At 33.0% G+C, this 144,179-nt stretch overlaps 2 protein-coding genes across 2 annotated transcripts; one reads left to right on the top strand and one right to left on the bottom strand.

Moving 5' to 3' along the window:
• Positions 1 to 43,960: 43,960 nt before the first annotated feature.
• On the bottom strand, positions 43,961 to 76,966 carry LOC114334700 (transient receptor potential cation channel protein painless-like). The gene is made up of 3 exons (XM_028284801.2): positions 76,681 to 76,966; positions 56,630 to 57,710; positions 43,961 to 48,793 (listed from the first exon to the last, which is right to left on the bottom strand). Exons 2-3 carry the CDS (start codon positions 57,700 to 57,702, stop codon positions 47,134 to 47,136), a joined length of 2,733 nt encoding a protein of 910 aa, XP_028140602.1. The 5' UTR covers positions 57,703 to 57,710; positions 76,681 to 76,966; the 3' UTR covers positions 43,961 to 47,133.
• Positions 76,536 to 112,390, top strand: LOC114334701 (uncharacterized). Its single transcript, XM_050643188.1, has 6 exons — positions 76,536 to 76,974; positions 85,393 to 85,515; positions 87,911 to 88,033; positions 94,972 to 95,067; positions 100,637 to 100,686; positions 110,773 to 112,390. The coding sequence occupies exons 1-6, from the start codon at positions 76,929 to 76,931 to the stop codon at positions 112,327 to 112,329; spliced, it is 1,995 nt and encodes a 664-aa protein (XP_050499145.1). The 5' UTR covers positions 76,536 to 76,928; the 3' UTR covers positions 112,330 to 112,390.
• Positions 112,391 to 144,179: the final 31,789 nt, after the last annotated feature.

Genomic DNA, 144,179 nt, shown 5'->3' with positions numbered 1-144,179 from the left:
GGTTTTTTGTATAGGTATAGATATAGATCTAGATAAAAATATAGAGTTCTCGCATTCGATCTTTGTTAATGACATACATTATATATTTTACCTCCATTATACATCCCTCTGTTTTATCTTCTATCTTCTCATCACCCTCACAGTGTGAGACTCTGAGGCTCACACCCTTAAAACGCTTCATACCGATAATGATATTCGATAACCCTCGTAAAATACCGGTCCCGTCCGTTACTCGCTGGGGTACGATTGGTAGAAAATAATCAAGTGTACTGGTTGTAGATACAGTAGTCGTTACTCGCTCTAATACGATTGGTATGAAGTAACGAAGTAATCAGAGTAATCAAAGTAATGATTTGCCTCTCTGTATAGTAATCGTTACTTTCGGTATTCGTAAGTAACGAGTACTTTGTAACGAATAGATACTTTTTCAATATCTCTAAGAATAGCGACTTCTCTAACCGCTGACAGACGGAAGATGCCATAGGAGGTTACTCTCAAACTGACCTGAACCATTCTGATAAATGGTGCAAGAGGTGGGAGTAACACCTAATCCAAATAAAACACACACTTATCCTCTTAAGACATACAAAACTTAGAAGATATTATACACAACAAGCGGAAAAAAGAAGAACCTCGAGCCATAGGGAAACCGACTTTATTTCAGCAAAAGATCAAGTAGCTCAGTATAGGATTAATCAGAACATTTTGCTAGGACTCTATGATGTAGTACAAAGCAAACACCTGCTCTCTATCTCATAAACCTTCGGGCATGCTGCTAATTTAAAAACTGTTAATTCTCTTTAAATCAAACCAGAAACAACATGACTTCTAAAAAACACATAAACTATATGGCCTTCTAATCTTATATTATAACATAACGAGTGTCATTTTTGTTATAGAGGTTAGCGATCATCGTAGCCATTGTAACTTTCGAAGTCAATAGCTAAAGAGTTCGTTTAAGCTACAACCATATCATTCTCTTAGGTTTTTCAGTCAAGATATTTTTGATAAGATCTTCTTCCAATATTTTTTCTGCCTTCACGTATTTTCGTATTTTTCTCCCCTCTTAAATGTCCGATATATTTCGAAGTCAGTAGCCCAAGCTTCGGATGGTAAGGAAAGCCCGTAAAACCAAAATAATATGCACCGACAAGCGCTGCTAACCCTGAATAGGTCTATTAACGTGTCACATCAGAGCTAGTAATGGAGTGTCATGAGTCACTAGCCCAAGCTTTGGATGGTAACAGCATCATCCTGAGGGGGATTGATTAAATGACACAACGGAAATAAAGGTGGTCGCATTATTGACCAGCTTGCTAGGAAGGTAATAGGCCTAAAGTTGTGCTCACAACAAGGCGCCGACCCTCCCTCCCTGGTATCCCTCCTACTGCTTGTACCATATTATCGATCACCAGGTGCATTATTTTAAATGCGAGCGTTCACCGAAATAAAGAGTAGGATACTAAGCTCTACGCTAGGATAAGATGCGATGGTCTCCGTAGTGAACACACCCTCGAGGATGCGGAGACCATCGCATAGTATTCGTATAGAGCTAGCCTAGCCTAGAGCTTAGTATCCTACTCTTCGTTTTGGTGAACGCTCGCATTTAATATAATGCATCTGGCGATCGATAATATGGTACGAGTAGTACGAGGATACCAGGGAGCGAGGGACGACGCCTCGTTGTGAGCACAACTAGAGACTCTCAGGACCTGGCGATCTTTTTGGTCCGTCAACTGCAACAATCGCGGAAATTCCCAAATGTTACTCCCACACTGTAACTGTTACTTAATATTCAGACTCGACTTTCCTCTATTTGACTCTCCACCGTCTTAAAATTTTTCGGCCATATTGCAAGAAGTGATGATAATCTTGAGAAACTTATAATTTCGGGAAACGTCGAAGGGCGCAGAAGTAGAGGTCGCTCACCTACTCGATGGACGGATCAAGTACAGAAAGCCAGTGGAAAAACATTCTCTGAATCCATAAGGGAAGTTCAGGACAGAAGCCGATGGAAAGAGATAGTTGCTCGTATTATAGGGAATCACGACACTCAGCAATGAGGAAACGACTGAGGAGGAGGAGGAGGAGGAGGAGACTCTCACACCCAAACCGTGAAAAGATGGGAAGAAGGGCGCGGAAGTGGATTTGCCAAGGAACCTTGGGAAGTCAGCATCAGAAAACTACTTGAGACTGACCAGGAAATACTTACGCTTGACAGGGTAATATCCAGGAATATTTGCAGAATATCTAAATATTATTAAAAATATGTAGTATATAATAACAATTTTCAACATTTAAAGGATTTTTACAAAAACATTTTGGTAACTTAGGAATGCACATTATTGGCTTTTATTAACACTGATGACGGAGTTTCTATTCCGAAAACGTCCTGTGATGTAATGTAAACCTAATTTAGGAAATTTTAAATATACCTTTTGCAAAGGATCTAGTATTTTTTTAAGTATGAATTTATTAGTGTTACATACATACATAATCGGTTGCCTCTTTTACCATATTAGGTGTCGAGGATTCCTCCTTTATATAATACTCTCTGCAAATTTACGCCACTTCTTCCTATCTGCTGCTAAAACTTTTGCTTCTTGCCACGATGTTCCTCTTTTCTTGAGTATTTCGTTTACACTAGTGTTCCAGCTTTTCCTTGGTCTGCCCCTCCTGCTTTTACCCACTGCTTTGGCCTCCCATGTCATTTTCACTTGTCTCTCACCACTCATTCTTATCATGTGTCCAGCCCATTTTAACTTCTTTTCTTCAACTTTTTCGTTGAGCGATTTTACCTGTAATTCATGTCTTATATCTTCGTTTCTTCTTTTGTCTAATCTTCTTGCTCCCACCACTTTTCTTAAGTATCTCATTTCTGTAGCTTGTAATCTTTTTCTTTGTCTGTCATTAAGTACCCAGTTTTCTGCCCCATATATTGTAATTGGCATATATACAGTTTTATATACTGTCATTTTGGTTTTCCTCGATATTTCTTTTTTGTTTAGGAAATTTTTATACAGTGAATAATAAGTTCTCGTAGCCAATTTTATTCTGTTTCCAATTTCATCTTCTTGTGTACCTTTGTTGTTTAACATTATTCCCAAATACTTAAAGAGGTCTACTTGCTCGATTTTTTGCCCTTCGATTTCAATATTTACAGTTGCTTCTTTGTTGGCTATTGTCATTACTTTAGTTTTCTCCATATTTATTATTAAGTTGTAGTTTTTTAGTTCTTCAGCCCAGATTCTAATGTTATCTGCGAGAGCCTTTTCAGTTCTTGCAACTAATACAATGTCATCAGCAAATGCACAGGCTTCAATTTTTATTTGTTGCAAATTTCTATACCCTATAGCGCATTTTTTAGTTTTTTTCCAACACTTTTTAATAACTTCATCCATAACGGAAATAAATAACAGTGGGCTCAACACTCCACCTTGTCTAACCCCGTCGTTATTAGAAAATTCGCCGGAGATTAAGTTACTTGTCCTGACCTGGTTTTTTGTGTTGACATACAAACTCTTTATTACACTTACAAGTTCTTCATCTACTTCCTTGTTTTTCAGGCTTTGCCATATTCCTTCTCTATTGACCATGTCAAACGCCTTTTTCATATCTAAAAACGCCAGGTACAGTGTATCGTTTTTTAACAGTGTTTTTTCAGTAATTTGCTGTAGTGTGAATATATGATCTTGTACGCTGTGTGATGGTCTAAATCCACTTTGTATATCCGCCAGTCGAGGCTCAACTATTTCTCGTAGTTTCTTTTCTAGGATAATTTCGTAGATTTTCAACGCTGAGCAGAGAAGTGATATACCCCTATAATTACTGCACTCTTTCGTGTCTCCCTTTTTGTGTATAGGCAGTATTATTGAAATGTTCCAATCCTCTGGGATTTTTTTGTTTGTCCACGCTAAATTTAGTAGGTCATGTAATTCTTGTTTACCCTGTTGTCCAAGATATTTCAATAATTCAGCATCTATTCCGTCGATCCCTGCTGCTTTACCAACTTTTAGTTTTTCTAGTGCATCTTCAACTTCTTCCATCTTTATTTTAGTTTCATAAACGTCTTCTTGCCCTCCTTCAGGTGTTTCGTCTGTTATCTGTGTGCGATTCTCTGCTGTTGTATTTTCATTGTTTAAAAGTTCCTTGAAATATTCTCTCCACCTTTCTATAGTGGGCTCATCCTCAGTTATTATATTTCCGTTTCTATCTTTTATCTGCTGTAGTTTAATTTCCGTTTTACTTCTCATATTCTTTAATACTCTATAAAATAATTTTGTATTTTGGGTACTATTTTCTTCCATAGTTCTTCCAAATTCTTCCCAGGCGTTCTGCTTTTCTTGTTTTATCCTTACTTTAACTTTGTTGCGCTGTTCCTTGTATTTATCGTATGCCTCTTGATTTCTTTTTTGTATGTACATTTTCCATAGCCTTTTCTTTTCTCTGACTTCTTTTTTAATATCGTTGTTCCACCAGCTTGTCTGCTTTTTATGATTATTTCTACTGGTATACCCGCAAACTTGCCCTGCTGTTTCTAATAGTATTGCCTTAAATCTGATCCACTTTTCTTCCACATTTCTACTTTGTCTTCTCTTTTCAATCCTTGCAAACTGTTTTTCTGTTTTTTCTATATACTCATTTCTTGTTTGCAAGTTTCTCAGCTTATAGGTTCTTATTCGTCCGCTATAGTTTTTGTTTTGTATCTGTTTTCGGTCCTCGACTTTGTTGTTATTCTTGAATACTCCTTCTAGTAGATAATGGTCACTACCTATATCATAGCTTCTTTTCACTCTGACATCTTTAACTTTACTCCTTTTTTCTCGAGGAACAATTATGAAGTCTATTATTGATTTTTCATTTCGCTGGGGCATTGCTCTTGTTATCTTGTGTATTTCCTTGTGTTCAAAGAAAGTGTTGGCTATAACTAAATCATGATCTATACAAAACTCTAGCAATCTTTTCCCGTTTTTATTAATTGTGTGTTCTCCGTGCCTACCTATAGCTCCTTGCCATTTCATGTTTTCGTTTCCCACTCTAGCATTGAAGTCTCCCAATATTATGAGTGTTCCCTCATAATCTTCTCCTGTCTGCTGTAGTTGTTCCCAAAATTGATTTTTGTCGTTTGCTTTGTCACTTTCTCCAGGTGCGTATATTACAATCAAAGTTATAATATCGCTTTTACTACAATTCATTGATACTTTCAATAGTCTCTCATTGATGAACTCCCAATTTCTTATACTTTTTACTTTATCTTTGGGTATCAAACAGGCTACTCCTGCTCTGGCCCATTCAGTTTCCTTTACACCACTGTATATTAATAGATTTCCATCTCCTATTATTTGTGTCCCAGCTCCCTTTTTTTTTGTCTCAGTGATGGCTATTGCAGCATAGTTTGTGTTGCTAAGGGTTTCTACTAATTCTAACTCTTTTCCACTTATTCCTCTAACATTCCATGTCGCTGTTCTCCATACCACTCCTTTCTTATCTATAACTTTCAGTTCCATTTCTTTTTCCGTTTTCATTGCCGAATTTGTCATCGTTTTGTCCGCCTCTGCTTTTATTAGTTTTTTGGATTAGCTCTGTTGCTCTCTTTTTCAATTGTGCCAGTTTCCATATTCCATTTCCATATTTCATCATTTATAATGATCTTCTGGTATTTAACTTTTACAACATTACCTTTTTGCCTCTGTTCATTTGCATATTCTCTTAGTTGTTTTTGAATCTTTCTTTCTTGGATCGTATAGTCATCATCAATAAAAAGTTTTCTTCCTTTAATATGTCTTAACTTGTTCTTATTTTTCATTATGTCTGCTTTATCACCATATGTACTCAATTCTAACTTGCACATTCTCTTATTCAGTTTCGTTATCTCTTTTATCTCACACTTTGTTCCAAGAAAAGTTTGCAACTGATTATCTATATCTTCTTTTAGCTCTATAGTATCTCCTGCAGTTTCAAATCCGGTGATAATAATGTTATTTCGACGTTCTTTCTTTTCCATAGCTTCAAGTTTATATTCTAGCACCCTGATTTTAGTTTTCATTACTTCATTTTCTCTTCTAATCTCTTTTACTTCTTCCAAACTCTGCTTCCATTCACTTGTTAAATCTTTGACAATTTTTATTAATTCTTTACGCTCAGTTCTCATTTCTTTCATTTCATTTGCTATCTCTCTCATTCCGTTTGTTACTTCTTTAACCATCCCGCTCATTTCATCCATTCCGTATTCCTCTGATACGCCTATGGAATGTGTAATCTGTGTTGCCTATCTGCTAGCGCCAACGATCATCTACAATTCAACCTTGCGGATAGATAAATCGCTACCAACAGATAAGACGCCACGTTATTTTGATTTCAGCCTACCTCGAATATTATTAGTCCTATTGTGTCACTAACACTCTCAGCACTTTGTTGTAGTATATTATTTGCTCACAGTTCACTCTTAAAATTTCTAATTCTCGATATTTCCGAAATTCGGATGAAATATCAGAGCACTCAAAATTGCGTTGTTTATCAACACAGTGGCGTACCTCCACTCCATTTAACCTTGGGAAGTCAGCATCAGAAAACTACTTGAGACTGACCAGGAAATACTTACGCTTGACAGGGTAATATCCAGGAATATTTGCAGAATATCTAAATATTATTAAAAATATGTAGTATATAATAACAATTTTCAACATTTAAAGGATTTTTACAAAAACATTTTGGTAACTTAGGAATGCACATTATTGGCTTTTATTAACACTGATGACGGAGTTTCTATTCCGAAAACGTCCTGTGATGTAATGTAAACCTAATTTAGGAAATTTTAAATATACCTTTTGCAAAGGATCTAGTATTTTTTTAAGTATGAATTTATTAGTGTTATATTTTCAAAATGGTCTTATTATACAGGGTGTCCAGAAACTCTACCGACAAACGAAGACAGGAGATTTTTTAGATAATTTTAAGATAATTTAACCCAATTCACCTAGTCCGAAAATGCTTCCTAAGGGAGCTAGAGCTCTTTGAAGATGGCGTCATGTAATTAGTTTTTCTTAAATAACTCCAGAACGCTTCTATTTAGAAAAACGAAAATTGGTATGCATATTTACTTTCCAGAAATGAATCGATTCCATCGATTGTGAATTTCTAGTACCGGTCATAGGCGTCCGTTTTGGGTAGGGCAACGGTTATTTTATCACATAACTTTTTTGTCTTTAACTTTTAAGGCTCTTTGACACTGGATTATTAAATTGTGAGGTATTCTAGTACTAAAAGGTACTTTTGCTTTAAGTCGGTAGGACACACCGTTTTCTAGAAAAATCGATTTGAAAGTTTTTCGTTTTTGGAATTTGAAAAAAATTGAAAAAATTTTTCAAAAAAAAGACGATGTATTTTAATAACTTAAAGCAAGAGTAACTTTTAGTACTCGAATACCTCATAATTTAATAATCTAGTGTCAAAAATGCTTAAAAATTAAGGACAAAAAGTTACGCTATAAAGTAACTGTTGACCTACCCAAAACGGACGCCTATGGCCGGTACTAGAAATTCGCAATTAATGAAATCGATTCATCTCTGGAATATAAATAAATGTACCAGCTTTCGTCTTTCTAAATAGGTTTTTTTTGAAATTTTTTTTTAGTTCAAAGAACGAAAAATTTTCAAATCGATTTTTCTAGAAAACGGTGTGTCCTACCGGCTTAAAACAAAAGTACCTTTTAGCACTAGAATACCTCACAATTTAATAATACAGTGTCAAAAATGCTAAAAAATTAAAGACAAAAAAGTTATGCGATAAAATAATCGTTGCCCTGCCCAAAACGGGCGCATATGATCCGTACTAAAAATTCGCAATGGATGGAATAGATTTATCTCTGGAAGATAAATACGCGTACCAATTTTTGTTTTTCTAAATAGAAGCGTTCTGGAGGTATTTAAGAAAAACTCATTACAAGACGCCATCTTCAAAGAGCTCTAGCTCCCTTAGGAAGCATTTTCGGACTAAGTGAATAGGGTTAAATTGTCTTAGAATTATCTGAAGAATCTTCTGTCTTCGTTTGTCGGTAGAGTTTCTTTACACCCTGTATATTATAATGGACTAAAAATTTGCCATTCAGCCTGTTATCGAGAAGTTACCGTCCACGCGGTTGCTTACGCACTCCTCCCGTCGATCTTGTGACTACTGATGGGTAATTAACTGCAAGATTGTTTGATCCGTGACGCGGTTATGGGGGTGTAATGGGGGGCGGAGGACGGACTGCTTTGCCGAAGGCAACAACGCGAAGAGCCCAACAATTGCCACCGATGCAATGTTGCCGCTGCTGCCCATTACTATTAGTTAATTACATTAATTGATGTGTTCAGAGGTTATGTTCATTGCACTGTGGGTCGTAGGGGGCATAATGGGGATCAGGATGCAGGGGGGAAGGAATTAGACAAATCGCAACGTATTAATCCTAGTTACAATTGCGTAAACAATATTCTAAGTAATTGATGTGTGAATAATAGACAGATTTCTGATTAATACTGTGTAACTGTCACATAATTTAAAAAGAAACCTGGCAGTAGGACAAACTATCATATCGTCAGAAAATAACTAAGTTAGAATAGAATAGTATATAGATATGCTATATTGTCACTTAAAATTTTACAATTTTATGGACAACGCTTACATACAGTCAAAAAATAACAATAACAAATATAATTTTCTAAAATTAGATAAATCGCCAATATACAGAATACAAGATAATTAAACTAAAGCAAAAACAAAAATAACAAAAATTATATTTTTGCAAAATTTATATAAAATAAATTTATATAAAATTTATATAAATTGCAAATTGAACATACAACAAATAAAATATAACATTTGGAACTAATAAGTTAAAGCTGCTGCATATGAAACCCAATTTTCTTAGTTACTCGTTAAAAAATTCTTCTACTGAATAATACAGTCTTTTAGATAGATAGGCTTTTGTCATTTTATGAAACTTTGGGTAAGATGTTGCAGATTTAAGTTGTAAAGGAAGCTGGTTGTATAGTTTGTTGCGGAATGTAATATAGATTTCTTTACTAAGTGGACGGGATCTAAGATATATAAGATACTAAGAGGCCAAACAGATATCTTATTGCTCTTTTTGTAATTTAAAAATATCAGATTTGCAATAATATCAGATTGAACAGCTGTACTGAACGCCAAAAAGGAAGACCATATCGAATATGAGCTTTGATCAACGAAAAATATGTTATTTTAGAAGATGCTAGATTGATGATTTCCCTTGAAACAGATCTTATTGCTTAGCAAGCTAAACCGAGTTTCTTACTTACCGAATCGGTATGAAGAGACCATTTGAGGTTGCTATCTAAAAAAATACCAAGAAATTTTACAGTATCAACGGTACTGATCTGGCTGTTATTAAGAAGCAAGGGTTGAAGAGCTCCTTTATAGGATAATGCTACTGGCTTATCCACGCTAAGAGAGAGTAAATTATAGTCAGACCAGGTTTTTATCGTAAGTAGATCAGAAGTTATAGTTGCACGTTGTTATTCTGTGTTAATTTTTTAGTAGGTGTAGGTGCATTAAACGATTTTGAAAACTTTTGAGTTTTTTTTGAGACTTTATTGTAAGTTTGTAATAGTAAAAGTAAAAAATGATGCCTTGGTTTTGTCCAATAATTATTAAAACCGGTAAAATCACAAAATTTTGCTCAAAACCTTTTTTAAATGTAACGTAAAAAGCCATTCGTATTATCAAAGCAAATATTCCTTTTTTTCCATTTTTTTCTGTAAAACAGAAAATGAAAGAAAGCACTTCCCAGCTTCTAATAATAATCCGCGTAACATTTGTAATCGAACCGATCCACAAATTCAATAAGGGAATTAAAACAGGACTGAAAAGCTCTCTTTATTCGACCGTTCGCCGTTTTTTCCACGCTAATTAAATTGGAGTTCTTGGCAAATAAAAAAAAGATTCTATTGAAATACGTTACTTTCGGCAACGGATCGGATTAACTGGAAAGCTTTGGTTCGTTTTCTAAGACAAAGGGGAACGTTGAGAGCAGTTGTTGCATGTTGACTCAAATGCGTTGAGAGTGAAACTATACAGAGTGTCCCCGAAAATAGTGCGTTCCTTTAAGGTATGGATATATTACACAATTTATAACAAAAGAGTCCTATAACATTTTTTTCTAAAGTTAACCGTTTAAAAGAAAAAAATTACATTGTTCTTCATATAAGTGAATTTTTATTTTCATAAATTTGAATGACATGGCAACGTAGCCTAGAAAAACTTGCTGTGACTGTGGAAATTTAACCTAATAACCCCTTGTTTATTTACTTTGAGGTGTGATTTTTGGAGTTGTTGACATCGTAGGTACCTACCTGCAAAATATGGGATATGGGTTTGGTTGATATTTACATTATTTTACCTACCAGTTGCAACTGACCTGCAAACCTACTTTTTAATCTTTAGATATTTGAGTTGCGCGTTGTTGCCAGACTTCAATTTGCATATCAAAATGTATTTTCGTTTTGTGGTCACACAGATCAATTTAGAAAAAAATGTTATAAGACTTTTTTGCTCTACATTATGCCTTCTACCTATACCTTTAAGGAACGCAATATTTTCGGGGACACCCTGTATATACTTTTTTTCTTTTTGGGTGTCGTAGTCACAAAAATATTACTTTGCTAGAGCATACTATTTATTCTATTCCAAGCTTTCGGGGCATTGCCTCCTTTTTCAAGGTTCTACAAAGAAATTAATTGCTAAGTATTTTAAATGGATTACAAAAAGTTTTAAACTTTACAGAAAGTTAGGTTACGCAGAAAACATACGTTAAAAACTATCTTATTGAATAAAAAATAATAATTGATTTTACAATTAAAATAAGAAAACGACATCATGATTGTCCCAATAATGATTGTTTTAACACTGTGTAACGTTACAAACGTCACATCTTTGATATTTTATTTTTAAATAATTATTTTACCTTATTTTCTTTAATATTTCATTAATAATTATCTTCTTCTATTTGGTTTACCCATTTCCCCCTTTAAAAATTAGTTGGCGCTCTTTTATTATCCTCTTTTATTATCCTCTTTGATTATCATTTTATTATCCTTTTTTATTATCTTCTATCTACTATATCTCTTTTCATTTAAATCAACATACTGAACGTACCCTGTATACATTGTTACTCCGTAAGTATCTGTCTCAATTCGGAACATGCCCGCCACCTATGTCGCACTGTCATGAGAGTGTCACTTCATACTTCATCCCTACCAGAAAACACAAACTGGAAGGGAAAAATTAATCCTTAAAAAGGCATGTAATTCCAAAATTAAATCATTTTCGTTCCATCAAATCATCTCTTGGGGTAAGAATAACATTATATTATAATTATATTTCTCCATCTAACTTTTAACTATTCTCCTCATCTTAATTCTATGTAATTTAACCTTGCCAATTACTATTTCTGAATACTATTTGGCAAAGGTACAATTTGGTTTTCTTCTTGATTGTTGATATGTGTTTTACTGTTACAGTTTTTGGAACAAAATCACCGTTCTCCCTCCGGGAGTTTCAACAACCCTCAAATCGCCGGCGATACAACAACGAGGACCATGTCATCAGGGCTGCAACCACATAACCAAAACTGCAACGACCAACATCCGTAGGCCTGGTGGAATACAACACCTACAACCCCAGAGCCCGTTGCAGAACCAGCAGCAGTACCATACGACATCAAGAAGATACCATCAGCTACCAAAAGCCATAAGTATAATCCAGAATTATTAGTTTTTGGCAAGAATTTGAATACATTTGTTAATGCAATTTACTAAGTCATTTTATTTATTATATCTTTATGAACAATAAACATGATTAGTTAAAATTATTGTTTTGTTTGCTTCCATTCCAATTTTCATAGTTCATATCTGAGGTTAGGACAAGACGAACACACACCTGAGTGACTGAGCTAAGCTAAGGGTGTGACGATGGCTATCTTAGTTGATTGAGGTAATATTTTCGAATATTATTTCAATTAGCGGGGTAGTCCATCGCCTAACTCGTTACAACTGAATCAAACCGTTTCACGAAACAGAAAGAGAAAAATATGAGAATTTACTGTATAAATAGTTAGAAAATTAAGAAAAAACTTTTGAAAGTGATATCTGTACATTATTGTTATAGGGAAATTATGATTGCTACCAACCGTAATACCAACTTAAGTTATGCGGGTTTAAAAAAACATTTATCAAAAAGAAAATAATATTTTAGCAAATAGGTTCAGAAAAAATACACTGAATTAATAGTTAATTTGATCAAACAATTAACCCGGGAGCAGTCGCACCGTTAGAAAAAATCTAACATTTTATCCTTTTCCCTGATAACTTGATAAACAATTTTGCAACATAACTTTCCACTCGTAAGTCCCTCGAGGAAGATTGTAGTAGTGCGTGGGAATTTTTTAAATTTTTTTTAATATTTTTTTATTTTTTTATTTTTTTTTTGTGGAATTTATGGCTTTGGAGAGAACCAATTTGCTTTAAAATTGTTAAAAATAGATATCTTTAACATAACATGTAAATAAAAGTATTATAAAATAGAAATTTGTTTTAAATTCGTATTTACATTCGTATTGTGAGATTTTTTTTCTACACGCGACTACTTACGTGACAGAAGTGATCGCGACTGCTGCCGGGTTAAAAAAGAGAAAGTTAAGTGAGATTACTGAATTGCAAAATCAGATAAGTCGAAAGTCAATATGTAGTTGTAAATTTTGTTAAGATCCTGGATCTCATATCTCTTGTTAAGATTGTTATTATCACTCTTACTAATATCTATAAAAAATTTGCCATCTCGAAAAAAGTTCTTTTGAATTTGTTATTATCTCTGGCTAATATTTTAGCATTGTTAAAATCTATCTTGTTGTCTAGATTGATTATATGTCCTGCCAAAGCACGTGTAGGTTTATTTAATCTGCCATCACTATTATGAGAAATGATAAGACCAGACAGATTTCTTCCAGTTTCACCGATATAGGTTGCTGGACATTAAGTACATTTATTGCGGTAAACCACATCTGTACTCTCTAATGTAGTTAAAGGTTGTTTGATTTTACTATATAGCCGACGACGTATAATTTTGATATTGTTATTAGCTTTTTTTGATGTTTTTAAATTCCTTAAAAATCTTAGTGAGTTCAATGGTTAGTTTGGAAATGTGCGGAAGGGCATAAAATATTTACACTTGTCTGCACCGAGTTATTTTGTGCTGTGTTGTTTTCCAATTCAAACGCAGGGACTGCCAAATCGTACTCCGTATCAAGTCATATAAAAAAAATGGGCTTGGAAATGGCGTCTCAAATTGTTTTTGAACAATATTCTGAAAATATTTTTCAGTTTATAGAAAAAATGAGCTAGTGAAAAGGAGAGCTAAAAATAGAGAACTATCGAAAAAAAACCCTAATTGAGATAGACTATTGAATCACAAAAGTAAAGCACGTTAATAGTCGACTCACAATGCTGAATGATATGCTTGATTTGACATTGTCAGTGTTAAAATTTGATTAGATTTGGTACCTATACCTATTTTAGCAACTATTTTTGAACAATTCAAATAAAAGTGGTCTTCAACACAGCACCAACACAGCAATTTTTAATGAATATTACTTCTATACACACATAAATATATATAAGATTTGTGGGCAGCAATTCGGCTTTAGAAACGGGAACTCGTGAAGCTCTATTCCAACTCAATATACTTCTAAAGAGAGTCCGTGATATAAATGTGGAAAGATACGCCAACTTCATAGGCTATTGCAAAGCTTTTGATTGCATTCAATACCAAAAACTAGCAGTAGTCAGAGTAAAGAGTATAGATGAGTGACATCCGTAAATGGGAGGTATATTTTCCTTACTTCTCTTTAATCTGTATTTGAAAATCACTTTCGCAAAAGTTCTTAATCACGATTCTAAAGTGAAACTGAGCAGGTACTTAGCGAGAACACAACATAAATGATGGACAAGATTAGTCATAAAATGGAAGCCCAGAAACTATAAGAAGCCCACTATATGGACCAACGACGCGAAAAAAGTAGCCCGAAAATGGCTACAAGCCGCTCAGTGTAGAGAATATCGGATTGGAAGAGACTAAAGGATGCCTCTGCCCAGCAGTAAACTTGATTGGCTAAATGATGATAGTCGACAAAGCTTAACTGATCTCTGCAAAAACTTCTACTTAATATTTTAAAGATTATCGGTCTACGATTTAAGTTAAGCGAAGTTACGAATCGCTATTGATCTCTTGGTCTGTTACTAAAGACCTTATCCAAACATTTTTGGTGTTAAATTTCAAGAGATGCGAAAGAGATTTTACAAATAATTAAAATTGATTATTTGATTAATAACCCCCATGAAGCATTTGGCAACGAAAAATTGTCAGTTTGTATATTTTACTTAATGTTTCTGTCTAAAGTATCAACCCAAAAACCCAGATAAAGTAATCAAGTAGCACACTATTTACTTAATTGAAACGAATAATCCATTACGTTGGAAGCAGTAGGGCGTAGCAAGGGGAAAAGGGAAAAAGCCAAACCAAAACAAAACAAGGTATTATCTAGGCCAGATCGTCGTTTAAAGTTGCGCAATTGTATTGCCAAAAAGACGCTGTTAAAGAATATTTATACCTATAAAACAACGAAGAAATATTGCTGTGGTATTATTATTGAAATATAATTTTTCACAAATGCAGCAAATTTAAAAAATCGTCCTCAAAAGCTTTTATAATAGGTTTGAATAGTCAACAGGATTAATTACATAGTTAAAAAACAAATGCCGAAATGAGAGTATTTATTATGAAAAACAAAAATATTAGGGAAATTAAATAAATATCTGAGAGCAGTGTGCGAAAACTACTGGGGTGTGACTCTTATAGATGTGCCATATAACGTACTCCCCAGAGTCATAAAATTCCGACTGGAAAGGCACTTAAACGAGCAGATTGGTGAATAACAGGGAGAATTCAAAAAGGGCAGATCCACCATAGATCAAACGTCGTCGTCAATAATTCCAAATCAACAGATCTGAGAAAACGAACATTTAGTGACTTCTGCCTGACAACAAAATGGTAATTTTGGACTTATGCATATTCAGTGATTTAGGCAACCATCTCTACGTACTTTCTAGGACTTCATTATTTCTAGGATTATGACGACTTCGCTAGGATTATGAACAAAAATCAAGAAAATATGCTGAACATCTGGAAGCGGAGTGTTCTAAGGAAGATATTCCCAGAATGGCTGACGGAAGACGGAAGGTGGGAAAGGACTCGCTGCTGAGAGGGGAAGGAAATAAGAGAAGCGAACGACAACGGATAAAGTGTTAGCTTTTGTCCAAATATTTCAAAGCCTCCTTTGCTACTTAGTTTAAGCATTATTTCACTAACTGGTACTTATCTTCTTCTGTTTCTATTTCATCTACGGTTTCTAGCTTTGCAGTCAGTCGAATTTTGTAGAGGAATTGTGTAGATTTATCTCTTAAGCTATTAGTATTACAATCTGTTGTTTCTGGTTTGCATTTGGCGCTATTTGGCTAATGAGGGACCTGGAAATCATTCCTGGAGAGACCGAAAGCACAACGATAGAAATTGAGGATGCAACGGAATTATTGCTTTTTAAAAGAGCATTACATGCGCAATACGATAGTTTTAATTTTTTCCGGCATGTCCATTTCTTGGAAATACCTCGGACCACATCGCTGGACCACATGGAGTAAGAAGAGCTTGTGCCGATGAAATGGACAGATCTTCACAACATTTCGTGGCGATCATATCTCCAAGTTAATGTGGAAGGATGTTTCCTTAGCCGTCGCAATGTCAAGCGACGCGCGCTCCATGCCGATTTTTTATACGACAGTGAAAAACGTGGTTTGTAAAATAACTATAATATAAATGGTATTCAAGAAAATAGGGTATTCATGCGGATGAATTCTCTTTAATCTCTCTGAATCAGAAAGCGAATGTGGATGGAAAATCTGTAAATATACATACATTTCAAGTTTTACACCTGGCCTAATACTTATAGAACAAATAAAACGCAAGCAGTAAGTTTCAAGATGTAATCCATTCACGCCGATAATACAAAACGAGTTGTAGAGCACGTTGAAACTTGCCATAGCTTTCACCGTTAATTCCGTTTATTGTCTCTCATTTGATTAGAAACTCCATTGACAACATAACAGATAAATCGAGTTCGTTTCCCAACTAAAACTAAAATAAAAAACAAGTTGATACAAGTCGAAGACTAAGCGTCTCGAGACAGTTGGACAATACTGTTCGATGTTAGTTGTTGTTTGTTCCTTAGTTTTAGTTTCTGGAAGTTTTTTGTTGTTTTCCACGGAATCAAAAGAACGTTGCTGGTTGGATTAACAACAATGACGAGGTCGGGGCTGAGTTTTGCTGCTAAACTTTATGTTGAAAGAGAAAGAAATACAGATCTAATTATTCCGCAACACGTAATTATATTCAAGTGTATATTCAGTGTGACAGGAATATTTGTTTATTACTAGTAATTATGAATTAGGTTTTTGTATAATGTTAGAAAATTTCATTAAAATTAAAATTAGATTAGTGCTAAATAATATATAGGGTGCGGTATTAGTGCTAAGAAGTCGAATTACTCGTTTGTAGTAAGAGATACGAAAAAAAAATACTTAGGTAAAAGTTGGAGCGTAGATAGTATCTACCATAATTTAGAAATATTTTCAAATATACAGGGTGAAGAAAACCACCCAAAATGACAAGGTGAAGAAAACTTTTTTTAATGGAATATGCTGTATATTTTTACAATTTGGATTCTTCTCGATATTTAGGTTTTGCCGTATTATTCGAGGTATACATTTTTTAATTAATTTTGTACCCTGTAGAATTGTAGTAATTTAACATCAAAAATCTATTTATGTTGAAATGATTTTTAATACAGCATACTATTGTTTAAAATTATTAATATAGCGAAATGTTTAATTTTGGTATACAGGATTGGTCGAAACTCGGAATGAATATTTTCTTAGTTTTATTAAATGAAATACTTTTAAGTGGTGTAATAAAATGCTTATTAGGCTGATCTTTAATTTATTAATATTGGATAAGATAACAAAATACCTAAGTAGTTAAGATTACTGGTGTGTGACATATTAATAAAAACCCCCAATATCGTTGGCTATGAGTTTTACGCTTAACTTACTTAAAAATTTGATATTATACTATGTTTATAGTTCCAGTTGCTTTGCTACTACGACTAACATGGATTTTTTACGGATTAACTGATTTAATATGGATTTTGAGCTAGGAAAGTGAAACAAAAACAAAGTACTAGCCATAATTTATCATTAGTAATTCCGTAGTGGAGCACACACAAAAAGAGAAACTTTTCAATTACAAGAACCGTTATACTAATATTCGAATTTTCAGTGACACTAAGTGAATAATATCGGCTCAACTCATACTTCTATCGCCGATGGTGAAACACCAAATTACAGATGAACTTTATTTAAATACGACACTTATGACCCGAGAGCTATACAAATTACTAATCTACGTGCTCTTACTGTCTTACATGGATGAATGAGGTCTGTATGAGGTGATTCGAATGAATAATCTAAATGAATGTTCTTTCTTTGCGGCAATATGTATTTGAGTCAGGGCCCACGCGCCTAACAAACAAAGGACTTATATTTCGTCATCAAAATTATGTTAATTAAATTAGCACATGTTTAAATAGAATAACAAATTGCGTTAATGTGATATACGGAGTGATAAAAATATTGATTAATATCGGATATGAAAATCGAATATTTGAGATTAAACATATTGCCAGGCGAAAAATAAAGTAAAATGAAATATTAGAGATGATAATATAAGTTATAAATGTACAGTACATAATGCAGTATGTGATGTAAAGCTAATAGTCTTTGAACAACTAATCAAAACTAAAAGTGCAACACCTTATGTAATAATATCGGAATCAGAATTTAAAGCAACATCAAAGAGTCCATTTTATTCATTGCGTTAATGTAATATACGGGGAGGGGGGAAAAATATTGTTTAATATCGGATATGAAAATTGAATATTTGAGATTAAACAATAAGGATTACAAAAATGAATAACCTTTTTCAATTTCGTTACAAAACGAAAATACAGCCGAACCATATTCTAGTCCAATCAGAGTGCAGCAAGCACCTCTACCGGTTTCGAAACTTATTAGTCTCTCATCAGGAGGCACATATGCTGCTCTCCCCGATCCAACCAAAACAAACCCCAGCGTGCAGTACCGGACTTAGTCTTCTTAATAAGGATTACATTTAATTAATTTTCATTATTTACAATAATTTTTTGTTCGATCAGATTTCTCGTACCCAATCTACGTATCAAGTCCTTTGAAACCCTAAATTTTGAAAAGTTTCTCTTCTGGGATGTCATCTACCAGGGAATTATTAGGTTTGTTCTAGCATCAGTTTCAAACGGTTTGAAACCATCAGCGAATAGTTGACCAGCGCGAGTAGAGGGGATAGCACTGGTGATTGTATTATGTTCTCTCACTGACCAACTGTTTGCTGACGGTTTCTGACTAGTTTGACTGTTTGCTCGAACAAACCTATTGTCGAATAATAAATTTTTATTATTGGTTGTACTCCCCATTTTTGTTGTACTCCCCTAGCACAAAATCCAGATTCATCAATTCCTCCAACTCTTTTTTAACTTGATCTATAAAAATAGTATGGCTGCAGTATGTTTAATTTTAACCCTCCACTGGACGCATCGGATTTAGCAGGCCCAATAAAAATTATTTTTATCTGTTATTTGTGACTTTTTATCTATGTACATACATATATACAGAGGGCGTGTACGACCCTCTGTACCTATGTACTTTCGGAGTGACTCGCAATAAGTAATTGCGTGTCTTTTGAGAAAGATATACTTGTTTTATTGCCAATTTCGGTTCCTCAGGCTCAACGCGTTCAGTTGCGTAAGTATTTTTTTACTGATTTTATTAGGGGTTGTGTATGGATTCGCAAGTTAATCCTGATTAGTTAATCAGATCTCCTCTAAGTATAATGTTGCACGAAATACATGTAGGTGGCCCATGGTTATCTTTTAAGGATTTCTCGATGTTTCTGGTATAAACACCTTTGGTGTAATATAAATTTGATTCAAAAGAAAAAATACAATTGCCTTAAGAATGTAAAAAATATGCAGTGTGTTCCATTAAAAAAATATAAGTTTGTTTCACCCCGTCAATTTGGGTGACCCTGTATATTATTCGAAAATATTTTTAAACTAGGGTTACAACTATGCCCCAACGTTTACCTAAATAATTTTTGTCATATTTCTTACGACAAATGAGTAATTGGACTTTCTCATACTAAGGCTGTACCCTGCATACTAAATTAAAAAATTATTGATAGCATAGTTTTTGTTACACAGCTTCTAATACAAAAAAAAACAGACGCCAACATCCGGATTTTACATTTTTTATCTGCTTCATAAAAATCACTCCGGTTTTTAAAATCTCGACAATATCTTTTGTTTTGTATCTTAGAAGAACAGCTGATGTTAGGATATCGGTAGAATCTAAACACTAACTATAATCTAAGCGCTAACAATCTGGCCACTAGTGTTGTAAATTTATTGATTAAAGACCACATCGAAGAAGAAATTATACAGAAAGATCTAAGTGCCTTTCGCATCACTAACAAGATCTAAAAGTTACACTAAGAAAAATATAAAATTTTTAACTAATTTTGACTGGCCATCGTTATATTAATGCCATCAAACGCTTTGTCATATTCAACAAACGTTAAGTAGATTGCTTTCGATAAAGTCCGCCACACAGAGCTAATGGACGTTCTCAAAACAAAACAATAATTACAATACAATGGCTTTCGAATTATAATAAATCTATATTATAAGCAGCGGGCACACATACTCATTAATGAACACAGATCAGAAGATTTTGAAATTAAAAGAGGAATGCGACAGGGGTGTGTATTTTCACACTACTATTCAGTGCATACCCTGCAGAAATTATGAAAAGAGCTCTTGAGGGAGAAACTGCTGGAATAAAAGTCAAGGGAATACCAATTAACAACATTAGATATGCGGTCGATACTACATACATATCATAATAGCGAACAACCTCCAAGATCTTCAAAAGCTAATGAACAAGATAATTTAGTATGGAGTACTAATAAACATCAAGAAAACTAAATTTATCAGGATATCAAAAACTTAAAAAAATGATGAAAGCCTGACAGTTAACGGTAAAACTTTAGAACAAGTTGAAAACTACAACTATCTAGGCACAATATTTAATCACACAGTCGGTTACTCTAAAGCAATCAAAGTTCGAATAAAGAAAGCAAGAACAAACGTCAATAAAATGGAAAAGGTACTTGTGCAAGAGAAATAAAATTAGACTTGAGAGTTAGGCTGGCAAGGTATTATATTTTCTCGACTCTGCTTTACGGGATAGAAGCATGGACACTTAACGCGTCGACTACTAAAAATTTGGAAACATTCGAACTGTGGGAGTATAGAAGAATCCTGAAGATATCATGGACAGAGCATGTAACAAACAACGACGTCATGAGAAGAGTCAACAAAACAATGGAAATATTGGAAACCATCAAGACTCGAAAGTTGCAATACTCGAAAGAGGCATGTTATGCGTATAGATACAAAATACTTCAATTAATTATAAAAGGGAAAATCCAGGGCAACAGAAGTGTAGGAAGGAGAAGAATCTCATGGTTGCCTAACTTGAGGGAATGGTACGGATGTATATCAATCAAACTATTCAGAGCAGCAGCATCTAAGATCAGAATAGCCATGATGATTGCCAACTTACGTCCCGGAGATGGCACGTAAAAAACAAGAAGTACATTGGAAGGTTATATTCGTTGGTCGTTTTGTTGTTAGCAATGGTTGTAATGCATCAAATTTATTGTTCAGTCATCTCTGTTTCCTCGTATTTGCGTTGTTCCAATTTTTCGGTATTAGCCCTCCACAAAAAAAATTTACTGAAAAGTATTTTTGGAAAGCATGTTATTTTTTCTTTCTTATAATATTTTAGTTAGGAAGGTTTTTATTTCGTCTTCAAGAGTGTTACGTCTTTTCTTATCTATTATTATTTTTTATTGCTTCTTTAGTTATAGGAAGTAATGTTTCAGAGTTTACATTGTTTATTTTTTTTCCTGATTTTTCTAATGCTATTTCTTAAGTATCTACTATTTAAAAGTTCTTCAGTTGTAACTTTGTTTAGTTCTTCTAGATTTAGATCTGCTACCTTTAACTTTTAAACTCTTTAATTTATTTTGTTCTTGGTGTCTATTCTCCTTTAATTTCTCTAAGTCTATTTTTTTATTAGGATTCATATGCTGTCCTCGATTTTTTTTTATAATTATTACCTATTTTAGACCTTTACCTATTTTTAGTCACTACCGGTTTCTATCTGGTGACACCCGTGTCCTCCATTCCCTGTGTGGCTTTTTCCTGAAGAAAGAGTTCATGACAAACATGGATTTGTTGTATTCTAAATATTTAATAAATAAAATTCTTCTGTTATTTCTTATTCCATATCCAGGAGCCCCGAGAGAACGTATATAAGAGTTAATAGGGAATGTACAGAACGGTTGTATTACGATCAGTGATCATTGATCACTGATCTTCGTTCTGCATTTGAGGCGCTCAGAGCAACAGTGGCCTAACCCCAAAAACAAAGTTTTGAGATAAATGCAATATTTGCATTCGAATTTCCATTATGCTTACGGGATGGCCCTACAAATTATGTAGCTAAACCGACCTCTTTATTTGGCTAAATGGCGCTACATAATTTGTAGACCCTTGTTAATCGGAAGATTTAATGTTGCTGCTTTTATTGATATATTAATCTAAAAATACTCAATTTGTGGCTTAGGCCACTATTGCTCTGAGCGCCTCATTTTATCTTGGTGTTTCTAATCTTGTCTCTTAGTGATAATTCAAGCATGTTCCATTGCTCTTTGATTTGGTTCCAGTTTTTTAGAAGATTTTCTGGTAAGCGCTACAGTACTCCTTACTTACTTACTTCGTAGAGTTACAGCCCTTCGTGGATTTTAGCCGATTCGACAATATGCCTACACTTTTCTATGTCTTGAGCAATCTCCCATAGCTGTCAGGTCTCCTGCTATATTATCTCGCCATCGGAGTCGAGTGCGTCCGCGTGGTCTTCTTCCAGTTGGAACCTCTTCCCATACCAGCCTTACTGTGTTTTCGTCAAAAATGTTTTCGGCTGTGTCCTAACCGTTCGAGTCTTTTCGACTTTATTTCTTTACCATATTACTTACCATACCCTAAATAATAATCTTGGATTAGTATGCTCCTCTTTGCTGACATTGGTCAGTAATTTTAATACAGTGTGCTGGAATAAGTGTTACCCTTCCCTATCAACTTGTTTATTTTTAGAACATGAGGAAAACGCTCGGACAGGTCGATTTTTAAAATTATCATGTTTCGAACTTTACGCGATCCCTCTTCAGGTGATAGGCATTACTTTGATTTTTTAAAGGGGAAAGTACATCATGTGACAAGTCATCTAAAAGCTTTTGAAATACTGATTACAAAAAATGTATAATAATTTAATCCTTTTTCACAGCGTAGGCGCAAAATGTTGGTCGAATTATTTTTAAATGCATTCATTTTTTTTCGAATCCTGAGAAAACTAATAAGTATTTTTGAAAAATTTAAACGCAGAATGGAATATTCCATTATTAACCATTATTACTGAGAGCCGAAAATCCCTTAGAATAACCCACAAGTTTCTTTAGAATGAGCCGTTCGTTTTTAAAAATCGCACTAAATTGTCTCTTTTTTTACCCCTGTAACTTATTAAAATAAACATTATAGAATTTCTCAGTCTTTTGACCGTCGACAATTCTGAAATTTTGCACCTACGCTCTTAAACAGTATTAAATTTTTATACATTTTTGTAATCAGTATTTCAAAAGCTTTTAAATGAGGTGTCACCTGATGTACTTTCCTATTTAAAAAAATCAAAGATATGGCTGTCACCTGAAGAGGAATTACATAAAGTTCGATGATGCTATAATATACTACGATTATTTTAAAAATCGACCTGTCCGAGCGTTTCGCTTATGTGCTAAAAATATATAAGTTAATAGGGAGAGGGAGGGGTAACACTTATTCCAGTGCACTGTATATACTCATACGTATTTTACAATAAAAATAATTTGTATTGACTAATTTCTGTTGTTCAAATGTTCAAATCCTTCTTTCGTATTTTTCTTAGTGTAAGTGCGGAATTGCAGCTGCTGTGTCAAATCGAACGAAATCATCGGAGTGTTTCTTTTTTTCAGTGACTGGGATGTTAAAATAATAGACCGGCTTCTTGTTGAGGAACATTTGAAGTGTGCTTCGGCTCGCCTCGGGCGAGTGGATGGTAATTTGATTTTTACAAGAGCCATCGAAGAAGTTATAAGTACAATTTTAATTTTTTGGAGAAGCAATTTCTTGGTGATTTTTTTAATTTCCAACTCGGACACCTTAAGATTGGTTTCCAGGAAATGGAAGGGTTGGTTTCTAATGTTACTACGAAAGGATTTAATTTTATTAAATTGTAATTTTAATGTGTGATTGTATTAATATTTCAATCAACGGTGTAATTTATAAATTTGGGTTTTGTCATAAATTGAAATAAAGGACATCGCACACATCTTATGGAAAATATAATGTCACTCAAATTCAATAAAAATTATACGATTAGATTTGTTTTAAAATGACGGTCAATTCTTATCATTGCGCCAACTCTTAATTATGATTAATTACGGCGTAAATTGCAATTAAAGTTGATCGAAATCACATTTTTGGAGTCCATAAAATGTTAGTTACAATCATTATTGCTCTGAGTGCTATTCAAAACAGCTTAAACCCCGCTGGGCCTAAGCAGATTAGTGAAACTAATCCGCTGATTTATGGAGTACCGATAATCTGGGTATTTTAAAATATTTTTTCTCTCTCTAACTTATGTACGTATCCATTTGATTTCAGATTTATTAATATCAATTTCTGCTCTAATTATTGAAAATACAGAGTTGGCGCGATGATAAGATTTGACCGTTAATTTAAAACGAATCTATTCGTATAAATTTTGTTGAATTTGAGTGACATTATATTTTCCATAAGATGTGTGCGATGTCCTTTATAATAAAGCACCCTGGAAGTTTTCTTATATAAAAGTTGTTACATTGTTTGAACCTTTTCAGAGACGTAGCTTTGGTCACATTATAAAGAGGGACAGTAAAACCACTTCTCTGTCGGCACTTTGATCTCAAGAAGTAATACCGGCAGTACGCAATTGATAATTCACCAATGGTGGATGCGGGTTTTCCCTGTTAAAATCCATACGTTTCTATGCGACTAACAATGCGAGAGTGGGGGCAAAAGCGACTAAGAACATTGCGCGGTAGCCATGCGCGACTACAGATTTTACTTCCAATTTTTCGGAGAGTGGTTCTACTGTCCCTCCTTATACTGTGCTTTGGTCATCGTGATCAAAAGTTCTCATTACCACAAGACTCACAAGTCAATTGTTTATAGAATTATAGAGTTTCAAATTGTCGCCTTTAGTCCATTTGAACAATATAATATATTTGAATAACATACAGGGAGTTAGTAAAAAAATAATGACATGAAAATTAATGACAGTTTGCTATATAAATGTATGTTCTCTACAAATGTTTCGTTTTATGAGATACGGGGTACTAAAATTTTTAAACGACGAATAAGTCTAAGGGCCGGTTGTTCGAACGCTAATCAACAATGATCACTATCAAATATTTAATTACTGTCACAACAATCAATGTCAACTTTGGTTGGGTTGCTCAAAAAAATTATTAATTATAATTATGAGATTAGTTAATCAATAAACATAACAATTATTAACATAATTGATTAACTAATTTCATAATTGTAATCAATAATTATGTTTTCAGCAACCCAATAAAGGTTGACATTGACAGTTGTGACAGTAATTAAATATTTGATAATGATCATTTTTGATTAGCGTTCGAACAACCGGCCCTAAAAGTTTTTAAGTCTATTATTGTTGATATTTATATCTATTGTTAAAAATTGCTAAAATTACGGTGATGCGTGAAAAATATACCTAATTTGTTCCCAGATGAGATCATAAAGGTAGTCGCACATAGGCCTGGATCTCGCGTACCAAAAAAGTTGATATTTTTATTTTGTTAGCCTAGCGGTGTCTGGTAGAACAAACTTTAATGCATGGGAACACTGGAACAGGGGAAGTTTTAATTGTGGAACAAGTTAAAAATTTGAAACATCAGACTACGAAAATATCCGATATATTTTGTCGGACAGAACTTCCATTGATTTCTTACCCTTTCATTAAACTCTCATGCAAAAATCAGACTGCTATTTATAACCTGTCATAATGCCTGTCATTTGACATGTTTCACGTTTCGGACTTAAAATGTAGTTGGTGATAAATACCAGTCTGATTTTTGCATGAGAGTTTAATGAAATGGCAACACATCAATTGGAAGTTCTGTCCTACAAAATACATGGGATTCTCTCGTAGTATGACGTTCGAAACCCGTAACTTGTTCCGCAATTAAAACTTCCCCTGTGCCAGTGTTCGCATACATCAAAGTGTTTCCGACTAGACACTGTTAAACTATTAACAAATTTTCAGCTTGCTATTAATCAACTTTTTTTGGTTAGGGGGATCCAGGCCTAATAAGCCTTAAAGGCGATCCATATTATTATCAATATCAATGGTGTCCAAAAACAGCAACAGCAGCATAAATCGTAGAAGAAATACAGGATATCGTGTTAGAAAATCATCAAGTGACTGAATGAGATTTAGCAAATGCCCCATGCATCTCATTGTGTAGAGTATGCAATACAGGGTGCTTCATTAAGAATGTGAAATCTCTGAGTTGTAGATTTTTTAACTCAAAATATTAAGATATAACCCAAATCACTTAAATAAGATGTGGCTAGTTAGGTACTGAGTTACAGGGTGTTTTATTTAAAAATAAATATTTTACCCAGTACTTTAAAACGATTTGACGTATTCTTGCCATACTTGGCAGAAAGTGTAGGTTCTATACTAAACTATGATAAATAAACGTTTCAGGCTACCACTAGAGGCGTACGACGGGAACAGTGAATGGTTGAGCTTCCCAAATTCTACACCACTGCCAGATATTGTGATTGATGTATTGTGCCGCTTAATTTTAAATATCTCAAAAACTACTGATTTTATTGTTAACAAGCTGAAAATGTGAGAATTATCATAACGAAAACTTTGTTTGTTTACGTATTTAAATTCATAATATGGAAAAATTTTATTATGAACAGTTGTTTAGTATTAAATGCTATGTTTTAATATGAAATTATATCCTAATTTAAATATTGTGAACTATAAAGGTATTCTACTCTCGAGCTAAATTCATATTTTTTTGACATACCTCGAATAAAATTGATAAAATTTGATATATGATAATTTCTTCTTAGATTTTAGATCATTCAGATCTTTTTATGAAGAATAACTTTTCTTCTTAAAATTAATAATAAAAGAGTTATGAATGAAAATGATATTGGTATTCGTAATTTAAGAAAAATTTTCAAATATTTTTTTTTATCTTTAGAAGGATGTACAAGTAATTGCATATTAGAACATAGTTTTTAACTCCAAACAACTTTTTATAATAACACTTCTCAATATTGTGAAAAATAAAGACACTTTAATCTTGATCGAACTTCATTTTTTTTGACATACCTCGTATAATATAGATTTGATATCTAATAAAAATAAAAAAATACAAAATAAACAATTTTCCTTGAAAATAGTGAAGTGGAATTTAACATTACATTAACATAAATAAATAAAATTTGTTTATCTGGCATTTCAATTTTATGTTGACGTTTAGTTGCGTCAAACGAAAACAAAGTAGAGTTGACGTTTCTATGTCGGAAGAAAATTTTATGTTGACGTCACAAGTCTCTAAAGGAGGCTTGTGACGTCACAATGACGACTTTGAGGTCGGATATCTCGAAGATGGTTAGTAGGGATGGGCAAAACCTCGGTTTTATTACTTCGCAATAACCGGTTTTACCAGTTGTTTTTTTGTGCCGGTTATAACCGGTTTTTCCTTTTAAAGTAAAAAACCGGTTATTAGGTTTTGAAGGTGATTAGGATTAGGTTAGGTATTATTTTGGATCCCAATCATAATTATTATTTTCAATTAATTATTCCAAACAAAACCATAATTCAAATTTTATTTTATAAATGCAGAAGCAAACTGAAAGTGCAAACTCACATCAGCCTGAAACAATTAAGATTTGTTACAATATTTCGTTTAAAAGGTATTTGTAATCATAATATTTACATAAGAGGTGATCTGGGTGAAGTACACGCAAACATCATCTATTTTTCACACTTGACTCTTGGCATTGAAAGTGGGTGAATGACTTTTTCTGATTATCAAAAGTAATGTTGTGACTATGAATATCGAATTACCGATTACGAATAAGAATCTCCAAGGATTTCCCTACGTTTTCAAAACGATACACCCATAGAGGCAGTATTAAATGAGTTTAAATGTACCTATTATACAAATACACAAACGTGTTAAAAGAAATACATGATTTTTTTTGATGGTAGTAAAAATAAATGATAAATTGCATTATCCAATTTATTTTTAGGTAAAATAATTATGTTAATATTATTTTTTTTAAATCCGATTTGAAAGAGTCTGGGTTTTTTATAAGTTGAAATGGTTGGGTTAAATTGTATATTATTGCAATATGTATATATTAATCTTACGCTATATTAAATTTAATAATAATCAATAAATATCTAATAATAAAATAATAAATAATAGAATAAAATGGTTTTATTAAAAATTGTGTTTTATTTATATTGATATTGATGTTCTTTCGATAGTACTAATTTTGATCATATCGAGTCGAGTGGAGTATCGCAAACTAAAGTTCATTGTAAATGTAACATTGTAACCTATTGGATTAAAAAAACCGAAAACCGGTTTTTTAAAAAAACCGGTTTTTTTGACCGCCAGGTTAAACCGTAAGCAAAAAAAACCGGTATAACCGAAAACCGGTGTTTTGTCAAAAACCGCCATCCCTAATAGTTAGAGATAGCGAAATGCCGTTTTCAGATTTGGATTCAGAAGACAAAACTACATAGGAATCCATCGCTAGGTAGCCTCTAGATATTTCAGGAGCGGCAACGCAATACAACACACACTTTTGCGAATTTATAAACGAAAAGTTTTCGTTGAAAATGAAGAGTATATTATTGTTATGTCAATATTACTTATGTCCCCTAATATTTTTTCTACGACATCTCTATCTTTATTTCAAACGATACTATTTAATGAAATAGTTTTATATTGTTGTACATTACTATTATGTGTTAGCTAAAATTTATTAACTGTATACCACTATTACGTAATTTAGAAACAAAACATTAATATTTATCGTTAGTTCGTTTTTTCAAATGTATATAATTTCCAGTGCAATTTGAACTGTAGAAACGTACACAAATTTTTGTTCCCGTAAAAATTTATTGCGGTGTAAATTGTAAGGGAGGACCAGTAAACGTTTTAACGGCTACCAGAAAGCCATTTTGGCGTGCGGGAATGGCAGGAGAAGACAATTAAAAAGACATTTATCACGTCAGTTGGCCGTGGATGTGGATAGAACAAACCGACCTCTAAAACAATAGAAAGTCGTTGATGAACCGGAGAAAAATCTAATCCGGGAAATAAATCTGTTGTAGGGAATGAGATTTCTGCTCCTTTTTTTGCGATGAAAAAGAGTTATTAGGAGATAACAGTTTTTCGTTCACTAAAACAATATAATAATATTAAAAATCCAAATGATTTTATTTTTAAATATTTCTTTGTTTAAAGATAGAATCGCTTGGGTTTCACCTTTCCTTTAGTATTGTGTCTAAATGTTAGTTATTTTATTGTAATTGGCATACGAGCGAAACTATTTAATTTCGAGCCAGAGCATCACTACAGACTCTCCTGAAGACGCCGAGAGGTTGAAATGGTCCACAGGGAGATGGATTATACCAAGTAGAATGACAAATGAGGTGTCAAATGAAAATTTATAATCCAAGGATGGTACTAAAGGTGAGAAATTTTACCTAGGCTGTCTGTCCGTCCGACCACGAATATAAATCCTCCTTCATTATACCAGGTAGAATGACAAATGAGGTCAAATAAAAGCTTATAATCCAAGGATGGCACTAAAGGTAAGGTATTTGACCTAGGCTGTCTCTTTGTCTGTCCGTCCGACCGCGAATATAACTCCTCCATCACTATAACAGGTATAATGCCAAATGAGGTGTCGAATGAAAGGTTATAACTAGAGTTAGGCAAATATGCAAATTGCATATTATGCATAAAAAATGCAAAAATGTCAAATTTTGCATATTTTTTATAAAAGTGAGCATAAAGTGCATATAATTTGAAATGTTGGTCGTAACTATATATTTTTATATTCAAACTTACAGATAGCATGGAAATGTAAATATTTAATTTTGTTTTATAATCACTTGGTATTCAAGTTCTTAAGGGTTTGTGTCTGCCAGTTTATGTCTCTAGGTAAAAATTTTTATTTTGACGGTCAGTTTCACTTGTTTTCACTTGGTTTCACTTTTGTTGTAAAATTGGAGGAGTGAACAGCGTGTATTTGTAATTGTGAATAATTATTGTGCTTTGAAAATGCCGAAAATAAGCAATGTTTCAACTTGGATAAAACCTTACAATGGATATAAATGAAGTTTATTGCTCATGTTGTGGCAAAACCGTAAGTACATACGTATTTTATTTTTATTTTATTTTAAATATTTACACGGTGATACAAACAAAGATTTTAAAATTATTGGAGATTATGTTTAACAAAAGTACCGACACAAGGCTAGTTCGCAATAAATCGATGTATTTTTTCTTTTTTTCAAGCATTTTTTAAATTCCTTGCGATAAAAATAGGATACCTCTTTAAAATTCAAATCATACAATAGTCTACTGAACATTTTTTTTTGAACAATAGCATAGTTTGCCTTAATTTTGCTAAAAACAAACACAAATCATATATTCATATATTGGACTTAATTAATTAAGTGCTTTTAATTTATGCTCACAGTATTTTTTCTTTAAATGTAAACAGAAAAGACCTAGAGCCTCTTGTAAATATTTGGGGGTTCTTCCTTCTTGCACAGTCATTTCTTGACATTTTCAAGATTACTACACCGATTTTTATTTGATTTAATTTAAATATTTTAATTGTTATGCAAATAAAAGTATATCAAAAAGGTTTATTTTTGAGTTTATTTCTACAATCTTAGATTTTAAAAATGGGTACAACTATAGAATATTTATATTTCTTTTTAGGTTTCATGTGAAAAAAAAATTTCAAATAGATCAGAATGTCAGAACCCCGAAACATTTAGTTAAAAAAGTAAAAACCACATCCGGTGAAAAATATAAACCCTCAGTGTCCAAGCGCTTTCAGTCAAGTTCCAAAAAACAAACCGAACAAGAAACTTGTAACGAGGACTTGTATCGTGCATTAGTATTTTCCAATATACCGCTTTCAGAATTATCTAATGAAAAATTTACTTCTTTTAAAAAAAAAATATTGCAAACACAACATTCCCAGTGAACGAACTCTAAAGAGAAATAATGTCAATTTATTATACTCCTCAGTTATCCACAACTTAAAAGCCGAAATAGGTAATAATTAGTTTTACGTATGTATGGACGAGGCCACTGACTGGTTAGGAAGATGCATTGTGCAATTATTGATTGGTGTACTTAGCGATGAAACTTTTCCAAAATCGTATTTAATTTCCTGTAAGCAATTGGAAAAAACCAACGCTCTAACAATATCACGATTTATACAAGAAGCATTAGCAAACTTTTTTCTTCCTGCAGCTGTGCCTAATAATAAATTATTGCTTATTTTATCTGACGCCGCACCATATGGTGAAAGCAGGCCAAAATGTAAAAAATATTTTATCCAAACTTAATACATGTCACTGTTTAGCGCATGGAATAAACAGAGTTGCAGAGGAAATAAGAAAAAAATTTCCACTAGTTAACAGTTTAGTAGCAAGTGTCAGAAAGGTATTCCTGAAATCACCTGTAAGAATACAATGTTACAGAGATATGCTTCCTGCTGTTCCACTGCCACCGCAACCCATTTTAACAAGATGGGAAACATGGTTGGAAGCAGCTAATTTCTTTGCTGATCATTTTGTTGATAAAAAAAATAATTAACCTTTTAACGGATGATATTTGCCAATCTTTATTGGAAGCTAAGCAAGCCTTCCAAAATAACATCCTTCAACTTTCAACAGCAACTGTCATTCATAAAATCAAATTATAGTTTTGTTCAGAAAACTATGACCCAATTAGAATCCTCCAAATTATCATTCTTAGAGAGTACAGTTTTAATAAAAGAATTTGAGTCATTGTGTCAAAACTTTAAAGGTACTATTGGAAAGGAAATTTTTTAAAAATTTAAAGAAACCATGGAAAAAAATAGTGGTTACCAGGTTCTTTCTGAAGGGGAACCACTCAATTTAGAACCATCTATTATAGTCAATTTGAAAAATGCCCAAGTTACATCAGTTGATGTCGAAAGGAGTTTTTCTATTTACAAATATATGTCTTCAGATAGAAGCCATAAGTTTTTATTAAAAAATTTTGAACAGCATTTGATAATTTATTGTTAGCAAAATTCGAAATAATATTTATATGTTAAAATAATTGTATATGTTATGTACTTGTAATATTGTGAATATTTTTTTAAATACAAAAATATTGTAAATATTTTTTTTGTTACCTGCATATTTTCTAGATAAATATGCATATTTTGGCATAAAATACTGCATATTTATGCGCATATTTCATACTTTTTTATTTGCATATTTGCCAAAGTCTAGTTATAACTCAAGGATGGTAATAAAGGTGAGAAATTTGACGTCGAAATTCCGTCGGAATTTGAGTCGAATAGAGTTGCAACTGTAAGTACTATTTTAAAGTCACCGAAATAGTATAAGCGATATATCATTCGACGTGCGTAGCAAGGTGAGAAAAAATGTAAAATTTTGGATTTAATATCATTTCCGACTAAAAAGTTCTAACCAGAAGTGCCATTATATTCGCAGATATAGTACATGTAACACATCAATCGAAGTGTATTGAAAAATTGAGTTTGAATCTTAGTTCCGGTTTTGAAATTATTTCTGTTTAAATAATGATGACCCAAAGTTTAGTAAAAATTACTCAAAATTACTAAAATTGTATATAGTCCAGAAAGCCACTGCGCATCCGCTAGGAAAAATATTCTAATTCGAATTTTTTGCACAATCTTACTCAAAAAGGACTCCTTTTAACAAATTTACATGTTGCCAGGACCAAAAGGTGGTCAAAAAATTTTTAAACGTTTTTTTTTGTTTTTTTCCTAAAATTATTTTTTTGCATGGAAAAAAGCTTTTTTTTTTGGTTTTTTGGATCATTCCAAACAGAAAAAATCTTTGGTGACTTTTCTCTAAAAATTATAGTTTTTGACATATAAGCGATTAAAAATTGAAAAATTGCGAAATCGGCATTTTTAATCCTCAAAAACTATGTGAAAAACTGAAAATTTGAATGTTGCCAAGGTAGATAGATATTCTTTAAACATCGATTGATGAAATCCCGAAGAGTTTTTTGCAATACAATATTCAAAACTCCTTTGTATTTTAATTGCTAATCAAGCGTGCGCGACACTATTTTCCACCGACAGTATGGTGCAAATGAAAGGAATAAATTCGTTATTTCGTAAACCGGCGGCTTAAAGGAAAAATCCCGAAACAAGTCGATTTTTATTTTTAAGTTATGATACTGTGGCATATATGGTATACTAGTGACGTCATCCGTCTGGGCGTGATGACGTAATTGATGATTTTTTTAAATGAGCATAGTGGCCGTGTGGCAGCCCATTTGAAAGGTTCTTCAATTTTCTATTCAGTAATGTAAACATTTACATAATTATTTATACAGGGTGTTCTTCTACTTCTTTTTTGTCAAATAATTTAATTTAATAAAAAATTTTTGGACACCCTGTATAAATAATTATGTAAATGTTTATATTACTAAATAGAGAATTAAAGAACCTTTGAAATGAGCTAGCACACGACCCCTATTCTTATTAAAAAAAATCATCGATTACGTCATCACGTCCAGATTGATGACGTCACTAGTATACCATATATGCCACAATATGATAACTTAAAAATAAAAATCGACCTGTTTCGGGATTTTTCCTTAAAGTCGCCGGTTTACGAAATAACGAATTTATTCCTTTCATTTGCACCGTACTGTCGGTGGAAAATGGTGTCGCGCACGCTTGATTAGCAATTAAAAAACAAAGGAGTTTTGAATACTGTATTGCAAAAAACTCTTCGGGATTTCACCAATAGATGTTTAAAGAATATCTATCTACCTTGGCAACATTCAAATTTTCAGTTTTTCACGTAGTTTTTGAGGTTTAAAAATGGCCGATTTCGCAGTTTTTCAATTTTTAATCGCTTAATGTCAAAAACTATCATTTTTAGAGAAAAGTCACGAAAAATCTTTTCTGTTTGGAATGATCCAAAAAACCTAAAAAAAACTTTTTTCCATGCAAAAAAAATAATTTTAGGAAAAAAAAACAAAAAAAAACTTTTAAAAAATTTTTGACCACCTTTTGGTCCTGGCAACATGCAAATTTGTTAAAAGGAGTCCTTTTTGAGTAATATTGTGCAAAAAATCCGAATCAGAATATTTTTCCTAGCGGATGCGCAATGGCTTTCTGGACTAATATCAATCGACGCAAAGTTACAAGAAGAGTTCAAATATCGACTTCCAGATCTACTTTCGATTACTTTGAGAAAAAACCTAGGACTTACGAAGTCCAACTACTTGTTTTAGTTGAATTTGGCCTACATGTGACATTGTATAATATTTTTATATTAAACTGCATAAAATAGAACAATCTAATATTTTGACAGTCCTGTACAAAGTTCGGTATAGGAAACCCTAATATAGCTAAGTAAATTTTCCACACAATAGAATAATAAAATACAGGGTGTTTCATTTAAAATAAGTACGTTAATTCAGCTTGAATTTGTTAATAGTGCAGTCTAATATTTTGACCACCCTGTACAAAATTTTATTACACTAGACATATGTTTAAATATGCTGAATAGTCTATTATTAAGATCCAAGAAAAAATTTTTTCTCCGATTCCTAGAATCGTAGATATTTTTTTAACATTACATTTTTATAAAAATCGAAATAAATCAAAACACCCTGTATTTAAATAAAGGGAACACTTTTAAAAGTATAGCTTATTTTTTAAAGGCAATTGTAGACTGTGTAAATTAAATTCCGTAAAATTCCTTAGTTTTTAATTGGGGCGGGTTTAAAGGGCTCGAATAAGGGGGTGTTTGCTGGTAAATATAGGATTTAAACAACTATATCTGGCTAACTATTCACTGTAATGAAAATCTGTGCACAGGGTAATTTTAGTCATTAAAAAAGCTACAATTTAGTAGTTTATATTTTTTTTTCGTATCTTCTGTATTTTCGGAGATATTTTGAAGTAAAAGGTGAAAAATACCAAATTGCAAAAAATCAATTTTTCTTTTAACTCCAATTTTTCCAAAATTGTGCGTTTTAAATAGGTCAACCTCGTTGAGTGTATTGATAATATAAAAGGAACTACGGAAAGGTGAAGACCAATTTTGAATTAGGAAGGTAGTTAGCGGGTTGTTTTCACTGATTTTTTCGTAGAGAAAAGCAGGTACCGACATTTTTTTTGATTATAAGTCGCTTAATTTTCATGCTAGAAACTTTTTATTATTATTTTTTGAAAGTTCTAATTGTATACTTCAAAAAATATTTTTTAAGTTTTCCTAAAAAAATGCAAATTTTTCCCATTATTCGGCTTTGAATATTTCAAATTATGCGTTTGACGAAAAAAGCCAACCTTTAACATGCCGTATCTCGGTTTGTATTGGTCTTAAAGATATTATAGGAAAGAATTTACTTCGTGTTACTAAAAGATACAATTTTGATATCTGCAGTTTTTTTGATAAAATGCATATTTTTCGAGGTATTCTCAAAAACCCTCTGAAAAAGTCGATTTTTTCGTCGAAAAACTGTTATTTTCAAGCGCGAATAACTCGAAACATATTAGTTTTACGAAGAAAACATAAACAACATTTTTTTCTTAGAATCCTCAATCGACTATTGGGGCCGACCGACCGGCTCTGTCCCGTCATACAGCTGACCGACTATAATAACTTTTATTTATATTTAATTTAGAATGTGTGTACTGATTTTCAGCCTTAGTAAATGGAAATAATTACCTTCGTAGGAACGCAACTTTGATACCCTCTCAGTTACCCCTGTTCTACGTTTCGCTTGACCGACCGCAGTATGTTTCTCTACACAATCACAGTAATCAATTGTGAAAAATCTAGCTTTAGTAAATTCAAAGAGATTTTTCAGCGCTGCCTCTTGGTCTATAAGATCAGATAATTTACCTGGAATACACTTTACACCTTGTAAAGAACTTTTATAACAATCAACGTTTAACCCTGTACATTTTTGATTCGTCCAGCTCTTTAGCATAAGCCCGATCTTTCAAACTCCCGAGGGATCCAAAGTTGGTCTAAACTTCCAAATTGTATATTAATTTCCTCAACGAATTGCCTTCGCCCTTGGGGGCCGCCTTTAGGTCCAACTTCACCCCTTTCTCATGGCCTCCTTCAAGAAAATGCAGGATATTAAGATTTGCAGCTATATAACACGCGGGAGCTGTGTTGGACTGGGATATAATTCCGTATTTTCATCTTTCTCTAACTTGTATTACAAAACGATGGATATTAATTTTCAAAGTTTGCTCCTCGAGGGAGTTTTGGAAGTTGGGGAAAGATGTAAGACTTATATCTGTTTTGTGGGAGTAATATATGCAAGGTTCTTGTTTCCGAAAATATTCATTCTTGTTTCATTTTCTTTTGTTTTATTTTTCTCAGAGTCAAAATATTTTCTCGTAGACTTAGGTACACTGTACGATTTTCTTAAATTTTTTCTGTTTCGTTACATATATGTTTTCCTTAAAATTTAGAGCATTAAAACTAGACGAATACAGTAGGAAAAATGAAAGAATACCCATGAACGAACATATAAAACACGCTCTATTTTCCTGTCACCGTGTCATACAAAAAATTGGCCAGTGCAAGTACATGTAGGGTGCGTTCGGACGACCACAGCGGCTGACTGTCAGCAGAAATCGGCTGAGTGGTTGAATCCAGCCGTGATAGGGAAAGCTTAGTAAATCTCTCAGCGGCTGACTTCCAGCGATGACGTCTGACAGCTACTGCTGGCTCAGCTATCCAGCCGCTGTGGTCGTCCGAACGCACCCAATTATTATTACATGTACTTGCGCTGGTCAATTTTCTTTGTGACACGGTGACAGGAAAATACAGCGTGTTTTATATGTTCGTTCATGGGTATTCTTTCATTTTCCGACTGTATTTAAACCTTATAGAAAATATGATTACCTTCTTATATTTTTTCCCTTTATTCTACAGCCTCATTCTTAACTGATTCCAAATATTTTTATCTGTGTATAACTTGTGATACCAGCTATAAGTCTACAAATTACACTACGAATAACTTTTTTACACTATGTTCTCATCTGTTTAATATCTGGTACCCAGGGAAAAGATCGCAGAGAGAAACAGAGCCAGAAGAATAAATATATATGAAGAAGCAGGGCAAACCAACTAAATCTTCAAGTTGAACAGGCACTAATAGAATACAGAAGCCAAAACTGGGACAAGCACAGAAAACAAACGAAAGAACGAGGACAAAACATAAAAGAATAATGGAGGCTACAAAGAATATTAAGGAATTAAAGAATACTAATTCCACTACTCCATGGTGAAAAGGTAATTGTGAACTCCATGAAAGAAGAATTAGAGGTGATGAGGAGGACTGTATTGCTCGAGAGTGTTCATTAAAATTATCACCGAGATGAAGATATTAGCTTTATCGAAGATGTCGAAGAACCACAAGCAGAAATGCCCGAAAATCAAGAGGGTCGTAGTGTATCTTCCAATCAAAGCCATAGTTTATTGGACAAATATATTACAAATGCAATATTGAGGTATACGCTCTTCCCAAATTAATCGAAAAACGCCCATGTGATAAATATTCACAATCAAGGAAAGAACAGTATTTTCCTGCAAAATTATAGGCCGATTAACTTACTTCCAGCAGGCAGCAAAATAGCAGAAATAATCATACAAACCAGGCTCCAAACAGAGACAGACCAGCTGGGGATAATTTCTAAAGCACAATTTGGCTTGAAAGGACAGTACTCCAGCGATCATCAAGTACTCCGACTCCGACTCAAGAACTGTAGAAGGAAGAGAGAACCGACAACAAGTACATGAAACAATAAATAAAGCAGTTAAAAAGAATACAAGTAGAGACAAACGAAGGTGGACTGAAAAACTGGCAAAAAAGAGAAACAGCTGCACAATACAACAGAACTAGAGACCTATACCAAATTACTAGACGACTAACAAAAAATGGGGCCAAATTTTAGAACATTGTAAGATCCAAGACATGCGAATTACTATAAGAGATGACCAAGTAGAGAGATGGAAAGATTATTTTAACGATAACGAAGATGAAATTGTCGAAAACCCGCAGAATACAGACTTGCATGTATCTTTGATCCGCATCTAATTGCTGACCTTTTGCTCTCCATAATTCGAGACATGTGGGAAACAAATCGCATTCTAGCGGGCTGGAAAAAAGTCAACAGTAGGTATTAAGTGGTATTAAGTTTCCAAAGAAGAGAAACCTGACACTATGCAAAAATTGGAAAGGCTTATTTTGCTTACCGTCATAAATAAAATTTTATTGATTTCGACCGTGCCTTTGACAGCTTATCTCATGCTAATACATGGAAAATTTTAGAGCTAAGATACATCCCGCATAAATTAATTTCCATTATAAAGCTACTGTACTATGAAGCGAAATGAAGCGTGACAAACAATCGGATCAACAGTGCCGAATTTGAGGTACTTACTAGAGTCAGACAGGGATGCGTTCTTTCTCCGTTTCTTTTTAACATATATATATATATATATATATATATATATATATATATATATATATATATATATATATATATATATATATATATATATAGACCATAGACCAGCGGTTTCCAACATTTTTTAGTTTGAGGCACACTAACTTAAAAACTCGTCGAGCCACGGCACACTTGGGTAAATAATCTCTATAATGAGCACAATGATAATGTATTGTTATGTGATTTTTTACTATGTTATTTTTTTTTAAATATAATTTAAAACATAATTCGTTTAGTTACCGCTCTGCTAGGAAAATTAAGAAAACAAAATTTTAACGCACTTACAAACATATATTTGTTAAAAGAGACCAGTTGATAATAATAAATAATGGACTATAAAACAGAATGTCCATATAATTAAAAATAGTGACACCACATCTAATGCGATATTTGTGCTTGGTGAACCTTCATTATTAAATCCTTTTTAGGACGTATTGTAGACAAGCACACCATCAAGCAGTCCTCTAAAGATTTTAGCTGTGAACGATTTTTGTTCTTGATGGCGTTCATCGACGAGAAAGCAGGTTCACAGATATAAAAAGTTAAAAACGGTATTATTGCATTTATAGCTTTCTTTGTGACCAGTGGATATTTATTGAAGAGGAGAATCCAAAATGATGCAAAATCTACATTAACTTTGATTTTCTTCAGTTCTGACTGAGCCTTTGCTTCTTCAACTAATTTACTCTACTTAAGTTTAAGTTCATGGTCGTTTTTTATATCTATCCGTTCACCCTCTTCATCAGTAGTAAACAAGGCCGTGTCATAAACCAACTCGATGTATGGGACGAGAAAGCAGGTTCACAGATATAAGAAGTTGAAAACAGTATTATTGCATTTATAGCTTTCTTTGTGACCAGTGGATATTTATTGAAGAGGAGAATCCAAAATGATGCAAAATCTACATTAACTTTGATTTTCTTCAGTTCTGACTGAGCCTTTGCTTCTTCAACTAATTTACTGTACTTAAGTTTAAGTTCACGGTCGTTTTTTATATCTATCCGTTCACCCTCTTCATCAGTAGTAAACAAGGCCGTGTCATAAACCGACTCGATGTATGGATTTCGCACCCAGTCCATTATTGATGACGTATCGAGGGAGGGAAAATACTTTTTGATATTGTGATTCAGCTTACTAAGATTTTTCAAAAAAGGTCTGACAGATTTGGTTCTATGTTGCAATAATAATATTTTGACATAATTTTAATTCTGTTGTTTAAGGTCAAAAATGGTGTTAGAAAACATTGATGTTTAGACCATCGATGTTGTGTTGTCATCGACGGTACGGTTCCGATGATTAATCGATGGTGACCATCGATGTTTTTCCAACGATGCTCATCTCGAGATGTGAGTGTATTAAAACGCTATCGCCACAAAATATGTTAAACTAACCCACGTCTGCATACGATACTGCTGATACCGCATTCTGTTGGTCGAGTTGAACTATTGAAATAGCAGACAAGCGCAGAACAGAAGTTTTATTCAATGAAAAATAGTAGGTTAAATTTATTATCACGGCGAATTAAAAAAGTAAATACTAGTAATAAAGACGGTAAAATCTTGCGGCACACCTACAGGGACTTCAGGGCACACCAGTGTGCCTTGGCACACTGGTTGGGAACCTCTGCTATAGACTATAGACTTAGCGCAATTGAAGGACTTAGCCAGGGGCGTAACAGAGGGCCTCGCAGCATGAAGCTTGCGGGGGGCCCCAATCGCTTAAGGGTCCCATCTTGTCATCTGATATTAGGTAAAAATCTGTTATTGTTATATTATTTTACGTTGTCTGTTTAAATTTAAAAACGTAAAAATTTTTAACTATGTAGACGTATTTGCCAAGTGAATCCTCTCATAATATCTAGAAACTTAATCCCTTCCGGCCTACCGAATTTTTATGGCAGCGACAATAAACTATATAATGCTTTGTACGTGACTATTTAAAGATATTAGAATTGCAATTTGCCGAATTTAAGAACAATATTTTTAAATCTAAAAATGGGTTTTCTTTCTCTCTGTTCTTTACCTACTTTTAGTATTTCGATACAATATTATCGCCAGTAACTTCATATTGGTTGTTTGCATTGAATGTTATTTATGTTTGTGTTGTTTTACAGTTATAGTTGCATCAGTTTTTTATGAAAAAATACGCATTTATTTAACAATTATTGACGACTTTTCTTGTGTAATCATTGGACAATCTCTCGACAGATAAACGGTAAGATAAAGAAATTATAACACTTACGCTTTAGGGGAGTCAATGTAGAAACACTTGCACTGTTTCGGTTTCGGAAAAAATCAAACAAGCTTATATTTTTCTTTTCTAAAACATTTTTTGTTAGCTTATATATCTTATCTTAAAATGAAAAGTTCTACACACAGATGCCTCTAATTGTTTATTAATTCTTTAAACAATAAAACTGTTTTACATTAAATATTTTAAAAAATATCGGTGAATTCATCATTTTACTTTGTTTAAAAATTTTTCTATTTGCTTTTGGAATATGCATTATGCTGCATTCGAATATGACAATAAATCAGAGCCATAAGTACGATGTTGGGGGCTTCGGGGCAAACGTGATCTGGGGGCACCCTACCGGGGGTCTGGGGTTAATCACCCAGCAGAAGGAGTCCGGTAAAATTGATATTTAACAATTTAACCACTTGAAAACACTGTAACTCATTAAAATAAACGTTATATAAGTTTTCAGAGACCTTCGGCCCTCGGTAATAATGTAATCTTTCATTCTGCGTTTAAATTCTTCAAAAAAACATTCGTTTTCTCTGAATTCGAAAAAATTAATGTAAGTATGTACTTGAAGAGTATTAACCCGAAATTTTGCACCTACGCTCTTAAGGCAAATGTTTTAATTCTATATTTTCAATATGTACTAATGATAGATAACTGTGAAAGTCTTTTTAGCTTCATTGTGGATCGTAGATAATTTTTTCTTATTTTAAGTTTTGAAAAGCTTTTTCCTCACGATCTACTATCACAGGTAATGTTAAGAAACTTCGTATGTCAGTATATAAAATTATATATTTATGTAGGTCTTTGAGAAAATTAAACAATTTATCATGTTGCTTTATTTGTTCAAACCTTTCTTCTAATTTTGATAAGGTAGTGTCCAATATCACAAAGTAAAAATTCATTGTAACCTTTAAACACAACCCATATAATATAAAATTTCACTTACGCTGCCCTGGGGTACACTAGTACCTACCCCATTAAAAAAATAAGTCAAAAAGTAATGTTTGAATGAATTTATTAAAAACAAATTTTTAACACAAATATAACTAACGAATTTTAATAACTCTGAACATGATTGTTTCTTAGAATATCTTAGACAAACTTTAATTTGATGTTCTACACAGATGAACTGTTTTCACACATTGCACCTCGTTCGGCTCGGTGTCGGGATCGCACACAGAAACTGCATCTGACTAAATTGGCATGAATTTCTTGTTGAATTTCATTTAGGTCCACTTTCCTTCAAAAAACCCTTGATATCTTCCGGAAGATAAACTGCTAAAGTTAACTAAGCCAAGTACTACTGTACCCTTAACACGTCTAAGTAGCGTAGCGTATTGGGAGCAATTGAACGAAACATTGGTGCTGGGTCTGCGCTGAATCTTTAAAATTCCAAGAATCATAATAAAATTAATTTTGCTTGGGGTACTCCCGTACCCCGCGTAGGGTTTAAATGTTTTAAATTAGTTGGTCAGACGGATTTTTTTGAAGCACATCTTTACGTGAAGTCAAATAAACGCTTTTTCATTCGGGACCTAACCATAACCATATTAATCAGTGGAAACGAAGGATTGCAATCGATATCTTCGGCAATTCTTTTGGCCTCTTCTAAAATATCTTTAAACCTTCATTATTTGATCTAATATTAGATAAATATATTTTGATCTGCTTCACGATTAAAATAATATTAGGTAGTGTAGCATCGGATTCCTGCATCACTTCACTTGCAATATATAAACTGTGTTAACACATTATCCTACCTAATAATGGAACAAATAAGTTTAAACGATTTAATCCTTAATAGCACTGAATTTGGGGTATTTCTAGTCTAGTTTCAGAGTCTTTAAAGCGTCACATATGTTTACTACTTTGTATCTAAGAACTCTAAGCGCATCTATTCTACTTTCCCATCTAGTATGTACTAGAAAAAGGTTTTAGTGTCAAAATTCGGACTTCATCTTTTAATACTTGCCAACGTTAAGTTGATGCGGAAAAAAATCGTAAATTTCCTGCACCATATCAAAAAAATTTATTTGCGTCACATAATTTTTACAGCGTCCATAATTACTAATATAGTTAAGCTATGGGCTGGCACGTAAAAGGCTCTAGAGTTTAATTCAAGAACTATTTTTTGTAAACATTACATTAGTGCAACCGTTCATATTCGCACCATTATCGTAGCCCTGTCCTCTTAAATCCCATAAAGATATGTTGTGAGTCTCCAAAAAATCTAATAAACTATTTGTTAAACCTTGTCCTGTCGAACCTGATATTAATACAACTCCTAATAAATGTTCTCTAATTTCGATATTTGTTTTGATTTGTTGTTTAATAAAACAAACTTTACGACAGGGGTAAGTTGGTATGACTTGAATCAGGAATGGAATCTAAAAATATAGAAAAATATTTGCTAGTTTTTAAGAAATAATTTCATTTATTATTTTTTCTCCTGAGAGGGAAATTAGTTCGATTTGAATATGAACATATTTAATGGAGTAATTTTAATCCTATTAAGGTGGTCGGCTATCGTATCATTAAAGTTTGCAAGTATTGTCTCAATTAATTGCACAGAGTTCATTTTGTTGCTCTTTAAATTACAATTTCTTTTATCAAATCCAGCCTTTCTGTTAGTAGTATTAATCATATATTTATGTTTTTATAATTTTTATAATTTCCTTACAAAATTTTTGTTTTATCTAGTCTATAATATACTTAAGTAAATCTTTAATCACATATTTATGTTTTAATAATTTTTATAATTTCCTTATAAAATTTTTGTTTTTCCCTATTTTAGGGCGGCTCACGCTGCCCCCTTGCACCCCGGGTCGGAATGGGTCTGTATACCAATAAAGATGAGAAATGTAAGTTGTTATGAACAGTGAATGATAACGCTAACACAAAGAAGTTTTTGTTAAATAAGTCGTATTTAGTAATTGTTTAACGCGGGAGCAGTCGCGCTCACTTCTGTCACGTAAGCAGTCGCGCGTAGAACAAAATCTAACAACACGAATTTAAAATAAATTTCAACTTTATAATATTTTTGTTTGCTTGTTATGTTAAAAATATCTATTTTTAACAATTTTAAAACTAATTGGTTCCCACCAAAGCCATAAATTCCACAAAAAAAAATAAAAATGAAATTAAAAAAAAATTTAAAAAAAATCCTACGCGTTACTACAATCTTCTTCGAGGCACTTACAAGTGGAAAGATATGTTGCAAAAATTTTCATTAAGTTATCACGGAAAATGATAAAAAGTTGGATTTTTTCTAACGGCGCGACTGCTCCCGGGTTAAAAGAGGCCCCATTTCAAATTCTGCGGGGGGCCCCGACGGAGTTTGTTACGCCACTGGACTTAGCATTATTGATCTGCCTAAAGGATTAGAATTTTATTAAAACATTGTTTACTTTTTAAAATGTAATATATTTATCAAATTCAACAATTACTTTAATCAGTCATAACCACAAACTTATAAACTATTTATCTTACAAGTAATATATTACACAATTCACTGTATCATCACTATTATCAAGAATTAATATCATCAATATTATCATGAAATGAGTACACAGACTACACTCTCATATAATCACAGCGCAATTTTTGAATTAATTTGATGTTGATATGTTATCAAGAGTTGAAAACTAAATGTCATATAAAGTAGAAATAACTACACTCACCGGCACAAAATTCCGCCAACCAAAATTTTTGATTAAGTTTGACAATTTATAACTTTACTATTTGTGCTCCGATTTTTAAGATTCTTTCACCAGTTTGTAGGTACATGTATTGATATCGTTCGGTATTATTCCAGTAACAAAAAAATTTGCTTGCATGGCATTATACAGGGGTAAATGGAAACGTTGTATTATCTCATAAATTTAAGAAATTCTGTGGCAAAATGGAATAGCTGATTTTGTTTCATAGTCCTGTCGTATTATGCATGAGGTATCACTAAAATTTTGTTTTTTGAATTATCCGAATATCTCTTCTCTTGTAAGAGCTGTACCATTTTTTGTAAATAAAACACTGATGACTCATAAAATAGAGCTTGGATAAGATTAGAATGGCCCGCATGCAGCCCAGATCTCCATCCTATTGAGAATTTATGGGATGAATTAAAAAAAGCTATTCGCTGTCATCCTAGTCCTCCAGAAAATTTGGTACAGTTATGGCCCTGCTAGAGGAATGTCAAGCCATCCCCAGGCAAGGATAGAACATATTTATTCAATGCTAAACAGATTGCGAGCAGTCATTGCTGCAAGAGGTGGACATACCCACTATTAAACTGATTTGTTTTGTTGTTAATTTTGTTTTGTTTTGTTAATTTAAGTGCATTTGATATTTTTAATTAAATAAACCTTCAAAGCACTGTTTTTATTTACAGCTCTTACAAGAAAAGAGATATTCGGATAATTCAAAAAACAAAACCTTAATGATACCTCGAGGATGATACAAAAGTAGTATAAAATAAAATCAGCCCTCCAATTTTTCCACAGAATTTTTTAAAGTTAGGAAAAAAAAACAACAGTTCCATTCACCCCGTCTAATGCCATCTAAGCAAAACATTTTTGTTACTGGAATAATATCAAACGACATCAATACATGTACCTACAACCTGATGCAAGAATCTTGAAAATCAGAGTACAAATAATAAAGTTATAGATTGTCAAACTTAATCAAAAATTTTGGGTTGCGGAATTTTGTGCCGGTGAGTGTATATAGAGTGCATAGATTATTGCATATGATATTGAAAATTACAGAATATACAACATATCTAATGAGAATTAGAAACTGGAATGTGACTATATTTCTCCAGTGAATACTCTCTTTGAAGAAAGGAGAAAGTCATGATGGAGCTACTACAAAGTCATAAAAGATTAAATCGGGAATAGAATGGATAAAGGACATCGCACACATCTTATGGAAAATATAATGTCACTCAAATTCAATAAAATGTATACGAATAGATTCGTTTTAAATTAACGGTCAAATCTTATCATTGCGCCAACTCCATATTTTCAATAATAAGAGCAGAAATTGATATAAATAAATCTGAAATCAAATGGATACGTACATAAGTTAGAGAGAGAAAAAATATTTTATAATACCCAAATTGTCGGTACTCCATAAATCAGCGGATTAGTTTCACTAATCCGCTTAGGCCCAGCGGGGTTTTTAAGCTCTTTTGAATAGCACCCAGAGCAATAGTAATTGTAACTGACAGTTTTACTGACTCCAAAAATGTGATTTCGATAAACTTTAATTGCAATTTGCGCCGTAATTAATCATAATTAAGAGTTGGCGCAATGATAAGATTTGACCGTTAATTTAAAACGAATCTACTCGTATAAATTTTATTGAATTTGAGTGACATTATATTTTCCATAAGATGTGTGCGATGTCCTTTAAACAAAGGAAAGCACCATAAACCGATTACGTGGTCCTTTATAAGTACATAACACGTACCAGCGAACAAGGGAATATATTATCATAGGCACCCATATCATACAATTGAGAATATTTGAAAGGAAAATCCTCAGACGGATTATGGCCTCGATAAGAATGGACAAAGAATAAATGAGAAGAATAATGAACCATGAACTAAGAGACATAATGAAAGGAGAAGAGATAGTTAGGTTTATTAAAGTGTAGATACTGAGATGACTAGGACACATAGAGAAAAGGAAAAACGACCTATTGATTAAGAAGATCACTAGATGGAAACCAGAAATTGAAAGACAAAGGGGAAGACCCAGATAGAAATGGGAGGACCAGGTTATGAGAGATATCAAAGTTCTGAAAGTGAGAAACGGGAGGGAACTATGTACATAGTAAAGTGATTTGAAGAAAATTGTATCGAAAACTAAGTCATATAACAAACTTTGACAACATACAAGTGGAATGCGGAGTTATTCACCGCAATAAACGAATCAGAGAGCTCTACGTAAGGGCGGCCAACATTCCATCCGGATTGAATAGCCTTGTTGATGCAGAAATGACAATAACTTCGAGGTGGTCAAAGAATTTTAATAACTAGGAGCAATGACTAACGACAAGAATGTAGAACGGGAAGTTGAAATGCGAGTAATCGCGGGAAATATATCTTTCTTTGCAATTCAACATCTAATGTGGTCAAAATTTAACTGGTGATGTATCAGAATCAAAATATACTAAAAGAGCTGAAGAAAATGAGGGCATATAGTGGAAAATAGTGCCACAGAACCCACAAGACTAGATGGCTTTTAATTTTAAAAACATGCTATAACAAATTGATAAATGGATTAACGAACTTAGTGGGGAATACATATGAAGGGTCAGGTCAGGGGGAAGAACAATGAATGTCATCTTGAAGCATTTTCGGTAAAATGAGAAACAAAGTTACATATACAATGTTTTTCCCCCTTGCGTTCAATCGTGTGACGTGCTTTTGAAACGAATCTCATCCTTATTTCCCCTTGGCCATTCACAGGTTGATAGTACTCTTTCTAAGCTAACATATTGCACAAAAATCACAAAATGACCAAAAATTAACATTCATCGTTTTTCTCTCTGGCCCTTCATATAGTTAGTTATTCTTTTAACGAAAGATACAAGTCCCTTAACATGTGTCTTTTAAATGGCTGATACTTTTTGATTTCCCTAAGGTATGCTTTATTGTCGTCATCAAAGTGGTTAAGGTCAACATATTTAAGTACTTTTGGCTTACCTTTATGAAAAATATTTACGTGATTAATAATTTGTTTTACAAAATCCATATACTTTAAAGTGTGCAATCGTTTTGCAAAAGTGTTCGTACTTTTAATAAAACTAACCAATTTGATCTGTTTGTGTAACCTACTCGTCTTTTGTATCTTATCCATATCGGCCACTATTAAACCCACCAGGAGATTGTTGAGGATAATGGTCATAGCAATGATAAAAATGGTCATGATGAATCTTCCAAAAATTGGATAATCAATAGGTTCTAGAACATTTTCATTAAATTCCCCTGTAAAGTAAATCAAGGTGTAAAAGAGGCTTTTGAATATACCAGCCCAATCTGGCGATTTGCCTTTACTGTCTTTAAAAGGTGTAACAATGTAGAAACAGAGAGCGAAACATACGAATAATATAAAATAAAATCCAGTATACTGGAAGAAATATTTTATGGAACTGAATATGATGGTGTATTTAGTAAAGAAAGGAAGCTGTCCTAACATAACAAAAAATATGAACGTTGCAATAAGCATGGCAAGAATGGACGTGTAAATGTTGGGGTATATAATAGTCCATAAACAGCTGACAATAGTTGTAACTTCTAGAATATTTGAAAGATCCATGAAATACTTCCACCTGTACAAGAAAAATAGTTGTAAACCTTCTTTTATTGCATGAAACCCGATTGAAAAATAATACAACCAGTTTAAAAAAGTGTAAAAATAGTTAAAACGTAAAGAGATCATATAAGCATAAATATTTATAAGAAGAATAGCGTAAAATATCAAGTCGGCATAAAAGAACCAGCGAACTTTATACCATTTATTCTTAACTAGTTGTATTAATAACGGATGGCAAAGTAAATGTTTTTTGTGTTCGTCTTTTGCCAAAAAATGTAGTGTCCTATTTTCGTTATAAACCTTGTCATCATCTTGTATAATAGTGTCATACTTAAATTTTCTTCCGTTTATGGAATCATCCAAATGCATTTTTAAAATATGTTGATTTATTCGTTCTATCGCCATTTTCTTTTCTTCGATTGTAGCATTAGAGTCCTTGTTAAACGTAACATTGATTCCATTAGATACATCATGGTTATTATTTTTCGTTTCTTTGGTTGAAGTCAGACTCGCACCCAAGTGCAATACTTGACAGATTATTTCGGAATCGTCCACCCTCTTGTCATTGGCTTCAAGATTTAGCTGATGAAGAAGCTTATTTAATATGGCAAGTCGTTTGGATGTTAACTTTTCTTGATTTAGTCTAACCAGATATACTAACCTATTTAGAAGTAAATATAAGACGCAATATCTATAGAAGTCGTAGTTATATAAGGGCATTTTCTGTTTATTGTACATTTTGGATAGAACCGGGAAGATTCCGTTAGAGTTGATTTTGGTGAATTTGTGTTGCAAAAGAACAGCTACGAAAGGGTAATATCCTCGTAAGGAAGCATACTCCAGAAGGTTTGTTGGAAATTTTCTTGATGTTTTGAATGGATCGGCACCATTATCCAGCAAGTATATGATGCACCTAAAAAATAAACACATAGTTAGTAAAAATGTTCCAAAACATGTGACCTGTTTTGTGCAATTAAAAGTAGATTCATATTTAAGTAACTAATATTAGGCTATTGATTATATTCAAAATAAGAGAGCTAAAAGGAACTACAACGTTAACGGGATTTTATTATCTCATATGGTCAATGGACCTCTAAATATGAAAAAACCGTGGAGTGCTATCACGTTAATAATAATAAAAAAGTTTTCCATATGGTTCTAACTTAGTGGGACATATTGCATGTGTGTATGTCACACTTTGAACAAGCATAAATGTCTTGTTTAAAAATTGTCCTAGAATTTTTTATAATAAACCATTTTAAAGTAAATACAATAAGCTGTACAATGTACATACCTAAATGTACAAGAAAAAAAAGTTATCAGTAATGAGAAATTTAAAAATAATCGTAAAATATATCAAAAATCATTAAAAGTATAAAAGAATGTATTGCTTAAAAATAGTCATACAGCCTTCTACAACATTTTAAAGGTAATTGACTTTTCTATTTACTAAATGTTATTGAGTATGCCTAAAGCTGCGTAGAAAAAAGTTACAGAAGAATATTTGCGAAATAACAAGGAAAATGAACCCAAAATCGCTGTGAGTGGCGAAATTTGAAAAATCATATTTCGGAAACTTTAAATCTTAGAAAATTATACTGAACGTCATTTTAAGGTGATACAGGAATCATTAGATTGACAGACTAAACGTAGTTCAATGTAGACCTAATAATAAAAAAATCTCTTAATTAATGGAGTAGAGCATCATGTACCTAGTACTAATCCGTTGGCATCCAATGTAAGCCAAATTGTAGATCAGATTTCACCATGTAGTTAGAACATACATCTTGACCAGTGTTTGGCATTGTGGCTATTTAGCAAGGACAGAGAGTTCACTGATGATGGACCGATAAGTCCGAAAACGTTTTGAACGTAATCCGTTTGGATTTTTAAAATTTTTTTAGAATTTTTATTAAATATACCAACTACACTAGGGAGTTTTACTTCATGTTAATTTGATAGTCTTACTAACGCTAAACAGTGGATCAATAGTGGCTATACTATGAGAATCTATGGGATAATCCTAGAAGTTCTATAGACTATATTCCACCATTGTTTAGTCCCTAACACAGGATGAAAAGGGAGGAGGGTTTGAGCGGAAGGTGGACGACCTTCACACGAAAAAAATTTTTGTCATGAAAACTAAAGTATTGCCTCGGAACCGAACGGATATATTAAATATACAACAAAAGCAAAGTCAAAGGTAAATTAATATAAAAAGGAATAAATCCTTCTCATTGGCTGTATACCATAATAAAAATTACCAAAAAAATAAAAATCTTCCATTGTAAATGGTACCTATATAATTTATTTAAAAATTCTTTCTAAAAAAGATCCAAGTTGGACTCAAGTACATCACAAACAAACTTTTTCGGACTAATCAGTCCATCATCAGGTTAGACTCCAGATCCAAAGCAGTTGAAACTGGCTACTGAGGTAGGTCCAATGAACTTATCAATATAAAATTTTAGCCATCTAGGCTACATTGAAAACGTAATAAGTCGATGTTAACAGAATAAAGTATTTTAAATCAACATGGTGTCTTCATCTTAGCTTCAAACTTCATGGTTGGGTTGAAGACAGTAGAAACAGACTGGACAAAGGTAAATGAATTTATTCTAACCTGGTATAGGATAGAGCAGCCATACAATCAATACAGGAAATATACAGGCTTAAAATGGATATCACATCAATTTACGAAGTCAGATGACTCGACAGTGGAGACATGAAGTTCATGTCTTCCACAGTGAAAACCAAGAAAATAAGAATGAATTCCGGATGGGCTTTATGGTCAATGAAAGTCTCATATCCAACATGCAGCAAGCAATTATATGATTGTTAAAAGAATAATGTTTGAACATTAAAACCTACATAAACAGACATGGCTGCCGATTGATGACCAGACCCGAATTTAAATTTATCATATAGTAGTAAAATTTATTTAAACCTATAATATGGAAAAAAAATTCACGTAAGTTAGTTTTTGTACACACTATAATATTTCAACAGAAAGAAGACACAGAAAAATTTCAGCTTAGGTCGAAGATTAAGACAAGTAGACAATAGTTCACCAAAATTGTCCACGGCCGCTCTAGAGTCAATTTTTCTTCTTAAGGTGCCTTCTCCATTACTGAAAGTTGGCAATAACAGCAAATTGTTCTCTATCTTGAGCGGTTCTTAGTATCAAATATGTGTCCATGCCTGTCCAGTCTCTTACGTTCTTCAGCCAGGAGCATTTTGTTCTTCCTGAACCTCTTCTTCCTTCCACTTTCCCTTCCATTATGAGTCGTAACAAGGTCCACTAATCACGTGAGGCTCGAAAGGGGGAAGGGGTCTATAAAAAAATCACGAAATGTCACAATACACGTGATATAGATGGTCTTAAACCTCACCGTGCATCACGTGATAAATGGACGATCCCTAGCTCGTTTTCTTGTTATTTACAATATTTATAAGTTCTCTTTCATTCCCTATACACCTTGTTGTTGGGCACGTGTTCTGTACAAGAGATCTTCAGCATCACGGCCTTTAAGCGGTACTGGCAGGCCACTTACCTAGAACACAAGGTGGATGGTGGACAAGAAGAATAATTGAATGGAGGCTCAGAAACTATAAAAGAAGCCGAGAACGACCACCGACTGGAAAAACCAACAACGTAAAAAGAGTACATAGCAGGAAACTGGCTACAAGTGGTCCAGTGTAGAAAACATTGTAAAGAAGTGAGGGCCACCTATGACCAGCCATGGACGCGATTGTCTGATTGATGAATGATGACAATATATCCAATTGTAATTATAAATGTATTTTCTTACCTAACAATAAAACACTGAAAACGTTTGTTTTCTATACTTCCACAAAATTTATTACAACTAGTAATGAGTCTTTAACTGAAGAGGTTGAGGAGTGGGGAGCTGTTTGTCTCGAGTTAGTGATTCAGAATTATATCTGTATTTTTCAATTTAGTAATTTCCATAGATTCTAAAAAAGATAGCTTAAGGCCTTTATTTTGGATATGCAGAATTTGAAACTCTTCATTGAAAGAATGCTTATGATCTAGAAGGTGAAGTGCGTATGTAGAAGTGTCTGCTTTTCTATTGTTGAACGCCCTTTTGTGTTCTGATATCTGTTTGTCAAAGGTTCTGCCAGTTTGACCGATGTAAGTTTTCGGACAGTCACCACAAATTAGTTTGTACACACCTCTCTGTAGTTGCTTTCTCTTTCGGCTTTTATTGTTCTTAATATATTTACTTGTTGTTGTTGGTTCTGAAGGCTGGTGTTATTCCTTTCTTTTTTGTGTACCTGGCTATTTTTGTTGTTATCTTGCCAGTATATGTGAGAGAGCAGAAGCTACTGGGTTCTTTCTGTGGTGGTGGATACACTAATTTCAGGGCTTTCTTAGGAGTTTTTGGTTTAAAATTTTGTTAACTGTTTGTTCGTTATAGCCATTGTTTACTGCTATTTGTTTAATGATGTTTAGTTCTATCTCGAAGTTATTTTTTGTCATGGGAATTTCTGTCAGTCTATGTATCATGCTATGGTAGGCTGCTAATTTGTGTTGTGTAGGTTGGGATGATGAATTGTGTATGGTTGTGTCAGTATGGGTAGGTTTATGATATACGGAGAACTCATGTTTGTTGTGTAGTCTGGTAATCATTACTTCTAGAAAGTTTATGGAATTATTCTGTTCTGTTTCTATTTTAAACTCAATACTACTATGAAGTGAATTAATGTATGATAGAAATTGGTCAAGTTGTCTGATAGTTCCTGTAAAGCATACTATTATATCATCCACGTATCTCCACCAATATAAGAACTGTTTAAATACGGGATGTTTAGAAATTGTTGTTTCATATTGGTTCATAAATATATCTGATCAATTTCTAAACATCCCGTATTTAAGCAGTTCTTATATTGGTGGAGATAAGTGGATGATATACTAGTATGCTTTACAGGAACTAACAGACAACTTGACCAATTTCTATCATACATTAATTCACTTCATAGTAATATTGAGTTTACAATAGAAACAGAACAGAATAACTCCATAAACTTTCTAGATGTAACGATTACCAGACTACATAACAAACATGAGTTCTCCGTATATCATAAACCTACCCATACTGACACAACCATACACAATTCATCATCTCATCCTAGACAACACAAATTAGCAGCCTACCATAGCATGATACATAGACTGACAGAAATTCCCATGACAAAAAATATCTTCGAGATAGAACTAAGCATCATTAAACAAATAGCAGTAAACAATGGCTATAACGAACAAACAGTTAACAAAATTTTAAACCAAAAACTCCATAAGAAAGCCCTGAAATTACTGTATCCACGACCACAGAAAGAACCCAGTACCTTCAGCTCTCTCACATATACGGGCAAGATAACAACAAAAATAGAAAACAACAAAAATAACAACAAAAATACATAAAAAAGAAAGCAACCTTCAGAACTAACAACAACTTAAGTAAATATATTAAAACAATAAAAGCCGAAAGAGAAAGCAACTACAGAGTGGTGTTTACAAACTAACTTGTGGTGACTGTCCGAAAACTTACATTGGTCAAACTGGCAGAACCTTTGACAAACGGATAGCAGAACACAAAAGGGCTTTCAACAATAGAAAAGCAGATACTTCTACATACCCACGTCACCTTCTAGATCATAATCATTCTTTTAATGCACAGTTTCAAATTCTGCATATTCAAAATAAAGGCCTTAAGCTATAATAAATATAAATATAAATATAAATAATAAATGATGGTTTTGCTTGTTTTCGATTCAGAGGGTTGCACACCAGCTAGACAGGCTGTTTCTACCATTTCAGGCGTCCTCAGTAGCTTTCGTTAGTGTGCCTACCTCTGGACCGAAAAACAGCTCTACCATCATTTTAAAGGGAATCTGAAAAATAATTCAAATTTCCCATCAGACGCGATACAGCGACATCTACTAACAAATTGAAGAATCTCAGATGCAGAATCCACCAATTTAATAAGAATTAAAAATGGTAAATAGTATTTTAAAACTGAGATTTTTCGTGTTGAAAGTTCTTACTGGTACATCCTTAATCTGCGACTTTTTCAATTAATAAGACAGCAGACGACGAATATAGAAAACGAAAGGGAAACGATCACATTTCGCTTTCATTCGTCTAGGAAAAACGGACAGCAGAGGAACTTTCAGTACTCAAATCCGAGTAAAGGAAATAAAAATAATAAATGATGGTTTTGCTTGTTTTCGATTCAGAGGGTTGCACACCAGCTAGACAGGCTAGAGTGTGCCTACCTTTGGACCGAAAAACAGCTCTACCATCATTTTAAAGGGAATCTGAAAAATAATTCAAATTTCCCGTGGATTCTGCATCTGAGATTCTTCAATTTGTTAGTAAATGTCGCTGTATCGCGTCTGATGGGAAATTTGAATTATTTTTCAGATTCCCTTTAAAATGATGGTAGAGCTGTTTTTCGGTCCAGAGGTAGGCACACTAACGAAAGCTACTGAGGACGCCTGAAATGGTAGAAACAGCCTGTCTAGGGGGTGTGCAACCCTCTGAATCGAAAACAAGCAAAACCATCATTTATTATTTTTATTTCCTTTACTCGGATTTGAGTACTGAACGTTCCTCTGCTGTCGGTTTTTCCTAGACGAATGAAAGCGAAATGTGATCGTTTCCCTTTCGTTTTCTATATTCGTCGTCTGCTGTCTTATTAATTGAAAAAGTCGCAGATTAAGGATGTACCAGTAAGAACTTTCAACACGAAAAATCTCAGTTTTAAAATACTATTTACCATTTTTAATTCTTATTAAATTGGTGGATTCTGCATCTGAGATTCTTCAATTTGCCTTAAGCTATTTTTATTAGAATCTATGGAAATTAATAAATTGAAAAATACAGATATAATAATGCATGACCAACTCGGGACAAACAGCTCCCCACTCCTCAACCTAGTCAGTTAGAGACTTTAAAATGCAAACACATAGTAAAATACTTTATCTCCAATTGAAAAACTTTTAGAATTGATTGTATACGAGCAACTACTTGAACACGTTACGAACAATGCTATTCTACTTAGTAATCAGTCTGGTTTCAGAAAAAAATACTCATGTGAGACAGCTATTCAATTAACAATAAGTAAATTTAAAAATGATATTGATAATAATAAATATGTTGTAAGTGTATTCTTAGATCTTAAAAGAGCTTTCGAAACTATAGACAGGAATATTTTATTACAAAAGCTTCAGCAGTATGGTATTGGCGGAAAGGTATATGATTGGTTAAGTGACTATCTTCGAGGTCGTAAACAAAAAGTACGTTACAATAATGAAGTATCATCAGAGATTGAAATTAACACAGGAGTGCCTCAGGGAAGTGTCTTAGGACCTTTACTTTTTATTCTTTATTTAAATGACATAGAACTCTTTGTTGATTGTGAATTTATTAATCTTTTTGCCGATGACACTGTGTTAGCTTTAGCTGACACAGATTTAAATTCAGCAGTTGCAAAAATGAATAAGGTATTGCAAAAAGTGGATATTGTTCTTAAAAGCAATAAACTAAAGTTAAATGTCAATAAAACAAAAGCAATTATTTTTACAACCAAATATAAATTTAATCTGTTGAATTTGAATAACGTCAGTATAATAACGTCAGATATTGATGGTGAGCAGATTGATGTAGTATCAACTATTAAATATTTGGGTTTTCAATTAGATAACTTTCTCAATTTTGATGAACATTTTAATTACATTAATAAAAAAATTAGTAAAAAATTATACTTTTTTACAAGAATTGCAAAAAACTTGTCAACTTTCGCTAAACTAACGGTGTACAACACCATCATCCAACCTCACTTCGATTATTGTGCTTCTGTTCTACATCTATTTAATCTAAATAAAATGAACCAACTTCAGAAACTCCAAAATCGTGGTATGCGTATTATATTAAAAACCAATCGTTATACTTCTACAGTAACTATGTTAAAGACGCTTCAGTGGTTTTCAGTAAAGCAGAGACTGTACTATTTTACAATGTCGTTAATTTATAAAATAATTAACTGCTTAGCTCCACCTTATTTTCACCAGTTTATTTGTTTTCATAGTGACATACATAACCATGACACAAGAAATAAAAACAACATTTATGTAAACAGAGTTAATCTAACCAACTCAATGTCATCTTTATTATTTAGGAGTTTTCAAGAATATAATCAACTACCCATACATTTGATGGATTGTAAGTCATTTTTATTATTTAAAAGTGAATTAAAGAAATATATAAAAGATTTGTGAAAATATAACTGTAAATTTTAGAGTTATCTTTTTTCAATGTATGTGTCTTTGTTATATGATGTACTTACCTTTTTGTTGGCTTTATGTTTTATATATATTTTTTATTTTATAACGTATTATATTACCTATGATTTTATGTCAGATATATTTCAACATTGTGATTACCTGTAACAAATAACTTTTTATGTATAGCATAAGTTCATATTGTAATTTTTGTCTTAATTTATGTATATTAGGTTTTTCCTACTTCAAATAAAGATCTATCTATATCTATAAATCACTTGAGAAAGGCACTTTGCCGAAACAGCTGTAGTAATAACATAGTTGTAATAAATTTTGTGGAAGTATAGAAAACAAACGTTTTCAGTGTTTTATCGTTAGATAAAATGAACTTCCATCAAGTAACGGTTGAATCCATCAATTAATTATAAATGTATTTTCTTACCTTAAGTAACCTTTAGACTTGAAAACCGTAAGCATTGGAGTATCATTTATATCATAATTAGTTAGCCGCTTAAGCTTACTGCGTTCATCCTGTAAATATTCCAGAAATCCTTTTCGCATACAAAGCTGTAGCATGTTTCCGCACGTCGTGTAATCGTCATATCCATCAAAATAGTTTGTATTGTTCATTATACTTTCTGCGTTATACTGTATAAAATTTTCTACATCACCTGCCTTCAAAAGATTGAATTTAATCACTGCGGGATCCTCTTGAACATAGGACTGAGGTAGATCGGTAAACAAGTTAAGTTTTAGGTATTCTCGAATAGTTTTTCCCGTTTCTATACACGTATCTATATCTATATAATCTATTTTCAGTAGCAGCTGTATCAAGTGAGTATATCTATATCTTACAGCTAAACAGATTGGAGTTTCATTCCAAAAGTTAGTGTGATTAACTTCAGCACCATTTGTAATAAGAAGATCAGCACAAGCTACTATATCTTTTGGTTCCGGTCCAATAATTGTAGTTAGTTTAGGCTCAATACCGTTATGTAATACGACCTCAAAAGGCGACACCGATTTTTTATATTGTAATAAGATATGTAAAGGATTTTCCGAGAAGTATGTTAAAGAATTGGTAGATTCTGGTATTTGCTTCAAAATAACTTTAAGTTTTTCTACATCTGCAGATTTGGCTACATAATGTATTGGCTCCCACCCGTAATAAAGGTCATCTATATAATCAATTTTGTTGTATCTAGCTTTTATTGCAGAACATAGTACGTCCAGAGTTTCGGGGGTGACACTTTTTTCAATACATGCTAGAATCAAAATTGTTTTCTTATTGTGTTTGTCATATCTGTAGTTTATTAACCCATCCTCGGGATGATTTTCCAAATCTTCCGTGTAGTACCTAACTGTTTCTTCTATTCCTTCTTTGGAGTTCTGTAGGACTTTTTCCAATATTTGAGCCTTAAAGTCAATAATGCTGCTTCTTGTATGGTGAAAGTGCTTGATCATCTTTTGTCTCTCCTCGGGAATTCCATCCACTTCTATTACTGCGTCACCCATATCTTAACCTGAAAACAGAAGAAAGAACGATTAATTAAAATCTTAAACAATTGGTGAATCCTTTAAGACACACACTTAAAAACAGAGAATTTCAGAGAAAGTTAGATTTGAATTTCCAAATGTAAATTAGAAATAATAAATTAATAAATAATGTAAAAGAGTATTTTTCTGAAAGTACTATTACGTGTACAGTTTACAGATATATGAGGAGATGCTCCCCTTTATTCCTTTGCCACCATAACCAGTATTAACCAGATAGTGAACTTGACTTAAAATTGTTCTATTTTTAGCTTAACACTACGACGTCATCAAAAGGGTTACTTCAAGTTTTGATCAGACTTGTACCGCTATTGATAAAAAATGTCAAAATATTTTCAAAGCAACGTCTATTAAAAATCAATTGTGTTATCTAAAATCAAATTTCAATATCATTGAAGGTTTAAAATTAGAGGCCTAAAAAATTATGTCTTTACGACTTTATTTCTGTTGTTGATTGAGTTAAACAGAAAATACCGAATTTGATTGGGGAAATAGGACTAAAAATTAGAGATAAACTTTGTGTATGTTGTCGGCTTCCTTTGACTATAGACTTAATCAATTAGCTGAAATGATATTACTCTTATAAGATATCTCTGATACCCATAACTACTTATTATATTTTAGAATATCAATAACCTATTTCATAATTAAATAATGTTTTACAAATGTACCGAATTCAAGCATTTGTCTATATATACTATATACAGATATAAAGGGTGTGCCAAAAGAAGCTGGACGGTTGAATATTTCGCGAAATGAACATTTCGCAAACAAAGAACAAGAACAAAGATTCTGAGGCCATAGCCAAAAACTATACAAAAAATTTTGTCGGTTCAAACATCTCACAGCTCATACAGTGCGTCCATAAAGTAACGCATAAATTCATTATTTTGTAAACCGGCGACTTTAAGGAAAAATCCCGAAACAGGTCGATTTTTATTTTTAATTTCCAATTTTTTGGCATATATATCATACTAGTGACGTCATCCATCTGGGCGTGATGACGTAATCGATGACTTTTTTAAATGAGAATAGGGGTCATGTGATAGCTCATTTGAAAGGATATTCAATTCTCTATTTACTAATATAAACATTAACATAATTGTTTGTAGAGGGTGTTCAAAAAAACATTTTTCAATTAAAATAATTGTCAAATAATTGTTAAAATAATTGTGTTTTACTACTGTCAGAAAACAGAAAAAAAAATATTTGACAAATAAACATTGATTTTCGCTTAATACACCAGGGAAATAAGGCAAAATATACCATGTTCGGGACACTTGAGCAGCCAAGTTGCAAATGGGTTTTTTGGGTACTATATACCTAACACATTATAAATACAAAAATGCCCGTCACAGTTTGGACGAGAAATTTAGTTATTAATAAATAAGGGTCAAAAATGAGAGTTTTTTCGTTTAAATCGCTACAGGTAAAAATAGGGTAATTAAATGTCTTATTTATAATATTTTTCTTTTAGTAGATGAGCCAAGGTTTAAAATAGCGTTTTTTGAATTTTGGTCCGATTATTTGTTGCTTCGGATATTGCAAAATAAAACTAAAATTTCGAAAATCAAAAATTTGCTATAACTTTTGCGAAAATGAATTTAGGACTTTCATATTGCATGAAAAGTTGAATCAAACAGTCCATACAACGCACAAAAAATTTTAAGACGATGCGTCTATTAATTTAAATTTTATTCAATTTGTTTTTCCCAAAGAGCTTTTTTTGCAATGTTATTGTTCAGAAAATAATAATGAAACAGCAATTCTGTGAAAACAACGTGAAAAAAGAATAGTCATGTTTTCAACGCATTTAAAAAAATCATTAAAAAGTCATTTTTATCACTCAGAAAACATTTTACTAAAATAGAGTCATTTTTGGCTTATAAACAATTTGAATAACTTTGTTAGTATTTACTGTAGGCTACAACTACAATGGAATTTGAAAAACTGGTATTTTTATACGAATTTTCAAAGAAAAACTTTTTGCCTAGGTTAATTACGGTCAAAGTTAGCAACTTTTTTTATTTAATTGACGGCTACTTTGTTCATAACAATTAAGCAACCTAATTAGAGCCATTTTGAAGTTGAAGATATATAGGTTATGTGTAAAAGTTTCAGTAAACTTTGAACCTCAACAGAGTGGTTAATAAAGCTTTAAAAATGGCGTCCGAACGGAATTAATTCGTGGTCGGTAGAGGGGAATTCCTAAAGTACGTGCACTCAAAAAATCAAACTGATTCTGCAAACATATGCTGCGATTAATATCGCTGGAATTTGTTGATGGATTTTGATCATAATCTTTTTAATTTGTATGTACTCGTAGTCTTATAGAGTACGTTATGTACACACAACCCCACCTAACATTACAAAATGTTAGGGGGAACTCCCCTTATCACTCAGGGATATAAAAAATAGATTACGACCGATTCTAAGACCTACCACATATACATATACAATTTCATAAAAATCGGTCAAGCGGTCTCGGAGGAGTATGGAAACTAACACTGTGACAGGAGAATTTTATAGATGTAAATATATAGATGGCTATTAACAAATAGGGGTTGGTGATAGAAGAGTGAAAATTAATGGTTGTATGTATTATTTAATTCTAAATCATATAAAATTAAGGCAGATAATTTTGCCCAAAAAAAATAAAAAAAAAATGTCAGGGGGCAACCCCCCTTATAACTTATGGGTATAAAAAATAGATTATAACCTCTTCAACGTCCTACAGGATAAACGTGTAAAATTTTATAAAAATCGGCCAAGCCGTTTCGGAGTAGTATGGTAACTAACACTGTTACAGGAGAATTTTTTGATGTATATAGAAGTAACTGCGAATTAAATAATAAAAGTGGCTAACTTTGAACCTAATTAACCTAGGCAAAAATTTTTGTTCTGAAAATTAGTATAAAAATGCCAGCTTTTGAAATCCTAAAGTAGATTTACTCTATAATCAATATTAACAAAGTTATTCAAATTGTTTAGAAGCCAAAAATGACTCTATTTTACTAAACTTTTTTCGTAGTGATAAAAACGACTTTTTAATGATTTTTTTCAATACTTTAAAAATATAACTATTATTCTTACATGTGGTTTCCACAGAATTGCTATGTCATTATTATTTTTTGAACAATAACATTGCGAGAAAAAAGCTTTTTGCGATAAACAAATTGAATAAAATTTAAACTAATAATTGACGAATCGTCTTAAAATTTTTCGTGCATTATACGGAATGTTTGACTCAACTTTTCGTGCAATATGAAAGTCTTAAGGCCATTTTCGCAAAAGTTATAGCACATTTTTTTATTTTTGAAATTTGAGTCTTATTTTGTGCTTTCCGAAACAAAAAAGGATCGGAACAAAATTCAAAAAGTACCATTTTAAACCTTGGCTCATCTACAAAAAGAAGAATATTATAAATAAGATATTTAATTACCCTATTTTTATCTGTAGCGATTTAAATGAAAAAACTGCCATTCTTGACCCTTATTTGTTAATAACTAAGTTTCTCGTCCGAACTGTGACGGGCATTTTTGTATTTATAATTTATTAGGTATATAGTACCCAAAAAATCCATTTGCAACCTGGCTGCTCAAGTGTCCCGACAAAAACCTTATTTCTCTGGACTATAAACGAAATGATCAAACTGGCAAGAGGCAGGTGGGTGGCAGCTTTAACATTGAATTTAAGCGAAAAACAATATTTATTTGTCAAATAAACATTTTTTTTTCCTGTTTTCTGACAACATTGAAACATATTTTGAATTAGATAAATTACATACATTCTTCTTTTTGTCTCAATTATTTTAATTAAAAAATGTTTCTTTGAACACCTTGTATAAATAATTATCTAAAAGTTTATATTAGGGAATAGAGAATTAAATACCCTTTCAAATGAGCTATCACATGACCCCTATTCTCATTTAAAAAAATCATCGATTACGTCATCACGCCCAGATGGATGACGTCACTAGTATGATATATATGCCAAAAAATCGGAAATTAAAAATAAAAATCGACCTCTTTCGGGATTTTCCCTTAAAGTCGCCGGTTTACGAAATAATGAATTTATGCGTTACTTTATGGACGCACTGTATATACATCTTATAAGAAATGCTTCACTCAAAATTACTTAAATGATCGACGCATGAAAAATTATATTAGAAGAATTAATAAAGAAAATAAATGAAACATATTATGAATCTTTTGTCTCCCCCACTTTATTTACAATATACCTCGAAAGTGCTTGAATAAGATGGAAACAAAGATGTAGAACAATGGGGATACCACTCACCAACACTATGGTATAATACGCTCAACTTTGCAGACCATCAAGTAATAATGGCTCAAGATTATGACGATTTCAACTATATGACACGAAAATTAATTAAAGAGTATGATATATCGGGTCTAGAAGTAAATAAAAAGAAAACCGAATACTTATGCATTGGAGGTGAACAAAAATATCTTATAGTAGACGATATCACCACGATAAAGCACTGCTGTGGCTACAAGTATCTAGGTATCACCATTTGGCACGATGAAACATTAGACAAAGTCATACGAGAGAAAAATAGGTCAGGAAGAAAAGCCATCACAATGTTAAACAGCATTTTATGGGACCAATCCATCAGCAAAGAAAATAAAAACAGGATATAGTGAAAAGTATCACTTTATCCAGCTGTGAGGTATAGTCAGTGAAAAAAAGAACACTGGCAACGCTGAGAGCAACGGAAATACATTTTTGGAGAAGAACCGCAGAAAGATCTAGAAGAGAAAGGATTACCAACGAACGCGTTAGAGAAATAATGGGAATCAAACGAACAATCACGGATGACCTAACAACAAAACAACTTATCTGGTTCGGACATATACAAAGAATGGATGAACAACGACTACCAAAAGAAATATTAAAATGACAACCAGAAGGAAAGAGAAGGCGAGGTAGACCGAGAAAAAGTTTAAAAAAGAGGTAGACGAGGTAGAGGTAGAGCGAGGTAGATCTTCGTCAAAAGTAGACGAAGTGGCGATTGTAAGTCGGAAAAAGGCGGACAAGGTTATAAACCGACTTGTAGTAGTATGAGTCTTTTCTCACTGAAGAAAGAGACTATGATTTGTCTAATATGTAGTGCAATTAAATTCATTCTTCGCAATGGAACTTAAATGGTTTTTATAGCCACAATGAAAACATTAAAATGGTAATCAATAAACTATTGCACTAATATTTTGTCTACAAGAAACTCGTCTTTTCAACAACGAAGTAAAGCTAAAAATATTATGTATACGCCCTCTACAAAAAACCGAGCACTACCTAAAGCAAATAATCAGTGGTAGAGTCAGTGGCGGCTCGTGGCTTTAGGGACAGGGTCGGCAAGGTTTTGTCTCCTCAGATAGGTTTGCCATCTAATTAAAAGGCTTCAATTTCCTAGGAGATTTTTGGTTTTTGTTTTTTATATTTTTTTTTTGTTTTTTTTTATTTTTGTTTCTATAAATTTAGAACCTAAACCTTGACACAAGTTTGACATTCTCTCTTGTTTCATGGTGTTTCGACAATACGTTTTGACTCTTTTGAGACAACAGGGATCCTGTTCATTTGAGGCAGAATTGCCCACATTTGAGCACAATCATTTATTAATTTCGGGAACGGTTTGTTGTACCTAATGAATTGCAGTATATAAAATTATACATATTTTGTAACTTATCCCACCTTCCGAAAATATTTGGATTAGCATATAAACCTGTTAATCCATTTTCTTATTTTATTTGATTAAAGAATGATGGATAATTTTTATTGAACTTGTCTAATAGATATTTTGAAAATTCTTTGGCGTAACTTTTAAATTTTGAATCGTCAAAGAGGTCAATGACTTATAACAGTGAGTAAATAATAGTTTTGACTGGTACAGCAGTTTTAACTTTTGCCTGGAGACCATAAAATTCAGCGGACATCAAGGCAGCGCCGTCATAAATTTGCCTTACGTCTGAAAACCTAAAAACCTCTCATAAATATTAGACGTAACGCGTATTGAAGAACAATTGATACTTGTGAATGACATGTTACCTCTATCAGTAGTTTCGTTTCGAAAAGCATCAAAATGTAACTACTAATTGATTCTTTCATTCTGTGCTATTTTAGGTACGCCGCTAAATGTCTTCGAGTCAGAAAGTAAATTAGAAAATTTGTTACACAATTTTATTTGTTCTCTATAATTAACTTGATGTAACGAATCCTCCGATTCATCCTGTCACCAAAATGGTAATTCCTTACAACTTAAAAAAATTACAATATCAATCATTAAACGACGTAAAACTACCTACTTACCGATTTCATAATTTTATCCCGGACGCGAGAGCAAGGTACGTGGCTGTACGTGCCTTGCGATCGTTTGCAGATCACCGCTCGGCAGATTGGTTTCTGCCGTACTTGCCATTCAAATAGTACGGGAAATGTATAATTGGTTGCCTATCTGGTAATATTCCATAGCTTCTCATTACAAGCAAATCTTCAATCTGGGGACGGCTTACCGGGCCGGGCTTTATAATAAGAATTCACACAATCGCAATCGGGTGCATAGGATCATTTTTGAAAAGTCTCTTACGCACAGCGCACAGGGATCACTTAACGTATGGGATCGATCGAATTATTTTAAAAATAATGAATAAAATTTAGTCTGTATGATCTCACAGATATTTTTTTTATTTCACAGAAACGAATATCATCAACTCTGAATAAATTAAATATTTTAAAAAATTTATAATGTGTCCATAAATGTGTGGGTCGGCACTGCCGACCCTGCCGACCCTGACAAGCCGCCACTGCGTGGAGTCCACAGTCAACCCAACAGATTGCGGCTAGGTCATCCAAAATTTACGCATGATGATACATCATCTCCAAGAAACCTCAGTAGATTCGCCAAAGATATCACCTAATATTATTTCAGTGTTAACAGTATAATATTATTGTAAGACTGTCAGTGTATTCAACAGCAAGATCGACAGCGGAAATTCAACACAATCTGGAAGAAGCTCTAATAGAAGACATTAGTAATAGACTAAGAGCCGTTAAAGGTGAAATTTGCTAATCATTTTAGGCACGATAAGACCCTATAACTTAAACAGTAGAACCTAAAAGAAAACGTATAAATACTGTGCAGTCACTTTTTAGTGGCAGATGCGTCGACAGTGGCGCATCAAACTTTCCACTAATGGACGGAATAAATAAATTAAAAGGTACCCTCCCTCACTCCCAAAATTCAATTTTTTTCATTTTTTTTAAGTTATATGTGACTAAACAATAAGACTCAGCGTAATTTTAACCCACAAACCCCTTTTCCACCATCAAAAACTTAATTTTTCGTTTTTATTTTTTTTTTAGGAGGGATGCAATCAATTTTAAAATTTTAAAAAATTCACACGCATAACTGAGGCCTTTACAAAACATGTCTCTTTGAGTGTACATAACCTCAAAAAATTTTAAAAAACTTCTTTTTGAAAAAAAACCTATAACTTTTCTTTGAAGAGTGCTGAAGATCATTTTTTTTCTATTTTGTGTATTTTATCAAACACTATGTTTTTAATTTTCCACCTCAAAAGTGCCACCTCAAAAAATTCAAACAAACTGTTTTTCTGAGGGTTTTTGGGGGATTTTCTCTACTTTATAAGCTTCAAAATAGATCAATTTAATATTTTTTATAGGTTATATGTAAATTGAAGTAACCGTCTCTTTGTGAACATTTAAAAATGGGAGAAACACGAAAAACCCCATCAAAAATAGTTTTTTTGTATTTTTAAAGGAGGCGAACCTTACGGAAAAATCTGAAAAAAATTGAACTTATAGTGTTTGCTAAAATACACAAAACAGAAAAAAATTAGCCTCCTGTCACCTCAAAAAAAAATTATACGTTTTTTCCCACAAAATATAATTATAAAATTTTTTTCAGGTTATGTACACTCAAGCTAGGTATCTATAAAAAATATACATATTTTGTAAAAGCCTCAACTATGTCTATGAATTTTTTAAAATTGTAGAATTGATTGCATCCCACCTAAAAAAAATAAAAACGAGAAATCAAGTTTTGATGGTGGGGGAAGAGGGAAGGGGGTGGTAGGTTAAAATTATGTCTTATTTTTTAATCACATATAACTTAAATAAATGAAAAAAATTGAATTTTGGGAGTGAGGGAGTTAGTTAGGGAGGGAGTGGGTTAATTTATTTATCCCGTCCATAAGTGACAAGTTTGTTGCACCACGTCGACGCATGTGCCACTAAAAAGTGACGGCACAGTGTACATACGTTTTCTTTTAGGTTCTACTATTTAAGTTATAGGGTCTTATCGTGCCTAAAATGATTAGCAAATTTCACCTATTCCGGCTCCTAGTCTATAAAACAATAATGAACTTTCTCAGAGATTGTAAAATATGTAACAAACTTTAAGGTTTCAAAAAATGTTTGTTTTTTTCAAAAGTGCTATCTGAATGTAAATATGTTATGTGTAAACTATGTGTTTGGATTTGGACAGATATATAACCAAGTTATTATTAGGTTGACCTAATAATAACTTAGTTATAAATCTTCTTAGAATTTTTTAAAATAATCTTTTTTAAGAACGATTTTTCGAGTGGAAATAGAAACATTAGTTATTTAAAAATGTAATTTTCGTTACACCAATTATTGTGGCTTAATCCGATATAAACAAAATAAGTATTTAAATATTAAAGATTTACATAAGTAATAGGCTACATTATTTTTCCCATACAATTTTTGGCAAATGAAACCAGACAACCTGACCTTAACCTGGCGTTAAGCCCGATTTGTTACAACGGGGACGTGGACGGGACGGGGCACGTTGAAAAATTGTCTGATATGAAAATCATTGGCTGGTTTATCTTCGAACGGAACGGAGAGACACCGGGAAGTGCCGAGTGCCGTTTCTATTGTTCTGCGCGCCGTGACGTCCATGTCCCGGTGTAAGATAAATCAGCCTTTACACTTGCAACACTGTGTCGTCGCTTAGAAACCAAAATAAACCGTGTAGAAACAAAACATTATTTTCTTGTGGTTCTACTAAACTGGTTTACAGAAGAGGAAATACAAACACCGATAAAAACTAGTGAATCACAGGAAAAATTAATTGTTTTAAATAATTAAAGTGTAGTGTAGTTCAAAATATTGCTATATTGAAGAAATCATGCATACCTTTACTATTGAGTAAACACCTTCACAACACAAGTTACAGCGCACAATAGGAAGTCAACAACTACAACAACCAGCAATAATACTAAAACAAGCAATCCATCAAAATGGCAAACTTCAATCTCTCCAGAAATCTCATACACTATAAAGGCTATAGCGGGATAAGATGGTCAAAAATGCCCCCGCACCGATCAGCCCAGCTACTTATGTTTTCGATAAATGATATAAAATTATGCCCTCATGCAAATTTTTAGCTTCCCAGAGGTCCTACAACCTCTTAAATCGAGAAAAGAAAAATTTTTATAATTTATTTTTTTGTGAGCGCAATTTTAATTTAAAAAATCTGAAAAAATTCAAGAGGATGTATATTTTGAGTACAAAGCAGCCTGATTTTTTTGAAATTTTCAAAAAAATTTTAGGTTATGTAAATATGATTTGGCCAACTTTTAAATAGTATTTTTTATGTGTTTTTTGTCGTTCTTTTGAATGGCAGAGGCAGAATTTTTAATATATGAGCGGAAAGAACGAAAAAATTGAAAAAACCGTTTTTGGCTGTCTCGAGATGCATCTCGGGACAGAAAATTTTAGGATTTAGGATCCTGACTACAACAACAGAAAAAACGCTAAAAGTGTGAATTTTGTCATAAAATTTGGTATGTGGGCTTATAATAATATTTGCAACAGCTTTTCCAAATAACTTTTCTCGATATCACTAACGCGAAGCAAATTGAATTGCATATCGAAAATTCACCCTGTTTGTGGATTCGCAGTAGACTGCGTTAAAAATTTAAATTTCAGTTGACTATTTTAAAAATTGTGAACCATCAATCTGTATGACTTTGCCAAATTTCAAATCTGGATATATTTGATAGCCGAAATATAGGGGTGTCTTAATTTTAAATGCGACACACTGTATATTATCAATTTGATAATTTATTGCAACTGATATAGTCGTATTTTTTATACCTAGATTCAAAATATACATTTAAAATACTGACTAAATCACTAATTTTATCATAAAAAGTTCAAATTGATTGCATTGAAGTATTGAACCAATTACTGTGTAATAATAATAATATATACATAGTGAGGTTTATGTACGGAAACCCTCAATTATCTCGAAAACGGTTTGCACGATTTTTATAAATTTTGGTGGGTAGGGGTTTTCTAGTGCGGCCGATAATATAGTGATAATTACATTGTTGTCAGATCTTCCGTTTTTCTAAAAATCTAATTAAATTTTTTGCTTCAATTGGAATACCCTCTACATTTTTTGCGTTTTGAAGTCCTTAAAAAATACTAATTATTTTTCATATTATATTCCCCATACCTGAAGTCCATAATTTCGAAGTTATTGCTACATTTATTTTAAAAAAATTTAAAAAAACTTTAAAAATAAATTTTTTAGGCCCGGGTAAAAATTATTTTACGTTCTTTGGACCATTTAGAACAAAAAAGTTCTTTTGTAATTTTTCTCTAAAGTTAATCGTTTTCGCGTTATAAACAATTTAAAACTGAAAAAAAATTCGAATAATGACGATTTTCAAGGTTCAAAAACACAAATCAAAAATATTATTTTTGTTACTGCCAATATAAAAATTCAAGTTCAAGCCTTATTTCATCAGTTCCAATAACTAATTTAAGCTTGTTTCATTCTAAAATATTGTTTTTTAGTTGTTAATGCAGCCCGATCGCCCGTCCTCTCATATGTGCTTCACTAACAATTATTAAAAAGCAATGTTTTAGAATAAAACGGGCCAAAAAAGTTTATAGCGAACGCCTAGAAGAAGGGTTTAGCTTGAATTTGGGTACTCAGCAGTTTCAAAAATAATATTTTTTATTTGTGTTTTTGAACCTTGAAAATCGTCAGTATTCGATTTTTTTCAGTTTTAAATTGTTTAGAGCTCGAAAACCATTAACTTTAAAGAAAAATTACAAAAGACCTTTTTTCTTCCCAATGATCCAAAGAATGTAAAATAATGTCTACACGGGCTGAAAAAAGCGATTTTTATAATTTGTTTAAATTTTTTTTTAAATACATGTAGCAATAACTCCGAAACTATGGCATTTAGGTATAGGGAATATAACATGAAAAAAAATCAGTATTTCTTAAGGACTTCAAAACGCAAAAGACATACAGGGTGTTCCATTTGAAATAATAAAGTTCAATAGATTTCCAGAAAAACGGAAGATCTGACAACAATGTAATTATCACTATAATATCGGCTGCATTAGAAATCCCGTACCCACCAAAACCTATAAAAATCGTGCGAGATGTTTCCGAGATAATTTAGTGTTCCTATACATAAAACTCATTTTGTATAATATTATAATTACTATAATAATATTATATTAATACGCATTAATTGGTTCAATACTTCAATGCAATCAATTTGAACTTTTTATGATAAAATTAGTGATGATAAATTTATGATAAAATTAGTCAGTATTTCGAATGTATATTTTAATCTAGGTATAAAAAATACGACTATATGTATTAGTTGCAATACATTATCAAATTGATAATATACAGTGTGTCGCATTCAAGATGAAGACACCCCTATATTTCGGCTATCAAAATATATACAGATTTGAAATTTGGCACAGTCATACAGGTTGATGGTTCACAATTTTTAAAATAGTCAACTGAAATTTAAATTTTAAACGCGGTCTACTGCGAATCCACAAACAGGGTGAATTTTCGATATGTGATTCGATTTGCTTCGCGTTAGAGATATCAAAACAAGTTATTTGGAAAAGTTGTTCCAAATATTATTATAAGCCCACATACCAAATTTTATGACAAAATTCACACTTTCAGTGCTTTTTCAGTTGTTGTAGTCCGGATCCTAAATCCTAAAATTGGCTGTCCTGAGATGCATCTCGAGACAGCCAAAAACGGTTTTTTCAATTTTTTCGTTCTTTCCGCTCAGATATTAAAAAATCTGCCTCTGCCATTCAAAATAACGACAAATAATACACAAAAAAGTACTATTTAAAAGTTGGCCAAATCATATTTACATAACCTAAAAATTTTTTGAAAATTTCAAAAATTTTTCCTGGGCTCATTTTTTATTACAAAAATCTGAAAAAAATCAAAATATACATCAAATTACAAAAAGTTTTGAATTCAAAATATACATCCTCTTGAATTTTTTCAGATTTTTTAAGTTAAAATTGCGCTCACAAAAAAATAAAACCTAAAAATTCTTCTTTTCTCGATTTAAGGGGTTTTAGGACCTCTGGGAAGCTAAAAATTTGCATGAGGGCATAATTTTATATCCTCTATCGAAAACATAAGTAGCTGGGCTGATCGGTGCGGGGGCATTTTTGACCATCTTATCCCGCTATAGCCTTTAAATGAACCTTTCATAGCTTTAAAATAATCCGCACAAAAAAAAAGAGAACAGCTTTACGTAGATGCGTAAACGATATTATTTTATCGCAAAAAATATTTTAAACAAAAATGTAGCTCATACAAAAACGGAACAATAGTGTATTTATGAATTCTGTAGGCCCACTAGAAGCAGAGTTGTAGCTCATGAATAGCGTTACCAGGTGTCCCGATTTGCGCGGGACGTCCCGATTTTCAGGGGTCTGGGGACGCGTGCCGATTTGTACCTGATCGGGACACTAATGTCCCGATTTTCACCCACTTAAACCAATTTCAGGAGGACTTGCAGTGAATTTTATAACTGTTATAAAAACAAGGCACTACTAAAAGCGGCAAAATCGAATGAAAAATATAATTTTAATAAAAAATAAATAATTTACTTAATCTACGATTTTTTTTTTGGAATTTCATCTGATTATTACTATTATGTAGGATTAAATACAGATTATAGAAACACCTTACAGTCCAGTAAATGAACGGGAAATACGGCGATACTGTGTAATTTTCAGGATCAACTCCGAATTGCATGAAAAATTTGGACGGCTTGTGCCGTTGGTTGTTTTACTCGGGGGATGACAGTCCTCCGCGTTTTATTTATATATAAAAACCGCGCGTTTAAAATAAGTCCGGAGATGGATAAATTGAATAATTCTAAGCAATTTTAGTGCTACAGAATCTTAACTTAGTTAATACTTTTTGAGTTATTTCCGATTGAAAATGTTTATTTTTCGACAAAAAAAACACGTTTTCAGGTGATTTTCACAAATAACTCAAAAATTAAGTATTTGATCGAAAACAATATTCTAAGCAAAAATGTAGAATAGTATAAAAAATGAAAAAAATTTTGAAGTTGTAAAGTCTATAGACCCAGCAAAAGCAAAGTTGTAGCTCATGAAATATACGTTCTTATTCGTGAAATTCCCAAGAAATTAAGTACTTTTCGGGAAAAACCAATTAAAACTTTCTTAATAAAGCTTTATTTTTATGTTGTAAAAAAATTTCTAGCATCAAAACTAAGCGAGTTATGCTCAAAATCAAGTTGACTCCTTTTTTTTTAATAAAAAAATCGTGAAAGTCTCCCCCTGCTTAGCACCCCAAATGAAATTAATCGTTGCCGCTTTACAAAAAATTTACTTTACTTATGTATTTTTTACATGATTGAAAGGACCTGAACGAGTCACTAATCACGAGTGTATGCAAATCTATCATATTTATAAAACCAAAACCTACCTACTTTTTACTCCTTGAGATTTTTAGTATCCCTAATACTTTTTAAGTTATTTTGAAAAAAGGGCATTTTCCAATATTTTTTCGGAAATTTTTTTTTACTATAAAACCATTTTTTTTTTTCAAAACTAAGCACTCCCAACCGGTAAACCTTACAGATCGTATAAACAATACACATATAAAGTAAATGGTAAAGCGGCAACGATTAATTTTATTTACGGTGCTAAATAGGGGGAGATTTTTACGATTTTTTTTTATCAAAAAAGAGGCCAATTTTATTTTGAGCGTAATTCACTTAGTTTTAATGCTAGAGACTTATTGCTTAATTTGTTGGTTATTTCAAGTTGAAAAATTCGATTTGGGATTTGACGAATAAGAACGTATTTTTGATGAGCTACAACTTTGCTGTTACTGGTTTTATAGACTTTTTGAACATACATTTTTTTTGATATTTTAAAAGCTACATTTTTGCTAAGAATATTTTTTTCGATAAAATTACTCGAAAAGTATTGACATAGTTTAAAAATTATATAGAACAAAATTTTTTTAGGGTTAGTTAGTTAATCCATTTTGACACTTACTTTAAACGCGCGTTTTTTTACCCCCGAGGGTAAGTGTCATCCCCCAAGTAAAAGCAACCAACGGTACAAGTTCAGCTTTGAAGTAAACAGTAAGTAGAACCTAAAACCACATTTTCATTCAATTCGGAGTTGACTCTGAAAATTACACTCCAAAACTATTGTTGTTTATTTGTCCCGATCTATAACCCTAAACCCAGATTTGTTTTTGCTTATGTACCGATTAAAAAAACAAATCGGACCTGGCAACACTACTCATGAAAGGTAGATTCTTATTCATCAAATTACAAATTGAATATTTAGTGAAATAATCAAAAAATGAAGCACTTTCGAGGAAAACGAAACTTTTCGTTTATTGTATAAGCTAGATTTTTTAGATAAAATACGTACTTTTAAGATATTTTCAAAAAACTGTGTGTCTAAAAACGTGTTTTTTTTTGTTGAAAAATTAATATTTTCACTCGTAAACAACTCAAAAAGTATTGACTTGGGGAAAAATCTACAGTGCGTCCATAAAGTAACGCATAAATTCATTATTTCGTAAACCGGCAACACTAAGGAAAAATCCCGAAACAGGTCGATTTTTATTTTTAAATTCCGATTCTTTGGCATATACATCATACTAGTGACGTCATCCATCTGGACGTGATGACGTAATCGATGATTTTTTAAATGAGAACAGGGGTCATGTGATAGCTCATTTGAAAGAGTATTCAATTCTCTATTCACTAATATAAACAATAACATTAACATAATTATTTATACAAGGTGTTCAAAAAAACATTTTTTTAATTAAAATAATTGAGAAAAAAATTAAGAATGTATGTAATTTACTTAATTCAAAATACGTTTTACTGTTGTCACAAAACAAAAAAAAAATTTTATTTGACAAATAAATATTGTTTTTCGCTTAAATTCAATGTTAAAGCTGCCACCCACCTGTCTCTTGGCAGTTTGAACATTCCGTTTAAGAGAAAAACAATGTTTATTTGTCAAATAAATTTTTTTCTGTTTTCTGACAGTAGTAAAATGTATTTTGAATTAAATAAATTCCATATATTCTTCCTTTTGTCTTACTTATTTTAATTAAAAAAACGTTTTTGAACACCCTGTACAAATAATTATATTAATAGAGTAGGTTTTCAATCCAATGGCATATAACAGCGTTTCCCAAATGATGGGTCGCGACCAGGTACCGGGCCAGGAAAACAAAATGCCGGGTCGCCTCGCCGTTTCACAACTTGGTTTTTAAGGACGCTCTCTGACTGACGCCAGGCTTTTCCGAGGATCAAAGCCGTAGCACCAGAATGTGCTTGGGTGCGATGTAGCATCCACAGAGGCATTAGCTGTCAAAAAACGCCACTGTTTGTAACCGAATCTATGCAAGACTGTGTAAAATTTATAAACTTCATAAAATCTGGTCCACTGAACTCAAGAGTATTCTTTGTATTGTGCGAAGAAATGGGGAGTGAACATGATCTTCTGTCACACTGCGAAGTGCGTTGGCTATCAAAAGGGAATGTTTTAAAAACACTTATTGAATTTAAGGAAGAGCTTTCAATGTTCTTAGAACAGCATCCACCAACGGCTAGGGATGCAATATTTCAATTTAAAAACAGTTTTCATGATTTCAATTGGTTAATCAAGGTGGCCTATCTTTGTGATATTTTTGACTTGTTGAACACTTTAAATATGATATTACAAGGTAGCAATGTAACTGTATTTAAAGTACAAGAGACGCTGGAAGCTACAACAAGAAAACTTAATTTGTGGATTTGCCGCTCGGAAAGCAGGAAATTACAAATCTTTTACAAAGCTAACAGAACTACAAAATGAGTATAACGTGAATTCATTACCTGATGAAATTCCAGCGGCTTTCAAGGAAACCTGCTAGAACTGGAGGCAAATCTGAAGGAATATTTCCCCCCCATCCACAGCAACAAAGCATGGATAAGGAATCAATTTACAATGGACGTAGAATCCCAGTAAATGGACTATCTTGTGATAGGGCACTTAAAGACATATTTGACAAGATACCACTGATAGATTTTTGGCTGTCTTTATAAAATATATATTTTTAAAAATGATAAAGTTTTTAATTTCTTTTGTTACGACCTATAAGTGTGAGGAAGGGTTTTCAATACTGATTTTCCTCGAAAACCAAATAAAATTAACATATTTTCTTCCAAATGTGAAATTTTTAGTTAACCAGGGTTACACACACCAGGGTATGCCAAAAAAATTAGTGGGTCACGAAGGATAAGCACAAAAATAACCGGGCCACGGAAAAATAAGTTTGGGAAACGCTGGCATATAAAACAACATAATTAGGTCTGGATCCCGCGTATGAAAAAAAAGTTGATTAATAGCAAGCTGAAAATTTGTTAATAGCTTAAGGGTGTCTAGTCAGATAAACTTTGATATATGGGAACACTGGAACAGGGGCAGTTTTAATTGTGGAACAGGTTAAAAATTTGGAACGGTCACACCACGAAAACGGCACATTTATTTTGTCCGACAGAACAAACTTAAACTCTTCGAACAGAGATTAAACTCTCATGCAAAAATCAGACTGCTATTTATCACCAAATGGGCGTTTTAATGAGTGGAACATGTAGAATATGTCAAATGACAGGAATTATGACAGGTGATAAATAGCAGTCTGATTTTTGCATGAGAGTTTAATCTCTTTTTGGAGAGTTTAAGTCTGTTCTGTCGGACAAAATAAATGTGCCGTTTTCGTGGTGTGACCGTTCCAAATTTTTAGCCTGTTCCACAATTAAAACTGCCCCTGTTCCAGTGTTCTCATATATCAAAGTTTATCCGACTAGACACTCTTAAGCTATTAACAAATTTTCAGCTTGCTATTAATCAACTTTTTTTTCATACGCGGGATCCAGACCTAAATGTTATTCTACATCCCACCAGACTGAAAACAATGGGAACCTCCTCTGGTTACACCTCCGAAGCTTCTACAATTTGCAAGCCATAACGGATGCTGAGACTAAGGAAGATGAGGGAATTTTACAATTTATAATTCACGTCCCATCTGCTCAGCGCGGTAAAGTTCCAACGAGCATGGTTCCCTTCGTACTCCAATCAGAGTAAACATGTAAGTCAAAAATGAATAACCATTTTCAATTTCGTTGCAAAACGAAAATACAGCTGCATCATATTTTAGTATTCTAGTCCAATCAGAGAGTGCAGCAAGCACCTCTACCGGTTTCGAAACTTATTACTCTTTCATCAGGAGGCACATATGCTGCTCTCTCTGATCCAACCAAAACAAACCCCGGCCTGCAGTCACGGATTGCAACGAACGAAATGGCATAGATGCCCTAGCGGCAACTGCTAGCAAAAAACTAGGTTTTCAATCCAATGGCATATAAAACAACATAATGTTATTCTACATCCCACCAGACTGAAAAAAAAATGGGAACCTTCTCTGGTTACACCTCCAAGGCTTCTACAATTTGCAAGCCATAATGGATGCTGAGACTAAGGAAGATGAGGGAATTTTACAATTTATAATTCACGTCCCATCTGCTCAGCGTGGTAAAGTTCCAACGAGAATGGTTCCCTTCATACTCCAAAAAACAAAAACATTTCGTTCGTTGTAATCCGTGACTGCACGCCGGGGTTTGTTTTGGTTGGATCAGAGAGAGCAGCATATGTGCCTCCTGATGAGAGACTAATAAGGTTTCGAAACCGGTAGAGGTGCTTGCTACACTCTCTGATTGGACTAGAATATGATGCGGCTGTATTTTCGTTTTGCAACGAAATTGAACATGGTTATTCATTTTTGAATTATGTTAATGTTTATATTATTGAATAGAGAATTGAATACCCTTTCAAATGAGCTATCACATGACCCCTATTCTCATTTTAAAAAAATTATCTATTACGTCCTCACGTCCAGATCGATGACGTCACTAGTATGATATATATGCCAAAAAATCGTAATTTAAAAACAAAAATCGACCGGTTTAGGGATTTTTCCTTAAAGTCGCCGGTTTACGAAATAACGAATTTATGCGTTACTTTATGGACGCACTGTATATAGAACAAAATTTGCTTAGTCAGTTTATTATTAGGTTTATCTAATAATACTTTGGTTATAAATCTTCCCAGATTTTTTAAATACTCTTTTTTGAGAACGATTTCTGAAGTGGAAATAGAGATAACAAGCACTAGTTTTTAAAAAATTTATTCTTCGTTACACCAATAAATACATATGGCTTATTCCCATATAACCACAGTATTCAAATAAGATTTGAGATTTGGCATAAGAAAGACATTAGTTTGCACAAATAAAATACCAGACAACCCTGACCTTAACACTTGCAACACTGTATCGTCGCATAGATACGAAAATAAACGGTTTGTAGTTTATACAACAGTATTTTCTTGTGATTCTACCAAAATGGTTTACACAAGATGAAATAAAAACAATAGCGATTCGCAAGAATAAGTGGATTATTTTAAAAGACCAAAGTGTAGAACGTGTAGTTCAAAATATTCCTTACTATATTGAAGACTTACTTTTTTTGATTAAACACCTTCACAACACAAGTCACAGCACCGCAAAATGTTGATATAAATTTAGAACATTCCCTCACAAATCACCAACGGAGATAAACATGAACAAAGTGTGGTTTTATTATTATTTAAGATAAGATTAGTCAGTCGAATCCACAGCGCGACATTATAAAGGTTGTTTGATTTTTATATCGATAAACAATGAATAAATTCATTTATGGCCACTCGTAGTTAATGAAAATTTCTGAAATATGGTGGACGTGAGTGTTTCTGCCGACCCGATCGTGCTGTCAACTGGTAAGTCATTTTAGAATAATAAACATGCTCTGGGAATTCCGTTCATCTTAAGGTCAATGTGATCGTAGCATGGACCTCTTGTTTTCAAGGATATTTAAAAATGTCGGTTTTTATCGTTTAAGTAATAATAAAGGAAGTTACTTTTTAATATTTAAAGATGATGTATTCTGGAGGTTCTAATATAACGTTGAGTAATCTTAATTTTTCCCTGTTCATTAAGGGGGTGAGTACCCGGGGCGGTAGTCGATGGTGTCACCCCAAATCCTAAAAATAAAGATTGTTAAAATCAACCAAAATCCGATAAACGTATGTTTTGAATAATGAAAAAATTAAGATTTATAGTTAACGAAACTGCAGTAAATAGTATATCATCATCATCATCATCATCATCATCATCATCGTCTAACCGCTATCGTCCACTGCTGAACATAGGCCTCTTTTATGTTTCTCCATGTCTCCCTATCTTGAGCTACCACTATCTAGTTCCCGGCAGTTCTACATAACAGTTTATTTACTTTTTTGAATGAATTAAAATATTTTTTTTTGCTTTACCAGTGACAAACTTTGAAATCACATTTTCTATATTTATGTTTTGTGTTGCTTCATGTTCGATAGTTAATAATCATCATCATCCAGCCTCAAAAGTCCACTACTGAACATAGGCCTCCTCCCCTCGTTTCCAATCCCATCTATCCTGCTCCGCTCTGATCCAGTTTTTTTAACTTTCTTAAGTCGTCAGTCCATCTTGTAGGCGGTCGACCGACTCTTCTGTTGTCTTCTATTGGCCTCCATTCCAGTAACCTCTTCGTCCATCGCCCATCTGTAGTTCTGGCTATGTGTCCTGCCCATCTCCACTTCAACCTGGCTATCATTTCGATGACGTCAGTCACCTTTGTTCTTCTCCTGATTTCTTCGTTTCTGATTTTGCCTCGCAGAGTTATTCCTAATATTGACCGCTTCGTTCGATAGTTAATAAACTGAGGCTATTTAGCCTTGTTGACGTCAAAGTTTCTCGCAAGTAATTCTTGATTGATTTTAGCTTCCCAAAACTTCTCTCACATGAAGCAACCGATACAAAAATGGTCATAATCAATTTTAAGGCGACCATTAAGTTTGGGAGAGATTCCATAAAATCCCATTCCACAATGAATTTCAAAAAGACTACAGCTAACCATTTAGATGCTGTAATATTGGCCGCTTGTAAAAGTCTTCTGAGTCTTGGTATTTCTAGCAGGAGGTCTTCTTCTGATACCTCTTCATGGTAAAAGACACAAAAAGTTGAAACAGCTAATTTCAACTGTTCACTGTTCGTGGAAAAGCAAAGTGTGTGTCTGCACAGCCTCGAACAACGAAGCCATATGAATGGACTGATCTGGTTTCGAGTTCAACATTGAATGTCAAAACATTTCAACATAATATTATCTTTTTGAAGTTCGGCTCGAAGTGTAAGTCCTATATAGGTAGCTAACTCAGCATCCATTCGTTTTCTACGTCGAAATAGTTTTTAGGTGGAAATGTCGTCGTTCTCATATTTTGTCGTGGCAAAATCTATGTATTACTTTATTTATAATATTACGTTTTTCTTCAATATAAAGACGAAGTGTCCCTAATTGATTAATGCCTTTAATTATATAAAGCGGGCATAAGGTTATGTGCAGCACCTCTGGTGTATAAATTTTCTTGTTTTGTTGATGAGAGAATTTGTCAATTGAAGCAACAACACTATAAAAATGTTCTGCCAATACTTTAACTGCAGCCAGCATAGTGCGCGCAGTGACAGTGACTGAGAACTCCAACGCGTTGTGGAAAGTCGCTTAGCAGATGTTTTGCTATGTTTAATAAGCACTTCCTAGCAGCTAATGGAAACAGATAAAAAACTTAAAAATTGCTTCTACAGTTCTGAAAAATGTTACACAAGAATGTGTTTTGTGCAAAAGAGTGATGATTAATTTTTTTGCAAAAATTAATCAATTACTTTATCATAAATTAATTAAATGATTAATAGATCCGAGGAAAATGGCTTTTTTAATTTTTTGCTTTAATAATAGCTTGTATTCCTCCATGTACGCCGCTCATAACAGCTGCATTATCGCATCCCTGTGAACGGCACTTCATAATATTTCTACACCATCAATTTCAAGCTTCTTGAGAATTTCGTTACTTAATTAGGTCAACTTAGATTAACTACTTTTTTCCTTTTAACGGAAAAAAAATTCAAGAAATACCTCTTTGACCTCGACTTCTCTCGGTTTCTTCACAGTATAAAGAGGAACAGTAAAATTTCTTCTATGTAGGCACTTTGATCTCAAGAAGTACTACCGACAGAGTACGCAATTGGTAATTCACCAGTGGTGGATGCGGGTTTTCCCTGTTAACCCGTACGTTTCTACGCGACCAGCAATGCGCGAGTGGTGCTCTAGCGACTGGGAACATTGCGCGGTCGCCATGCGCCTTTTTTACTTGTTTTTACGATTTTACTTCCAATTTTTCGGAGAGAAGTTCTACTGTCCCTCTTTATACTGTCGTTTCGTGTGTTCACAAAATAATATCGAACTTTAGATTGATAACGTGAGCAAAGTCACAAATTAACGATTTATTCTTTTGTGATCGGGTCTCTCAGGTGTCACCCCTAACGGGGTGACACACGGGGCGGATCGCCCCCCGCCCCACCCTAGCTACGCCACTGGGTGGGGATATATATAGTTTAGCTCTCCAGGCATAGAAGGCCCATGGCTTGGTTTACTATTCCTTTCCAATCTCTCCTATTTGCTGCTTTATTTTTCCAATTTGTGATTTTCAGTTCTTTTATATCTTTTTCAACATCTTTCGTCCATCTGGTTTTCGGTCTACCTTTCTCCTTCTTTCCTCCTATTCTGGTGTTTGGCATCCTTTGGATATCCCAACCATCTCAGTCTTTGTGATTTTATGATTCCTACTATGTTTGGTTCACCATACATCCTCTCCAGTTCTACATTTGGTCTTATCCACATTCCATTCCATATCTTTCGGCCAAATATTTTTCTTAGAACTTTTCTTTCCCACACTTTAAGCATGACTTGCTCGGATTTGTTCATCGTCCATGTTTCACTGGCATACAATAATATAGGTCTTATCACTGTCTTGTATATTCTTATCTTAGCCCCTCTAGATATGTTCTTATTTCTTAATAAGTTGTTTAGAGCAACTATACAATGTTTACCAGCCATAATTCTTGCTTGGATTTCTTCTTTTATATTTGAACTTTAGAGAAACTTGATTACCAGCCATAATTCTTGCTTGGATTTCTTCTTTTATATTTGGTCTCCTAGTGAATGTCGCTCCTAGATATTGGAATCTCTCTACTTCTTCGAATTCATATATTTTTGCCTCTGTGTTCATTGTCAGATATTGTTCTTCTGTGTATTCTCATTGTCCATTCCATATATTTGGTCTTTTTTTGGTTTATGTATATCCCTTTCTTTCTTCCTATCGCCACTAGTCTTTTTAGTATCTCTTTTAATTCTTGTTTACTTCTGGCTATCAGTACTATGTCATCAGCGAATGCCAAGCATTGGTGTTTTCGTTGGTATACAAGTCCTGTCTTGTTAATTTCGGCTTATCTGATGATCATTTCAAGAAGGATACTGAACAATAATGATGGCAGTGGATCTCCTTGTCGTACCCCTTCACCGACCCTAAATGCCCAAGTAGCACAATAAAAACATTTTAGTTTTATTTAAGGTTTATAAAGGTTTTATTGTGGTAAATTAGAAGATATTGGTTTTAAAGTTACCTTGCAGATATACTGCCAGAACTTTAAAACTGTTAAGCATTTGTCACTAGTTCTAAAGCATCTATTAAGAGTATCAAAGAAGACTAATTAATCTTAATAGATAATTTGTCTTATTGTAGTTTTAGAAGGGTTTATTCTCAGTTCACTTTAAGACTAATCGGTTTTATGAAGATCTTCCGGACTGTTTGGTTTTATTAAATTCTAGTTTGTTACCTTTTAGTTTTATTGCAGTTTTAAAGATTTTCCTAATATGACTAATAATACCTATTATTAAAACTACTTGATCTCAAGACTATTATGTCAATAAAACATATGCCTTAAACCTATTTTTTAGTTTTCTTTAAAGTTGCTTTCTTAAAAGCAATTAGTAGGCTATATTAAAACCAAACGCTCTTAACTAAATCAATTTGGTTATCGTAAAGACTAAACTATGCTTCTTGTTAGAAACAATAAAACTAAACGCATCCCATCTTCTTTCATGTCCAAAATGGTCGGCCATTTGTTTTAGAGCGAAACAGTGTTGTAGTGTGTTGTAAAAAGTGGAAGTACAGTTAGTATGGAAGAAATAAGTCGCAAATACTTAAAATATAAACGAACTGGTCATTTTAAAGAAAAATATAACACACACAGCATTACGACGCCTAGATTTTAGGTTAGATTCACATTAATACCGAGTGGCATTATTGACAGCAGCATCAAAACTAAACGGTTTTAATTCCAGGGCAACCTTGCTTTTATGTAGGATATAAGCTCTTGGAAAGGTATAAAATAAAACCATAAATTCGATTTATTTTAACATTAAAACATTAAAATGGTAGATAAAATTATTTTTCCGTCAAATTAATATTTTTCGAATTTAAATTTTTTTATTATTTTTATTTTTTATTCGCCAAAAGTCAAAAATTTAAGGGCGCCTGCGATATTTCGACCTATTTTTGTTAACACTATCAATAAAGTTGGGTGCGCAAGTGTATTTCTACCTTGACAGTCCGAAATAACTTAATACTTTTTATTATTTTATGGTTACAAATACGTATCTACCTATTATAACACATGTAAAAATTTGTTGGCTTATAATATGGGGTATATGGGTTTAAAGAGTCATTTAATATGGTAAATTGTCTTTAAAAGCTTTCATTTAAGAAACCTTTTTAAGTTTGCTATAAAACTGCCTGCACTTAAAGTGTCTTTTAACATGGTTTTAAAGCACCTTCACAGCAGCTTTAAAACCAGTTGCTTAAGAAAACAAAGTTTTAAGAAGGTTTTTGTTTTTGATTTTATTGACCCCTTTCAGAGTGGGCCCATTTATGCTGAAAGCGGTTTTATTGCAACCTTAAGGTTTACTTAAAAACCAAATGGTTTTAATTTTAGTTTTATTTTAGAGTTTTACAGCATCCTTATAAGACTCAATAAACCCATTCGGTGCTACTTGGGTGGTGGGGGTATGGTTTGAAAATATTGAAATTTTCGATTTTTTAATAATTTTAAATAATAGTAATAAAGTTAAAGAATACTCTCTGACAATTTGAGATTTATCGGTTCCTCCTTCCTTTATTTTGGAGCCTCAGTTTAGAACTTTTACAGAGTTTATTTAATTTTACTATATGAATTATTATTTTCTATATTCTATAAATGGATGATAGGTTATCTTCAAATTATGTTTATATAAACTTTTGTCAATATATAAATATATATTAACCAAGACGTTTGTCTGAATATTTATTTTTAATGGATAGTTTGAAGATAAGGAGTTCAGCTGAAGATCTGTTTTTTTTTATCAAGAAGTCTATCATTAAGAATTAGTGTTTGTAGGTACTTAAGATAAATATATGTACAAACAAAATACTTCATATTCTGTGTATCCTTATAATCGTCAGTGGTGTAGAAAAACAATCTTAGTTGACAGTTTAATTCATTTTTTGGTAACTGTTATACTTTTCAATATATTTTAGGTGTAGGTATGTACAGTCCATTCTTTAACGGTAAAATATTGCAAAACCTCTAAATTTTAAATAACCGCTTGAATTGACATGAAATTTGGCATACACATAGCTAACAAGTCAAAGAAAAAAAGTGATATTGTGCCGATATGTGCTTGTGCCCCGGGGGTGCTTTTCACCCCCTCTTGGGGGTGAAAAAGTATTCGTCCAAAGTAAGTCAGGAAATTGATAAACTGACTAATTTTAAGTAACTTTTGTTCTATAGAGTTTTTTCACTAAGTCGATACTTTTCGAGTTATTTTCCAGTGAATATGTTCATTTTTTCAACAAAATAACCACACTTTTAGACGGTTTTTTTGCAAATAACTCAAATAGTACGTATTTTGTCGAAAAAATATTCGTAAAAAAACTATAGCCTGTAAAAAATTTTAAAAAATGGTGTATATGTCACGTTTCTATACCTAGTAGAAGCAGAATTATAGCTAATTAAAAGTAGGTTCATATTCGTCAAATTCCAAATGGAATATTTTAACGTGAAAAAAACCAAAAATTATGCACATTTCGGGGAAAACTCATTACAACTTAATTAAAGTGTTTAAAAAAAGCTTCATTTTTGTTTAATAAAAAAAAATTTCTAGCATCAAAAGTAAACAAGTTACGCCCAAAATAAAGTTATTCACTTTTTTTTTGGTAAAAAAATCGGGAAAATCACCCCCTAATTAGTATTTCAAATAAACTTAATCGTTTCGACTTCAAAAGTTTCTTGACCCGTGTATGTATTGTTTATATGATCTGTAAGTTTCATCGGTTCAAAGTCCTTATTTTTGAAAGGGCTGTAGTTAAAAGGTGTTGGACGAGTCACTCATCACGAATGTATGCAAATTTAGAAACACCAAATCTCAATCAATTTTTGTCTAACAGAAAAATAAAAAAATACATGATATTCAGAAAACCAATGCTGACTTTTTTTGTTTTTAGAGGTTTTTGGTAGCTCTAACAATTTTTAAGTTATTTTGAAAGAAAATATATTTTTCAAAATTAAAATTTTTAAAAATTTTACTTTAAAACCAAATTTTTTCCAAAATAAGCACTTTGAATCGATGAAACTTACAGATCATATAAACACAACATAAGTAAAATAATTTGTGAAGCGGTAACGATTAATTTCATTTAAGTTGCTAATTAGGGGGTGGTCTTCCCGATTTTTTTTTGCCAAAACAAAAGCGACCAACTTTATTTTGAGCGTAACTTGCTTAAATTTAACGCTAGAAACTTTTTATAAAAACAGAAATAAATCTTTTTTTAAACACTTTAAAAAAGTTTTACCGGATTTTCCCCAAAAAGTGCTTAATTTTTTGGATATTTCACTTCGAAGTATTCTATTTGAAATTTGGTGAATATGAATATATTTTTCATTGGCTATAACTCTGGTTTTACGAGGTCCAGAGACCTAACGCCTACACCATTTTTTTTTACTTTTTTACAGGCTCTATTTTTGCTAAGAACGTTTTTTTCGACAAAATACTTACTTTTTGAGTTATTTGTAAAAACCGTCTAAAAATGTAGTTATTTTGTTGAAAAATGAACATATTCACTCGCAAATAACTCGAAAAGTGTTGACTTGGCGAAAAAGCTCTATAGAACAAAAGTTACTTAAAATTAGTCAGTTTATCCATTTCCGGACTTAGTTTAGACTTATATTTTTTCACCCTCAAGAGGGGGTCAAAGTCACCCCCAGGGCAAAAGCACACATCGGCACAATATCACTTTTTTTATTTGACATGTAAGCTATACGTATGCTAAATTTCATGTCAATCCAAGCGGTTCTTTAAAATTTAGAGCAAAAACCGTGAAAGAATGGACTAGTACTACGTTTGTAGTTCTTGAGCTGTTCTAATCCCCATATTCTTTTTACACCGTCGCGCGTCGCTCCAAGTGTTTTGCTTCTATTTTATGTTTATGTTTTCTTTATTCTTCTTGAGAATAAAGAAAACATAAACATAAATATAAACATAAACATAAAGAAATTTATTCTTTTAAATATAGTTATTTTCCTAAAAAGTGCAGAAAGTCATACTTTTCCGCACGCGACTGCAGTTTGCCGAACGACGCGAAGCGGGAGTTTGTCAAGCAGTCGAGTGCGGAAAAGAGACTTTCTGCAAGAGTTAGGAACAATATTTTTTCTACGAGTCTTTAAAAAATGACCAAATCTTAATCAATTAATTTAATTAATATGAAAATACACACACATATTAATTCTTTGACAGGTTGTCAAAACCAAACTTTCAATATAATTAGTTAGCATGACGACGATATTGGTTTCCATGACGATGATTCAAAACGACTTTTATTTTCTACCGATTTGACTTTCGAATATTATATTAGGTTAAAATATTAGGTTAAAATAATTTTATTTCATCGAATTGTCGCGTTAACTTCATTAAAACAGGAACACAATAAGACACATTTGAAATAAAATAGTATGTAAATAATATCTAAATATTAGTTTATTGCATGTATTATAATTATTTTAATGCCATATTAAAGTATCTATATGCTCGCGGAAAAGTAAAACGCGTGCGGAAAAGTGAAACTTTCTAAACTAAAACGCGTGCGCGAAAGTAGACATTTTTGCACGCTCGTAGAAAAAATATTTTTACATGTTATTATTTGAAATATTTTGTATATGTATAAATCTGTTTTTAGACGATCCTGAAAGACGAGATTGTGAACTCTGTGGTATAAAATATATTCACATAAATGACGTGGAGAAACATATCAACAGTAGAAAGCATAAACTCAACCAAAGGAAATTAACTGAGCCGGAGGGTAAGTATTTTTCGAGTAGATAATATAGAAATGTTCTGTTAAAGCAAAAAAATCTGGATGCGTTTATATATGTTAATTTAAGACTAATAATATTTAAATATAAATTAAAAATGAATTTTGGGTAGTTCTACGTTATTTCTGAACATGTCTCCAAAATATGCCTTCGTTTTCTACTTTTCCAAGATTACAATTGAATATCTACAAAAATGTTAACTTAGATATTCTTGTTCCCATAGCATCTATCCTTAGTGGTGAGTTCCTCAGGACAGTATTATCCATTGAACGACATTCTGTTTAGATGAATGAGTGATATGTATGTTTGGCAAAGGTGCAGCAAAAAAGTGGCATCCAAATTGAGCAAGGTGCAAAGACTGCGAATCTCAAGACAATCTAGGCATCCCATTATTGAAAAACTACATCATACAATATAAAATTATACACCACCATAGAAGTAGTCCGATGACGTAGACGTGCCTTTTCCATGTAAAATTTTAGAGCCTAGAAACCTCAACGGGCGACCATGGCCCTCCATGGGCTGTCATTGGTCATAGATGATGATGATGACGTAAGCGTGCTGTGGAATACTATTAAAGAGCACATAGATCTGACAAAGGCATACGATAGTGCACTACTTTTAATGCTCTGGATAACAATGGAAAACAAGGAAAAGTAAAAATCATATAAAATCAGAACAGCAGCTTTACAAAATATGACGATAAACCTTAAAACTGGAAACAAATTAACTTAAGACATTCCTATTAATAAAGGTCTAAAGGAAGGCTGCTGCATAGCACCTACAATCTTCAAAATGTATCTGAATGAATCGCTGTCATTGTGGAAAAAAGGGCTGCAATGTGGGTAGGGGACATTCCTATAAAAAACGGTAAATTGTGCACGATACACTTCGCTATCTCTTCCTCTAAAACTACGTCTAGTTAAATGTTAGATTTTTCCAATCTTACTATAGGGTGTGGCTGACAGAGACGCTCATGAAAAAACTAAAAGCATTTGAAATGTGGGTGTACCGACGCATACTTTGTATATCCTGGACAGAACATGTCACCAACATAGAGGTAATCCGCGGAATCTAAAAAGAGAAAGAAATCGTGAGCACCATTTGTAACAAATTGTAATGCTTATTCTGAAATGGGTTGGAGCTAATTAAAACAATCAAATAAGGTGGTCTTCTTCTTCATGTACCATGTCCTTGCAGAACGTTGGTTACCATCATAGCTATTTTAATTTTATTCACTGCCACTCTAAATATCATGCTTGTATCAACACCATACCAATCTCGCAAGTTCTTCAACCATGTGGTTCTTCTTCGTCCTGGACTGCGTTTGCCTGTTATTTTTCCTTGCATGATATTTTGTAGCAACCTATATTTGAGACCTCTCATTACATGTCCGAAATACTCCAGCTTTCTCTGCTTGATGCTTTTTATGATCTCAGAAGTCTTGCTGAGACGTTCTAATATTGTGCAGTTTCAAATCTTCTCCACCAAGGAAACTTTTACAATTGTTCTATAGCACCACATTTCGAAAGCCTCAAGGCGATTTAGATCGATTTTATTCACAGTCCAGGACTCGACACCATAAAGTAAGACCGAGAACACGTAGCAGCGAAGTAGGCGGATCCTCTCTATATATGTAAATAATACCAAACTTGCTCAAGTTTGGTATTATATACATATTATATAGACGGAGTTATATGCTGTTATTTACTTATTGCGAGTATTTTGGTTTTCCGTATGTTCCGATGTAGACCTGCCTCCCTACAACTCTCAATGACACTCTCAAGTAGTGTTTACAGATCTTCTTGACTAGAAGCTAGAAGTACTGTATCGTCCGCATATCGCAAATTATTGATTACTTCACCGTTCACAAGTATTCCTTCTTGTTATTCAGAAAGAGCTTTTCTGAAAATTCTTTCGGAGTAAACGTTGAAAAGCATGGGTGACAAGAGGCATCCCTGCCGTACTCCTCTTTTAATATTAAGTGCCTGTGATTCCACACCATCTACTAAAACTGATGTTGTTTGTTTCCAATATAAATTTGCAATTATTCGAACATCTCTGCCGTCCAAGCCAATAAGGTGGTCGATATGGGGCTTTATGGAAAATAGAGCAAGCTCTCAATTGTAGATGTGCGAAACGGCTCTCAGGTTTTAGTTCAGATGCTGGGCGTCGGACCTTTCTGGGGGATACTGGAATGGGGATAGCTACTTACAAAACAAAGATACTTACAGATGTCATTGTAATCGAAAACAGAAAGATTCCTGATAAATTTTATGCAGGGTGGCTCAAGCAACCAATGCTTTTGTGGCCAACAGTGTTCACTTAAGTTATTTTCTTACGTACTAATTATCATGAAATAATAGTTTTTTATCTTTTTAGCCCAGAACAGATACAACTGTAAGGACTGCAACAAGACCTTGACCAGTGAAGAATTCTTGCGAAGACATGTTGAGAGTAAATCTCACAAGAAAGAAGTTGAAAAACATTTACCCAAAATCGAAGGTAGGTGTCACTAATATTTTTTATTTAATTTTTGAATAATAATTTAATAACATTTTTTAGCAGATGTCGCTAGGTAGATTTCATAACCTACTTCATAACGTTAGTTGCAATGAGAAGATAAACTCTCGGAGTTTCGTCACTTGGGGCAGAGAACAGCAAGCAGAGAACAGCAAGCCTACGCCTCTCTGATGATGACTCCAATTAGAGTCGAAAATCGTCAATTTAGAGGGCTGGTTTGCGCTCTCTGTACTAAGTGAAAAATGAGACAGTTTTTCCTTCGCATTGCAACTGAATAAAAATGGTATACATTTTTATTTTAATAACTTAATATTTACAGTAAAATTAGGCCAACTTATCAAACTCTTTCTATCAAAAGAGAATTCTTGAAAATCCCATTACAAAATGAGATTTTTAAGAACCTTAAAGAGGCCCATCGTAAACTTGAGTTTATTATCAAGCACTCAAACAGATTTGTTATCTAACATAAAGTTAAGTTTATTTACTTCTTGTTATTTAGCACATAAGAGAAAATATCCACAGTATGTATCTATATATTAGTGAACCACTAACATTTAACATAATTTTAAAGCAATTTTTGCCATATTATTGATTGAATTTCGATGAGGTTTCTGTGCTTGATATTTCGAGTTCTACGTAAATTACAACAATCGTTTTTTTTAAGAAATGTGTTTTAAGAAATTGCTTGTTGTCTTATTTTAAAATATATTGTGACATTTATAAAAAAATTGATAAGGCTAATAAATATCCATCGTCATCACAGCTCTTTATGAGCGAAAGCCTTCTTCGGAACAATCCTCCATTAACCCATGTTTCTGGTAACTCTTTTTCCTGCTTTAACTCCAAAAGATCTTAAATTCTCCTTTAAGTTTCCTTGATACCTAAGTCTCGGTCTTACTTCAGCTCGTTGTTCAATCAGGCCTTTAGCCCGATTAATGAACGCAAAACTTTTCGAAAACCTCCAAAAAAATAAAGGAAGGATGAAAATTTGGGAATAGGTAGTTGAAATTGTCTATTATTATATAAGAAAAAGTTTACAATTCTTCATCCCCTCCATTTTACAAAAATTGGGAAATACGGGGTGCAAAATATTTTCTCGGGGGTGAAAAAAAATATGTTCAAAATAAGTCCGGAATTGGATAAAATGACTAATTCTAAGCAACTTTTTTTCTATAGAGTTTTTTCACTAAGTCAATACGTTTCGATTTATTTGCGAGTGAATATGTTGATTTTTAACAAAAATAAAACATGTTTTTGGACTCTTTTTCGCAGATAACTCAAAAAGTAAGTATTTCAGCGAAAAAAATATTCTTAGTAAAAATATAGCTTATAAAAACATGAAAAAAATGGTGTAGGCGTGAAGACTCTAGACTCAGTAGAAGCAGAGTTGTAGCTAATGAAAAGTAGGTTCTTATTCGTCAAATTCCAAATCGAACATTTCAACGTGAAATTACCAAAAAACGAAGTACTTTTCGGGGAAAACTCATTACAACTTTTTAAAAGTGTTTAAAAAAGGTGTATTCTTGTTTTAAAAAAAACTTCTAACATTAAAAGTACGTGAGTTACGCTCAAAATATTGTTGGTCCCTTTTATTTTTTGATAAAAAATCGCGAAAATCGTCCCCTAATTAGCTTCCCAAATAAAATTATTCGTTACCGCTTTACAAGTTACTTTACTTAACGTATTATTTATATGATCTATAAGTTTCATTGGTTCAAAGTGCTCATTTTTTAAAAAAATTGGTTTTAAAATAAAACATTTTTTTTAATTTTGAAAAAAAGTTCCAATTTTTTTCAAGTTAACTTAAAAATTGTTAGTAATACCAAAAATTTTAAACAGTAATAAAATGTACGTTTTGATTTTCTGAATATTTTGGATTTGTTTTTTTGCTATATTTTTGCTAAGAATATTTTTTTCGATAAAATACTTACTTTTTGAGATATTTGCGAAAAACCGTCCTAAAACATGTTTTTTCTTGTTAAAAATGAACTATGTATTCACTCGCAAACAACTCGAAAACTATTGACTTAATGAAAAAATTCTATAGTACAAAAGTTGTTTAGAATTAGCCATTTTATCCAATTCCGGAATTATTTTGAATGTATATTTTTCACTCCCGAGAAGGGGTTTATCCATTTTTGTAAAATGGAGGGGATGTAGAATTGTAAACTTTTTCTTATATAATAACAGACAATTTTAACTACCTATTTCCAAATTTTCATCCTACCTTTATTTTTTTTTGGGGGGTCAGATTGTTCTTTGATCGGGCTACTTTTCGACTTCGGTCAAAACTTTTCTCTGCTCTTTTTCACCAAACAGTCTCTCAAAAGGCTGTTGCTCCTTCATCTTGAAGTTGATTGATTGAATTGATGTATTTTCTTAAAATATGTGGTCCATTTCTAAAAATAATATCTTAGAGTAATTCCTCTATGTACACTAGATTTCCATTTGAGAAATCAAAAGAATGTTCAGTCTCACTAACATGTAAAATTAAGCAAGCAAGCAAGCATAGTGATTTAACCCAGCCTGAGAGACTTGCTCACCCCTAGAGAATGACATTCGGGTGATACAATTCATTGGGGCGAGGAGGATTAACTCCCGTAAGCAGGAATCACTCCACCCCGCTTCAATGCTCCAGACCATCCACTTACCCCCCGATAGCACTCTGATGCGCTATAGGGGCTCTCAATCAGCAAAGTGCTTATCATATGAGAGTCTTGGGTACACGGACTCCCATATGAAATCCTATCCCGATCAATGCAGGCCAGCGTGAGGCGCTCTATTCCCGCTATCTCTAGTGACTTATCTTCGATCTGTTTTGCTTGCTCGGGCGCCGAGTCCCCGCTCTGGGCTATGTCCAGTTCGGCGACTCGGCGCTCGAGGATGTGGGCCCCTCATACCCGTTTTTTGGGTTTTGTTACTAATATTTTTTTGTGGCTTTCGCCTATTGTTAATATTTTATTGATTTGTTTAGTGGCTGAAGCCGTTTTGAAGTTTTTTGTATATTTTTTTTTGAGGGATGTCTGAAAATTATAAAAATCAACATTAATAAATATAATGAGATGCCAAAGGTGAGCAAGTTGTCTTCTTTTGATAGAGCTACGATTATCTAGCCTTTATTATATATTTACTAATATTTGTTGTTTGGGTCTCCTATGTTTCCATCTATGGTACACATCATACCTTAATATCTCTTGCAAGATTCGGTTTGGGTGGTCTTCTAGCTCAGCAAATTTTGTTCTGGCTTTTTCTTCCATAATATCCAGTACTCTTATTTGTTTTAGGTCTCTAAATAAGAACCGTTCGGCGACGTATCTGGGTACGTTTGCAGCTTCTCTGAGGCAGTTGTTGTGTGCCGCTTGTATCTTCTTTTTGTTACTTTGACTTATGTGATCCCATGCAAGAGATGCGTATGTAATTATTGGCAGTATAATGCTATTTATCAGTCTTAATTTTGTTTTCATAGCTAATTTGCTTCTTCTTCCTGTGAGTCCTCTTATTGCCGATCTGGCCGCTGCTGTTTTCTGGACTTTTGCGTTGACATGTGATGTGAATGTAAGACCTTGGTCCATTGTGACTCCTAAATATTTAACTTCGTTTTGCCATTCGATGGGTCTGTCTTGCAATGTTAGCTGTTCTTCTGGGTTATCTCTTCTCTTTTTGAAGATAACCGCTTGGGTCTTATCTGGATTTATTGCTATTTTCCATTGGATACTCCATTCTTCTATTGTATCCAATGCCGTCTGTAGATTTCTTACAGCTATATCTAGGTTCATGTGTTTTGCAGCAATTGCAGTGTCGTCTGCACATGTAAAATTGAATAACACCTTTCTGGATATGACCTGATATCACTCTCATGTATTGCTAGGCAACTAGAGAACTTGTGTGACGTTTGACCTATATGCTCCTTTACAAACCAACAACTCAGTTTATAAACTACATCACTTTGCTCAGATTTAGGAACTCTACATTTTAATAGTTTATACAATAATTTCAGCATCAAGGTGGTGCCTGCAAATGCAAATTTAATGTTTTTTATGTATTGATTAAAAATTCTGTTCAATTTAGGAGTAACATCCCTAATGTAAGGAGGGGATACAAAAGTAATTTTAGGATTTAGATCGTAATAGTTTTGAGTAACTCTGCTACTATTCAAATTAACTTAAGAAAGGGATTTTGATTTTTAAAACGTTTTTATATCCATTTTTTCATTGTCACTTTGTCCGAAAAAAATCTTTAAATATATTTTAAACATACTTTCCGACTAGGTAGAAATCTGAGATTTTCAGAATAGCTCAGAACTCGGTGGCAATGCAAGAGGTTTTACATGGATGCATTGAGTATTATTATTCCAAAAAAATCATAGTTATTTTAATACTGTTGCACTGTTTTAATACTGTTGCAGTAGAACTTATGTACCTACCAAATATTTATCAACGCTATCTATACTACGGGAATCATCCCTAGAGAAATGTTGACATCAGCATTTGTGTGTTTGCCAAAGAAAGTGAATGCCAAAGAATGCAGTGACTACCGAACCATAAGCTTAATGTCACAAACCTTGAAAATTCTGCTGAAAATTATCCACGCCAGAATTCACTCTAAACTGGAGCTGAATATTAGTGACACTCAATATGGGTTCCGCAATGGTATAAGTACCAGAGAGGCATTATTCTGCTTCAACGTGCTGACACAGAGATGTTTGGATGTTAACCGTCCTCTTTACGTCTGTTTTATAGACTACAATAAAGCGTTTGATCAAGTAAAACATGATCGACTCATGGAAATTCTGAAAACTAAAAACATAGGTGAAAGAGATTTAAGACTAATAACACACCTCTATTACAGTCAGCGAACAATAGAAGGAATTGAAAAAGAAACATCTGAAGAAATGGAAATAAATAGAGGAGTCAGACAAGGCTGCATACTATCACCTCTATTATTTAACGCTTATTCTGAAGAGGTAATGCGAGAAACTCTGGAAGATGAAACAGTCGGCATAAGAGTAAATGGAGTTAATAACATCAGATATGTAGATGATACAGTAATAATAGCCGATAGTTTACAAGACCTGCAAAGACTCATGAGTAAAATAGTAAGGTGTAGTAGGGAGTAAAGACTCTCTCTCTCTCTCTCAATATCAAAAAGACGAAGTTTATGAAAATTAGTAAAAACAACCATAATAATAATGAAATCTTGATAGTAGAGGGTCAGCAGATCGAAAGAGTAAAAAAGTACACTTACCTAGGAACACTTATAACAGAAAATAATGACTACATTGCAGAAATCAAAGTCAGAATCGAAAAAGCAGGTTCTAGTTTTATGAAAATGGAAAAGGTCCTATGTAGCAAAGATATAACATTAGCTCTTAAAGTACGCCTAACAAAATGTTACGTATACAGTGTACTATACTATGTAATGCAATCATGGACGTTAAATGTAGACACAATGAGATGACTTAACGCCTTTGAAATGTGGACCTATAGAAGAATTTTGAGGGTTTCCTGGGTAGATAGACTTCTATCTACAAGCGAGGTTCCTACAGCCTCTGCTGCTTCTAGCATTTCGACCGCCATCGTTTTCTGTCCATCCATTCGTCTTCTTTGATGGCTCTATATTTCATGATGTGCCGTACATTTTCTTCCCAGGCAACTGAAGGTCTTCCCCTTCGTCTTCTTTGGTGTGGTATTTATTTCAAGGCTTTCTTTGGCCATCTATCTTCATTCACTCGTTTCACGTGATCATACCACACTAGTTGTCTAGTTTCAATTCTATCTACACTGGTATATACAGTATGTGTCCTCCTTCTAATATCTTCATTCCTGATGTGATCTTTTTTAGATATACCACACGCTCTCCTTAGATAATCCATTTCTACTACTTCTATTCTTTTTCTATCTTTTTTGTCATCTGCCAAGCTTCTGCCCCATAAGTCATAATTGGCTCTACCAAGGTACGATAGATTGTCAATTTCGTTTTTGTCTTATATCTTTAGACCACAGTAGAGAGCTTAGAATGTTTACCGCTTTTTTGCCCTGCTGCGTTCTCTTTTCGATGTCTCTTTTGGTAGTGCCTTCTTTGGATATTATAGATCCGAAATATTTGTATTCATTACATCTATTTGTGGTTCTAATTTCTAACTCTGGATCTTCTTCATCATCCCCTATTTTAAGATACTCTGTCTTTGGCATATTCATATTGGGGACCCATTTTTCATATTATTTCTTTAGTTTTCTAAACATGTAGTCCATGTCTTCCATGTGGTAGATAGACTTACAAACAATGAAGTACTGAGAAGAATAGGTAAAGAGAATGAAGTTGAACTTACAATTAAAGAAAGAAAACTGACATGTGATGCGGGGCGAGAAGTATGTCATCCTGCGACTTATAATGCAAGTAAAGATAGGTGACAGAAGAAGCATCGGAAGAAGACGAATTTCATGGCTGAAGAACCTGAGAGAATGGTTTGGATGCAGCTCAAAACAACTATTTAGAGCTACTGCCTCAAAAATTAAAATAGCTATGATGATTGCCAACCTCCGTAGCGGAGATGGCACCTGAAGAAGAAGAAGAAATATTTATCTCCACACCTAACGTCGAATATGGTCTAGAAGCTATGTTACCTTGTATTCACCCAAAAGCCTGGAGTTCGATTCCCAGTATCGGAAATCATTTTTGGTTTTAAAATTGACGTTTTAATTTGAAAAATAATTATTTTTATAATACTGTTCTTATATTGTGTCGTATAAATAATAAAAACTTGGAATTATAAAAAGTTCTTTTTATAAAAGTGTAATTATTAACTAAGTTTTAAGTTCATTTTTACTATAAACCGATTAAAACAATTTTCAAAAAAAAACATGAATGAATATGCTGTCACCAATACCGTTTTTATTGACTTTAATATTTTTTGTTTTCAGAATATAAGGAGAAAACTCAATCAATATGGATGCAAAAATGGCAGCTACGGTCAATGTCAATTATTGACTCTACTATGTCTCCTTCCAAACTTGACGGTAAGAAATTATTTATACGGGTGTTAGTAAATAAGTATGAAAAACTTTAAACGGTAATTCTATATGAAAAAATAATGACAGTTTGCTCTATAAACGTATGTCCGCAAGTGTTTCGTTCCCGAGATACAGGGTGTTGAAATTTTTATTTCAAACTGCCAATTTTTTTATTGTTTTATGACCGGTTGAGATATGAAATTTACATTTGGTGGGTTTTAAGAAGTTTGCACATTTTTTGACAAACAAATAAAAATTTTGTATTCATCATTGGCGCGCCTACGGGTAATGGTCCGAATTTTTTTAAAGAAAAAAATGGTACGCCACTGAGATATTTCAAATTAAAAATTATTTGTGTATTCCGCGTGTAATTTATGAAAAAGAACCTTTTTTTTGTATGGTGCACCGTTTTTATGCGAAAAAATAAAACATCTTCGCGCGTATTTTTCATTTCTTAATACATTATCAGGAACTCTCCAATATAATAATACCAAAGTAGAACAATAGCAGAAAATATCACTAAAAAGATTTTAACTAGGTGTAAAGCTACAACAAATGTTCAAAATTACTTCCTTTAAGGGTGACAGAATAATTTTATATTCACCATTGGCGCCCGTACAGGTAATGGTGTGACTTTTTTAAAGAAAAAAAATTGTACGCCACTGAGATACGTCAAATTAAAAATCATTTTTAAAGTCCTCGTTCAATTTACGACTAAAAATCGTTCTTGTCTTTTTTCATATGCAGCGCCGTTTTTATACGAAAAAATAAAACAACTTAACGCTGACAAATTATTCGAGGTAGATATGCATAGAAATGTATTTCAAATACTTTGTAAACGTTAAGATATTTTATTTTTTTGCATAAAAACGGCGCCATATAAAAAAAGACAAGAACGATTTTTTGTCTTAAATTTAACGAGGAATTTAAAAATGATTTTTAAGTTGACATATCTCAGTGACGTACTATTTTTTCTTTAAAAAATTCAGGCCATTACCCGTACGCGCGCCAATGGTGAATATAAAATTACTCTGCCACATTTAAAGGAGGTAATTTTGAACATTTGTTGTAGTCTTGTGCGTAGTTAAAATCTTTTTAGAAATATTTTCTGTTATTGTTCTAGTTTGGTATTATTATATTGGAGAGTTCTTGATAATTTATTACGAAATGAAAAAAAGATAGGAATGTTCTTTATCATAAATTAAACGTGGAATACAAAAATAATTTTTAATTTAAAATATCCCAGTGGTGTACTATTTTTTTCTTTAAAAAAATTTAGACCATTACCCGTAGGCGCACCAGTGATGAATACAAAATTGTTATTTGTATATCAAAAAATGCGCAATAACTACCTCTTAAAACCCACCAAATTTAATTTCCATAGCTCAAACGGTCTTAGAGCAATAAAAAAATTCGCAGTTTGAAATAAAAATTTCAACACCCCGTATCTCGGAAAGGAAACATTTGCGGACATACGTTTATAGAGCAAACTGTCATTATTTTTTCTTGTAGAATTACCCTTTAAAGTTTTTCATACTTATTTACTAACACCCTGTATATTTGTTTTACTTGAAGTTGAATACTAGTTCATGTAGACTGAAGTTAATGACCTGGAGAAACCTGGAGGATAAACGGAGAATCTGAACCTCTATCAGGACTCCTTGTGTTCAGCAACTCCAAACCCCTTAAGTAACAAAATCAGGCACTTAAGATGATTATCTTGACAGGTTTATGCCCTTTTGGATGCATTTTGAGAACTTTAAAATGCAACTATCCATTTCCACCCATTTTTCTATAGTAGACTTTTTTCTTGACATTATCCTGAACACAATGCAAAAAGTTAAAAGTCTCTAGGTGCTGTATTTAAAAATTGTTTTATTCCGGTGTTTTTATTGCTAAATGGCCTGGTCTATAAAGATTAGGTAGAAATAAAACATTTAAAAATTTTCATATATACCTATTGATGAAGTACTGCGATAAGAAATTCTATTTTTATAGCAACCTGATAACGTTAAAATGAAAATGCAGTTGATCGTTAAAAATAACATATTTTGCACAACTCCTTCTGAGAATAAATTATTACAAGCGGTTTCAGTTAAATACTTGATTCAAGGAAAAAGTAAATGTGGATTCACAAGGCTAATAGATTATAATAATTATTACTACTACTATTACTACCATGCATAAGAATTAACTGGTGTCTGTTTATATGTTGTTATATAGTTATTATAGTAGAAGGGTATTGCAATGTTGTCACACTTTTTATTTGGATGGTAAAAATATTATTTCTACCAAGAATTTTAGATATTGTAAATACAGGTTGTTTCAAGTAAATGGCACATTAGACTTATCCGTTAATTCCCAGTTTCTTAGGAATATCTTATTCAGTTTCCTCTTTTTTTTTTGTTCATGGTTTGGTTATGGTTAAATAACCATAACATTTAGTATTAAATAGATACACACACCGGCAAAATTAAAGGAACATCTTAAAAATGTGACATGTTTGATGTCTCGAATCTCCTAAACCAGTTGTCCGATTTTAGTGATTTTTTTGGTATGTTGCAGCCTTATTATTTAAGAATATCAGTGTGATAATGTTGTTGCTAGACAGGTAAATGTCATTTTATACCGGTTGTAATTATCATACTGTGTTTACTTAAAGTTCGAAACACCGTGTGGAATATTCTAGCCCTAGCCTATATAAAATAGTCAAATTAAAACTGTATTGTAGCCTTAAGCATTATCTTCTTCTTTTTCTCGTTGTCCTTATGCCCTATAAGAGCGTCGGACTTTGGTATCACCTATCCATCTTTTACCCAATTCTTCCACGCCTTCCGGTCTCCTGCCATTTCCTTCATCTGTTGCACTGTTTTCCCCCTATTTGTCCCGATTTCCTCGATTTGTTCCATCCACCCCTTTTTAGGTCTGCCCCTTCTTCTTTTCCTCTGTCTTTTGGCATCTGTCACCTTCTTTACTAGTCTGTTTTCGTTCATCCTAGTTATACGTCCAAACCAATTCAGTTTTCTTTCTTCAATTTTTACCCTATAGGTTCCTGACTTAGCACGTTTCTGATGTTTCTTTCCCTGTCCATCTTCGTCTTTCCAGCTATTTTTCTCAGCTGCTTCATTTCTGCTGCATTTATGGCACTTTCATGTCTTTTATTTGTGACCCATGTCTCGCTTGTACTGTAGGTATTGTAGCCTTAAGCATTATTAACATTTTATTTTTTGATTCATTTGCTTATCTTAGATAATAAAAAAGTTAGGTACTTTAACAACTAGCCATGTTCTTCATCAATATAGGATGTTTCTAAATAAGTGCGACAAACTTTAAGAGGTAATCATGCATGAAAAAATAATGACAGTTTACTTTATAAACATATGTCCACAAATGCTTCGTTTCCGAGATATGGACTTGCAAACTAACGATTTATTTATTGCTCTAAAACCGATTAAGATATGCAAATGAAATTTGGTAGGTTTTAAGAGGTCGTTATTGTGCATTTTTTGATATACAATTGAGAATTTTTTATTTACAATTGGCGTGCATACGGGCATATATCCAAAATGTTTTTACCCATATGCACGCCAATGGTGAATATAAATTTTTTAATTGTATTTAAAAATGCGCAATATTTACCTCTTAAAACCTACCAAATTTCATTTGCATATCTCAGCCGGTTTTAGAGCAATAAATAAATCGTCAGTTTGCAAGAAAAAATTCAACATCCCATATCTCGCAAACGAATTATTTGCGAATATATGCTTATAAAGTAAACTTTCATTATTTTTTCATGCAGATTTATCCCTTCAAGTTTGTCGCACTTATTTAGAAACACCCCGTATTGATGAAGAACATGGCTAGTTGTTAAAGTACGTAACTTTTTTATTATCCAACATAAGCAAATGAATATAAAATGACAATGTTAAAAAAACAGTTAAAAAATGACAATAATTGAGTTTTAATTTCAATATTTTATATAGACTAGTATATTCCACATGGTGTTCCGAACTTTAAGGAAAGAACACAGTATGATTTTTACATCCGGTATAAAATAACATTTACCTGTCTAGCTACAATATTATTACACCGATATTCTTAAATAATAAGGCTAACATACTAAAAAAATCACTCAAATCGGACAACTGGTTTAGGAGATTCGAGACCTCAAACATGTCCCATTTTTAAGGTGTTCCTTTATTTTGCTGGTTTGTGTATTTCATTTAAAATACTTTTAATTTCATCATTAAAAGTTTATGTTAATTACCTCGATTACCCGATGCAATGGAGCTTCAAAAGTTCTGACACAATTCTTGAGCATACAGTATGGTGCAAATATGTAGAATAAATTAGTCATTTCGTCAGCGGCGACTTTAAGGAAAAATCCCGATATAGGTCAATTTGTACTTTTAAATTATGATTTTTTGGTATATATTATATCATCCTAGTGACGCCATAAATCTGGACGTGATGACGTAGGTAATCGATGATTTTTTAAACGAGAATAGGGGTCGTTTGCTGAGCCGGCCCCTGAATCGAACATGACAAAAAAGATTCTAACAGCGCAATGAGAAGACGGGGTAGACCATAGCTGAGGTGGATGGACGGGGTAACACAAGATGCCGAGAAGATCGGAGTCTGCAACTGGAAAATGTAAGCAAGGGACAGAACAGAATGGCGTAGAAAGCTAGAGAAGGTCGAGGCCCTCTAAGGGCTGTAGCACCAAGATGATGATGACGGGTCGTGTGCTAGCTCAATTTTGAAAGGCTATTAATTTTTCTATATAGCAATATATACATTACCATAAATATTAATACAGGGTGTCCAAAAAACATATTTTTTAATTAAATTAATTGACATGAAGTTAGAATGTATGTAATTTATTGAATTCAAAATTATTTTACTGCTGCCAGAAAATAGAAAAACATGTTTATTTTACAAATAAACCTTGCTTTTTGCTTAAATAAATGTTCAAACTTCCAAGAGGCAGGTAGGTGGCTGCTTGAACATTGAATTCAAGCTAAAAGTAATGTTTATTTGTCAAATAAACATTTTTTCTGTTTTATGAAATCAGTAAAATATAAATAATGAATTAAATAAATGACATACATTCATTTTTTGTGTCAATTAATTTAATTTAAAAAAAGTTGTTTTGGACACCCTGTATAAATAATTACGTTAATATTTATACTACTATATAGAGAATTAAATAACCTTTCAAATGAGCTAGCACACGACCCTTATTCCCATTAAAAATCATCGATTACATCATCACACTCAGATGGATGACGTCACTAGTATGATAGATATGTCAAAAAATAAAAATAAAAATCGACCTGTTTTGGTGACTAATGACTTATTGATAGAAAAAAAGAATATGCGGGTAAAAGACAATCCAGATCTCTACTGTCATGGGAAAATATGAGAAGAAGAAAATATTTTAACCCATATTTTGTTTTTTTTTTTTTTGTGGACCAACTCAATCTTCAAGACTATAGAATTTTTATTTAAATATTTTAGATTTTAGATATTACTAGTTGAATGTACCTAATAATTTTTTCTATTTAATTTTTAGAGGCGACCGTTACAATAAATGAAGCAGAGGAAGAAACATTTGATAGAAAGGTAAAATAATTTTAAATGTACTTATTAACTCAATAATAATTGATAGGTACAACGCGTAATTTGGTTAAAAACTATATTTTTATTTATATTTCGAAAACCTGAACAACAAAATAAGGAAGTTGAGTTGTTTGTTACAAAAATATACAGTGCTAGTCAAAAGTCCGTACCTCCCCTCGTATCTTTTGAACGGTTATACCTATAATAGTGAAATTTGGAGATAGGAAATAAACGGACGTAAGCTTCTTAATTAGTCATGACAGGTGACGTAATAGTGACAGATGACTTTACAGCGCCACTGTGACAGATAATTTTAAATGGGACCTTATGGCAAGTGACACCTCGTTTGAAAGGTATTGAAAATACCTATTCAGTCATACTAATATTGTTTAAGTTTAAGCTAATTTTGACGAATTAATGAAATAAATATAAAATTGTAGTTTCATTTAATTAATTCAAAATTCAAAATTCCGCCTATGATTACTTGTCAAAAAGGTTGACGTTGACGTAAAAACTACTAGAGAATCGAAAAACGTCAACTTTTTTGACAAAAAAACCATAGGCGTACATTTGAATTTTTATTAATTAAATGCGAAGCTACAATATTATATTTATTTAATTTATTCACCAAAATCAAAATCAACTAAAACACAAAAAAATTAGTATGGCTGAGTAGGTATTTTGAATACCTTTCAAACGAGGTATCACTTGCCATAAGGTCCCATTTAAAATTATCGGTCACAGTGGCTCTGTAACGTCATCTGTCACTATTAGGTCACCTGTCATAACTAGTTAAGAAGCTTACGTCAGTTAATTTCCTCCATCCAAATTTCACTATTATAGGTAAAACCGTTCAAAAGATAAGAGGGGGGGTACGGACTTTTGACTAGCACTGTATAAAAATTAGCATAGGAAATCACTCCTACTCTAAGATCAGTAAAAGGAAGCAACTATCAGAAAACATTAAAAAGTTAATTAAAGATAACAGAAAACTAAGAAGGAAGTGGCAACAAATCAGAGCTCCCCAGGATAAAACAAATTTGAACAATGCTAGTCAAAAACTTAAAAGAGAGATTCAAAACATAAAAAATGAGCCAATCAGTTTTTGCCTGAGAGAGTTGATGTATGGTAGCAGCACCGAGTGCTCTCTATGGGAAATAACCAATAAGAAAAAGACCAGTAACCCATTCTCCACCCATTAAACTGGAAGACGGTAGATTGGTTGAAGGTAATGAGCGAATGGCAGAGGAATTTGTCACATACATATTTAGAAAATACGTTGCAATTATTATTATTATTACATAACAAGTAAGGGCAGAGGAGCAAGCTCCTATTATGCCCAAAAACAAAGAAAAATAACAATGTAAAATAACTACTGACAGTTACATAAAATAAGAGATATTAGTAAAATATCCATAGAAAATTTAACATCGTGCAATTTTTATGTATGAAATATTGTCGTATCCAGTCTGTTTTTAAACGTATTCACTGTAGTTGCTGATATGGTGTCTCGATCTAAATTATTCCAAATATTAAATATCCTGTTAGGCAAGAAGTTTACTCTGGACCGTGCTATTGCCTGCTCCTTCTTTAATTTGTATTGGTGGCCTCTTAATCTATCATCTCGGTTTATGGTAAACATGGTATTTAGGTTTCCAAAGTTGTATTTCAGAATTCGGAAGCACAAAATTAGATCACCTCGAAGACGTCGACGCTCGAAAGTCGTTAGATGAGCCATGGTGAGTCTATCTTCATAACAAGGTCTTACGCGGCCGAATGCGAGTCTTGTAGCTTTACGCTGCACATTTTCGATTAATACCTTGTCACGAGCGAGATCTGGATTCCAAACCGGTCCTGCAAACTCAAGAGTAGGTCTGACGTATATTGAATAAAGTCTGCACATGGAATTTAAAGAAATACGTGTAAAACACTTACGTATCAGAAATAGTTTCGAGTTTGCACGTTTACACACCGACACAATATGCTCCGACCAATTTAAGTCACTGTTAATTATCACTCCGAGGTCGTTGTGGGAGGTTACCGAGCTTAAGGGATGTCCATTTATAAAGTACGGTAGTGACGGGTTGTTCTTGCCAATGTGTAGTACAATGCATTTCTCAATGTTTAGAGGAAGTAACCATTCCAAGTACCACTTCAATATTGTATCGAGATCATGTTGAAGAACATGTTGGTTAACAATAGGATTAACGTACAACTTGGTATCATCAGCGTAAATGGAAACCTTACTAGATATAATGAGTGGAAGATCGCTTGTATAGACACAGAAGAGAAGTGGTCCAAGTACCGATCCTTGTGGAACTCCGCTCTTGACAGGTTTATCTGATGAATATGCTTCCCCAACACGAACTCGGAAATACCTATCAGATAGGAAATTCTGAATCCAAAGGTTTAACTTTCCGCGGATACCAAAGTGATCCAATTTAGCTAGTAGTCGACGCTTGGGAACACGGTCGAAAGCTTTGGAGAAGTCTAAGTAGACTACGTCAACAGGATGCCGATCGTTTAAAGATGACGACCAATCGTTAACACAATGGAGTAAATTCGTGATTGCTGAACGACCTTTAATGAAACCATGTTGTTGGTGAGTAATCACATTTTCGTGAAGGAGAAACTCAGACATAGCTTCGGAAATAATGGCTTCCATGATCTTGCTGACAATAGGTACTAGGCTGATTGGGCGATAATTATTGCAATCAAGTTTATTGCCTTTCTTAAAAATAGGAGTAACCGAAGCCAATTTTCACGATGAAGGGAGATAACCCTGATTAAAGGAAGTATTCATCATAAAGGATAGAGGGATTGCTACAGAATCTGCGCATTGTTTTAGGAAAAAGGAGGTTAGTCCGTCCAAACCAGGCGATGAATTGTTGCGTAGTTTCCGTAAATGTTGTTTAATTACCTCCGGTGTGAAAGAGATGTCATTAAGAGTTGCATGCAAACGTGGACACATTATTTGAGGAACGGCATCATTAGGTTCATCTGTAAAAACCTGAGTGAAAAACAGCGATAAAGCATCAGAGGATTCTTTATTCGAGGAACATAAAGACCCGTCGGCTTTTTGAAGCAATGGTATGGAGACTTTAGATGATAAAGATGTGCGAATGTACCGGAAAATTTTCTTACTATTATCACTTGCAATGATAGATTCTTCAAAATCTTTCCTTAGGTTTAGCAAAGATTGTTTTACTCTATTGGAAAATCTACGGTGAACAAGAAAACCTGATGACCAAATTAATTATCAAAAATATCGTTAGAGCCCCATCAGACAGAAGAGAGAATCAAACCAACATCCCCGAAGGAAGTAGCTGATGAAGTAAAAGACAACGTACATCCTAAGAAAGCTCTAGAATTTGATCTAATCACTGGAGAATTAGACGGAGAGGCAGCGCTGAAAAATCTCTTTGAGTTTACTAAAGCTAGATTTTTCACAGTTGATTACTGTGAGTGTGTAGAGAAACATACTGCGGTCGGTCAAGCGAAACGTAGAACAGGGGTTACTGAGAGGGTATCAAAGTTGCTTTCCTACGAAAGTAATTAAATCCATTTACTGAGGCTGAAAATCAGTATACATATTCCAAATTAAATATAAATAAAAGTTATTACAGTCGATCAGCTGTATGACGGGACAGAGCCGGTCGGTGGGCCCCAATAGTCGATTGAGGAAATGAAATATTTTGGCTCGTAATTTTTTCGTCCAGCATGGATTTACTTGAAATTTACACAGAAGGTAGGGAATAGTCCAAGGATCATTTTCTATATCATAACGTTATCATACGCTAAAACCTTGGGCGTGGTTGCCACCCCATCTCGGGGGTGGGAATTTTGTATTACATTTAACCATGTATTTCCATGGAAAGAGTGATTCTAAGAAAAAATTTTTTTTACATTTTCTTCGTAAAACTAATATTTTTCGAGTTATTCGCGCTTGAAAATAACAGTTTTTCGACGAAAAAATCGACTTTTTTGGAGGGTTTTTTAAGAATACCTCGAAAAATATTCTATATCGTTTTGGCGATAAAAGTTTCTTCAAATATTTATAAATTAAATTCCGTAAGATCCCTTAGTTCTTAATTGGGACGAGTTTAAAGGGCTCGAATAAGGGGGTGTTTGCTGGTAAATAGAGGATTTAAACAGCTATATCTGGCTAAATATTCACTGTAATGAAAATCTATGCACATGGTAATTTTAGTCATTGAAAAAGCTACAATTTTGTAGTTCAAAATTTTTTTTGTATCTTCAGTATTTTCGGAGATATTTTGAAGTACTCTTGGTGAAAAATACCAAATTGCAAAAAATTCATTTTTCTTTAAACTCCAATTTTTCCAAAAATAGGCATTTTAAATAGGTAAAACTCCTTAAATGTATTGATAATATAAATATAAAAGGAACTACAGAAAGGTGAATTAGGAAGGTTGTTAGGGGGTTGTTTTCACTGATTTTTTCGTAAATAAAAGCAGGTACCGACATTTTTTTTATTATAAGTTGCTAAATTTTCACGCTAGAAACTTTTTATTATTAGTTTTTTAAAGGTCTAATTGTATACTTGAAAAAGATTACTTAAGTTTTCCTCTAAAAATGCAAATTTTTCCCATTATTTGGCTTTGAATATTTTAAATTATGCATTTAACGAAAAAAGCTAACCTTTAACATGCCGTATCTCGATTTACATTGGTCTTAAAGATATTATTCGGCGGAAAAAATTGGGTTTGTGCTACTAAAAGATACGATTTTTATATCTACAGTTTTTTTTGAATAAATGCATATTTTTCGAGGTATTCTCAAAAAAACCCTTTAAAAAGTCGATATTTTCGTCAAAAAACTGTTATTTTACGTAAGAAAATGTAAAAAACATTTTTTTCTTAGAATCACTCTTTCCATATAAATACATGGTGAAAATGTAATAAAAAATTCCCACCCCCGAGATGGGGTGGCAACCACCCCTAAGGTTTTAGTGTATGATAACGGCATGACACAGAAAATAATCCTTGGACTATTCCCTACCTTCTGTGAAAATTTCAAGTAAATCCATGCTGGACGAAAAAATTGCGAGTAAAAATGCTTCATTTCCTCAATCGAATATTGGGGCCGACCGACCGGCTCTGTCCCGTCATACATCTGACCGACTATAATAACTTTTATTTATATTTAATTTAGAATATTTGTACTGATTTTCAGCCTTAGTAAATGGATTTAATTACCTTCGTAGGAAAGCAACTTTGATACCCTCTCAGTAACCCCTGTTCTACGTTTCGCTTGACCGACCGCAGTATGTTTCTCTACACACTCACAGTAATCAACTGTGAAAAATCTAGCTTTAGTAAATTCAAAGAGCTTTTTCATCGCTGCCTCTTGGTCTAAATTACTAAAAAACCTGCCTCGTAAAGCCATTGTGAAATTGAGCAGCATCATCAATGCTGCATTTATATTGAGATATGTCCCAAATTTATGGAAAATAGTTGAAGTTATAATGATACAAAAATCAGAGAAATCATTAAATGAAGTCTTCTCCTACTCGTTTATACCATTATTACGTTTACCAGTGATGACGAAGCTTTTTGAGAAACTCCTGCTGGAAAGAATGAAACCAATGACAGAAGAGAAAAAATGATTCCAACGCACCAATTTGGCTTTAGAAATAAACATTCTAAGATTCATCAGGTACACAGAATTACCAACATAATTGAAAAATCATTAGAAGAAAAGAAAGTTTTGTTCTACAATATTTTAGACGTAGCTAACGCCTTCGAAAAAATATGACATGAAGGTTTAATCTATGTACAAACTCAAAATTTTCATGCCTAAACAATATTCAGAGATTTTGAAGTAATACATGTTTGACAGATATTTTAGAATCTATCATCAGAAGATGATATTGTTATCCTAGCATGATCCTACCATGATAGTATGGCCACATTTGTAGATGATACTGTTATCCAAGCAATAGGTGATACTAATAGCCAAAGAAACGGCAGAAAAATTACATTTATCAATAAATAAAATCCATAATCGACTAAAAATTGGAATATTAAAATAAATGAGTCTAAATCAATTCCCGTTAACTTTAAAACAAAAAAAATTAACCGCTACGCTACTAGACACATGGGTACATTGAGGTAATACAGTCCTGGATACTTCACTTGTTGCACTGTTTTCTTTTATATCTAGTGACGTCTCAAACGTCAGAAAATGTATAGAAACAAATATAAAAATAGAAAGTTGACAGATTATAGAACAGCTGTATTTAAAATTTATAGTTGTTATTTAGTCCAGAGAAATAAGATTTTTCTCGTGGCACATCCCCTTCCAGGCCGAAACCAAACTTTTTGAGTAGTATGGACATCTATATTAATAACCTTTATGATTCCTGCAGCCGATTTTGATGATGTACATAGTTATAAACAAATGAAGATCAAAAAACGGTAAATTTTCGCTTTTTTCGTCTATAATAAAATAAGCATTTTAAACAAATTTGAGAGTAAGAAACTCATAAATCGTCTAAAAAATTTCAATATGGCGTTCACTGAATATGTCTATCCTTATTGGTTGCTTAGAAAATTGCAAAATAAATCATAAATTTTGAGTTTCTATAAATATTCATAACTTATGTAAAAATTAACTTAGAACCTTCTTATTACACAAATTGCTGAAACTTCTGGTGCTTAAATTATATTTTAAATTTCAAAGCAATTGGTCAAATAGTTTAAAAGTTATTTAATTTGTTTATCCCAAATTCGTTTTATTTGCAACACTATAAGTCAGAAAATTATGAGGTTACATTAAGACTTCTGACAGTTTATGGAAGAAGAACATTTATACTATTGACTTAATTAAAAAAAAAATGACAAGAAGTAATTTTAAACAGTGTAAGATTATTTTGCAAAACACGTCGATTTTTGGTTTACTTATAAACAATTAGAATAACTTTTTAACCGTTACCCGTAGAAAAATTATTTGTTCACATTTAGAAAGAAAAACAATTGTCCTAAGACAATTAGGGACGAAGTTAGCCCCCCTTTTTTTAATTCACATGATTTTAAAATAATTTTGCAGTATTTAGAATTATTTTTTGTCATTTTTTAAATTAAATTAATAGTATAAATCTTCTTCTTTCATAAACTATCCAAAGTATAAGGGCCGGTTGTTCGAACGCTAATCAAGAAGTTGATTATAATCAATCATTTATTGTAATCAATTTTCTTGATGGGAATCAAATCGCGACATGAAAAATGCATGTAAAACACTAATCAGTTATTGATTGTAGGTAAAACAGTAATTAAAATATAGCCGCAGCTCTTAAATTATTAAAAATTGCTTATTATTATTATTGATTTGTAAGTAAAAACAAGAAATTAACATCACAAAGAGTTTAATTATGTTTTATTTTAAATTAAAACCAAAATAATAAAATAAATCAGTCAACATAACCTCAAAATGCAACATCTGTCAGAAGTACGCTTAATCAAATATAATTGTAATTAAATATTTGATAATGATCAGTTTTGATTAGCGTTCGAACAACCGGCCCTTAGTGTAACTTCATCATTTTCTGACTTATAGCGTTGCAAAAAAAATTTATTTGGGATAAACAAATTAAATACCTTTTAAATTATTTGACCAATTGATTTGAAATTTAGGGTATGAGTTAAGCACCAGAAGTCTCTACATTCCGTGTAATAAGAAAGCTTTAAGTTAATTTTTACATAAGTTATGAATATTTATATAAACTCAAAATTTATGAATTATTTTGCAATTTTCTAAGCAACCAATAAGAATAGACATATTAAGCGAACTCCATATTGAAGATTTTTATACGATTGATGAGTTTCTCACTCTCAAAATTGTTTAAAATACTTAACTTTTTGGTTATAGACGAAAAAAGCGAAAATTTACCATTTTTTGATCTTCATTTGTTTATAACTATGTACCCATATCATCAAAATCGGCTGCAGGAAACATATAGGTTATTAATATAGATGTCCATACTACTCAAAAAATTTGGTTTCGGCCTGGAGGGGGTTGTGTCACCAACAGGATATTTTTCCCTTATTTCTCTGAACTAATTGATTGATGGATTCGACCGTTACTTGATGGAAGTTCATTTTATCTCACAATAAAACACTGAAAAACGTTTGTTTTTCTATACTTCCACAAAATTTATTACAACTATGTTATTACTACAGCTGTTTCGGCAAAGTGCCTTTCTCAAGTGATATATTTTACAATGTGTTTGCCTTTTTAAGTCTTTAACTGAAGAGGTTGAGGAGTGGGGAGCTGTTTGTCTCGAGTTGGTCATTCAGAATTATATCTGTATTTTTCAATTTATTAATTTCCATTGATTCTAAAAGTGATAGCTTAAGGTCTTTATTTTGAATATGTAGAATTTGAAACTCTTCATTGAAAGAATGATTATGATCTAGAAGGTGAAGTGCGTATGTAGAAGTGTCTGTTTTTCTATTGTTGAAAGCCCTTTTGTGTTCTGCTATCCGTTTGTCAAAGGTTCTGCCAGTTTGACCGATGTAAGTTTTCGGACAGTCACCACAAGTTAGTTTGTACACACCACTCTGTAGTTACTTTCTCTTTCGGCTTTTATTGTTTTTAATATGTTTGCTTAAGTTGTTGTTAGTTCTGAAAGCTGGTGTTATTCCTTTCTTTTTTATGTATCTGGTTATTTTTTTTGTTATTTTGCCAGTATATGTGAGAGAGCAGAAGGTACTGGGTTCTTTCTGTGGTGGTGGATACACTAATTTCAAGGCTTTCTTATGGAGTTTTTGCTTTAAAATGTTGTTAACTGTTTGTTCGTTATAGCCATTGTTTACTGCTATTGTTTATAACTTCGAGACAGAACTAAATATCATTAGACAAATAGCAGTAAACAATGGCTATAACGAACAAACAGTTAACAACATTTTAAAGCAAAAACTCCATAAGAAAGCCTCGAAATTAGTGTATCCACCACCACAGAAAGAACCCAGTACCTTCTGCTCTCTCACATATACTGGCAAAATAACAACAAAAATAGCCAGATACATAAAAAAGAAAGGAATAACACCAGCTTTCAGAACTAACAACAACTTAAGCAAACATATTAAAAACAATAAAAGCCGAAAGAGAAAGCAACTACAGAGTGGTGTGTACAAACTAACTTGTGGTGACTGTCCGAAAACTTACATCGGTCAAACTGGCAGAACTTTTGACAAACGGATAGCAGAACACAAAATGGCTTTCAACAATAGAAAAACAGACACTTCTACATACGCACTTCACCTTCTAGATCATAATCATTCTTTCAATGAAGAGTTTCAAATTCTACATATTCAAAATAAAGGCCTTAAGCTATCACTTTTAGAATCAATGGAAATTAATAAATTGAAAAATACAGATATAATTCTGAATGACCAACTCGAGACAAACATCTCCCCACTCCTCAACCTCTTCAGTTAAAGACTTAAAAAGGCAAACACATTGTAAAATATATCACTTGAGAAAGACACTTTGCCGAAACAGCTGTAGTAATAACATAGTTGTAATAAATTTTGTGGAAGTATAGAAAAACAAACGTTTTTCAGTGTTTTATTGTGAGATGAACTAATTGAATTAAAGTTGTAAAAGTTATAAAGTATTGTAATATTTTTGGTCTTTGAATATAGTTTTTTTAAAGCAAAGTAAAAATAGTATTAATTAAAGTATTTTTTGTATGAAAAAACAATTAATAATGAATAAAATAATATGTTGAATAGGTTCATGACAGTCACATGACATGACTGACATAAAAGTCACAGGTGAGAACAGGTGCGGGAGCACGCCAAATAGAATTATATTTTAGTGACGTCACGTTGCCTGTTACCGTCGATTCTCCCATTATGAGAACTCCGTCGATTCTCCCATTATGAAATTCTATTTTGTAACGTCAGCAAAATAGAATTCTATTTGGCGTGCTCTGGGCCCAGGCTGGATTAGTTTACGCCTAGAAATTAGGTATCAGTGTGTCTACTAGCGTGGCGCTTACTGTACATTTTACACATAATTTCCAAACAATTTTATATGCATAACGACCAATTTTTTTTTCAGAAATATAAAGTTCGCAGTGACAACTTGGCGTTCGACAGACTTGAACCATACGTATATTCCTTGGTGTCATACTTGAGTATAAGGTTAGCGTTAGACCCAAATACAACAGATTTCAACATATCAGTCAACAACAGAAACTGGCCCACATTTGGAGACATAATAGTAGAACAAACTTTTAGTGATAAATTTGTGACTTATGCTATCAGATGTAAAAATATATCCGAAACACCCCAAACTATCGATAATTTAAAGGATGCAAAAATATTTCTGGAAAAAGAGTATACTTATGTTACTCAACACAAAAATTATTCATCGACAACCTTCTTGATATTTACGACATGCAATACAAGCTCGAAATTTCCAGAACAAATAGAAATTAAACCAGAATTGATTAAACATTTCATAAAACCTTCGGAGGAGACACCCCCACCTATAAAAGTAAAAATATTTCCAATGACAAAGAAAAATTACATCTTGAATGTGTCTACTGATAACGACAACGTGTTTTTAATGTCGCCTGAACACAGCAGCGGCCTACCTCCAATATATCTTTATACTAATCAAAGGTCATATCCGCATTCAATTAATGATTTAATTAAAAAGCTGTTCCCCAATTTAAAACCTGAGTTTGCTAGACAATACAAAAATTATATTGAAAACTGGGCTGAAGGTAAACTAGGAGGAAATTACATGTTATCCAAAAAAGATGTTATCTTGAAAATTGGTGAACTACTGCTTAGTCCATACACTATTTTGCCAAAGCTGGTCAACTTCAAATCTGGTAACTTTGACATTTGGAACAAGGTTATTAATAACACTGACGTGGTTATTATAAAAAATGAACCGTTTATTTTAAGCAAACTCTGTGAGCCTTTTAACCAGCTAATCGAGAACTCTTTATCAACCGTAGAAGAAAAATTTAAAATAGATCCTCTAACAAAAATTGTAACTATGTCTGACACAGCTTTCAACAAAATATCTGATCACCAAATTAAAGCTTATCTTTTGGAAGAAGGTTTTTGCAGAGATTTTCATCTTACAATATTGTATAAAGTGTTTTGGAAAGCAGGGAAAATATCACTTTTAATTTCACTTGAAGATAACGAAGATTGTAAAGACTATATTTTAGATGTTATTTCTTATATGAAGCAGGAAGGTGTAAGGAAAAAATTTATGTTAAAAACGGAGACTCCTTTTGAATTTACATCAATTCCAAAAAACCTAAAAGTTTTTTCATGTCTCAACGATGTCAAAGAACTAGTTAATTTAGATCTTTTAAAAATCTGGGTGGATAGAAAATACAGTCTATCTGCAAAAGATATTTGTAAAACAGATCCATTCTTTCTAAAATGGGTGACACCCAGTGCCTTTTTCGATATGATTATGGAAAGGATTACTATGATCAAAGAGGAGGGTACAAAAATGGATGTGCAGACTGATTTTAAGATTATTTTAGATGACACTGACAGAAACAAGATAAAGAGTTCTCTTTATGGTGCAGAGTCGATTCCAGAGAGTTGGGATAGATTGGCAGGAATTGATCCGGTATTATTTTAGACTTGTCAAAATACTTTTTGGTATTTTTTTTATATTTTAATATACATACTATTTTACCTAATTATTGTGTTTTCTTGAACTTACCAAGCTCATAGCATGTATTTTTGAGTCCATTGATTTCAGAAAATGCTCAACTCCAAACCTTAGGATTCCGTGCCTTGCTCTGAAAGTTATCATTAAAGCCCATGTCATATGGTAAATATTTAATTCAAGTAAATTAGTTTGAACAAACCAAAAATTGACAGCAAGTACCGTCATGGTGACGTCACTACTAATCAGGGTGTTTTGTTCAGAATTCAAAAAGAAAAATAGCTGTTGACCAGTGGCGGCTAGTCCTATGAGGCAGGTGAGGCAGTGCCTCACCGGTATATCAATCGACTCTTTACGTTATTTCGTTATTTCATCATCAATTCTTTAAATACAATTTAACTGTTTGAAATTTGCTTAATAACTTTATTTTCGTTATTTCATCATCAATTATTTAAATACAATTTAACTTTTTGAAACTTGCTAAATAACTTAATTTTTATTATAAAACTTAATAACTTTATTTTTATGATAAAAAATAAAAATAGGTAGGTACGGCCCTGACCCCGTATCTTTGTAGTTAATTCTTTGTAGCGTTCTTCATAAATACATCGGTAGGTACCTACCCTACGTGGGAGTATATATGCGTCTCATTCTCACTTTCTCAAATTATAGCAGAAGCACTGCCTCAGATGGGTCCTTGTCTAGCATATTACTAAGCCGGCGGTGATCGGCCGGCCGCAATAAAATTTAAACTGAGAATAATTTTTGGAGCCGGGATTAATTCTGGCAAAAATATGCCTCTAGCGTGGTCTTGCAGTTTTAGTTAGGTAGTTTGTTAATGCAGTTTGTTCTGGTTACGTGTACTTGGCCTTCTTACACTCTGGTTCAGGGTTGCCGATTTGTACATAATTATCAGATTTTAACATAATTTTTATGGCATTCTGATAATAAATATTTTTTTAACATAATTGATAATTTTAACATAATTTTATACGGATAGATTTGGCAATAGAGTTTAGTAAATTTTCAAGAATTCTTCAATTTGTTTGCATTTGTATTTACTAGCTTGCGACTTGCGACACAATTTTATGACCACCTTTGTCCTTTTATATTTGATTTTGGGACTAATGTACCTACCTGAATAGTGAATACTTTTGAGGATTGTGGTTTTCATATAAAAATTATTATTAATATCAAACTAAGTAACTTATGAATTAAAAAAAATGAAGACAATTGCTTTATAAAAAGCCGAGAAAATACATTTTTTAACGTAAACCGATTTTGAACTTTGAGTGATTTTTATGATGAATGATGATTATTGATCATCATATTATGACGAAGGTAGTTTATTTTTGAATAATTGTACCTATAATAGAAGTATAATAAAGTATCATTTTTTTGCAATGTGATAGCAAAAGAAGTAAAAAATAAAATCAACCGAAATTTGACGATTTCTACCGAAAAATTAGGAGCAATTCTACTGAAATTTTGTCCAAGTTCTGTGGCTTGCGGCAGGGGTTGGCGATAAAAAATTTTAACATAATTTTTGGCAAAATCTGATAATTTTAGCAACCGCTTAACATAATTTCATATTGTGACATCGGCAACACTGCTCTGGTTACTTACTATTAGTATAATTAGATGTTTAGAATATGTTATCATGCTGTGACTAGCTGTATGCCATTTTCCAAATGTCAATTAAATAAGTAAATTAATAAAAAAATTAGAAATTATGATTTCGTTCATAATAATTTTACTTTTAAGCACGCTGTTTAAAAAAAATATAAAAAACCAAAAAAATAAAATTTAACCCTTAGTTTATTTAACATAAAAAATCAATCTTATAATATAACAGTAATTTGCTTACTTGCTTGTTTTAATTTCCTATATATTCAATACATTTACAATATAAGATTGGTTCCAAATGAAATTATCACGTGTTTGAAGGTATATTGATTGCGCACAATAATTTCATTTTGGCAAGTGATTAATAATAAAAGAATCAGTCAACAGCGTAACCAGGATGATCCTAAGGGGGTATGGGTCTCCGGGGGTATGGAATTAAGGAGGATGTTAAGGGTATGGGGCGCTTATAACCCCTAAAAACCCCCTGGTTACGCCACTGAAATCAGTTGTACGTTCTTGTCATGTAGTATATAATGTAAATTTTGCTTAATATGACTGTACAACGCTGATGAGACCAAGAAAGGACGAAACACCTGACTCACACTGTTTTGATATGTGGTATCAAATTAATTATTTTTAGCTAAAAAAACAGCAAATAAGAATATGAACGATGTTATAGACTTAAAATTTTCGCCTTTCTCTTGCGAATAAAATAATTGGACTAAGTTTTCACTCTAATGGCATATAAAACAACATAATGCTATTCTACATCCCACCAGAATGAAAACAATGGGAACCTTCTCTGGTTACACCTCCGAGGCTTCTACAATTTGCAAGCCATTAGAAGCCTCGGAGGTGTAACCAGAGAAGGTTCCCATTGTTTTCATTCTGGTGGGATGTAGAATAGCATTATGTTGTTTTATATGCCATTAGAGTGAAAACTTAGTCTTTTTGCTAGCAGTTGCCGCTAGGGCATCTATGCCATTTCGTTCGTTGCAATCCGCGACTGCACGCTGGGGTTTGTTTTGGTTGGATCAGGGAGAGCAGCATATGTGCCTCCTGATGAGAGACTAATAAGTTTCGAAACCGGTGGGGGTGCTTGCAGCACTCTCTGATTGGACTAGAATATGGTTCGGCTGTGTTTTCGTTTTGCAACGAAATTGAAAATGGTTATTCATTTTTAATAAAATAATTGTTATTTAATATCGTTTGCAAGCCTTAAAATAAATACGGTGCCGTTTTGTGACGTTATGACGCCACAAAATCGACATTCCGGCTATTAAAGAAAAGCTAACCATAATAATACAGTAAACTCCCTCTATAACGAGAACTGAAATGGCGTACTAATTACCTCGTTATAAGCGGATCTCGTTATATCAGACAACAATATTATGTAATATATTATGTTTAGGATGTAAAAGAAGAAGACCAACGACAGACAGATGTCAGCGACGTAACGCCATTCCGGCTAGCGTCATGTAACTTGTAAGTTGTAGCTTTTTGATTGCTAATAAAGATTTGTATGAACAATACTGTTTAATATTTGATTTACATGACGAAAGGAACTTAAAACAGTACATATCACCACTACTGAAATGTTTTGAAGCCTCCTACATAGTTTATTAGGTGTCGATCATCGACTTCAACAATGAAACTTGGCCATCGCAAATTGTAAATTTCCTACGATATTCAATATCGGTCGACAGATAAATAGGAAGGAAGTTACAGGCGGTGGAATTTATTACAGCACTGGCCTCGGTAAGCACACAGATGTTGGACATACCTCGTTATAAGCGAAACTTCGTAATACCCGTGTTCGTTATAGAGAGAGTCTACTGTAATATTCCTCAAGTGTAGTGTGCCTCACCATCTTGTACTATCACGAGCCGCCCCTGCTGTTAACCATAAAAAAATAGTCAAAATCGAATACATCATCATGAGGAAAAGCGAGAGATATGGACCGCTGCAACTGGTCTTGCAGGAAAAAATAGTAATAGTCCATTGAAATGTTACATTTAGGATTGCATTCCTTAGAGGAGTCAATTTTATTTTTTTTACTGTGTAGGGGGTTCAGTACAAGCTTAAGTTCAAGTTTTTGGGGTCACCGCCCTTGTCCCCCGGCCGCCATCTTGGAAAAAGGGGTGCAACGGGCTTTCGCGCTGTATCTCCTAAACTAGCAACCATACAGAAAATTTAATTACAAATAAAATGTAGCAAATTAATTTTTTTACAATTTTATGTCCATTACTTTTTATAGTCAAGTGACAAATAAAAAAGATATAAACAAAAATAAGTAAAAAAAATTTACCAAGTTTCTTTTTGGAGGTTATAACTTTTTTTCAGTTCATTTTACAGGTGACCATCAAAAAAGTTATAAACAAAAATAAGACAAAAGTTTGTAAGAAGTTTCCTTTTGGAGGTTATCACTTTCTTCCGTTCATTTTACAACAAAATAACACCATAGCGATTTTATAGAGGATTTTTCAACGAACAATTTCCACTATAAAGTTGTTTAATTGTAGTATTCCACCTGTTGTCAATCTGGTGGTATGGGAAGGATATTTATTGTCGTTTTCTGTGCTACTTCGATTGATAACTTACTTTGTTTTTCGGTAGATGGCTCTAGTTCATTCGTGACAATTCTTTCTTTGTAATTCGGGAAGGCCCAAAGTGTGATGCCTGGAAAAATCGGAGAGAAGAGGATATGATACTACTGATGAGGGGGAATAAAGACCTCCAAAACCGATATAGACTCTTCCTACACTCTCCGATTTAACCAGAGAATTATGCAGCTGCTGCATTTTCGTGTTGCAAAGAAATTGAAAATGTTTATACATTTTTTCATTCTTTAATTTTATTTATTTATCTAGGTTTTACAACAGCTCGCTCTCCAAACTTCCAGACTCTCGAATTCTCACGATACAATAAAGGAATACAATAAAAACAAAACTGTGGGCTTACTTTTTTATCTACATATTTATTTATTATAATTTTAACATTCCTATGCTATTATTCAGCTATTTTTGACCCTTTTCCCGGCCACCTATGAGATAGTCTGGAGGCGCGTTTTTTGTGTGGTATCCCCAATAGGCCTAATCCTCGGAAAATTTGTAGACAAAATAATATTATTTATTATTATATGTTGAAAAAGATCTAGTTATTATTTTTTCAATTTTTTGATGGTCCAGGCTGGGAGTCAAGATCTGAATCAGTATTCGAGGTGAATTTTTGTGGTATAATGAGAGTTAGAGTTGGCGTCATTGTCGGTAATTCATCTACCAATTCATTTTCTTCAATAATTAATGTTGATATGTCCACGATGTTGCTGTAACTTTCACCGCCACAATAGAGGCACACTGCTGAACATTTGAGGTCTGATTTTCGGCAACCACATGAGTTTCCATTGCATCTGCTAAAGATGAATTTCATAAGTTCGGGGGTACTGGAGGCTTGGAAGTTTGGATTGTATCCAAAATTCTGCATGCTTTTTCCAGACCCAATTTTCTGGATCACAATGTTTACCGAGCCATTACTGAATCTGGTGATACACTCGGAGTCTGTGGAAACGGGCCGCATCTTGTGTTGGAGGAAGTGAGAAGAGATTTAATGCATTTTTTGTCACTGTTTTAGCGAATCGTTTGTATCTCAGGGTTTCCAGAGAATCGTCTTTATTTCTGCCATATAAAGAGAGGAAAAACGTTCGTTGACAACAGTGATTACAGATGGCTCGACTTTCCCACTGACAAATAATTTTCCCTAGAGGTTTCTTAGAAATAAAATAACCACCACTCATGATGCGCTCTTACAAAAAACACAAAATGCTTATATAATCACAAAAATATAAATTTTACCCACAAGACCCCCAATAGTCTGCACGTTGATAAATAGGTATAGACAAGGCGGAAACGGCGGGCTCGTTGGGAAAAATATTCCCATGAGATATTTTCGCATAATCACATTCGTGAGACATCCCAGAATAAGGTTCAAGAAGTCGCCCACGTGAAAAATGGGCCAATTTTTTTTAACAATTTTTTTTTAATCAATTTGCAAAAATCAATATTTTTGGCCCGCACTATTTTTTTAGGTTTTTTGGACCATTCTGGACAAAAAAGCTCTCTTATAATCTTTCTCTGAAGTTGATCTTTTTCGAGTTAAAGAGATAAGCAATTTAAAATTTGAAAAACGCGAAAATGGCCATTTTTAAGACTTAATAACTCAGTTAAAAATTATTACTATGAAAGTCAGAAAGTGACTAAATCAAAGTTTAAAGTCGCCGCTACATGATCCTGAAGAAATCTGTGTCATTAATTTACTACTAAGCTGTTATTTTTAATTAATAACAATGAGCTGTTAGATCGTATTGACGCCGCTGTAAATGTGAGTGCGAGTAAGATGCACAATTGGCTGCTGGAATGGCTTCTCTCTCGCACTCAGAAATTACAGCGGCCGCACACGTGCATGGCGCTTGTTATTATTCCTTAAAAATAACAGCTTAGTAATAAAATAATGACAAAAATTTCTTCAGGATCTTGTAGGGGGGGCTTTAAACTTTGATTTAGTCATATATTGACTTTCATAATAATAACTTTTAACCGAGTTATTAAGCCTTGAAAATCGCCATTTTTCGTTTTTTTCAATTTTAAATTGTTTATAAGTCGAAAACGATCAACTTTAGAGAAAAATTATAAGAGACCTTTTTTGTCCAGAATGGTCCAAAAAATTAAAGAAAATATTGTTCGGGCCAAAAATATTGATTCTTGCAATTTGATTAAAAAAAATTGTTAAAAAAAAATTGGCCCACTTTTCACGTGGGCGACTTCTTGAACCTTATTCTGGGATATCTCACGAATGTGATTATGCAAAAAAATCTCATGGGAATATTTTTCCCTTCGAACCCACCGTTTTCGCCTTGTCTAGTAGCATAACTGTAAGAATAAGTTAAGTATATGGGGACCGACTGCTGTGCCACCTAAGATAAATTATAATAATAAAACTAATAGCAGGTAGATATTCAGTCCGGTACGGAAGAAAAATGACGTAACTGCAAATTTTGTCAATTCCTGTTTATTGCGCAATTAATTTCTAAAATACTATGTAAAGATGATACAAAAAGACCGAACTGTAAAAATGTGCTGAGCCACTATAGGGTAGTTGCGTCGTTACTGAAATATGCGCTATGTTAGACCTTGTTTTAGATGCATAATGATGCAACTGAAGATAGGGTTGAAAATTAAATTATGATAATGAAATTCGAACCAATATCGATGAAAATAAAAGCCATCGTTATCAAAAAACAAACGCCATACCGATGATCCTGGACGATTACTCTTCATTTATTTCCTATTTTAAATATTTAAAAATCGTTTTTCGCTCTTTTGAAGAATTTAGCATTTTGCGGTTGCTGGTCCAGATGAATTGCCTAGCGAGCTGATAAAGTTGGTCAACGAGAAAAACCTGGACATAATAGTAGAACTGTTCAACGCTATCTATACTACTGGAATCATCCCTAGAGAAATGTTGACATCAGCCTTTGTGTGTTTGCCAAAGAAGGTAAATGCAAAAGAATGCAGTGACTACCGAACCATAAGCTTAATGTCACATACCTTGAAAATTCTATTGAAAATTATCCACGCCAGAATACACTCTAAACTGGAGCTGGATATTAGTGACACTCAATATGGGTTCCGCAATGGTATGGGTACCAGAGAGGAATTATTCTCCTTCAACGTGCTGACACAGAGATGTTTGGATGTTAACCATCCTCTTTACGTCTGTTTTATAGACTACAATAAGGCGTTTGATAAAGTAAAACATGATCGACTCATGGAAATCCTAAAAAAATAAAAACCTAGATGAAAGAGATTTAAGACTAATAACACACCTCTATTACAATCAGCGAGCAATAGTAAGAATTGAAAAAGAAACATCTGAAGAAATGGAAATAAAGAGAGGAGTCAGGCAAGGCTGCATACTATCACCTCTATTATTTAACGCTTATTCTGAAGAGGTAATGCGAGAAACTCTGGAAGATGAAACAGTCGGCATAAGAGTAAATGGAGTCTTAGTTAACAACATCAGATATGCAGATGATACAGTAATAATAGCCGATAGTTTACAAGACCTGCAAAGACTCATGAGTAAAATAGTAAGGTGTAGTAGGGAGTACGGACTCTCTCTCAATATCAAAAAGACGAAGTTTATGAAAATTAGTAAAAACAACCATAATACTAACGAAATCTTGATAGTAGAGGGCCAGCAGATCGAAAGAGTAAAAAAGTACACTTACCTAGGAACACTTATAACAGAAAATAATGACTACACTGCAGAAATAAAAGTCAGAATCGAAAAAGCACGTTCTAATTTTATAAAAATGAAAAAGGTCCTATGTAGCAAAGATTTAACATTAGCTCTTAAAGTACGCCTAACAAAATGTTACGTCTACAGTGTTCTATACTATGGAGTGGAATCATGGACGTTAAATGTAGAGACAATGAGACGACTTAACGCCTTTGAAATGTGGACCTATAGAAAAATTATGAGGGTTTCCTGGGTAGATAGAGTTACAAACAATGAATTACTGAGAAGAATAGGTAAAGAAAAGGAAGTTGAACTTACAATTAAAGAAAAGAAGCTACAGTATCTCGGACATGTGATGCGGGGCGAGAAGTATGGTATCCTACGACTCATAATGCAGGGAAAGATAGATGGCAGAAGAAGCATCGGAAGAAGACGAATTTCATGGTTGAAGAACCTGAGAGAGTGGTTTGGATGCAGCTCGAAACAACTATTTAGAGCTACTGCCTCAAAAATTAAAATAGCTATGATAATTGCCAACCTCCGTAGCGGAGATGGCACCTGAAGAAGAAGAAGGTTGCGTCATTCTTCTTCTGGACCGGCGAATTTGTGCTCAAACAACTTCTTGGGCCTTGTCTATATATGCTTAGAGGGTAAGTTTTATAGTGGGAAGAAAGGTCAAAAATAGAGTAACAATAGCATAGTAATATTAAATCATAATAAATTGTATGAATAAAAAATTATTAAGATATAAAAGTAAGCCTAACGTTTTGTTTTTATTATATCCCTATGAGCATTCGAGAATCTGGTCAAGTTTGGAGCGGTGTAAAACCTAGATAAATAAATAGAATTAAACATCTTTATAGTGGAAATTGTTCGCTGAAAAATCCTCTACAAAATTGCTATAATGTTATTTTATTGTAAAATGAACTGAAAAAAAGTTATAACCTCCAAAAGGAAACTTGTTAAATTTTTTTTACTTATTTTTGTTTATATCTTTTTTGATTCTCACTTGACGATAAAAAGTAATAGATATAAAATTGTAGAAAATTTAATTTGCTACATTTTATGTTTTATTAGATTTTCCGTAGGGTGGTAGTTTACGAGATATAGCGCGAAACCCATTTGCAGCCCTTTTCCAAGATGGCGGCCGGGGGACAAGGGTGGCGACCCCAAAAACTTGAACTTGAGCTCCTACTGATTCCCTTTACACAATAAAAAAATAAAATTGACTCCTCTAACAAATGCAAGGTATGGCCTACAAATGTAACATTTCAATGGACTAAAAGAAAAAGGGGACAAGTAAAACGAAGAATTTCCTGGCTGAAAAATCTACGTAGGTGCCTCAACACAAAAAACACAAATCTTTTCAGAGCAACAGTGTGCAAAGTAGAGATTGCCATCATTGTCTTAAACATCCGAAACGGATAGGCACTACAAGAAGAAGAAATGATGTCATATCTTGAATTTGATCAAATCTTCTAAAAATAGGGAATCTTCTATTTTCAAGGACAGATTGATCCAACTTTAATTTTGATTTGTGGAAAAATATTTAAAGACAAATTTGTCAATCAGCTGTTAGACATAACGTGATCTAATTCATTTTCAGGTAAATAAATATTTTCATTATTAAGAACATCATTCAATTTTCGCTTGTCCACTGCTGGGCATAGATCTCCCTCATAATTTTCAATATATTTTGATCTCGATGCCTCTTGCATCCGATTCCTATGACAACGTTAAAACGTTAAACCGATGTAAAGATCTGAAGTATTAACAACAATATTACTAATAATTTTATAATTTTATACTAATGATCACCTATGTATGTATAAGCAAAATTTTCAAATTTGAGAACAAATGATTTCGGCAATAATGAGTTATCATAAGTGTGTTGTACTACACCTACTTCTTCTTCTTCTTCTTCTTCTTCTTCTTCTTCTTCTTCTTCTTCTTCTTCTTCTTCTTCTTCTTCTTCTTCTAGTGCCGATTCAACTAGTGAAGGTTGGCTATAACCATAGAAAATTCGTCTCTATCTTTTGCTCTTCTGAAAAACGTCTGTTAGTGTAGGAAACAGAGGTTTCACCTCGCAAAATTGACACAATACCGGTTTTATTTTTTTTTCTGGTATATCAAGGAGTGCTTATTATCAGACTAATTTTTTCTTAAAAAATTTCGCTTTGCAACCCCTCTCTTCATCCCTCTAAAGGGGGTTATTTGTGGTTTTTGCGAAACGTAGCCCTTCCTGTACGTCTTGCGAAAAATTTACTTAATAGTAAAATGAAGAGGTATACATATAAAGGGTATATTTCCTACTATTTATTTCTTGACAGCAAACGTCTATCACCAACCGTTTGGCGGGGGTGGCGCCCCAAATTTGACAAATTTTCAAAAAAGATGTTTTTTAAAAAAATTATTTTTCCCTAACTGTAATGAAAGTTAAGAAGAAAACCTGCGGCAGGTAATCACAAATAAATATGTGATTTTTTGGTATAGGTTTCATTTAAGGGCAATTGCAAATTTTTTAATTACAGGGTGTTACATTTTAAAAATCTCTTTTTATACCATCTGAACCGCCTATGCTAGAGTAAAAAAACTTTCAGCGATTTTCCATGTACTGGTGTTATTTACAAATTTCTATAATGTATTCCCATTTTTTTTCCGGAACCACCCAAAAAAAAAGGAGAATTAATAAAGAAAGGGATTTTCTTGGAATCCTTCACACACTATGCCCTTTATTAAAATGATTAATATATCACTTTGTGAACGTTTGTATTACCCATGCATGCACACCAAAAGCGATTTATTGGTGCAACCCTTGTAGCCAAAAAAAAATAAGTAAAGGGGGCTGAAAAAAAACTTTTTTTTGCTTTTTGACCCATATGGACATATGCTCCATCAATAGGGTTTTTCATAAATATATATGATTATTGCAGCATCCCTGCGGAAACTACCCCTATGCTTGAAAATATACTGCAGAAACTACCCCTATCCGTTGGAGAGCATGATTTTACGATTTTTTCACCACTTATGCATTTTTTTAAAACAAAACTTATACAGAATTAAATACCACTATTTTCTCTGCAAATAATGTCCTACGCATTTTTTTCGTATAAGCAACCGTTACGGCACAGTGGCGCCGTAAACCTCAGAAATGCTTTGGCGAGCTCCAGTTTTTGTTTTTTTTTTTCGTCACCTATTTATTTTATTAATAACGTACTTGTGGAAAATAAAAGAACACACTGTCTGCTACACATTATGACCTATGCATATTTTATTTTCTTTGCACCCTAAAGCCACAGTGGTGGTCCAAAATCAATTTTTGATTATTTTCTTTATTAAGTCTCCTTTTTTTTTGGGGTGGTTCCGGGAAAAATATGGGGGTGCATTATAAAAATTTGTAAATAACACCAGTACATGGATAATCGCTGAAAGTTTTTTTACTCTAGCATAGGCGGTTCAGATGGTTTAAAAAGGGGTTTTTTAAAATGTAACACCCTGTAATTAAAAAATTTGCAATTGCCCTTAAATAAAACCTATACAAAAAATCAGATACTTATTTGTGATTAATTGCCGCAGGGTTCCTTTTTAATTTTCATTACAGTTAGGTAAAAAACATTTTTTTAAACACCTTTTTTAAAAATTTGTCAAATTTGGGGCACCACCCCCGCTAAACGGTGGGTGATAGACGTTTGCTGCTGAAGTAAATTTTTTGTAAAACGTACAGGATGGGCTACGTTTCGCAAAAACTACAAATTACCCCCTTTAAAGGGATAAAAAGGGGGGTTCCGGGGCGAAATTTTTTAAGAAAAAGTTAGTCTTATAAAAAGCACCCCTTGATATACCGGAAAAAAAAATTGTGTCTATTTTGCCAAGTTCAACTTCTGTTTCCTACACTATGTGTGTTTAACCCAATCCAGTCGCGAATGCTTTTCAGCCAGGACATTTGTCGTCTACTAGGACACCTTTTTTCTTTGCCTTTATTGTGCAACGCCGATTGGTTCGTAAGGCGATCGGTCCACGGTATTTTCAAAACTCTCCTAAATAGCCATATCTCAAAAGCTTCCAGCTTTCTCATTAAGTCAACAGTAACAGTCCAAGCTTCGATACCATAAAGAAGAATAGAGTGGATATAACATTTTACCATCCGATATCGAATTTGTATATTGAGTCTGTGGTTACTCAAAAATTTCCTCACCTTAAAAACGATCTTCCTTATCTTCCTCATCTTGATCGATTTTTTAATTTTGGATTTAGATCTTTCGTAGTCCAGACTCCTAAGTATTTCATTTTGTCCACTTGTTTGATATCTTCATTTTTATCTAAATCCCTGTTACGACTTTACCCTTCTTACTGATCACCATGGTTCTTGTTTTGTATTTGTTTATTGTTAAACCAAACTGTTCACCAACATCACAAATTGTTTTTAGCAGCGTCTGCACTCACTTTCAGCGATGATGACTGTATCGGTATAACGAATGTTGATTATATTTTCACCATTTATTTTGATACCTTCGGTGCTGTTTTTATGTGCTTGTGTAAAAGGCAGCACGAAATCGGGTCCATCAACTATTAATGCAAACGGTGTATAAACACTTGTAGATAAGGCTAATACGAAATTGGGCCCAGAGATGTTAGCAGGTAGAAGGAAATGTGTAAATATGTTGAAATTATTATTTAGTTTCTCTGTTTCATTCAAGTAGTGTACTTGTTGTTTTGTATTGTTAAATATGTCGCAGTTGAGTGAAATGATAAGCGAAAGGGGTAAAATATTAGTTATTCATGAAAGTTATAAATTTTGTTTTCATCGCCTAGTGCCCTCCGGAGGAAGCAGGTGGAGATGTGTTGAAAAATCATGTAAAGCAGTTATTTTAACCAACGGAGAAGGCCAGGAGCGACTTTTATGTTCTGGGAGTTTAAATCATGATCATGATAAATTGGACGAAAATGTTATAGAAAGACAAAAAGTGTTTGTCAGTGCCAAAAGGAAAGCAGTAGCAGTAGAAGATATTCGCGACAGACCGTCAAAAGTTATGTGTTCTGTGTTAAGAAGTGACTGCAATAATTTAAATATTAATGATGTGAAGTGCATTAAACAAAATATATATAACGCAAGAAGAAAGTAAATACCAACCTTACCCAAAAATGTAAGAGAAGTGCATTCAGCATTAGAGGTTTTAAAGCCAGTTACTAATAAAAGTGAAAGTTTTGTTTTGGAAAATAATATTTTCTACATTATTAGTTTTGGGACCCAAACTAACTTAGAGTGGTTGTCCAAGACAGAAATATTGTATGTAGATGGAATTTTCGATTACTGTACTAAATTTTTTAAGCAACGGTTTACGCTTTCTTGTCTTTTTTAATGGACACTATATCCCATTGTTATTTTGTTTGTTACCTAACAAATCCGAACTTTCCTATGAAGCTTGTTTTCGACTTATTTTAAAAACTGTGGTGGAACGTAAAATGTGTTTTAATCCCAAGTATGTTGTAGTGGATTTTGAAAAATCCATACATAATGCAGTAAATAATGTTTGCCCAGTATCGAAGTTAATAGGCTGTAGATTTCATCCAACCCAAGCTTGGTGGCGAAAAATACAACAATTGGGATTAACAAACGACTATAAGGACAAAAGTTCAGAAATTAGAAAGTGGCTAAGATATTGTTTTGTACTATTATTTTTAGAACCGGAAAAAGTGAGCGACACGTTTGTTTTCGAATTATCTCCATTTCAACCGGAAAGTGAAAAAGTTGCGGATTATTTAGTGGAAAGTTATATAAGTGAAGGGTCATTATTTCCACCTGGACTCTGGGCTGCAAATGTTGCTGAACTAAATCGTACAACAAATGCCTGCGAATCATTTCATTCGCAATTATATAATTCATTTTATCAAAATCATCCCTCATTGTATATTTTCGTCGATGTTATTTTACAATGTCAAACTGAAACTTACATCAAGATTAATAGTGTTAACATTCCATTTAAATTTCAGAACAGTGTATCTCAAAAAAGGCATATCTATTTAAAAGACCAAATTTGTAAATACCAAAAAAAAATCCATAAGTACCCATGAGTTTGTAACAGTGGCGGCCCGTCAGGGTCGGCAGGGTCGGCAGTGCCGACCCACACATTTATGGACACATTATAGATTTTTTAAATATTTAATTTAATCGGAGTTGATGATATTCGTTTCTGTGAAATAAAAAATATATCTGTGAGATAATACAGACTAAATTTTATTCATTGTTTTTAAAAGACTTCGATCCCGATAGGTTAGTTAAGTGATCCCTGTGCGCTGTGCGTAAGAGACTTTTCAAATTAATGATCCTATAGCCATGCACCCGCACCCGATTGCGATTGTGTGAATTCTTATTATAAAGCCCGGCACGGCATGCCGTCCCCAGATCGAGGATTTGCTATATAATAAGAAGCTATGGAATATTAGCCGATAGGCAACCAATTATACATTCTCCGTACTTATTTGAATGGCAAGTACGGCAGCGGGTACCTCTGCCGAGGCCGAGCGGTGATCTGCAAACGGCAGAAAGGCACGTACGTAGCCACGTATTGCCTTGCTAGCGCGCCCGGGAAAATTATGAAATAGGTACCTAAGTAGTTTTACGTCGTACTAAAACAGCACAGAATGAAAAAATCAATTAGTAGTTACATTTTGATCCTTTTCGGTAGAAGTAGACGAAACTACTGATAGAGGTAACATGTCATTCACAAGTATCAATAATTGTTCTTCGATACGCGTTACGTCTAAATTTATGAGAGGTTGTTAGGTTTTCAGACGTGAGTAGAAGCCATAAGACAGAATATATTTTTGGTGTTTTAATTTAAAGGATAGATTAAATTTTTTGATATCAAAAATAATAAATTGGTAAGGCAAATTTATGACGGGGCTGTCTTGATGTCCATTGAATTGTATGGTCTCTGGACAAAAGTTAAAACAGTTGCACCAGGCAAAACTATTATTTACTCACTGTTATAAGTCATTAACCTCTTTGACTATTCAAAATTTAAAAGTTACGCCAAAGAATTTTCAAAATATCTATTAGACAAGTTCATTAAAAATTATCCATCATTTTTTATCAAATAAAATAAGAAAATGAATTAACAGTTTTATATTCTGATCCAAATATTTTCGGAAGGTGGGATAAATTACAGACTATGTATAATTTTATATACTGCAATTCATTAAGTACAACAAACTGTTCCCGAAATTAATAAATTATTGTGCTCAAATGTGGGCAAAATCTGTCTCAAATGAACGGGATTTCTCTTGTCTCAAAAGAGTCAAAACGTATTGTCGAAACACCATGAAACAGGAGAGAATGTCAAACTTGTCTCAAATGTCAATAGAAAAAAACTTTTAAAATCCCTCCAAAACAATAATAAATTTTATAATTACATACATTATAACCCATTTTGCTACTTCGAAACAATATAGACTAGAGTTAATTTATAAACAGGTATAGTTTCTAAATTTATAGGAAAAAAACAAAAAAAAAACAAAAAAAAATAAAAAAAACAAAAACCAAAGATCTCCTATGAAATTGAAGCCTTTGGAGACAAAACCTTGCCGACCCTGTCCCTAAAGCCAAGAGCCGCCACTGGTTTGTAAAGTTAGTGTCATTCTACTATTCCTGATTATGTTAATAATAAATTCTATACATACATTTTTGTTTATGAATTACTACCTGTAATATTAGTTGTAGATTTTTTTTAAACAATAAATAACTTCTTTATTAACAAAATACAATGTTTTTTTATGTACTTATCATCTGGGCCGAACTTCGTATATACATTTGCATAGAAATTTTGGTCCTGGGCCCAATTTCAAACACATTAACGGTTTGTTACCTGACTCTGGGCCCAATTTCGAATCGCCCGTGTAAATACCTCTTCGAAATGACTACACCTAGGTACTTACATTATATGGTTATGGCTGGCAGCTTAGGTAGATTTTCAACAAAATATTTGAAGTTATAGGTACTTCTTTACCGGCGATATGAGGGTGAATTTTTATATGTTAAAACCTATGATCCCGGCGCATGCGCATTATAACTTTGTTCTGATTGGATGTTCAAATGACGTGTCAAAAATTATTCAATATGGCGGCTGTGGCACAGCTGTAGTTAGATTATTTATGGTTGTTGCGTTTTAAAATTTGTGTGAAAAGAAACAACAAACAAAAGTTAGTTAATAGTTATACTGCCTTTTTAAATAGTTTTCATATACCTATATTTTTGGACTTTTGGACTATTTTGGACAAGGAAAACTCATTCTAATTTGGTAAGTAGTTTTTATTATAATCATATTGTAATTATACATTTGGATAAGGTTGAAATACAGTAGAGCGTCGATTATCCGAACTAATTGGGGGACATAGGTGTTCGGAAAACCGATTTGTTCGGATAATCGAACTACAATATATTGATACATATTTATAGTCATACATATTTATCCACAAGTGAATAAAAGCCATATTTATATACCTACATATTTATTTATATCTTGATAATGACAACTAGCAACTAAACAAAAAAGTGCAGTCTTTGCAACAACATAATTATTTTTGGATACAATATTAAAAAAAATTGAAGATATTTTAAGCGTCAATTACTAACGCTTGCTCGGTATTCGAGTGCGGGACGCGGGAGTCGATAGTTCGAATAAGCGGTCGTTCGGTTGATCGACGTTCGGATAATCGACGTTCTACTGTATATTTATTTTCTCAATAATGGGGATTTTAGAGAAAAATCCCAAATTAGGTCCGATTTTTTTTTAAATTATGATTTTTTGGCGTAGATTTATTTATCTAGTAGGTATGTAATGCTTTGATTTACATACTTAATTTGATTACCAACAAAAGTTCTACCAATCTTCATCTAATATATTGTTTTCTTACTGTTTTGTTATATTTTAATATTTTCTTCCAAAAAATTTAAACTACATAATTTAATTATATTCAAAACAACTGTCAAACAGTAAAACGTTCAGTTACCCTATTTTTCCACATGATAAATAATGTGGAATTGGACGAGTTAGTCTAGGCTTCGATTACGAATCAACGCATCCCGAAATTCACGGGTTCGATTCCCGATGCAACTTTTTATTTTTTTATGCATTTTATGATTGTAAGTATATTTGCTACATAATTTTTTTTTCAGAAAATGCGTATTTAAAATTTTTGCCAACAATTATTATTGTTCAGAAATCATTTAATCTTTGTGGCATTTTTCAATGTGTTTGTGTGCGTTTTATTCTTTTATTTTTTAAAATTTTTGGTATTGTCTTAAAAATCACATAATATGTAGTAGAAGTATAACTTCTTACGTGCGTACAAAGTACACACACATTCTTTTTTTGTTCGTTTCCTTGTCCTTTGCTGTCTTCATTTTCTTCTGTGCACACACTAAACGAGTTATTTGTATTCAGTGGCTTCTGTAACCAATACTCGCTTAACTTGTTTCTTTTCTATATTTTTCGTCATCAGAACTTCTTATTAACTTGTTGTTTGTTACTGTCTCACATTTTTCTTCAGAGGTAGAGTTTGGGGCTTATTCAGAAACCTATTGACACTGAAAAACAATTGGCCATACGTTTCAGGTAAAAATAAATTAACTCATTTCAATATAAAATTTAATTTTCATGTGTACTTTAATATAAAAACAACAGGTAGGTAAAAGAAAAGTTGGGAAATAATTTTCACATTTTAATATAAAATATATCGCACTACGACTTCGTTAGTGCCATCCCTAAAAAATGGAAAATCTTTTTTTTTTGCCTAACACGTTTCTTTAGGAGTTGTCTTCATTGTGGAATATTGTCATATAATTGAGCTATCTTAAAATATAGATATTGCACTTGCACCGTTATCGTTATTACCTTTTCCGGTTTTGGCTCTCCCAGCATTAGCATGACCGCCACAAACAATTTTGCCTCACACTGTTGTCTGTCGAGAGTGAATGTGTGGTAAGTACCATCCATTTTTGAATAGTGCCCTATCATGTGATAATGCATTTATTTGCCAAGAAAAATTACTCAAGTAAAACCTGAGTTAGTGCCATAACCTGTAATGAGACGGGTTGATACGCCCTAATTTAGCAATAACGCCTTAGCATAATTTAAGGGTGAATTTTAAGATAAAGCAATGTCAAAAACTAAAAATAAATACTAGAATTAGATATAATAGTCATACACATAATCAACAGGAGTGCAGACTTTAGATAACTTAAATAGTGAAGTTGCAGAGAAAAAAAATTAAGAGTTCACACAAAATCTTGTTTTTGCTCTCCTGAAAAGTTTGCGATTTCGGGGTTATGGCATTAACGAAGTCGGGGTGCGATATGATCCCGAACGAGTTCAAATAGTGTTTGTCTATGTCCATCTAGGAAAGAAATAAAAGACTAAGAGGGGGTCTGGCGAGTAACGACCCACGAAAACTATTCTTTGATGACAAACCTTCCCACGTGGGACCGGCGTGTGCATGGGGTGGGTTCAATTTGCGGTACCTCCACTCTAACAGTACTTCAGAAAACTGTCCATGCATGGCCTCGACGTGTGCTGGGCTTGGGCTGGATTTAATATGCGCCATGTCTAACTACCACAATTGGGGCGACCTAATATGGCACCGAAAGAAGAATAAACAGGTTTATAATTCCTTTAATCCTCTAAATTTATCAAACGAAATGGTTGAGAAGGGTATAAAGGACCATATTTTAGAGGTGGTCAAAGAATTTCCACAGCTAGGAACAAAATGACCAATGACAATAATAGTCCAGGAACCGAAGCGTTTCACCTCGCAATTTTTACAGAATGTATTTGCTTGAAAATTTGAGAATAAGTAGTGGATAGTCCAAGGATCAATATCTATATGATGTTAAAAGGCGCTTTTACCATGGGGGTGGTTGCCGCCCCATCTCGGAGGTGGAAACTTTTTATTATCTTTTGAGAGCAAAAGTTAATAAAAACGTTCATTCTAAGCAAAAAATGTTCTATAATTTTTTTTTGATAAAATTAATAGTTTTCGATATGTTCGCTATCGAAAGTGTTAGTTTTATATCGATAAAATCAATGTTTTTTGATATAGGTACTCATTTACGATTCATTCAATTTTTGCATTCAATTTGCAATTTTTTGATATAGGTACTCATTTACGATTCATTCAATACAGATGGATGACGTAACTAATACGACATATATGTCAAAAGATCATAATTAAAAATCGAATAACTTTTGTATTTTGCATTTTTTCTGATTCTGTAAATAAAGCAGTTTACAAGGGGGTCAAAATATATTGAATAACCCTGTACATTCACTGGGGCCGACCGACCGGCTCTGTCCCGTCTTACAGCTGACCGACTATAATACCTTTTATTTATATTTAATTTAGAATGTGTGTACTGATTTGCAGCCTTAGTAAATGGATTTAATAACCTTCGTAGGAAAGCAAGTTTGATACCTTCTCAGTAACCCCTGTTCTAGGTTTCGCTTGACCGACTTCAGTATGTTTGTCTACACAATCACAGTACCTAATTAACTGTGAAAAATTTAGCTTTAGTAAATTCAAATTTTTCAGCGCTGCCTCTCCGTCTATATTTGCAGGTATAATCTGATGCATTTATTCAAATGCATATCTTGAAACATTTTAAATATATATATATATATATATATATATATATATATATATATATATATATATATATAACACCGGTTTATAGCGTCCTGCGCCTTCCGGTTCCTATTCTCCAGCCGCGTCGATCTGTCCAATCTCCTGGTCGGAGATCTCTCTCAGACATGGCTTTCTGGATTCCACTTATCCAGGTTGTTTTCGGTCTGGCCGTTTTCCTTCTTTCCGGGGGTTGCCATTCCATTATTAGCTTTGGGAGTCGATGTTCCTCCATTCTTTGTACATGGCCATACCAACAAAGTTGTTTTTGTTGGACTTCTTCAATTATGTTTGTTTTTCTATTCATAACATCTCGTACCCGTTCATTCGTTATATGTGAGACTCTGGAGATGCAGGCCGATCTTCGCCAGAAGTCCATTTCCAGTGCAAGCAACTTCTGTTCTGTTCGCTTATTCAGTTGCCAGGTTTCACATCCATACAGTACCACGCTTTTAAAGATGCTATTATAAAGCTGTGTTTTCTTTTCTTTTGATATGGTTTTTGACCAAAGTAGCGAGTTCAAAGCTCCTATTACCTTCTTTCCTTTCATAATTCTTTCCACTATTTCGAATTCTGTCCTTCCACTTTGTTGGATTCTCGTTCCAAGGTATACATAATCAGAGCTTGGCTCGATAACCATATCATCCTCTAGATGTAACTCACTTTTCTGTCCTCCTATACACATATATTTGGTTTTCTTCATATTAACGTATAGGCCCCATTTTTTGTATTCTCGCAACATCCGGTTTGTCATAAATATTAGATCATCTTTATCCTGGGCAATCACCACCTGATCGTCAGCAAAATGCAGTGTGTATAATGTTGAGTCGTCGTTTAGCTGTATCCCCATTCCAGAACACGATTTGCGCCACTTATGCAAGACCTCATTTATATAGATTTTAAACAGTGTTGGCGATAAGCTGCATCCCTGTCGTAGTCCCTTATTCACCATGAAGCTATTGGATAATCTGCTGTTGATTTTTATGTTTGCTTGGATATTGTTATAGAATTGTTGCACTGCTTTTATTAAAGTTATATTAATAGTGGATTTTTCCAGGACTTGCCATAATTTACAAAGTGGTACGGTATCATATGCCTTAGTTAGATCAACGAATAGTAGATGTATTTCTCTGTCTCTGGCTACTTTTTTTTCATTGAGTTGGTTGAGCGTGAAGGTGTGGTCGATACAGGATCTTCCTGCTCGGAATCCTGCTTGTTGTTCGATCTCTATAGGTGCATATTCATTTTCTATTTGAGCTTTTAAAGTTTTCCCATATAATCTGCTAAAGGTGCTGGTTACAATAATACAGCGATAGTTCCTGCAGTCTTCCTTGTTACCCTTTTTGTGTATTGGGGTTATCCATCCTGTTTTCCAATTTTCTGGTATGTTTTCTCCATTTGTGTAGTTGTTGTGTATCAAACTAATAACCTTAATTTTCAACAACAACTACATTTTAAATATGAAATAGATATAAATTCAAACAATCTTATCTTTAGGAGGGTTAGGGTATATATCCATATCATAAATCTCAAAGTACCTGTTTAAATCTAAAAGCGATTTTAACTGGTGTTTACTGCAATTTTAACTCATGCTTCATACTCCGCTTTATCCTTCTCACCCTATGCTTTTAGCTGACTCATGCTCCATCTAGTGTTGATAAAACACCCCAACTGCACCGAAGTATTCCTCCAATAAAAACAAAAAGTTAATTGCCGTACGAGTGTATAAATCATATTTTGGTATTTCTCACTTCTGTAAAGTGGCGTTTTTGCACTTTATTCAAGAGAAAAGCAAGTTTGTTCACCCTCTAAAATAATAAATAAAGTAGCAGTAACGGGAAAACAATTATTTGCAGGATAAAAACTATTTAATACGGTTACAGTAACTTTCATTTTTTAAAACTACAAAATATTACGTACTATTTAAAAAATCATACTAATGTATAGGAAATGTAGTCGAGGCATTGAAGGATTGAGGTGTCGATTTTTTTGCAGTAAGACGGATTTTAATGCGGATTGGTGCGTTGGATTCGTGAGAATGTCAGGAAACTTTGTGAACTAATTTAATGAATAAGAAATCTCAAATTGCATTTGTACATGAAAAAAATGCATTTCAGAAGTGCATTTTGAAATAGGCAGTTATTATAAATTTGTAACTCGGTAAATAGTACGAAAAATTGACTCAATTTTCTTACTCCGGGGTTTTTGGGGTCGCTGAAAATGAATATGAGGTCGGCGAGAGTGTGCAAAGTACCTGGTACCTGCAGCGGGTGTAATAAACGTCTTCTTCTGGAGTATTATGGCAATTTATCATATAATTAGTTTTAACCCGTTACTCGGGGGGCTTATGTGGTCGCTGAAAATGAATATGAGGTCGGCGAGAGTGTGCAAACTACCTGGTGCCTGCAGCGGGTGTAATAAACGTCTTCCTCTGGAGTATTGTGGTAATTTATCATATAATTGGCTTAAACCCGTTACTCGGGGGTTTTTGGGGTCGCTGAAAATGAATATGAGGTCGGTGAGAGTGTGCAAACTACCTGGTGCATGCAGCGGGTGTAATAAACGTCTTCCTCTGGAGTATTATGGCAATTTATCATATAATTAGTTTTAACCCGTTACTCGGGGTTTTTGGTTTATTCTATTTTCTTTGATGTAACTATAGTGATCAAAAAGGGTGGTATTTTTATTATAAATAAACATAAATTTTTATTATTATAATATATTTATGGCTAAAAAGTTCATGATACAAAATTTATCGTAATTTATCTTTAAAATTCATTTTCTTCATCATTATCATTTTCTTCTTCATTATTGCCTTCGACTCTCGAGTCCAATGCAATATTTGTGCAATCAGAGCCTGCACAATTTTTGCAGGCTAAATTACAAACTAACCCATGCTTCCTGCACCCGCATGAGTTGCCGCAGTCTGACTTACAACAAAATAAAGAAGACATCGAGCAGAATCCAAAAACGAAAAATATACAGGGTGTCCCATTTAAAAAAACGAAGTTTCAATCAACTTCCGGTATAACCGGAAGTAGCAAAGAGACCAAAATATTTTCATTAAATAGTTCATACCTCAAAACACCTGTATTCCAATTTTCATGATTCACTTACCTTTAGTTCTCGAGATATTTCTAATAGGCATTTTATCTGCCTCACCCCATCTATCAATCACTTTTACTTGATACGAGCAGTAATGAGATAACTGAAAAAAAATCGTAAGTTTGAATTCCAGATGAAATACGAGTTAGATCATCTATATATATATATATATATATATATATATATATATATATATATATATATATATATATATATATATATATATATATATATATATAAAAAGAATAATTTTGGGGAATGCAGTCAATGTGTTTTGGGCTGATTAGAAGTGAAACACTTTGAACTTTTGTCGAGCTTTCGGACAATTTATTTCCTTTATCAAGACAATCTAAAAATACAAATGTTTAAATTTAGATGAAAACAAGTTAAATTAAATGCATTCCCCAAAATTATTCTTTTTGTATTATTAACAGTCACTACATATTAATAATTATATATATATATATATATATATATATATATATATATATATATATATATATATATATATAAGCAACATTATTTACCTGAATTATTGATGAAAGACACACTTGAATTTTTTAAACACTATCATAGAAATATGAATATGAAAAATGATTTGTTCAAAAATATATTAATCAATATTTTTTACGAAAAAATTCGACACGAGTACCTGAGCGAGTAACACCGTTTTTGCTGTTCTCGTAAATTACCGTGTTTATAAATAGTTTTTAAACTTGTTTTACGTGTAGCCGTTTATATTAGTTTATACAAACGTGTGAAAGGCAATAAATCCTAAATGAAATTAGTCAAGAATGTATCAATACTGCCAACATAATTTTAAGCGCCAAATTAAAAAAAAATGAAGATCCTGAACAAAATGATCATGTTTTTTATAATATCCTATGAAATTAGAACTTAGTCGTCGCGATATTTATTTTCAGTTACCCCAAAGACTTCCGAGTAACAAGTGTGGGTCAATTATTTAACAAATTACCATAATAGTCCAGAGGAAGACGTTTATTACACCCGCTGCAGGCAGCAGGTAGTTTGCACACTCTCATCGACCTCATATTCATTTTCAGCGACCCCAAAAACCCCCCGAGTAACGAGATTAAGCCAATTATATGATAAATTACCACAATAGTCCAGAGGAAGACGTTTATTACACCCGCTGCAGACACCAGGTATTTGCACACTCTCGCCGACCTCATATTCATTTTCAGCGACCCCAAAAACCCCCCGAGTAACGAGTTTAAACCAGTTATATGATAAATTGCCATAATACTCCAGAGCAAGACGTTTACTACACCCGCTGCAGGCACCAGGTACTTTGCACACTCTCGCCGACCTCATATTCATTTTCAGCGACCCCAAAAACCCCCGAGTAATGAGTTTAAGCCAATTATATGATAAATTACCGCAATACTCCAGAGGAAGGCGTTTATTACACCCGCTGCAGGCACCAGGTAGTTTGCACACTCTTGCCGATCTCATATTCGTTTTCAGCGACCCCAAAAACCCCCGAGTAAGAAAATTGGGTCAATTTTTCCTACTATTTACCGAGTTACAAATTTATAATAATTGCCTATTTCAAAATGCACTTTTGAAATGCATTTTTCTCATGTACAAATGCAATTTGAGATTTCTTATTCATTAAATTAGTTCACAAAGTTTCCTGACATTCTCACGAATCCAACGCACCAAACTGCATTAAAATCCGTCTTACTGCGGCAAAAATCGACAGTAAGGCCTTGTTTTGTGCTTCAATGAATCGACTAATGAGTAAATCACAATCTTAAGTGGTTTTTAGTTGTGCTTAATTTGTGCTGACGCTTTCAAGATATTTATAATTATGCCCCATCATCAGGCCCCAGTACACAAATCTTTGTTTTTATGGAAATAAAAGGCAAATATCTAGAACCTATTTTATTGAACATTGCTCAAGTATACGTTCGCTTCTAGCTAGAGCATCGTCGAGCTTCTAGAGCATCGATAAGTCGATTAAAAACGTCTTCAAAATTATTCTAATTATTCTTATTCTAATCATTCTATTTTTATTCTTTTGCTTCACATGTTTATTTCTTCTATACCACATCTCGCGCGTATTTCCCCACTTCTTACTATGTCTCTTACAGTTTATTTTGTTATTTTTCGCATGACTTTCATTTCTTCTGTTTCCGGCTAACAGTCTCTGTGTTTTTGCCGTATCTGCTCTTGTTTTTGCTGTGTACGTCATTATCGGTTTTGTTGTTTATTTGTACAGGGTGTCCCGAAAAGATTGGTCATAAATTATACCACACATTCTTGAGTCAAAAATAGTTCGATTGAACCTAACTTACCTTAGTACAAATGTGCTCATAAAAAAAGTTATAGCCCTTTGAAGTTACAAAATGAAAATCGATTTTTTTTTCAATATATCGAAAACTATTAAAGATCTTTTATTGAAAATGGAAATGTATCATTCTTATTTCAGTATCATCTTAAAACAAAATTATAGTGAGATTTGTCCACCCCATAAAAATTTTATGGGGGTTTTCATCCTTTAAACCCCCCCAAACTTTTGTGTGTGCTTCAATTAATTTATTAGTCTGGTACCATTAGTTAAACACAACGTTTTTAAAACTTTTTGCCTCTCAGTATTTTTTCGATAAGCGTGTTTTTATCGAGATGCGACTTCTTTTTTAATATATTTACATAAAATTTTTATGGGAGTTTTGTTCCTTTAAACCCCCCAAATGTTTGTGTACGTTCCAATTAAACTATTATTGTGGTATCATTAGTTAAACACAGTGTTTTTAAAACTTTTTGCCTCTTCGTATTTTTTGATAAGTCATCTTTTATCGAGATGTGGCTTCTTTTTCAAAATATACTTAAAAATGTAAATTATAAATACTTTTTCAGATTTTTAACAGTTCTCTATAATCGTACTTAACCATATACAAATATGTGGTGGATTCGATAAATATTCAAAATATCTCGATAAACACTGGCTTATGGAAAAAGTACTAAGAGGCAAAAATGTCTTAAAAACAGTGTGTTTAACTAATGGTGCCACGATAATAATTAAATTGGAACGTACACAAAAGTTTGGGGAGGTTTAAGGGAACAAAACCCCCATAAAATTTTATAAGGTACAAAAATTTTACTTTAATGTTTATTTAAGATGCTGCTGCCATAAGAATGCCACATGTCCATTTTCAATGAAAAATCTCTAAGAGTCTTGACAGTTTTATTCCCAAGTATTCCGTTTCCATCACTTGTTCTATTATTTTGTTATTTACGACCATCTCGGTTCCGCTGATATTATGATTGATTTAGTTTTCTCTGTTAAGATCACCATTTATAAATGTTACAAACAAAAGTAAATAAAAAGAATTTTAAAATAATATTTGACTATTTCTTAAACACAAAGCAATAACTCCTCTTCAACACTTTTGATTTAAAATGTCCTGAAGCCAGTTGATCATTAGTGACATCCTTTTGTGTCGTATTTAGATCATTCTGGATAGCATTTCGTTTGAGACCATTAACGTCTTTTCTTTGGCATGCCCGATACCTTTCCCACACCAAAACAGGAAAATTAGTGGAGCATCCAAGCAATTCTGAAGGAAATAATAAGGAACACTCTGATGGGATGAAAATCTAAAACCCTGGCGCTGGCACGTTTAACTTTTGAATGATATACTGCCCTAGGATACTGTTTCAATCCAGGGGTGGCGGTGTAATATTTAGAAATATAAAGTGTATTTTTAAAGGGTAAACTAATTATAGTAAGGGATGCAAGGATGCTAAAGCAGTTACTAAAGTGCCATTGGGTTGTGAAGATTAGGTCCTAAAACCAAAACAAGTTAAGTTATTTATTTTAGTGTTGAATTTTCATTTTTTAATTTATATTTCCATTTCCAAAAATCGTTTTTTCCTGTTATAGCGCCATCTATCTATAATTTGAAAAAACGTCTCAAATAAAAGTCACTTATTTTTACGTAAGTAATCCCAATTCTGCAATAAAATAATTACACTTTTATAAAAAAAGAACTTCTTATAATAAAACATTTTCATTATTTATAAGGACCCAATATAAAATTATAAACTAGTTTGTTATTTCAATTTCTATGTCATATATATGCCATATAGTCCATTAAAATGTTCCATTTTTTAGGCCGTACCTTGCATTTCTTAGAGGAGTCAATTTTATTTCTTTAATATGTAGGGGGGATCAGTAGAAGCTTAAGTTCAAGTTTTTGGGGTCGTCATCCTTATCCCTCGGTCGCCATCTTGGAAATGGGGTGCAAAGTGGTTTCGCGCTATATCTCGTAAACTACCAACCCTACGAAAAATCTAATGAAACATAAAATGTAGCAAATTAAATTTTCCACAATTTTGTTTCTATTACTTTTTATAGTCAAGTGACCAACAAAAAAGATATAACCAAAAATATGTAAATTTTTTTTAACAAGTTTCCTTTTGGATGTTATAACTTTTTTTCAGTTCATTTTAAAATAAAATAACATTATAGCAATTTTGTAGAGGGTTTTTCAGCGAACAATTTCCACTATAAATTTGTTTAATTCTATTTATTTATATAGGTTTTACAGCGCTCCAAACTTGACCAGATTCTCAAATGCTCATGGGGATACAATAAAAACAAAAGTTAGGCTTACTTTTCTATCTATATATATTTTTTATTCATACAATTTATTATGATTTTACCATTCCTATGCTATTATTAATCTGTTTTTGACCTTTCTTCCCACTATAAAACTTATAACTCTAAGCATATATAGAAAAGGCCCAAGAAGTTTTTTGAGGACAAATTCGCCGCTTCAGAAGAAGAATGGCGCAATCGCAAAATGCAAAATTCTTAAGCAGAGGAAAACAACGATTTTTGATATCAAAATCATAAAGTATGATAAAAATTAGCCATTCACCACAACGTGGTCAGGATCTCGAGATATAAGCGTTTTTTGGGGTGTGCCGCTTGTATATGAAGTAACATAACTTTTTCCTATTATATATTTTGACTTAAAATTTTCCAAAAAACTTCTTCATGAACTATATTTTATTGTTGTGTTGGTTAAAATTATAAACTAAAAAGTTTGTCACTCAACTTTTTTAAGTAAACATGAAACTAACGAAATATGATGACAAAATTAATAAATTAACAACTCGTTTGTTAATGTTTTTAAACATTTTGGACAAATTTCATTGTTATCTACATACTTCAAAAATGACACAGTAAAATTTTTAAAAGGAAATATTTACAGCGACCAAAGATACAGCGAGGTAAATTTCAAAAATCATCAAAATTGATTTTTGGCATTTTTGTATAAAATTTATTTTTTTAACATGTTCCACCAACTCTAGATAAAAATAAACTTCATATTCGGATTCAGCGACATCGAAAACATAAAAATAGACCAAAATTGATCATTCACCTTAAATTTGATTTTCGTGGTTGGCATAACGGTTAATGCCGCTCGTCTAATATATACATAGATAGAAAAGCATTATTTTTCTACGAGAATTCGAGAATCTGGTCAATAAATTAAATTAAACAACTTTATAGTGAAAATTGTTTATTAAAAAATCCTCTACAAAATCGCTATGATGATTATATGATGTGAAATTAAATTTTTTGTAGGGTAGCTAGTTTACGAGATACAGCGCGAAAGCTCTTTGCACCCCTTTTTTCAAGATGGCGGCCGGGGGACAAGGGCCTCAACCCCAAAAACTTAAACTTAAGCTTCTACTGAACCCCCCTACACATTAAAAAAATAAAATTGACTCCTCTAAGAAATGAACACTAAATGCAACATTTCAATCGACTAATAAAATAATTCTGTAATCGACTTTTTTAAAAGCATGATTTTTCTAGCGGATTTAAACTCATCTAAATCAAAGAAAATATTTAAAATTGTATATACAGTCGAACCCGCTTATTAGAATACCGCTTATAGGAATACCCCGCTTTAAGGAATAGAAATTATAGATTCCAAAACATTTCTACTAGCCACCAATGATTGGTTATTAGAATACACCAGTTATAGGAATACTTTTGCGTGGAAAAAAGGCTATTCCAATAAGCGGGTTCGGCTGAATAATATTTATATATAATAATTAACTTACAAAATATGAATTTTAATTATAATATACTTTTACTTATTTATTAAACAAATTAAAAAAAGATACGCAACAGACGGGTTTTGAACTCAGGACCTCTCGATCTCCAGTCTGCCACTGAGCCACTACGGATCGATTCGTTAACGTACTTTAAAATGGTATTTAAATGTCATTGCATTAGTCACATTTTTAAAATAGTTTGAAATTTAAAAAAATCGATCTATCCATATAATAGCAATTAAATATTGCATTGTTAGCTAGCTCTGAGCTATTCTGAAAATTTCAGGTATCTAGGAAACATAGAACTATGTTTAAAATGGACTACAAAATTTGTGGAGATAGTGACAAAGACCAAGCCAAGTATATAAAAACGTTTTAAAATGGATGCTCCTATTTAATATTTTAAAATAACCCCCACCGCACCTCCGTCGGTGGTCGTGTTTGATGCCATTCGATAGATTTTTTTTAAATAGTGGACACGTATTTTTCTGTTTTTTGATATGATGTTCATTTGGCGAAATATCGCGGAGATCCTATTTAAAATTTTAAAGTTGCCCCCTTCTCCGTGGGGGATCCTGTTTGCTATCACTTAATAAATTTTTGAAAAATATTGAACACGTATTTTTCAGTTTTCTATATGACGTTCATTTCGCGAAATATTAGCTTTTTTTGTGAAATTTTGTGACTCGCCCATCTCCTTACGCCTCGCTCAAATCGTCAGGTTTTTTAAATATACACTGTTCTACATGTACTTAACTTACCTTATCCTAATTACCCCAGGCTGTGGGTGAAAAAACGTGATATAATTCAGGAATTTTTGAAACCTATCAGGTGTTGTAAAGGACGAGGCCAGGAATAACTTCTACTAAAATGTGACCAAAAATATTGTGAGCTTTTTTTTATTGCGATTTTCATTTGTTAAATTTGCAATTTTTAAAGATTTTTAATTTTGCAGCTTAGGATATTGATTCTAGAGAAAAGCTTTTTCATAGAAAGTTGTAGTAAATTAAAAAAAAAACCTACAATTTGAGCTATGGTAAGTTTAATTTCGTTTATTGGTTATTGCAAAATAGCCTGCGAAAAGTCCAAAATGGCCGTTTTTTACAATTGCGGTATTTATTGTACAAATAATTTTTTTTATTTTCTATAGCTTTAAAATGAAGATCTTTCAATTCCAAACATAAAAAAATTGTAAGGCCGGATTAACGTATTTGTTGCTTAGATATTATAAATTGATTATCCCAAGAGGTCAAATGTCAAAGGCTATAACTTTTTGAAAAAAAAATTCGTAGAGAGTTGGTGAAACATCCAATCTCCTTCTAAAGAGTTATATTTTCATATTCTGATGTAAATAAATGCGTAAAACATTTTTAAACCTCTAATTTTTGGGTTTGAAAATAAGGGGGCAAATTTCGTTATAAACTTTTAGAGCTGAAGTGGCCCTGTACATCCTATGAGTTTTTAACTTACAGATTATTGTTGCTGAAGACGAAACGAAGATTTATATAAAACTAAATTTTCTACAACCAACTGAAGCCGAGATAATTGTTTCTTTTTTCTTAAATCGTAGTGCCTTTATTTATAACAATTAAGAAATTATTTTACAGTCATTGACTAAAAAATGACTTATGTTATCTTAAAATAAACATTATTATAAAATATAGTTACATTTAATTATTAAAAATTATTGAAGTGAAAACTTCTTTAGGGACGTTGTGCACTTTTTGGATAGGGGAAAAAGCATTGAATTGGCGACCGTCATCGCGACCGTCATCGCTTATGCTATAATATAGCATGCTATATGCTATAATATATTATATTATGTGTATGAATATATAACTTGTGTAGAGGTATTTAAATTTAAAATAAATGTAAAACATATTTTAAGATGAGGAAAAAAGATTTATTTCGCGACCGTCATCGCGACCGTCATCTCTTCGGCTTAATAAATTTTGTACGTATATACATTATGTGTATGTATATATAAATTCTAAAGAAGTATTTAAATTTAAAATAAATGTAAAACCTATTTTTGGATGGGGAAAATGGATTTTTTTGGCGACCGTCATCGCGACCGTCATCTCTTCGGAGAAATAAATTTTGTACGTATATTTATTAAGTGTATGTATTGTATATAAATTGTGTAGAAGTATTTAAATTTAAAATAAATTTAAAATATATTTTAGGATGGGGAGAAAGGATTGATTTCGCGACTGTCATCGCTTAGACGAAATAAATTTTGTACGGATAATATTTTAATGTACGTATAATAATAGTAATATTATTGAAGTGAAAACTTCTTTAAGAACGTTGTGCACTTTTTAGATGGAAAAAAAGCATTAAATTAGCGACCTTCATCGCTTCGATGAAATAAATTTTTGAAGTGAAAACTTCTTGAGGGACGTTGTGCACTTTTTGGACGGAGAAAAATTATTAAATTAGCGACCGTCATCGCTTCGACGAAATAAACATTTGAAGTGAAAATTTCTTTAGGGACGTTGTGCAATTTGGGAAAAGTATTAAAGTAGCGACCGTCATCGAGATCATCATCGCTTAGACGAAATAAATATTTGAAGTGAAAACTTCTTGAGGGACGTTGTGCACTTTTTGGACGGGGAAAAAGTATTAAATTAGCGACCGTCATTGCTTCGACGAAATAAATTTTTGAATTGAAAATTTCTTTAGGGACGTTGTGCACTTCTTGGATGCGGAAAAAGTATTGAATTTGCGACCGTCATCACTTCGCTGAAATAAATTTTGTACGTATATAAATTATGTGTAGGTATACATAAATAGCATAGGGCATACGCATCGCTTATATGATATAGGTACAGAACTTATTTTTGGATGGGGAAAAAGCACTGACCTCGTAATTTATATACTATAAGAAGTTTTCACTTCTGTCGGTACTCCCACGAGTGCCTTCAATTTTTTATTTTTAAAATCAGTGCTTTTGCGAGTGGCCGAATTATGCAAATCGCCCGGCTCGCTTCAAATCCGCGCGCTCGGAAAAT

The sequence above is a fragment of the Diabrotica virgifera genome, chromosome 2, assembly GCF_917563875.1.
Source record: "Diabrotica virgifera virgifera chromosome 2, PGI_DIABVI_V3a".
Classification (NCBI taxonomy): Eukaryota; Metazoa; Arthropoda; class Insecta; order Coleoptera; family Chrysomelidae; genus Diabrotica; species Diabrotica virgifera.
This window is presented reverse-complemented; position numbering and strand designations above follow the sequence as displayed.

Excerpts from the sequence above, each read along its gene's own strand:
- LOC114334700 (XM_028284801.2), bottom strand. The coding sequence starts at position 57,702 with ATGGGTGACGCAGTAATAGAAGTGGATGGAATTCCCGAGGAGAGACAA. Across the intron at positions 48,794-56,629 it reads AAGTCTAAAGGTTACTTAAG|GTGCATCATATACTTGCTGG; the intron begins GTAAGAAAATAC and ends TTTATTTTTTAG.
- LOC114334701 (XM_050643188.1), top strand. The coding sequence starts at position 76,929 with ATGGTGGACGTGAGTGTTTCTGCCGACCCGATCGTGCTGTCAACTG. Across the intron at positions 95,068-100,636 it reads GTCTCCTTCCAAACTTGACG|AGGCGACCGTTACAATAAAT; the intron begins GTAAGAAATTAT and ends TTTAATTTTTAG. Across the intron at positions 100,687-110,772 it reads AAGAAACATTTGATAGAAAG|AAATATAAAGTTCGCAGTGA; the intron begins GTAAAATAATTT and ends TTTTTTTTTCAG.